At 43.9% G+C, this 121,896-nt stretch overlaps 5 protein-coding genes and 4 long non-coding RNA genes across 11 annotated transcripts; 8 read left to right on the top strand and 1 right to left on the bottom strand.

The window, feature by feature from the left end:
• Nucleotides 1–3,249: 3,249 nt before the first annotated feature.
• Nucleotides 3,250–8,230, top strand: LOC137599287 (uncharacterized). The gene is made up of 5 exons (XR_011036782.1): nucleotides 3,250–3,362; nucleotides 3,472–3,573; nucleotides 3,665–3,832; nucleotides 3,914–4,018; nucleotides 6,688–8,230. It is a non-coding gene; the product is annotated as an uncharacterized lncRNA (long non-coding RNA).
• Nucleotides 8,231–13,449: 5,219 nt separating this feature from the next.
• On the top strand, nucleotides 13,450–15,162 carry LOC137599381 (uncharacterized). The gene is made up of 5 exons (XR_011036805.1): nucleotides 13,450–13,585; nucleotides 13,694–13,795; nucleotides 13,895–14,053; nucleotides 14,123–14,227; nucleotides 14,560–15,162. It is a non-coding gene; the product is annotated as an uncharacterized lncRNA (long non-coding RNA).
• A 5,082-nt stretch (nucleotides 15,163–20,244) lies between these two features.
• Nucleotides 20,245–21,956, top strand: LOC137599264 (uncharacterized). The gene is made up of 5 exons (XR_011036778.1): nucleotides 20,245–20,367; nucleotides 20,465–20,566; nucleotides 20,667–20,825; nucleotides 20,906–21,010; nucleotides 21,334–21,956. It is a non-coding gene; the product is annotated as an uncharacterized lncRNA (long non-coding RNA).
• A 7,174-nt stretch (nucleotides 21,957–29,130) lies between these two features.
• Nucleotides 29,131–35,240, top strand: LOC137599415 (uncharacterized). Its single transcript, XR_011036809.1, has 5 exons — nucleotides 29,131–29,310; nucleotides 34,116–34,223; nucleotides 34,336–34,434; nucleotides 34,525–34,679; nucleotides 34,761–35,240. It is a non-coding gene; the product is annotated as an uncharacterized lncRNA (long non-coding RNA).
• Nucleotides 35,241–35,816: 576 nt separating this feature from the next.
• Nucleotides 35,817–57,086, top strand: LOC137598602 (1-phosphatidylinositol 4,5-bisphosphate phosphodiesterase gamma-1-like). Of its 3 annotated transcripts, XM_068318942.1 has the most exons (32): nucleotides 35,818–37,040; nucleotides 41,705–41,854; nucleotides 42,149–42,242; nucleotides 43,421–43,468; nucleotides 45,137–45,221; nucleotides 45,300–45,380; nucleotides 46,132–46,166; nucleotides 47,021–47,093; nucleotides 47,167–47,262; nucleotides 47,361–47,479; nucleotides 48,413–48,498; nucleotides 48,700–48,820; nucleotides 48,894–49,062; nucleotides 49,929–50,048; nucleotides 50,168–50,275; nucleotides 50,357–50,541; nucleotides 50,669–50,869; nucleotides 50,957–51,076; nucleotides 51,176–51,359; nucleotides 51,547–51,624; nucleotides 52,612–52,715; nucleotides 52,793–52,889; nucleotides 52,960–53,026; nucleotides 53,158–53,324; nucleotides 53,395–53,491; nucleotides 53,574–53,798; nucleotides 53,956–54,101; nucleotides 54,193–54,307; nucleotides 54,397–54,558; nucleotides 54,635–54,723; nucleotides 55,201–55,385; nucleotides 55,472–57,086. In XM_068318942.1, the coding sequence occupies exons 1-32, from the start codon at nucleotides 36,728–36,730 to the stop codon at nucleotides 55,530–55,532; spliced, it is 3,981 nt and encodes a 1,326-aa protein (XP_068175043.1). In that variant the 5' UTR covers nucleotides 35,818–36,727; the 3' UTR covers nucleotides 55,533–57,086. The 3 variants fall into 3 exon arrangements, with proteins under 3 accessions (XP_068175042.1, XP_068175043.1, XP_068175044.1); XM_068318941.1 differs by having other exon boundaries at nucleotides 35,817–37,040; nucleotides 50,168–50,541; XM_068318943.1 differs by lacking the exons at nucleotides 35,818–37,040; nucleotides 41,705–41,854; nucleotides 42,149–42,242; nucleotides 43,421–43,468; nucleotides 46,132–46,166 and having other exon boundaries at nucleotides 45,138–45,221; nucleotides 50,168–50,541.
• Nucleotides 57,087–57,808: 722 nt separating this feature from the next.
• Nucleotides 57,809–61,261, top strand: LOC137598661 (alanine aminotransferase 2-like). The gene is made up of 11 exons (XM_068319068.1): nucleotides 57,809–57,921; nucleotides 58,712–58,801; nucleotides 58,884–58,992; nucleotides 59,068–59,204; nucleotides 59,296–59,539; nucleotides 59,608–59,687; nucleotides 59,764–59,900; nucleotides 60,069–60,240; nucleotides 60,337–60,492; nucleotides 60,935–61,047; nucleotides 61,129–61,261. The coding sequence occupies exons 1-11, from the start codon at nucleotides 57,823–57,825 to the stop codon at nucleotides 61,217–61,219; spliced, it is 1,428 nt and encodes a 475-aa protein (XP_068175169.1). The 5' UTR covers nucleotides 57,809–57,822; the 3' UTR covers nucleotides 61,220–61,261.
• A 242-nt stretch (nucleotides 61,262–61,503) lies between these two features.
• On the top strand, nucleotides 61,504–63,960 carry LOC137598662 (proproteinase E-like). The gene is made up of 8 exons (XM_068319069.1): nucleotides 61,504–61,641; nucleotides 61,987–62,075; nucleotides 62,542–62,639; nucleotides 62,712–62,837; nucleotides 62,918–63,054; nucleotides 63,230–63,372; nucleotides 63,441–63,593; nucleotides 63,729–63,960. Exons 1-8 carry the CDS (start codon nucleotides 61,602–61,604, stop codon nucleotides 63,744–63,746), a joined length of 804 nt encoding a protein of 267 aa, XP_068175170.1. The 5' UTR covers nucleotides 61,504–61,601; the 3' UTR covers nucleotides 63,747–63,960.
• Nucleotides 63,961–78,438: 14,478 nt separating this feature from the next.
• On the top strand, nucleotides 78,439–83,853 carry adcyap1r1b (adenylate cyclase activating polypeptide 1b (pituitary) receptor type I). The gene is made up of 13 exons (XM_068319111.1): nucleotides 78,439–78,489; nucleotides 78,912–79,014; nucleotides 79,308–79,421; nucleotides 79,707–79,810; nucleotides 80,593–80,690; nucleotides 80,766–80,898; nucleotides 80,981–81,134; nucleotides 81,212–81,272; nucleotides 81,343–81,412; nucleotides 81,498–81,589; nucleotides 82,249–82,378; nucleotides 82,496–82,537; nucleotides 83,550–83,853. The coding sequence occupies exons 1-13, from the start codon at nucleotides 78,439–78,441 to the stop codon at nucleotides 83,736–83,738; spliced, it is 1,341 nt and encodes a 446-aa protein (XP_068175212.1). The 3' UTR covers nucleotides 83,739–83,853.
• A 5,175-nt stretch (nucleotides 83,854–89,028) lies between these two features.
• On the bottom strand, nucleotides 89,029–111,534 carry ghrhrb (growth hormone releasing hormone receptor b). Its single transcript, XM_068320431.1, has 15 exons — nucleotides 111,320–111,534; nucleotides 110,292–110,382; nucleotides 109,945–110,142; nucleotides 105,175–105,283; nucleotides 98,832–98,936; nucleotides 94,253–94,353; nucleotides 92,124–92,221; nucleotides 91,605–91,737; nucleotides 91,363–91,516; nucleotides 91,202–91,262; nucleotides 90,439–90,508; nucleotides 90,079–90,170; nucleotides 89,852–89,981; nucleotides 89,714–89,755; nucleotides 89,029–89,583 (listed from the first exon to the last, which is right to left on the bottom strand). The coding sequence occupies exons 1-15, from the start codon at nucleotides 111,532–111,534 to the stop codon at nucleotides 89,392–89,394; spliced, it is 1,791 nt and encodes a 596-aa protein (XP_068176532.1). The 3' UTR covers nucleotides 89,029–89,391.
• Between the last annotated feature and the right edge of the window lie 10,362 nt (nucleotides 111,535–121,896).

Below are 121,896 nucleotides of genomic sequence, written 5' to 3'. Positions count from 1 at the left end.
GACAACTCCAAACGCAACAACTCCAACCAGGACGACTCCAACCACGACGACTCCAACCAAGACAACTCCAGTCAAGACAACTCCAACCAAGACAACTCCAAACACAACAACTCCAACCACTGTTGCAACCACCAGCGATGCTTGCTGCATCAGTCTGGGTTTGATCCCTCTGCTGCTGGGACTCTTTCATCTCCTCTAGAACCAGAAGGAACCTCACCAGCAGGTCCTCATGTGTATCCACTATTATCACACTTTAACAATAATCAGTCAGGGAACGTTTCTGTGTTTCTAATCACGTATTTACAACCAGCCAGCATTCAGAACATGCATCACTCTGCCAAGGTCACCACCACAAAACCTGCAGAACCAGAAGTTGTGTTTCAAAACTCCATCAGAGAAAATGTTTGAATACTTCATTAGCAGTCGATCATCACCATGACGACGTGGCTTGCCTGGAATCTGATTGATTTAACATGACTAACGCTGGATATTTGTGCCAAGACTTTTGAATCATGTTTATCTGCAGCAGTTTGTGAGTTAACTTAAAATATGATTTGAATACGGATGTAACTTTTTGCACTTTGCAATATGTGAAATCTATTTGAATAACCAACTTCTTGAGAATAAACAGATTGTCAGTCACCAAGACCACACCCTAAGAAAGGCATTTAAGTTTCTACTTGTGGTTTCTGTGCGCAGTAACAAGGACAGGTGAGGTGAGATCAGATGAGGTTAAAAACATCCATCCATCCTGCACTTGGAACATGCTGTCCTACACACAATCCAGAACAACCTGAGGTTGGGTCGGTAGGTGACGTGTCTGGTTGGGATTCGGACTTTGAAAAAATTGGGATGTCTTCAGCTGTTTTCAGACATAGGGAACAATGTTTATTGCCCCCAAGTGGCAATTTTGTTTCCAACAGAATTTCACAAAATAAAATAGGTGCTTCCATATGTACAATAAACAAAGTGAAAGTCAGTGTATTACACATAACACAATGGGCAGTGAGATACGTGATACAACTATTACAGTCCAGAAGGCATTCAGTATGTCATGACAACGGTACATACTGTTATTTAAAAAAGAGCTGATTGGACAAATGACCAAAGATATTTATTAGATTTGTTCTTCCTATTGTTAGTGAACCTTCTTCCTGTCATCAAAGGTCGATGGTTTGGGGGGGCTTTATTGTCGTAGTGGCTCTCATTTTTAAAACATAATTCATGTCAATGCCAATCTCTTTAAAATTGATTCATCCTGCCTAAAAAATAAAAGGAGTTATTTTTTTTGTCAGTGTCTGTGTTGTCAGTTTTGTCATTTTTTATCAGTAGCCCCAGCTCATCAACCACCTTTTGATAATCTGAAACAATTGTTGCCCAATTATATTACAGTTCAGTACCTGAGTACTGAGTACTGAACAGTACCTGTTCAGTTTTTACCTTCTCCAACAAATGGATCTGCCTGCAGCCGCTGTGGATTTTAGTGGTTTATTTCTGGCATTTCTTTGATGCTGGTGGAAAACCAAATTACTAAAACAAGGAAAACTGACTGGAGCAAAAATGAATTAGTTTTAAAAATCGTTAAATCGTAGTCGTAAGTGATTGGATTCATCAATCAAGTTTTATTTATATAGCGCTTAATCATGGCAGCAGACATTTCAAAGCGCTTTAACAGACAGAAAATCCTAACTGAACCCTCCAGAGCAAGCATTAGCGACAGTGACGGGGAAAAACTCCCTCGTTGAGGAAGAAACTCCAGGCAGGACCCAGACTCTTGGGCGGCCATCCACCTTGACCGATTGAGTGGAAAAGCAATAAAATGGATGTAGTGTTGTGTTATATACCTTCCTGGCCAGCAGGTGGCGGCAGTCCTCTGGAAGTCAGAGCGTCATGGCTCCTCGCGTACATAAGTGTGGAAACAGGACTATCACCAGCATTCCGTCTTATGGTTTTTCCCACTAATCACTGGTAAATAACAACTATTGACTTTTCAGGTGTTCACGGGGTTATCTTGTACCAATATACAGTGCAGACCAAAAGTTTGGACACACCTTCCCATTCAATGAGTTTCCTTTCTTTTCATGACTATTGACATTGTAGATTCACACTGAAGGCATCAAAACTATGAATTAACGCATGTGGAAATATGTACTTAACAAAAAAGTGTAAAACAACTGAAAATACGCCTTATATTGTAGTTTCTTCTAAGTAGCCACCTTTTGCTCTGATTACTGCTTTGCACACATTCTGAATTCTCTTGATGAGCTTCAAGAGGTAGTCACCTGAAATTGGTGACTCACAGGTGTGCCCTGTCAGGTTTAATAAATGGGATTTCTTGCCTTAAAAATTGGGTTGGGACCATCAGTTGTGTTGTGCAGAATTCAGGTGGATACACAGCTGATCGTCCTGCTGAATAGACTGTTAGAATTTGTATTATGGCAAGAAAAAAGCAGCTAAGTAAGGAAAAACGAGTGGTCATCATTACTTTAAGAAATGAAGGCCAGTCAGTCCGAAAAATTGGGAAAACTTCGAAAGTGTCCCCAAGTGTAGTCGCAAAAACCATATATATATATATATATATATATATATATATATATTACATATGCAAAGTGGTTGGAAGATTTTTCACCTGAGCAGGTTTTGGTGCCAGTTACCAAGGCTTTTGTTTACAGAGTTAATTCCAGGATCAGTAATTCAAGACCAGAGGGATGCATGGCAGTGCAAACCAAGAAAGGGTGGATATTGACTTTGGCACTGACACAGACTATTCTTGTGATGTCACCGTTTGGGAGTGTGATTGTGTATCAACAAACCTGGGCCTTTATTGTACTGAAGTTTGACATCTAGAGCTTAATTTATCCATGCTTATTTAAGTGAAGAGTTAAAGAAAGAACAAATGAAAGAAGCAAAGAAACCCCAAGGAATCAAGCTTAATTAAGGAAAAAAATGGAAATGATGAGATTTGCTCCAGTGTTTCTGAAAAGATTTTCCATAAATGTTCAAAAACACAAGTTAATTATCAATTTTCCATTTTTAAAAACATATAGTTAAAATTAGATGAAGACAAGAACAGCAAAAAGTCTTGTCTGATATAGTTTTAAAACACAAAACAAATATGTTTGATTTTGAACAGGTTCTGCAAAAGTAAACACACATATTTTAAAAAATAGTTTGTTTGATGTGACTTCAGTTTCTGATTGGTTAAACCAGGAACGCCTCAAGTGTTCAGTTATTTGTCTGTTCTCAACACCCGGACATTAAAGTACAGGAGAGGTCAAGTATCTCTTTCTCCAGTAGTTTCCTCTTCATCATGATGAAGCTGATCTTTTCTCTGGCTCTCGCCTGGACTCTCTCCAGCTCAGGTAACTGCAACTCATCTTTGAAGCCTGATTCATTCACCAGTATTGATCACTTGATTGTCAGATATCAGTATCCGTCAGCTGATTGTCAGTCATGTTCTCTTTGCTGCAGTTGGAGCTTTTCAGTGTCAAACCTGCAGTAGCACTACATGTCCCACCACGCAGATGAACAATTGTTCTTCAGAGACGATGTGTTTCACATCCTCTACTAACAGTCAGTATTCCTTTATCATAATTCTCTATGTGAATTCTGCATGTTTGTCGTCTTTCCACCAGCAGTATCTGACTCTGCTTTGCTTTCATAGACGTCGCTGGTCCAATTTCAACAGTGATAAATGTGAAGGGATGTGCGTCGTCTATCCTATGCCCAACCTCTGGCACTCAGAGCTTTTCATTCAACGTTGGTATTTTCAGTTCAGACATAAATCTTGAATGCTGCAACACAACTAACTGTAACTCTGGAGGTTTTACTGGTGAGTATGGATGAGTAGAAATAGTTAATTCTCATCAGTGTTGTATGTTCTTCAGATAAAGGACTTTTTGTTCTGTTTCAGTTCCTGTGATTCAGGCAGTTAACAACCTGACATGTTGTCTTGATGCTCAATGTAACGGACAACTCCAGTGTAGGGGAATACAGGACCGCTGCCTTCAAGGATCCGGTGAGACTTAATGAGACGATAACAAGTGGTAGATGAACACTCTCATGCTCTCATTCCTGCTGTCTGAAGTGATTATAGTCTTAGTGAATATACACACACACACACACACACACACACACACACACACACACACACACACACACACACACACACACACACACACACACACACACACACACACACACACACACACACCACATACATGTTTTTATATTCTTTGCATTTGCTTCTGACCATGGCTAAATTCAGCTCGGAGTTGGCTAGCTTTTCTTTATAGTTCTGTCAGAGCTCGAACAGGACCGGTGGTCAGAACCCAAAAGCACGAGAGTGAAGCAGGCGGGTCAAGTCTCTAAACAAGTTTAATTGGACAGGCAGGGTTCTGGTACCAGAGAATCAATCCAAACAGCAGACGAGTTCTACCGCTCCAGAAAAAAGCCACAGAGAATGTCAGAATAAGGAGAATTAAGGAATCTTCTTCTACCTCCAGCTCTGTCTCCTGTCTTTTCCTCAGTGACACTGTCTCTAGACCAAACAACATCGCTGGTCTCACCACAGTTTTGTACACCTTTCCTTTCATTTTAGCTGAAACTCTTCAATCACACATCACATAATTAAGGAATGAAGAGCTGAAAAGAAATCATAATAAATACAGAATAGATATGAGACTATAAATGAATCAACTTTTATTTGTAAAGCGCTCAGTCACATCAGCAGACAAAGTGCTTCTACAGGCAGAGAAACCCAACTGAACCCTCCAGAGCAATCATAAGCAACAGGGGCAGGGAAAAATTCCCCCATTGAGGAAGAAACTCCAGACAGGAAACAGACTCTTTTGGGCGGTCATCCGCCTTGACCGGTCGGGTGGAAATGAAATAATGACTATAAGGACAGGGTAAGAAAGGAGAGAGGCAGGGAGAGAGAGTGGCAGATCGAGTGTTTTTATGGCTAAGGTTAGGTGATTTGATGCAGGCGCTGAAGTGAGGACGGGAAAGTCAGGCTGCGTTCACCGACTCCTGGGTTGTTGTGTTCAATACATGTTCCCTATCATGTGGTTGATTATTTCAAAGCATAATTAAAGCTGCATGGATGACTGTATGGTGGCAGGAAGACAGGAAGGAGGACCCCAGCCAATGGATAGATGAGGGGTGATACTGGTGGGATTAGAGGAGCAGGTCCACAGTGGATGGGCGGATGAGGGGTGAACCTGGAAAACCTGTGAGGACATAGAGCACAGAGAGAGCACATAGAGCACCGATCTAGCTCCACACAGAGGTCCCTCTTAGCCAATGGGATGCCAGGAAGATGCTAGGTGATAGCCAATGGCAGAGCAGCTATGAGAATGTTGCGTTCAGGAACCTGTGGGAGCTGAGAGTATCAGCCCATACTGTGCCTTTCCTACGTGGAAATTTCTTTCGTAACTAGAGGTAATATTTTCCTGCTGAGAAATTTTGTAAATAAAAAATTTCGTAAGTAGAAAATTTCGTAAGTAGAGACATTCGTAAGTAGAGGTACCACTGTATGTAAATCAGCGGTCGTCCCCGGGACGGGGACCGGCAGCGGTCCCCGGGCCGATCCACGGCCCAGGGTTTGGGGACCACTGATCTAGATGGATTATATGGAATTAAAAGTTCCTTCAGATACTGTAGGTCGGTGCCTGGCCATGAAGGGCTTTGTAAGTGAGGAGGAGTATTTTAAAATCTATCCTAGTTTTCACAGGAAGCCAGTGCAGAGAAGGTCTCGGGTACTGGTCCTGGTCAGAACACGGGCAGCAGCATTCTGAATTAGTTGAAGTGTCTTCAGTGACTTTTTGGGGCAGCCTGAATAAGTGTGTTAATCCAGTCTGGAGGTGATGAAAGCATGGATTAACTTGTTCGCATCATTCCATTTTAAAATATGCCTGTTTTTATTAATGTTTCAGAGATGGAAAAAGGCTGTTCTAGAAACCTGTTTTATGTGTGAGTTAAACAACATATCCTGATCAAAATGGCACCTAGATTCCTCGCAGTGGTTTCGGACGGAGGTACTGTAGGTACGTTGCCCAACAGCCAACAGTTCAAAGTAGTTCAAGAGAACAAAACAAGACCTCCAAATTTCGTCTCAACACTTCCATCCCTTGTAGCACGAAGTCTGGAAGCCCTTAGTGGTCCAGCACTGTAACCATGGGTCACCGAAGCACATCAGACTACGTTAGCTTAACTCCCTCGTCTCGTTGGCCAGCCATCTGTGCTTGACCGTCCCAATTGTTGAGAGACACAGGTTTCATTATCTCCTGTCCGTAGTGTGTAGCATGCGTAGACAGACATTGACATTTAATGGCCAGGCTAGACAAACGGAGCGATGTGACAGGGAGCTCATTTAATCAATTTTCAATAGAAGATATTGAGGACCATGAATCAGTTTGGGGCAAGGCATTTCAAATACAGTGTAGTTGGACATCTGGCAGCCGAATGACATGAATTAGAAAAGTATAATATGGGTCTTTTAACATTAAGAAATCAATCCAGCACACCACCAGGCTTGTTGTAGGAGTACATGTCTTTATTCCATCGTTATACTGGATTGTGAATTGTTTTTTTTTATGTTCATGTATTCCTGAAATTAAAATTATGAATTATTACTGCTTGAGATCAACAGTAGTTTGTCCAGTAACATTCATTTTTCTTTTTCAGTGATCGTACAACCAGCATCCCTTTCAATCTTCGGTTGCACGTCTAACAACCTGTGTCCAAGCGCTATGAACCAGATTCCTCTCAACCTGGAAGGATCAGTAGGCAATGACACAACCTGTTGTGACTCCAGCCTGTGTAACACGACTCCAACCATGATGACTCCAAACACGACAACTCCAACCACGACAACTCCAAACACGACAATTCCAAACACGACAACTCCAACCACTGTTTCAACCACCAGCAATGCTTGCTCCAACAGTCTGGGTTTGATTCCTCTGCTGCTGGGACTCTTTCATGTCTTCTAGGACAAGAAGGAACCTCCCCAGCAGGTCCTCACATGTAGTAATCCCTTGTTGCTCTCGGTTAATGCGTTCCAGGACCACCCATGAAAAACGAAATTCCACGATACAGCGACCAAGTATTTATTATATTATTTAAGGTAATTTAAACGTTTATGAACCCTCCCCATACTGATACTAAACTACCTTATAACTGTATTACACACACGTAGACCAACTCAGGAGGAGGAAGCAGGGGTCTCAGAATTCAGCGCACACACAAATGCTGTCAGCCAGTAGCATGCGCGTACGGTATCATGTGACTACCTACTAAAAATCCGCAATGTAGTGAAGTCGCACATCTTGAAGCGAGGGCCTACTGTATATCCACTGAATATCACGCTTAGCAATAATCAGTCAGGGAACGTTTGTGTGTTTCTAATCACGTGTTTACAACCAGCCAGCATTCAGAACATGCATCACTCTGCCAAGGTCACCACCACAAAACCTGCAGAACCAGAAGATGTGTTTCAAACTCCATCAGAGAAAATGTTTGAATACTTAATATGACGATGTAGTTTGACTGAAATTCTAATTGATGCAACATGACGAACGCTGGAAATTTGTGCTAAGACTTTTGAATCCTGTTTGTCTGCAGCAGTTTGTGAGTTAATAGTTAAAATATGATTTGAATACAGATGTAACTTTTTACCCTTTGAAGATATGTGAAATCTATTTGAATCACTGACTTCTTGAGAATGAACAGATTGTCATGAGATCAGAACATGCTGTTCTACACACAATCCATAAGTTGGGTCAGTGGGTGACGTGTCTGTTTTGGATTTGGGCTGTGAAAGAATTGGGATGTCTTCAGCTGTTTTGTGACATACTGAACAATGTTTATCACCCCCAGGTGATAAACATTGCTTACTTTTAAAAAACAGCTCATGGGACAAATGACCAAAGATATTTCTTTGATTTGTTCTTCCTGGAATCAGTGAATCTTCTTCCTGTTGTCAGAAGTCTAAATTATAAATGGTTTGAGGGTATCGGGGGGCTTTGCTGTCGTAGTGGTTCTTACTTTTTAAGCCTGATAATTCAGGTCAATGCCGGAAATCTACAAAATTTGATTTATTTCTACAAACCGTCTCACTTCCTGTCAAGTTATTCTGGTTGAATTGTTTTGTAATGCTCACAAACCAATGGATTTTGAAGTTTTAACTCAACTGAATTAATATATTTGTCCTTTGTTTGGCAATAAACACACAACAATAATTGAATTAAATTTCATGATATTGCCTTTGTTTACCAGTAGGTGGCGACAGATCCATTGGTGGTTCATCTGCCGACAGGAAAGAGGCGTGGCACACTCTGGCTGCATTGCAGGTGCATTGCAGAGCTGCATGAAAGTCAAACAACTGCTCACGCTCGTGTTAATTACACTTGATCAATTCATCTAAATTTCATCTTTTTTGAGTTGGGGAGGAAGGCGGAGAACTTGGAGGGAACCCACAGAGACGCAGAGAAGTCTGCACAGAGTGGACTCGAACCCAGAACCTAGTCGCTGTGAGGTGACAGCGCTACCCACTGCAACACTGTTTTGCGACCGATATTGGCTCCTATAAACAGGAATGCTAGCAATCCACATGACTGCTGAAGTGGGGCAGTCACGGGTATTCACCGGGACTTTTTACAACTATTTTCCAGTTACTAACAACCACAGCGTAACAGGGACATTTTCCTGAAACCACAGACACACAGAATTGTTGATGTTTTTGACTTGATGGAAGTAATATGCCAAATCAATTTGATTATAAATGACATATCTGATAGGTTAATCTGTTTACAGCAAACACAAAAATTAGCTAAAAGGAAAAGGCGTGAAATGGTAATGTGGAGCAAATTATGCAATGTAAATATTGAGAATAAGATGGGTTTTTTTTAAATTTCATCAGTTTGGAAGTCATTTCTACAAAAGGAAGCTGAGTACCTCGAGTTAAAATAAATCACGAGACAAGCGTGATGTTTTAAGGACAGAGGTGAATGAGTACATTTAAACTGAACAGTCACCTGTGGTCACTCCAGCACCTGTGCAGGAAGTGGGTTGGTGTCTTCTCTGTCCTCAGGCTCTTCAGGGGCCAACAACTGAGTTTTCCATTTCTACCTCTGAGTCAATAATCTTCAACCAAGGTAACTGAGTTTTCACATTGTGCAAAATCAGCTGTAGACAACAGAATGATCGGAACCTCACTATTAAGACAGATCACCCTAGAATTCAGATGCAGGTTGGCATTAATTTGAGTTGTCAGTGAAAACTGTTTGTAATAACTTGTGGTGGTTTTGCTTTTGAAGAAAACTTTTAAGTAGTTGGAAAAAAAACCCTGAAACATGAAATTTAATGGAATTGGCTGAGTGTCAGTTACAGTGATTCTGTGAGATTATTATTTATACCAGTAAAGAATTTTCTTGCGAGCACTTTTTTAATATAATATGGATCCAGATCAAATGTTTTCTAGATTGTAATAGCATGTCATCTTAGCATATTGGCAATTTAATTCTCCCTTTCTTGCAATGATCAAAAATCTTTTCAAAACCACTGTGGATCCAGATGATGACCTCGTATCAATATCTTTACAAGGCTTTCTAAAGAAAAAGGGAAAATAACTTTGTGTATTGATTAGGTATTGGCTGAAAACTCATCTGTTGATTGACGTCATTTTCAACACGGATGCGTTTCTTCTGATGGGAGGAGCTGACAAACATTTCAGACATGGTTTGATCTGAGCCAACAAATACTTCAGTGAAGTCAACTAGATTTAACTTGGCATATAAAACTTTAAGAGGAAAAAAACTGCAGTGAAGAGATCAGTTTCTGTATAACCAGTAATTCCAGGAGGGATGGAGTGACAGATGTAAAAGCAGGTGATTTGATTATGCAATGACTCACATGAAGATGACTCATAACCATCCAAAGAAAAGTCAACAGGAGAGTTAGTCAAAATGGGTTTCAAAATGCAGCTTTCTTCTTCTTTGAAGTCGTAGGTTCTTCTTCTATCCTCACTGGCTCTTTTATCCTGCACAAAGAAACTTTCCAAAAACATTTGTTTTTTGTTCCTTTTTTGCTGGCCTGGGAATTTCAATTGAGTGGTAATCAATTCTGTTAGCGGCCGGGGTGGCCATTTTAAGAAGGTAGTCATGTGACTGAGGCAAGCATGTTAATATACATGCATCAAGAGTGACTGATAGACAGACGTGAGGGGGAAATCTGCAAATTTTCCGAAACAAAACGTTGTTCGGAATCAAAAAAAATGTAAATAATTTAAGTTATGTATTTTTCCTTTGCAGCCTGATACGAATTGACCCACGGACTGGTACCAGTCAATGGCCCCGGGGGTTTGGGGACCATTGCTTTTGACGATCAACTTGTCCGGGTCCGGCGTTAATCAAGACACGCTATCAAGACGGTGTCTGCTGCTTTTGGGCTCTTTTAGGAGTTGTTGGTTATCTCTGTTCGTTCCTCTTCACCCAGTAATGAGCACTGTTCATCCTTTTCCTAGACCCTCTTATTGGCTACGCCACCTTTCTACACTGAAGTGTCCATTCTTGAAGAGGACACTGGACTGGCTGATGGTCTTGGAGTTGTCTTCTTTAGGATCCATTCTCCTTCTGCAAAAACACCAGTGCTGAGCTGTTTTTATTGTCACCAGATGACTTTCAAGATGTTCCAAACACGTGTTGGTCAAACTCCTCCTTTGAACAGGCCAATCGTCTACTGTTCTCTGCTTCTTGTTGTAAAGCTGCTTGTCCCCATTTCCTGCTCAACACCAAACCTCTCAGCGCCCATGTTCACTATGCTGGTTGTCATAGTCTGAAGCCTTTGCTTTCAGTATTTCTTAGTATTTTTGAAACATTTCAGTCTGGTTTTAAATATAACTACACTACTGAAAGGTCTCTTTTAAAAGTCCTCGATGACCTTTTAACAGTTGACCCAGGAATCCTAGCTGTTTTGATGCTTTTAGACTTGACCGCTGTCTTTGACGTAGTCAATCACTATTCTCTTATCTCATCTTGAAGAGTGTGTTGGTTTTAAAGGCACAGGTCTTAATCGGTTTAAGTCTATTTTGACCAAAAGTTTCCAAAATACCAATGTTCTATTTTGGCCATGTTACTGTTTTCCTTAAATACGCTGCCCCTGGGCTTCACTATCATGAAAAACACATTTTTTCAGGTCTCTACATATACGTAGTGGACCTATGTGCAAACGCGCACAGTGAAAGTTCCTCACAAGCTATTGCATGTGTGTGTGTGTGTGTGTGTGTGTGTGTGTGTGTGTGTGTGTGTGTGTGTCGGCATAAGGCGTATCCTCAGCGTCACGCTGAACATATAACCAGTTTCGTAACGGATGAAGAGGCTACAAGATCAGAACTGTTGTCTGTTTTTTAATGAATGAAAGCAGCTTTAGCTCTTCTAACTGACTAACTGTTTATCCAAAGCGACGACACCGCTCATTAACAAACAGCCTCAGCCTTTATTTACAGCCTAATAGATATTCACACACACACATGCACACTCAGAGCAGATTTTAATCTTATTTACTTGGAAGTAAAGTGCTATATTGCCAGTTGTTCTGCTACGGAAAAAACAACAACAGCAAATGTCAGAATAAGGAGAATTTAAGAATGAAGAGCTAAAAAAAGAAACCGTGATAACTAGAGAATAGATCAGGGAATAAAAATGCATACACAGGTGTGTACAGTTTTTCTTGTCCTAGCTTCCATTCGTCGTCGTCACTGTGACGTAGGTTAGTGGACGGAGATAAAGTAGGGACGGCGCCCAACAGCCAACAGTTCAATGTATTTCTCGAATACAATAAAAAACCTCTACGTTCGGTCTTACCTCTCCTTTAACATCCCATGTTTCATTTAACTGCGTTAGCTTAGCTCCCCAGTGTCATTAGCTAGTGATTGTCAGGAACCACAGCTTTAATTACCCCCTGTCCATAATCATATGTTGTTGCAGCCAATGATTTCTGTCCCACTTGCAAACACTGTTTCTCTCCACAAATCTTCCGCAATGTTTGCTGGCCGGTACCAGTTCAGTCAGCTGTTTACACAATGGGTCAATGGGCCACGTTCAGCTGAGAAAGCAGCTCCATGCTTGGTGCAGAAAACAGTTATATTCTGAAAATCAAGAGTGAAATACGTGAGAAAAATAAGAGCAATGGAGTTGGGAGCCGTGCAGGTTATACATTCTGACTGTAGGAAGGAAAGACCTGCGATAACGTTCCTTCATGCATTTTAGGTAGAACAACCTATTGATGAAGGAGCTCCCCGGTGATCTTAACGTGCCCTGCAGGGGGTGGGAGTCATTTGTCATCACTGATTACTGCTTGGCCATCGTCCTCCTCTCTCCCACCACCTCCACTGAGTCTAGGGGGCATCCTAGGACAGAGCTGGCCTTTTGAGTGTCCAGTCTTCTATCAGCTGCAGTTAAGCCGCTCCGACAGCAGACTACCGCATGGAAAATAGCCAAAGAAAACATGAATCCAGTTCTAGATACTTTTCCACTTTTGGATCAATTTTAAGATTGCTGTGCTTGTTCTTCAGGTTTTTAATTTTTTGGCACCTCATTTTTTATGCCGTGTTAGACATCTACACTCTGGCTAGAACTCTGAGGTCATGCAATAATATGACACTGGATGTTCCAGACCATGTCCTAGGACCACAGGTAACAGAACCTTTGCAATGGCTGCATCAGATTCATGGATCATCTTACCTCTGCAGTTACAAACTGCTTGGATAGTTGAGTCTTTCAAGTCTCAACTGAAGTCCCATCAGTGATTTGTGCACATTTTGTTTCGTCTTTGTTGAAAAGACAACACAAAGAAGAGATTCTACCTCTAGTGGTGAACTAATCATCAGTCTCCTCTGGAATGTTGTCCTGAATGCCGTCCTTCCTTGTTAACTGGGTTGGGCCTCTTCAATGTTCTGGAATTTTTCCAAGCATCTCCCATTTTATCAAACTTCCAACAATTTATAAACTAGGGCGATATCATTCTTTGTTCTTGATGTGAAACCATTTAAGAATGTTGTGCTTCATCTGTTGGTAGTTTTAAAAAAATCTTTTCATGGAAACAAAAAATATGCAAAAAATAATGCAAAAATCACCCCTTCTTTGGAGTTATGTTGCTTCACCATACCAGTTTAAAGTGGTCACTTGACTTGAACCCTCACTGTGCTGGATTTGGACATGTAGAATCCTTTAACCAAGATTAAGTTAAGATATTAAGACAGACAACAATAAGTGAGTAACTATACCAAAAAAAAAGTAACCTAATTCAATAATTCTGACTGATACTTTGGACACTAGGCAATTGTACTGTTCAACGTTGAACAAATTATGCGAACATGTAAAATGGAATGTTGTCGTAACGACTTCAGTTTCTGATTGGTGGAACCTGGAACACCCTCCAGCGTTGTGGTATTAATCTGTTTGTCATCAACACCCATACATTAAAGTTGAGGACAGATCAAGTAGCTCGATCTCCAGTCGTTTCCTCTTCATCATGATGAAGCTGATCCTTTCTCTGGCTCTCGCCTGGACTCTCTCCGGCTCAGGTAACTGCAACTCACCTTTTAAACCTGATTCATTCACCAGTATTGATCAGTTGATTATTAGTTATTGTATCCTTCAGCTGATTGTCAGTCATGTTCTCTTTGCTGCAGCTGAAGCTTTTCAGTGTGAAGCCTGCGATCTCAGTACTTGTCCCACCACGCAGACATCAAACTGTACTTCAGAGACGATGTGCTATTCAGCCTCCGCTAACAGTCAGTATCTCTATATCACAACTCTTCGGTGAATTCTGCATGTTTGTCTTCTTTCCACCAACATTATCTCAATCTTTTTTGGTTTTGTAACCATCATAGGTACAGACCCAAGAGTGTCAAACTTGAAGGGATGTGCACCATCCTTCCTATGCGCAGCCCCAGGCACTCAGGACTTTTCATTTGAGACCAATTTTACCACTTCTTTGATAAGGGTTATATGCTGCAACACAACTAACTGCAACTCTGGAAATTTTTCTAGTAAGTAAGGATGAGTAGAAATAGTTAATGCTATGTTCCTCAGATAATTGACTCTCTGTTCTTTTTCAGCTCCTATGATTCGGGAAAATAACAACCTGACATGTTGTGCTGATGCTAATTGCACTGGACAACTCAAGTGTAGGGGAGTACAGGACCGCTGCGTTAGAGGAACCGGTAAGACTTTATACTATCACAAGTTTAAAACTATAACAGTTTTAGCTGAGACTCTCATGCTCTCAGTCCTGCTGTGTTCACATTAGTGTCTGAAGTTATTCTTTCATAAACTGTCTTTACCAGCGTCCTTCAACCAGGTGACAAATGTATTAATATAAAAATCAACCCAACACACCACAAGGCTTGTTGAAGGAGTACACATTTTTATTCCGTAGATATACTGCTCTATTTATTCACTTTTTTTATGTTTGTGTTCTTGAAATGACAAATATGATTATTAGTGCTTCAGATCAACAGTAGTTTGTCCAGTAACGTTGATTTTTCGTTTTCAGAATCCAGTCCAGTCTTCGGTTGCATTTCAGACAATTTTTGTCAGATTATTGACAGACTGACTGAGATTCCATCCAACTTGAACGTGTCTTTTGGAAACGGTACAACCTGTTGTAACACCAGTCTGTGTAATACGGCTCCAGCCATCAGGGATGCTCTCTCCATCAGTCTGGGTTTGATCCCTCTGCTCCTGGGACTCTTTCATCACTTCTAGAACCAGTAGGAACCTCACCAGCAGGTCCTCATATGTATCCACTATTATCACACTTTAACAATAATCAGTCAGGTAACGTTTGTGTGTTTCTAATCACGTATTTACAACCAGCCATCATTCATAACATGCATCGCTCTGCCAAGGTCACCACCACAAAACCTGCAGAACCAGAAGATGTGTTTGAAACTCCGTCAGAGAAAATGTTTGAATACTTAAGCAGTTTGAGAGTTAACACATAAAATGTGATTTTAATCCAGATGTAACTTTTTGCCCTTTGCAAATGTGAAATCTATTTGAATGACTGACTCTGAATGATCTCAGATAGATATTGGTGGTGGTGTGATGTATCCTCCTGTCTCTGGTGCTGGACTGAAACCTAATACATATTGATCCTCTCCAAAGTGTTTTGTGTCATCTTTCTGTTATATTGTGATGTTGTTAATAACGATTATTAATCTAACGTAAATGTTTCTGAATACTGTTTATTTGTGGCTTTGATTGAAGTGGTTTGACTTCATGAGATTAAACAGATTATCAGTCACCAGGACCACACCCAAAGAAAGGTATTTAAGATTATACTTGTGGTTCCTTGTGTGCAGTGACAAGGACAGGTGAGGTGAGATCAGATGAAGTAAAGAACATTGACTTCATGATTATCTAGAAGAAATGCAGCTGTGAAAAGATCAACACCAGATAAAAAGAGTCAGAGGACACATGAACAACATATATCGAAATTTTCCAAAGAATCAAACAGATTTTGTTCTACTTTAATTCATTCATTCGTTATCATCATTATCATGCTGAAGCCTATCCCAGCTGGCTATGGGTGAGAGACGGGGTACACCCTGGATGAGACGTCGGCTCATTGAATGGCCACACAGACAGAGAAACAGTGATTTGGGAACACACACACACCTACAGACAACCTGTGGCGACCAGCTCTTCTAAACTGAATGTGTTTTAACGATTGATGGTTTGGCTATTTGATGAATATGACACAATTTGGACCAATGACAATGCTTGTCAAATTTAATTTCACATATTCAAGGCAAGCAAACTAACAAGAGTTAAACTGGAAGTTGAGTCAAACGTTGGCAAAACTTTTTGCAAAGAGGAGGAAGTTGTCGAACTAGAAAAACAAATTGTTGACTGTCAACAGGGTAAATATGCATGAAGCCTACCGCTAGAAAACAATTCTTGAACTGAAGAGAGGTATCTTTTCAGACGTACAGTGCGCCCTCGTTCTTTGAGGTTAATGCGTTCCAGGAACCACACGCGATTAATGAGTTCCGCGATAGAGCAACTATTTAATATTTACAGAAATTTAAACGTTTATGACCCCATACTGATATTAAACCACCTTCTATCTGTATTACCTTTTCCCACGCTCTTATCAACTGTTTAAAGTTAGCACTTTTGTGTCTCAAGTAAGTCCAAGACTGACGGAACCGAGTGCACTTCTTCAGCCAAAAGAATGCGTGTACGGTATCACATGGCTGCCTACCAAAAATCTGCGATCAGGTAAAGTCGCGAGCGCTAATGTGCGAATGCGTGAGGGTGCACTGTGTTCTTATCACCACAGGTGAAACACAGAAGAAAAACAATAATGATGTATTTTCAAAATACAGGTAGTCCTCTATGTACGAACATCCGACATATGAGCATTCATAGATATGAACAAGTGCTCGCAACCTTATCTGCCTACTGTTCCCCTTTCTGCCGTACGCGCATCTCCAACACTCATCTCCGCCACTTGTTCTTGTGTGTGTTGTTGTAAGTATCTCAGGCTTTCTACCCCCTGGAAATTTTTTCTAAAACAAAGGCTGGTGCTTGTGTTTTTGGCAAAACAGTTAATGCAAATCAATTTAAGCTTACAAATATTAATATACAGGTAGTCCTCAACCTACAAACACAATTGATTCTAAGTGGTTGTTTGTAAGCTGAATTGTTCTTAAATTGTTATTACATTACAATCTGTAATTGCCATTTGGGGTCATTTAAATGTCATTACCACTCTAAATACTAAAGTAATCTTCCCTAAGACTTACCAAGAACAAATAGGACATTGAAGCACAACAAATAAACAAAAACTACAGCTATACATGGACTTACATTGTTTAGAGTTGTAATTCTTGATTATACGGTGGTTTTCAAAAAGAAAAAGATCTCGACAGTGGTTGTCGGAATACGAATATCACTGACAACACACAAGTAAAGAGGTGAATGAGTACCGTATTTTCCACACTATAAGGCGCATCTAATAGCCTAACATTTTCTCATAATCCCGTGGTGCGCTTTATAATCCAGTGCGTTTTATATATGGATTAATATTCATATTAATATTGGTTAAAAACATGATCGCTGAAAAAATCCGGCAGTCTGGCCGCCGAAGTCCCGGCTCTGACTGAGCTGCTCTCAGACGGTAGAGCAGACTGTAGGAGCACCAGTGGTTACGTAGAAAAACATGAGGAACTTTCAACAATTCTATTAATAGAGTTTGACTGACTGACTGATCTCAGTATTTCCTAACTATTTGGTGTCGGAAATAACCCACTTTATACTTAATTGGTCTTAAAAACCCCATTGTGCTGTCATCTGGAATCTAGTGACGGTCCATTCTATTAGTCTGTGGAAACACACGGAGAAACTGGCATAAAGGTGAATAAAGACCCTCAGAGATGAACTTCCAGCCTTTTCTGAAATTCCAAGAGCAGTCACTGCTAGACAAAGGTGCCAACGGGTGTGCTGCATTGATTTACAAATGTAGTTGATAGCTCTGGGCGGGGGCAGAGGGGCGCATTCAGGCTTGTGTATTCTGTCTGCAGGGACGTGCGGTGAGATTCACGGCGGTGAGACACCGACATTAAAGTCAGTTCTAGGAGTAAAACTAGTTAAAAAATTGTTGAGGACACACAGCAGCAAATAGCTGCACCTCACCTCCGACTGGACTACCGATCGATCGAAACAATGTTTAATTAATAAACGAAGACGAACGTTGGAGCTTAAATATCTGCTTCGAACTTCAGATCAGGAAATAATCCGCTCTGTTGGCACTGACTGCACTCGTGATGAATTTAACCAGTTTTTAATGTCAGGTTTTTTAATATGCATGTTGACTTCTTTCTAAGATGGCAAAGTGATCAAGTGATCAGGTTTCCTTGATGAGGCTCAGAATGTCTTATTGATATAACAATAGGGGCCATTCAGAGGTAGTCAGGAAGTCATGAATGCAATCATGACTGTCTGAGCAGCGCGGCGCTATCTAGTGGACGGATTGTGCAACTACAGCCGCTGCTGTTTATCAAATAAATTTTATTCATTTTTTATTGTGTGAGCCTTATAATCCGGTGCGCCTTATATATGAAATAAATTATAAAACAAACAAATTATTGAGGGTGTGCCTTATAGTCGAGTGCGCCTTATAGTGCGGAAAATACTGTACATTAAAACTGGACAGTCACGTCTTCACTCTTTAGAGCCACCTTGGTGGTTGATTCATGGGTCAAAGGCAGACATGTAGAACTATGGAGACTCAGTCGTTTGTCTCCCTGAGTACATAGTAGACACCAACCCACTGCCTGAAGAGGTACTACAGTCCAGGTGAAATCCAGGGTCTTTAACTGACCCTCACTATGACTGCTCACCCAAGAATTGAGAATCACATTGTGTCATTAGTTTGAGAGTTGTCACTGAAAACTAGTTCTATTAATTCACGGTAGTTTGCTTTTGAAGAAACTTTTCAAAAACGTTTAAAAACCCATCAAACACGACCTTTAAAGCGATCAACTCAGTTTCAGCTGCAAAGTGATCTTCACCCATGTCTGTGAGATTATTATTTATCTCACAGTAAGTAATTTTCTGTGAGCATTTTTTAAACATTCAAAACAATTTTATATAAACCCAGATCAGGTGTGTTCTACATTACAGCAGGACATCATTTGATCATTTTCACCTCTGTGCACCCACCACCGGCAGGGTAGACCAATGGGGCAGTAAAGTCAGGGGTCCTGGTGGACTATGCCCAGGTGACGGAAGTTGACTTTGGAGACATGGAATGTCACCTCATTCGTGGGGAAGAAGCCAGAGCGTGTTTTGGAGGTGGAGCGATATCATTTGGATCTGGTGGGGCTAATCTCCAGGTATAGCCTCGGTTCTAGAACCAAACCCATGGACAGGGGTTGGACCTTGTCCTTTTCAGGAGTTGCGTGAGGCATTGGGCAGGTGTGAGGATACTAATAAGCCGTGGCTGAACACCACTGTGTTGGAGTTTACCCTGGTGGATGAGATGGTTGCCTCTCTACGCCATAAGGCTGTGTTTGTGTGTGTGTGTGTGTGTGTGTGTGTGCGTGTGTGTGTGTGTGTGTGTGTGTGTGTGTGTGTGTGTGTGTGTGTGTGTGTGTGTGTGTGTGTGTGTGTGTGTGTGTGTGTGCGTGGAATAAAGGAGTATTTGGCCTTTTTGAGATCTCAAATGGGGTCCTTCCTTCTGTTGTCAAAACCAGCCTTTTCCAGCTGAGGCTACTGGCCAGGCTGGCTACTGGCCAAATCGAAGCCTTGAATGTCTTTTGAAGACTTCGAGAGAGTATTTCCTGTTTACATGAGAACTTGTAACGCTTACTGGAACTCTGTATGTGGGTGTGGATCATTGTCGACTTTGTCATTTGCAGTTGGTGTAAAATTCCACTGCTTGGAATTTAACCACAACTAGAAAACATGACCGTGGGACTCCAGCTTTAGCATCTTGTCCACGTTAAGATCAATTTTCAGATTGTATTGTTTGTTTTTTAGGTTTTAAATGTTTTGGCACCTCCTTATTTATATCCTGTTAGACATCTATACTCTGGTTAGAGCTCTGAGGTTATCCAATAAAATCTGGATGTTCCAGATCATGTTTTAGGACTTCAGCTGACAGAACCTTTCAATGGCTGCATCAACTTTATGGCTCACTTTACTTCTGCAGTTACAAACTGGTTGGACAGGCGAGTCTTTCAAGTCTGGACTAGAGTCCCATCTTTTCTCACTGACTTTCAGCTGGAGTTCACTCAGACAGGATGCTTTCACATTTAGTTTTGCCTCTGTTGACTGTTTTTTTTTAAATGTTACACCCACAAGTTTCATCAGCAAAGAAGAAGCAGAGAGAGACATTCTCCCTCTAGTGGTGAACTAAACCGCTGTCTCCCTATAGGAATGTCATCCTGAATGTTGCCTTTCCTTTCTAACTGGGTTTGGCCGCAATAAAATGTTGTTGTTTTCTTTGACTCTGCCACTTAATAAAGTTTCAGACTTGAAATTGGCCTGAAATGACAAAATAAATTGTTAATTAAATTAAATACCTTTGCATTTTCCTGTTTGAGTATGATCAAATCACACTAAAGAAAACATTCTGATTCAAAATGGAATGTTGTGGTTATAGTGACTTCAGTTTCTGATTGGACAAACAAGAAACACCCTCCAGCGTTCAGGTATTAGTCTGTCTGTTCTCAACACCCATACATTAAAGTACAGGAGAGATCAAGTATCTTTATCTCCAGTCATTTCTTCTTCATCATGATGAAGCTGATCCTTTCTCTGGCTCTCGCCTGGACTCTCTCCAACTCAGGTAACAGCAAGCCTGATTCATTCACCAGTATTGATCAGTTGATTATCAACTATCTGTATCCATCAGCTGATTATTAGTCATATTGTTCTCTCTGCAGTTGGAGCTCTTCAGTGTCAGTCTTGTAATCTTTCTACGTGTCCCACCACGGAAACAATGAACTGTACTTCAGAGACGATGTGTTTCACAGCCTCCACTAACAGTCAGTATTTCTTTATCACAACTCTTCTCTTAATTCTGCATGTTTGTCTTTGTTCCACTAGCAGTATCTGACTTACCTTTGTTTTTTTTAACCATTATAGCTACAAGCTCAACACTGACAAGCTTGAAGGGATGTGGACCATCCTTACTATGCCAAACGCCAGGCTCTCAGAACTTTTCCTTTGAAACAAGTTCTTCCACTTCGTTTGTAAATGTTCTGTGCTGCAACACAACTAACTGCAACTCTGGAAATTTTTCTAGTAAGTATAAATGAGTAGAAATAGTTCATTCTCATCAGTGTTCTATGTTCCTGAGGTAAATTACTTATTTTCTATTTCAGTCCCTATGATTCAGGCAACGAACAACCTGAACTGTTGTGTCGACGTTAATTGCACCCGTCAAATCCAGTGTAGGGGAATACAGGACCGCTGCTTTCGAGGATCTGGTGAGACTTTATGAGACAATAACAAGTTCTAGATGAAGACTCTCATGTTCTCATTCCTGCTGTGTTCACATTAGTGTCTGAAGTGATTCTTTCATAAACTGTCTTAACTAACGTCCTTCAACCAAGTGACAAACGTATGAACAAAAAAATCAACCCAACACACCACCAGGCTCATAGGAGGAGAACACATTGTTATTCCATAGACTGCATTATCTGTTTTCTCATGTGTGTTTTATGTTGATGTGTTCATGTTAAATTATTACTTATTATCACTTGATATCAACAGGAAATTCTACAGTGACACTTGTTTTTTTCATCTTTAGTGGTCACACAATCAGTGCCTAGGAGCCTCCGTGGCTGCATGTCAGACAACCTGTGTCAGATCGCCACTAGACTGATCGAGCTTCCTTCTCTCATGGATGTGTCTTTCGGCAACGATACAACCTGTTGTGACACCAGTCTGTGTAATACGGCTCCAGCCATCAGGGATGCTTGTTCCATCAGTCTGGGTTTGATCCCTCTGTTACTGGGACTCTTTCATCTCTTCTAGAACCAGAAGGAACCTCACCAGCAGGTCCTCATATGTATCCACTATTATCACACTTTAACAATAATCAGTCAGGGAATGTTTGTGTGTTTCTAATGATGTATTGACAACCAGCCAGCATTCAGAACATGCATCACTCTGCCAAGGTCACCACCACAAAACCTGCAGAACCAGAAGATGTGTTTTAAAGTCCATCAGGGAAAATTTTTGAATACTTCAGTCGATCATCACCATGACGATGTGGCTTGACTGGAATCCGATTGATGCAACATGATGAACGCTGGAAATTTGTGCCAAGAATCATGTTTGTCTGCAACAGTTTATGAGTTAAAACATAAAATATGATTTTAATGCAGATGTAACTTTTTACCATTTGTTAATAAATCAGATCCATTTGAATATCTGACTCTGAATGATCTCAGACAGATATTGGTGGTGGTGTGATATATCCTCCTGTCTCTGGTGCTGAACTTAAACCTAATACATACTGATTCTCTCCAAAGTATTTTGTCTCATCATTCTGTTTTATTGTGATGTTGGATTAATAATCTGTGGACTCCGGATTATTAATCCAATGTAAATGTTTTTAAACAGTGTGTCTTTGCTGCTTTTATTGAAGTGGTTTGATTTTATGGGATCAGACAGATTATCAGTCACCAGGACCACACCCTAAGAAAGGTTTTTAAGATTCTACCTGTGGTTCCTGTGTGCAGTTACCTGGACAGGTGAGGTGAGATCAGATGAGGTAAAGAATATTTACTGTAAATTCATTGTTATCTAGAGATGAAATGCAACTGTGACAAACACTATTCAGTCATCGTTGTCATGTTGGGGCCTATCCTAGCTAGTGCTTGGTACACCCTGGCTGCGACATTAGCTCATTGCAAGGCCACACAGAAAGACAGACCACCATGGCTAATGGAAATCATATAATTGGTTGGCGATTGAATAAAGATGAAGTGATTTATCCATCCATCCATCCATCTTCAACCGCTTATCTGGGGCCGGGTCGCAGGGGCAACAGTCTCAGGAGGGATGCCCATACTTCCCTCTCCCCAGACACCTCCTCCAGTTCCACCGGGGGGATCCTGGTGCATCCCCAGGCCAGCCAAGAGACAAAGTCCCTCCAGCGTGTCCTAGGTCTTCCTTGAGATCTCTTCCCGGTAGGACATGCCTGGAACACCTCCCCAGGGAGTATCCAGGAGGCATCAGGAACAGATGCCCGAGCCACCTCAGCTGGCTCCACTCGAGGTGGAGGAGCAGCAGCTCTACTCCGAGCTCCTCCCTGGTGACTGAGCTCCTCACCCTATCTCTAAGGGTGCACCCCCCCACTCTACGGAGGAAACTCATTTCAGCCGCTCGTATCCCAGATCTTGTCCTTTCGGTCATGACCCAAAGCTCATGACCATAGGTGAGAGTAGGAACGTAGATTGACCGGTACATCGAGAGCTTCGTCTTGCCGCCCTCAGACCACTACCCCAGAACACCACAGCATAGAGGAGCACACTGGGCACCACAGACTGGTAGAACATCAGCAACATAATGTTGCAGGGCATTGACCACTGGAGGTGGTTTTCCACAGAATTGTCACCAACATTGGATGACGTGTCTGGTTGGGATCCGGGCTGTGAAAGGATGGATAGATAGATAGATAGATAGATAGATAGACAGATAGATAGATAGATAGATAGATAGATAGATAGATAGATAGATAGATAGATAGATAGATAGATAGATAGATAGATAGATAGATAGATAGATAGATAGATAGATAGATAGATAGATAGATAGATAGATAGATAGATAGACAGATACTGGATAAACACCAAGAGAAAAAGAAACACTGACATCACAGGACATACCACAAGACATACATTACACTAACAGACACATGCAGCACTAACAGGACTTATATACTAAACTATAACTAAAATATAAACAGTATGAAATTAAAATATAAAGAGTATAAAAATAAATTAAATCCATTTAACCCCGTGCTGACCTCGCCACCTCCCCCCCGCTCCTCCTGAGAGAGTCATTGTACCCCCTGATGGCACGGGGCACGAAGGAGGACCTCAGCCTCTCTGTGGAGGCGCTGTGTGACAGCAGTCTGCCGCTGAAGGTGCTCCTCTGCTGGGAGAAGGTGGTGTGTAGGGGGTGGCTGGTGTTGTTCATGATGTCCTTAACTTTAGACATGGTCCTGCTCTCCAGAAGCGTATCCACAGAGTCCAGGCTCAGCCCGACCACTGAGCCCACTCTGCGGATGAGTCTGTTCAGACGGTCCATATCTCTTTTCCTGGCCCCCCCACCCCAACACACAATGGCGTATGACAGCACACTGGAGACTACGGACTGATAGAACATGAGAAGGAGCTTAGGACAGATGTTGAAGGAGGCCAGCCTCCTTAGGAAGTACATCCTGCTCTGCCCCTTCTTGTACACACAGTCCGAGTTGAGTGACCAGTCCAGTCTGCTGTCTAGCTGCAGTCCCAGGTACTTATAGTTTCCTACCACCTCCACCTCACTGCCCTTCATGATCACTGGTTGTGGAGAGGGAGGTGCCCGCCGGAAATCCAGAACCATCTCCTTTGTCTTGGAGACGTTGAGCTGGAGCTGGTTCTGTTGGCACCACTCCACGAAGTCAGCCACCAATGCCCTGTACCCCCCCTCATCACCCTCCCGGATACATGCCACAATCGCGGTGTCATCGGAGTACTTCTGTATGTGGCAGGTATCCGAGTTGCGCTTGAAGTCCGCTGTGTAGAGGGTTAAGAGAATGCTTCCGGGGACCACCTCCTGACCTGTCGTGTTGTTGCTGGTAGCCGTTTCACCAGTGGAATGAATTACCTAGTGGAGGGAGGGGGATGGCGGTGTATGCCTGCCTAGGGATAGAATTGGGATAGGAATTGGGATGTCTTCAGCTGTTTTCAGACATGGGGAACGATGTTTATCGCCCCCAGGTGGCAGTTTGTTTTGTAGTAGAAGTTTGCAAAATTAAATACGAATTTCCGTAAGTCAGTGTTTTGTGAAAAACTTGAATAAAGAGGTTCGTAGGAGGTGGGTACACAGAAAACTCACTCACACAATGAATCAAACCACTCCTATAGGGCTATAATAAATGTGTGATTTATTACACGCAGAGAATAGAGATATTAAGAAACAATACGTACAAACAACAAACAAACAATAAGTCAAAAGACCTCTATGATGCTAGACCAAATGTGTCGTTTAGTCCCCGCAGCGCATAGCAATGCAAACAAACAATTCTATGATGCTAGAATAAACTTGTAGTTTAATTCCCCACAGAGCACAGAAACAATTCTATGATGCTAGAATAAACTTGTACTTTAATTCCCCACAGAGCACAGAAACAATTCTATGATGATAGAATAAACTTGTAGTTTAATTCCCCACAGAGCACAGAAACAATTCTATGATGCTAGAATAAACTTGTAGTTTAATTCCCCACAGAGCACAGAAACAAACAAATAGTTGGTTGAGCTAAGGCAATATATGGTGGCATTCCAAATATGCTTGGCCTCTTACCTTGATACAGGGAAGGAGATCCTACAACCCAGGCAGAGTAGCTTCAACCAGGCTGGGCGTCCGTATGTAACCCGCAGCTGGCTCTCTCTATCTTCCTATCTTTCTCTCTCTTACCTTCTTTCTCACTTCTTTGAGACTGAAACTCCTCACCTTTTATACCTTTTAAGAAGAAAGGCCTGCATGCGAGCAGGAATGGCCAGTTCCAGCTCTCAGGCAGCCCTCCTTTTGGTGGTACCCCCCGCTGAGGAATAAACATCACCACCCTCGAGAATGCAGTGTAGGAAGCTTTCACGCACTCGTAAACCATCTGTATCAGGAGACCTTACACCTTTGGAATGCACCAAACCTATCACACCAAAACTAAGAAAACTAAGAGATCTTTATTACACATTGGAATGTAATTTAAAGGCTTTCATGCACCCATAAAACATCTTACACCTTGACTGAAAACAGGTCTCCATCTCCTCTCCATCGGTTCTCCTTTGGTTCTCCATCTGGTTTGATGGGCTGTGACCTGCTGTGACCTCTCTGTGATCAGTTGCATGGAGAGGTTTTGAAGCAAGTTCTCAGTAATGACATGATAAGAGTCAAATCAGGACACACACAATACAAATTTCCATTACAGTCAGTGTATTACACAGAACATATTCAGTATGTCATGACAACAATATGTACTATTTACAAAAAAAAAATAGCTGATGGGACAAATGACCAAAGATATTTATTTGATTTGTTCCTCCTGGCACTAGTGACCCTTCTTCCTGTCGTCAGAAGTCTACACTCTTAGTACTCTGAGTTTTGATAGTCTAGGGGAGAATTTACTGTTGTAGTGACTTTCACTTTTAAAACATGGTAATTCAGGTCAATACCAGAAATGTCTGTACAAAATTGAATCTGTTTACCAACCAGTCTCACTTCCTGTCAAGTTATTCTGGTTGAATTGTTTTGTAATGCTCACAGACCAATGGATTTAAAGTTTTAAGGTAATGGCAATGAATGTATTTTGCCTTTTTTGGCAATCAACACACAGCAAAAAGTAACTATTTTCAGGTTAGTAACAACCATAAAGTAACAAGAGTGCATTTTTCTGAAACTACACAGACACACACAAAATTGTTGATGTTTTTGATTTGAAGGAAATATAACAGAAGATTGATTTCATGATTAATGACTTATCTGATAGTCATCTATTTACAGCTTCTGTTAATTAACTTCTAAGTTACTGATACTATCGTGAATGCAGCATTTCTTTTGCTGTTTTTGAATGCTGATAGAGAACTGTAATCTGTCTTCGTATGAAGCTAATCAGGGATAACCAGTTGATGTGAAGTCTGTCCTAGGAGACATGAACTAATGTAAATTCCATCAAGCTAGAACTCCTATTTTAAAGAGAATGTTTTACAATTTGCACTTTATGGTGAGTTTTGTGATCAGAATATGGATATATTTTCTCCTGTTATCCATTATTTCATCCTCCTGGATGCTAATAGTGTTCTAGTGCGTCCAGAGGCATCGAATCAAATCAATTGGTTTTGTAGAACGTTCCTAGAGAGTGACCACGCAGAAGGAGAGAGTTGAATTTAAACTGAACTGTTTCCTGTGTTCACTCTTCAGTCTTCACTCTTTAAAGCAATTCAAGGTGTTCACAGCAGTTTACAACATAGCCTGGACTGCAGTACCTCTGCAGGCAGTGGGTTGGTGTCTGCTATGTTTTCAGGCTCTTCAGGTGCCAATGACTGAATCTCTGAAGGTCTCCATCTCTGCCTTCATCTCTGATTCATCAAGCCTCCACTAAAGCATTTGAGTTTTCCCAACATGTAAAGACAGCTATAGACAGAATATTCAACTGGCTGGCCCAAACGTGTGTGTTTGACACAAGTGGCACCGGACAGAGAGGACCGTCAAAGCCATTGACCTCGTCTGGATTGATGACCCAAATGTTCTGAGAAATCAATTCCATCTGGGTCGAATTCTGAGGTCTAACCTGACAGTAAAGGGATTGTCAGGCATGCCGACATCACAACTCGTGCTGACCTATCTATTTCAATTGCAAGTGGCCGAAAGAAGAGTTCTTCACTGCCCGTGACAGTCATCGAAAGAGGCAGGAGAAGACTGTTGGTCCTTCTTCCGGTGAACGACCAAACTGATCCACCCCAGCCACCATGAAACCCACCTCTTCATGAACCCCTCTCATTTGCACACCGCTTTATCCCTATGCCCCTCACACATCTACCCAGTCTTACATTACACATTCATGCCCATTACTTAGCACACATTCACAGAGACGTCTGACATCCAGGCAGTACATCATGTGTCTGCCAAAGAGATGCTGTGGAGTTGGACATTGGACATTATGGGGTTTATGGTAAGTTGCCTTCATCATTGTGTTTTCTGTGATCTTTGTTATTTGGGTGGTTTTGTTAATTCTTTACATGTTTCAACATGAATACAGGTATTAGAGTAGTCTTGTAAGTAATGTGTCTTTAAGAGAGAGGTGTGGCGTAAAGCCATGTGACCTCTTTGACCAGTCATAAGGAAGTGATTTCACTAAACTCAATTTCAACCTAGTATGCAGCCAATTGGTGAGTCTTTGCAATTCATTGTTTCTGTTTCTTGTGTTCTGCATGCTGTATGTTGTCATCTATTACTACACTGCTTTCATCTGCTTTTTGCTGGTATGATTTGTAGATGAAGTGATGATGTATTGCTTTGCTAGAATTCTAACAGTTTAGTTACTGATGAAGTTAAACGTTGACAACATGCTAAGCTGTGTGATGTGAAGCTAACCCTTGAACTTGTGTCTTTGCCATCTCGTTTGTTTCTGACATTGTTTGGTTTCTTCAGTTTTACAAATATTTGTTGGGTTTGAATTTTTTTTTTAAATTAAAAAAACAAAAAACAAAACTTCCATACATGAAGCTGCAGGATGAAAGTTTCTGAGGCAATAATATGCAATGCATTATTTTATTGACAAATGATAAATTAATATCTGTGTGCATGTGTGTCAGGAGGTAAGACTCTTAATCTATTTCTTAATGAAACATCATCAGCCTTTAAATCTTTGAAAAGTCCTGGATTTGACTGACTTTCAAAATCCACCCATTAATAACAACGATGAGTTATTTCACACAGAAACTAAACTCTCTTCATATTTTTATGTTTACATGCTTATTTTAACAGTGGGGAGACCATGTGCACTAATACCATGATACGAGCATTGGTTCAGGACACCACCACTAGTTGGTGGATGAATACAATATCAGCTGACACCGGATCTCATTCTCATTGGTGGAGTAAACGTAGCTCGTTTGTTCTTCTAAGTTTTGCATTACTTTCCATTCTTTATCATTGTTAACATAACTTATATATAATTAATTATACACAGGTATACACAAGTCTGCATGTCTATTCTTCTTTTCCTTTTGGATTTCCCCCTCAGGGGTCTCCACAGAGAATCAGTGTCCTCCATCTAACCCTGTCTTCTGCATCCTCTTCTCTCACACCAACTACCTTCATGTCCTCTTTCACTACATCCATAAACCTCCTCTTTGGTCTTCCTCTAGGCCTCCTGCCTGGCAGTTCAGAACTCAGCATCCTTCTACCAATATATTCACTATCTCTCCTCTGGACATGTCCAAACCATCTCAGTCTGGCCTCTCTGACTTTATCTCCAGAACCTCTAACATGTGCTGTCCCTCTGATGTACTCATTCCTGATCCTATCCATCCTGGTCACTCCCAGAGAGAACCTCAGCATCTTCATCTCTGCTACCTCCAGTTCTGTCTCCTGTCTTTTCCTCAGTGACACTGTCTCTAGACCAAACAACATCTCTGGTCTCACCACAGTTTTGTACACCTTTCCTTTCATTTTAGCTGAAACTCTTCTATCACACATCACACCTGACACTTTCCTCCACCCGTTCCATCCTGCCTGGACACGCTTCTTCACCTCTTTTCCACACTCTCCATTGCTCTGGACTGTTGACCCTAAGTACTTCAAATCCTCCACCTTCTTGATCTCTTCTCCCTGTAACCTCACTCTTCCACTTGGGTCCCTCTCATTCACACACATGTACTCTGTCTTACTGCGGCTAACCTTCATTCCTCTCCTTTCCAGGACAAACCTCCACCTCTCTAGCTTCTCCTCCACCTGTTCCCTGCTCTCACTGCAGATCAGAACATGAACACAAATACAAGTCTGACAAGAGGTAAGAAGATTACAGGAACCATGGAACAAGCAAAAAATCCAGACTCGGAAAACTCAGAAAGATTATGTGGACTACTAGCAGATGATGGTGCATACTTCAGACAGATGGAAAGACAGTGAGCACTCCACTGAAGGATGGTTCCTATAGACTGATCTATGTATAGGTTGTATCTTCTGAGCTCTTGATATCCTAAAACAAGGAGTTGTTGATGAGCATGAATGACGTGGAAAGAGAGCATCTCACTGGTTACTTGACATAGTCATGCACAAAGGATCTGTTTGGTGTGTAACCTGGTGTCTGCTGTAAAAGGCCTCTACGAGGAGGGTGGCATTCACACACAAGGGACCTGTAGGCATGAAGCAGAGGGAGGTAGTTGTGGGCAGCTCCTTCTTTGTAAAGGGGACGGCGTCTTGAACAAGGGTACTTCGGCATCGTGAGGTGAGGTGAGCTGACACCTCCCACTATCAGCTTGCACTCTGAAGTGGATGGGCGGGAGCAGGAATCGAAAACTGATCTTGTGATCATTGGATGACCCGTTCTACCACTGAGTCACTGTCACCCCTGTCATTTTGTCATTTTAGGCCATTCTAATGTTTTAAGTTTGAATAAGTGTTGGAGATTCTTGGAAACAATCCAGAACATTTTAAAGTGGCCCAACCCAGTTCAAAAGGAAAGACTACATTCAGGACGAAATTCCAGAGGAGACAGAGGTTTAGTTCCCCACTAGAGGTAAAATCTCTCCTCCGCCTCTTCTTTCTGATAAAGCCTTTGCGTGTAACATTAAAATCAACCAGAGTCAACAAAGCAAACTGTTAATGCATCATGTCTGAGTGAACTCCAGCTGAAAGTCAGTAAGAAAAGACGGGACTTCAGTTGAAACTTGAAAGACTTGACTTTTCAAGCCATTCGTAACTGCAGAGGTAAAGTGATCCACAAATCTGATGCAGACATTGAAAGGTTCTGTCACCTGAAGTTCTAAGACATGATCGAGAAAATCCACTATCATATTATTGGATAACCTCAGAGGTCTAAACAGAATACAGATGTCTAACAAGACATAAACAAGCAGGTGCCAAAACCTTTAAAACCTGAAAAACAAAACAAAAACAATCCGACAATTGATCCTGAAGTGGACAAGAAGCTAAACCTAGAGTTACGTGAGTCGTTTCTAGTGCTGGTTTAATTCCAAGCAGTAGAATTTTGTACCAACTGCAACAATGTCAACAATGATCCACACCCACATGCAGAGAGTTCCAGTAAGCGTTACGAATTCTTACATAAACACGTCCTTAAGAGACATTCAAGGCTCAGTGTTGGCCAGTAGCCTCAGCTGGGAAAAGCTGGTTTTGACAACAGAGATAATTTCTTCATCATATTTAAAACCAGTAAAAAAAATCACACCCAGATTTTTGACAGTTGGTCAAACTGATGTCACAAGTGGGTCAGAAATGTCAGCACTGCCATGAAGCAGATTCAGAAAAACTAAACACAAGTTCAGTTTCACATTCATTTAGACAAAGAGTGTTTAGTTCCGGCCATGTTTTCAGATCACTCTGGTAGTTGCAGAGGATGCAAAAGACAGGGTTAGATGGAGGCAACTGATTCGCTGTGGCGACCCCTGAAGGGAAAAGCCAAAAGGAAAAGAAGAAAGAAGAAGCTGGTAGACTCAGATGGGTTCTAGTCAGACTGTTGTTAACTTGTAGAGGAACATATATTTGAATGTTGTCTACAAAACGGTGTTGAAGATGGAACCCAGGGGCAGAACGTATAAGAAAATCAGTAACGGAACCAAAATAGAACCTTGGGCTACCCCACAGGAGAGAGGAATTACAGAAGAAGAAAAATCCCCAAGTTGGACAGAGAAATGAAATGTTCGTGAGCTCCTCTGACATAACTCACGCCAAGCCTTAGTGAAAGCCTGTGATAGTGGGAGAGACAATCACCAATCTGTACGTCTGTTCAACTTTTCTCCACCTAGCTCTGTAAGTAGTTCCATCAAGTAAAAACTATTCAAAAACCAATGTCCCATTTGATAAAAATGTGTAAGTCACCCTTTCTTTGGAGTCATGCTGCCTCACCATATATTTATTTATGTTATGATATATAGTAGTTAAGACTGGTCACTGGACGGGAAACTTCATTGTGCTGGATTTGGACTTGTGGAACCCTTAAATGATTAAACGAAGATTTAAAGAGCCAGACAATAATAAATCAAGAAAATACATAATTGAAATTTTTTTTAAATTATAGATTCAAAACTATCGATTCTACTTCTTGAGTTTGATCAAATAATACAAAGGAAAACAGATGTAAAATGGAATGTTGTGATTATAATGACTTCAGTTTCTGATTGGTTAAACAAGGACCGCCTCCAGCGTTCAGGTATGAATCTGTCTGTTATCAACACACATAAAGTACAGGAGAGATCAAGTATCTCAATCTGTCTTTCTGGAGTTGATTGGTCAAATACCTTACGGAGGTCGGCGGAGAAAGACTGAACAGAAGTAGAGATTTGGGATGGTCTCCCCCACTCAACTGTTCAACAGTCACAAGCTTTCACTAAGGCTTGCTGTGAGTTATGACAGATGAGCTCACAAATATTTCAGACACATTCTCTGAATACTTAAGTACTGCAGTGAAGTCAACAAGAATCATGTTGGCAGATTAAACAGATAAGAGGATTTAAACTGTGTTGAGGACAGTCTCTTTTTAACCAAAAATTCCAGGAGTGAAGGAGTGGCACTGATAAAAGCAGCTGTTTTGATTATGCAATGACTCTCAAGAAGACGACTCCATGACAATAGAAATGAGACTAAGAAATATAATGACTTATCTTTGAAACAATGTTGAACTAAATTTGTTTCAAAACACATCAATACCTTGACATGCATCAACCTATCAGTAAACTCACCTGTGATAATTTTACACATAAAATATGACCTCAGTTGTTGCCCAGTTGTATTGCAGTGCAGTACATGACATAGTCCCCATCAGAAGAGTTCTGAAGGCTGACATGAAAGGTTCCTCAATAGATCCCCTGTTCAAATGCAACTACTGTATCAGGATGGTGTCTTATCCTATAATGCTCTTTTAAGAGTTGTTGTTCATCCTTCTTGACTTTGTGATGAGCACTGATCATCCCTTTTGCTTGACCTTCTTTCTGCACTGAAGGGTCCATGTGTCCATTCTTGAAGAGGACACTGAACTGGCTGGTCTTGGGGGTCCTCTTTAGGAATTCACTTCAAAGTCTTCCCTTCAATAGGAGCTCCGTGACACAAACCAAAGTGGTTGTTAATGAAGGCAGCCCGCGTTGTCATCCTCTCCCTCTGGACTCAGAGCCTCTTACTGAACAGGAGACGGCGCTCTGCCAGCGGTGGTCTCTCTTCTTCACTGGTTTCCTTGTGTTGTTTCTTCAAGACTTTCAGTTCTTTCCTCATGTTGTGTATTTTGACTGCTCTCTGGTTCCCATTGTAAAGCCACGTGTCCCCCTTTCCTCCTCAACACCTAACCTCTCAGCAGCCATGTTCACTACGCTGGTTGTCATAGTCTGAAGCCTCTGCTTTTAGTATTTGTTAGTTTATCTGAAACATTTCAGTCTGGTTTTAAATCCAGCCACAGTACCCAAAGTTCTCTTTTTTAATGATCTTCTTTGAACAGTTGACACAGGAAACCTGGCTGTTTTGATGCTTTTAGACTTGATCGCTATCTTTGACATAGTCAATCACTCCATTCTTTTATCTCATCTTGAATAGTGTGTTGACGTGTACAGCCAGTGCACTTTGAGTCTTTTTGACCAACAGGAGTTTCTCTGTCCAACTTGGGGATTTTTCGTCTTCTGTGGTTCCTCCCTCCTATGGGGTACCCCTAGGTTTTATTTCGGTCCTGTTAATGTTTTCGTATATCGGCTCCCCCTGGGTTCCATCTTCAACAATTATAGCTCCTTCCACCGTGTTGTAGACAACATTCATATTTATGCATGAATGTGAAACTGAAGTTGTGTTTGGTTGTTCACTCTGACATGATGCTTTCACGTTTTGTTTAGTCTTTGTTGACTCTGGAGGTTTTAAATGTCCCACCCAAAGGCTTCATCAGAAAGAGAGAGATTCTACCTCTAGTGGTGAACTAAACCTCTGTCTCCTCTAGAATGCTGTTCTTCCTTTTGAACTGGGTGGGGGCCCTTGAGAATTTTCTGGGTTATTTCCATGAGTCTCCCACTTCAGACATGGCAATAGTCTGAAATAAAATAATAAATTGGTAAATTGCAAACTAGGTTAATGTCATTCTCTATTCTTGATGAGAAATCAAATCAAGAAACTTTATTATTACCTTTAAATTCCTCAAAACATAAGGAACACTCAAGAATCTTATGTTTCATTTGTTGGTAAAGTTTTAAAAAAATGGTTCCATGTAAAAAAAGATGCATAAACAAATATCCCATTTGAAAAAAATTTAAAAATTACCCCTTCTTTGGAGTCATGGTGCTTCACCATACCTCATCATTTAGTAGTTAAAACTGGTCACTGGACCCGAAACCTTGTTGTGCTGGATTTGGACTTGTAGAACCAAATATTGAATGAAGATATAGAGAGCCAGAAAATAATAAATGAAGAAATAAATAACTAGAAATTATTTAAAAGTATAGACTGAACAATTATCAATTATTCTTCTTGAGTTTGATCAAATAATCTAAACCAAAACATTCAGAAGTAAAATGGAATGTTGTCATCATGACATCAGTTTCTGATTGGTCAAACAAGGAACGCCTCCAGCGTTCAGGTATTAATCTGTCTGTTCTCAACACCCAGACATTAAAGTACAGGACAGATCAAGTATCTCTACCTCCAGTAGTTTCCTCTTCATCATGATGAAGCTGATCCTTTCTCTGGCTCTCGCCTGGACTCTCTCCGGCTCAGGTAACTGCAACTCATCTTTGAAGCCTGATTCATTCACCAGTATTGATCAGTTGATTGTTAGTTTTATGTATCCATCAGCTGATTGTCGGTCATGTTGTTCTCTTTTTTGCAGATGGAATTTTTCAGTGTCGAATCTGCAGAAATCCGTGTTCCTTTATCAGTTTTGCAGTTTGTCCTTCAGGGAACAGATGCTTCACATCCTCCGTTATTGGTCAGTACTTATTTATCACAACTTTACTGTGAATTCTGCATGTTTGTCTTCTTTCCACCAGCAGCATCTAACTCTTCTTCGGTTTAATAGAAACTATTTGGGAACACAACAACGTCGCTTCAGAGGGGATGTGGGTCGTCCAACCTTAGTCCAGCCATTGGCACTCAGGCCTTTTCATTCAACATTCTTTATCAGTTCAGTTTCTTGCTGTACGGGAAGTGTCTGCAACAGTGGACCTTTTTTTGGTGAGTGTGAATGAGTAGAAATAGATCATACTCATCAGTGTTTTATGTTCCTCAGATAAATGACTTTCTGCTCTGTTTTAGTTGATGTAAGTCAGGCAACTAACAGCCTGACATGTTGTCTTGATGCTCAATGCACCGAACAAGTCCAGCGTAGGGGAATACAGGACCGCTGCCTTCAAGCATCTGGTGAGACTTAATGAGATGATAACAAGTTCTGGATGAAGACTCTCATGCTCTCATTCCTGCTGTGTTCACATAGACTGTCTTTACCAGCTTCCTTCAACCAGGTGTCACATGTATCATCATTGATCCAACATTAATAGTTTGCTGAAAAAATATGGTCTTATTGCCCCCCTTGGAACCCAATGGATGAGGACAACAGATGTGTTTATGACAGTAGTCCCCTTCGCCCAAGAGTGGAAATCTTGTTAGACATTTCAAGTGTACTTTGAACCCCCCCTGGTGGCTGCAGGGCCTCTGAGCAGCAGCTGAGGTGGCTTCCAAAGTTTTCTTCAATTGTAATTTGTCAGAATAAAAAAACATTGCACAAATAAAGTCTTTATGAGAAAAAAAGGTCAAACTATGTGGCTCACACCATCAATATCAGTTTAACCATTTCTACGTTTTTCTATATATTTATTATCTCATTGCACAAACCTGTTAACATTGCACATTTCTGTTTCCTGTGCATTTTAGTGTTGTGTATTTTAAGTGTTAGTGTTGGGTTTCGGTGTATTCAGTCTGATTTTTGCTTTTTGCACTCTGCCTGTCATTTTTGTGCACCAATCCTGTCTTTTGTGCCAATACTGCTTTATGTGCCTTCAATTGCCCGTTGGGGACAAATAGTTTATTCAATTTGAATTTGAATCTTCCCCCTTAAAGAGCAGAATTCCTTTCAATTTATTCTTACATCTTTATTCTTGTAATAAATTTAAAAAAAAAACATATTACAAGAATAAAGATATGAAATTATTATTTTTATTTGAAATTAAATTTAAATTTATTTTACATCTTTATTTTATTTGGTATGATTTTCACAAATATTTGTATCCACTTATATTCTTCCAAAAATTGTTTACATTCTTTTCTGTACTTTTTAACTTAACTATTCTACTTCATGATGTCCTACTATATATTTTATTAGAATTTTGCTCTCATAACATTAAAAATTCGTAATTTTATAAATTTATTTAACTTCAACTTCACTTTCCGATGTTGATTTGAAATCATTTGGAAGCCGATGACGTCTGACTGTTGGTGCCCCCCACCGGGTCCCCACTGGGCCCCCATCCGCTAGAGCTGCAGATCTCCTGAAGACCCGCGGAGGTCGCTCTGCTCCCTGCTTCCTCTCCTTCACTCCTCCTCATCCTCCCTCGGATGTCGCGCCTACAACCCAGAAGGGGGAGGAAGAATCTGCTGTGGCTTTTCCGGTCTGCCTGCTCCAATCCCCCTCCAGGACCTCTGGCGTTGGAGCAGAGGGACGCGCTGGCGGAGAGGGAGGGGGGCGATCCTTGACGGTGGCAATTAACGCTGATCACCGCACACCCCCTGCTCGCCTGTCGACCGGAACGCCGAGCCGGTGACCGCGCAGGCGGATCCCTCCTGTCGGCCCGCCTGCGCGATGCGTCCGGGAGGGAAGAGCGTGTGACGGGGGCGCAGATGGCTGCGCGCTCGGTTCTCGTCCGGGACGCTCGGCGCTCGTCCTCCCCCAACCCCCGCTGCGTCCGCCTCTCGGTGTCCGTCCGACTCGTTACATAAATCCGTGTCTGCGTCGCGTCAGGCGACCACGTCTCGTTTTCCGCACCGCGTCGCGGTTTGAAGGCGCACGACGCGTCCTGGTGCTGCCGTGGACCCGGGGGTCGGCGGGGGGGTGTGATGAGCGCTCAATCCAAGTGGATTTCACTAGTGTGCTGCCGGAAGCATCTGGAAAGGATAACCCATCCAGGGTTCTACCCCCCCACCGGAGTGCAGCCTGTGTTTGACGTGAAGCTGCTTGAATCATGCCTGAATAAAGAGACGGTCTGGACCACCAGAGGCTTCCTCGTCGCATGAGTGGAGCGTTCTCATCCGGAAAAGCCGTCCAGACTCCTGCGGGGGCCGATGCGGTGAGGATGTGCGCGGCCCGGTTCAACGGCTGTCCTGAGGACGCCTTCGCCGGCGACGCGGGGGCCGCCGCCGCCTCCAGGATGCCGCAGTGGACGGAGGCCGGTCCTCGCATCCTCCACAGCCTGGAGACGGGGACAGTGATGACCGTGTTCTACCAGAAGAAGTCCCAGCGACCCGAGAGGAGAACCTTCCAGATAAAGCAGGACACCCGGCAGATAGTGTGGAGTCGAACCCCGGACAAGATTGAGGGCGAGGGTGAGTGTCGCCCCCCCCCAGGCATCAACCAATCACTGAGTGGGCCTCCTGGGAGAAGGCTGGGGGGTGGGGGGTATCCTGTGTGATTGTGTGAGTTCGTTTTACCTCAAGAAAGTAGTGCATCCCTGGGATGCGCTTCAAGAAAAACGTGTGCATCCCAACACGACGTTCATGCATCCCAGAGGTAATAACAGAACATACGGTCGAGGCGTACGCAGTGATGGGTGGAGTTTTCCCAATAGTACAATATTAAAACTAAACAAACCGTTACTTTTAATGTTTTTATTAACAACTAAGTAAAATTATATATTTATCAAAATGTTAAAGCGGGCTAGTCATTTAAAAAAAACAGTTTTAGAATTAAAGAAATATGTAATTTTTCTCTTCATTAAGTTTTGATTGGTTTTTATGTTGTCTGCAAACTAGGTTTCGTTGCCCGAGGATTTGTTACGGTGTCTGCTAGTCGTTGCTAAGACTCGTGGTATGGTAGTATCCGTCTGTCTGCCGTGTTTTACTTTAGATCAGACTGGATCAGTGAAATAGGCGTGTTCTTCATCACATGTTGAAGGGGATCCTTCTTGAAAACACCCAAACCCGAAAGGACGTTTTCAGCACGTCGGCATCCGTTTGTTTTACCTTTAGCTGGAAAGCTAAAGCTAACTCGACCGTGCTTGATCATGTGATTCCTGGTGGAAGTTGAACATTTATTTCCTCTCCTCTCTAAACGTGTTTGGGATCGTAAACCACGTCCACGTTCCGCTTCACACAAACAGGCGTTTGCTTTCGTAACCCAGAGATGATTTCCAACACCCTCCCTCTGGACGGCATTCCAGGAGAGGCAGACCCCCCCAACTTCATCTCCCACAACCCCCTCCTCTTCCTCCACTCCCCTTTTCTCCTCAACTCCCCCAAACTCTGTCCTCTTATTATTTTGCCTTCCGTCGGGTCTGTTTCACTTTGAAGCTGAAGGTCGTCATCTTTTTGTTCCCAGTAATTTTATCTAACCGAACCCCCAACCCCGTCCTGCTTTTCCTTTTTGTTGCCTAACTTTTTTTTAACTCCAAAATTTCCTCCCTCAGTCTTGACAAAAACACACACACACACACACACACACACACACACACACACACACACACACACACACACACACACACACACACACACACACACACCAGGAATCAATGTTTTTCTCTGCGATGAGCGCCTTGGCAGACATGGGAGTATTAAAACCTGAGGCACAGGAAGTGAGGAGTTATCAGGGAGTGTCTCACTTCCTGTTAGGGTTAGACTGAAGGTCTAGCTGGCGGCACGAAAACTTCCGGCCTCTTTGACGTCGTTTGGACCAATAAGCACTCGTGTAAAGAACAAGTGGTGAACCCAGTGAACCTAAAGCTGCTGCCGCGGCGGTAGAGTCTGACTTGTGTTGAGTTCTTCCGGTGTGGCGGCGAAAGCCCTCCAGATACCCAGATCCCATTGGTACCTCGACATGCAGTATGTCACCATACTGTGGCCATAACACAAGTCTTGCACAGTCGTGACCTGGGACCGGAAAGTTGTGTGGTTGTGTTTTCATGTGTGGTTTGACGGTTGATAAGCAGGTTTAATTGTTGGCACCAATATGTAAAAAAAAACCCACTGAACAGGTTCCAGCAAGACTCGGTATGAGGATGAGGTCCACGAGTCACAAAAAAATGTCTTTGAGTTTTTGAGTATCGTTGTAAAGTGACAAATCTTTGCTGGTTGTGGTGTTTTCCCACGTTTTCCTTCTTTAATGTCTGAACTCCTCTGTGACACCTGAGGTGTGCTGTAGGTGTGACAGAGGAGTTCAAGGTGGAGGTGGGACTACATCAGGGATCATCTCTGAGCCCCTTCTTGTTGCTATGGTGATGGACAGGCTGACTGACCAGGTTAGACAGGAATCTCCATGGACTATGATGTTTGCAGATGACATTGTGATCTGCAGTGAGAGCAGGGAACAGGTGGAGGAGAAGCTAGAGAGGTGGAGGTTTGTCCTGGAAAGGAGAGGAATGAAGGTTAGCCGCAGTAAGACAGAGTACATGTGTGTGAATGAGAGGGACCCAAGTGGAAGAGTGAGGTTACAGGGAGAAGAGATCAAGAAGGTGGAGGATTTTAAGTACTTAGGGTCAACAGTCCAGAGCAATGGAGAGTGTGGAAAAGAGGTGAAGAAGCGTGTCCAGGCAGGATGGAACGGGTGGAGGAAAGTGTCAGGTGTGATGTGTGATAGAAGAGTTTCAGCTAAAATGAAAGGAAAGGTGTACAAAACTGTGGTGAGACCAGCGATGTTGTTTGGTCTAGAGACAGTGTCACTGAGGAAAAGACAGGAGACAGAGCTGGAGGTAGCAGAGATGAAGATGCTGAGGTTCTCTCTGGGAGTGACCAGGATGGATAGGATCAGGAATGAGTACATCAGAGGGACAGCACATGTTACAGGTTCTGGAGATAAAGTCAGAGAGGCCAGACTGAGATGGTTTGGACATGTCCAGAGGAGAGATAGTGAATATATTGGTAGAAGGATGCTGAGTTCTGAACTGCCAGGCAGGAGGCCTAGAGGAAGACCAAAGAGGAGGTTTATGGATGTAGTGAAAGAGGACATGAAGGTAGTTGGTGTGAGAGAAGAGGATGAGAAGACAGGGTTAGATGGAGGCCGAAAAGGAAAAGAAGCTGAAAGATTTTCATGAAACTTTGTGGAGGAACGATTAACCCCTCTGGGTACAAGAGCTTATGGAGTTTCGGGATCTGTTGAGTCCAAACAGTGAACGTCCCGGGGTTCTAATGTGTCCCTGGATGGTATTTATTTGGCTAGGAGTTGATGTTTGCTCTGATGACGCCTCCGTCTTCTCACCTCTTCCTCCGGTTACGTTCCACCAAAACGGTTCTGTCTGTTTGTTTATCACATCGGGATTAAAAGACCACAGCAGGAGGAATCCGTCCAACGTCCACAATAAATATCAGGAAGCAATAAAGGGAACGGCCAGAGAAAAGCAAATATTGTTTTTAATTGTCGAGGAGGAAAATGAGTCAACTTTGACTGAGAAGACCTCCGAGCTACAAAAACTAAAGTCTGAAGAAAACCGATGAGTTGCTGCAGCAGCTACTGGTCCTATGATGTCGTTGGTTTCATCTTGGGTTGTTTCAGACCATTACTGGAAAACGTCTGATATTTTTTCAGATGTCTTTCTAGACCCATCAACCAGGTGCTAATGTGCCGTCTTTTTCGGTTTAGGGAGTGTTGTCATTTTCTTGGTTTTCTTTATTCTTATTTCCATGGTTTCAAGATGAATTTAGGTGGATTCTGTGAGCAGGATTTCAGACTTGAAGACCTCAGGTACCCGCCACCATCTGTAGTATTCCAGATTCGTTCATCCTGCAGTTGAATAGAAACTCTTTTTGATTTTTATGGGTAAGAACTAGGATGGATTGAGTTACCGTTGCTTCTGCTGCGTCCAGCTTTGACTGGTGAACTATAAACATATTTCCATGTGAGGATGATGAAGCTCTCTCTTCATCTCATGCCAGAAATCATCTCTACAGGCAGGCGGCGCAGATAAAAACCAGATTTCTCAACAGGCTTTGGGGCCGACCATCGATGGGTCTTTCATCTCGCCTACCTGCCGGCCAGATGAGGTCGAACACGTTGGTATCAGATGAGGAAGCGTTGTGTGAGCTTCAGCTTCAGCTTTGGCTTCAGCCGGTGTGTGAATGTTTATGGGTGTTTGCTCTAGACATCTGCTATGTCAATAAGCCAGGGTTTTCTTTGAGGGTGTGTCGACGTCTCCAAGTGTCAAACCAGAGGCCAGAGTTTACATCACTCTGTGGTCAGGCGTCTGGCTCGGCCGCCCCTTTAACCCTTTGTGGACTCTTCAGGAACCGTTGGAACCGTGATGGAGCAAAATTAAAACTTGAATTAGATCTGATTTGTATTAAATGCCGAGTCTGTTTACAGTCTCTTCCCGGTCATGTCTCATACAAACCAATTTTTAGGAGGGGGCACTGCATCGTCCCCTCCTGCTACCGCATGTATTTTTATTGGTCGTTTTGGTGCATTTAAAAATTACGTCTGTAAAAACATTTAATTTGAAAACATGATTCCTCTCAAAACTTAACCTTACATCACATGTCAAACTAAAGGCCAAATGTGGCTCGCCACATCATTTTATGTGGCCCTCGAGAGCATAAAAGGTCAGACTGTCTAAAAATAAATAGGCGATAGGTGATCAAAACTACATTTCCCACAATGCAGTAGTTAAGCCCAATTTAACTCTGACAAAAACATTACATTGAGTTACATTTAGTAACGTTTATTAGTTACGTCTGGCCCTTTGAGGACAGCCGTTGTGCTGATGTGGCCCTCGGTGAACATGGGTTCGACACCCCTGTATTACATTGACACGGTGCCCCCTCTAGTTCGACTTGCCTGGCTCCTTGTTTAAATTCAGTGTTCAAGGATTCTCTGTGCTCGTTCACGTGAAGGAAAAGTTTGCTTCTGCTAAGAACACTCGGTGCTGTTTTTTTTTTTACATAATTTTAGCTCTTCAGCTTTCTTTGTTTGGCAGGGAAATGAACAGCGTTCCAAACTGTGATTTATGGTTGTGCATATTTGTCTTCATGCAACACTATCCTTCCTCCCTTCCTTCCTCCTCCAGTCGACATACGAGAGATCCGGGAGCTGCGGTTGGGGAAGGGCTCCCGTGATTTCGAGCGCTACCCGGAGGAGGCCCGCAAGCTGGACGCTGCCCACTGCTTCATTGTGCTCTACGGTCTCGAGTTTCGCCTCAGAACGCTCAGCTTGGCCGGTTAGTGTGGAATTTAATGCATGTGCATGTTGTGTTAGTGTAATGTGACGTTTCATCCAACTAAGGCTGCAGTGAGTTCATTGTTAACTCAAAACCAATGGATCAAAATTTTGAAGACATTTATTCTACTGTTTCCTGACCTCAACCATCTAATCGGTCTGATTTTACACGGATGTAACCTCGATGTGGAGCTTCCAGATGAGGAGCTTTATCCAAAGAGCGTTCAAACCCCTCAAATATTTCCATCCTCCTCTAAAAGTCTTTCCCTTGTCATCTTTCTTGGTGTGTTTTTAGCCTTCAGTGAGGAGGAGGTCAACATGTGGATCGCCGGCCTCACCTGGCTGATGACCGACACCCAAAGAGCCCCCGCACCTCTGCAGATCGACAGGTGGGTGATGATTTCACAGCGTGTTACTAACGGCTCGATGGACTGGATGGAAGTGAAGCTGAATTACCACTCAAGTAATTATTTAACAGCTTCTCAAACAGGAACGACAGTCTTAAAGTCCTTAAAATGTTACTGTTTCCCGTCTCCGCCACTCAGACTCTTTGCTTTATCACTCAAAAAGTTCTGAACGGATTTTGATGAATCTTCTGAAGAAGTTAGGGTCCACCTTGAGGAACAATCTTAAATTTTGCTGGTGATCCTGTGTATTGATATGGTCATATCTGGTCACATTAAAAGACTTAAGGACCCGGACCAGAACGGAAGGAGCTGGTTGGAGGTCAGGACAAATATTTGTTTTGGGATGAATGTGTGGAGGCGGCCTTGGATTCTCGCGGCGAGAGCCGGAGAACAAGGACACGTTGTGTTTGGAAACGCTTGGAGGAAATGGTGCTGCTAAGTTTGTCTGCTGGTGACAGTTGTGTAAACTGTTTGCGGAGTCATTCTGATGAAGGGATTTCTTTGTGGATGTGTTCGACAAATGCAGACGCTTCAAAGCTGCCATCTTGATGCACGGATATGAAACCCAACGTAGAGACGTAGAGTTTGATGTCGTTGCCTGTGTGCAAATTCATTAGTTTTCTTTTTAATAAAAGTGACAAAAATATGCAGAAATATTTATGGAACGGCTATTTTTGTAATTAATTTAATATATTACTTTTTCTGGATTTCTAAGTAAAACTAAACGTTACCAATCTCCTTCAAGGCAGCTCCATCTAGAACCGATTGGCTTCTCTATTAGTCTCTGTTAGTCTCTGTTAGTCTCTATTAGTCTGTTAGTCTCTATTAGTCTCTGTTAGTCTCTATTAGTCTCTGTTAGTCTCTGTTAGTCTCTGTTAGTCGTATCCTACAAAAGCTAGATTCCACTGATGGTGGTTTTGTTAGAATCCAGATCTGACTTGAAGTGAACTTGATCCTTTGGTGATGTCATCGTGTCATTTTTGTCCAATCATCGTAGACATTACCCATGATGTCAGAAGCTATCTGATAGATGTTCCGTGATCATTCTGTCGTGAGATTTGAAAGTTTTAAGATTTAATAATTATGTCTTTTTTGGCCTGATGTCGTCCCTCTGTGCCCCCACCCCACCCCCACCCCCCACCCCCCCGCCGCACCTACAGGTGGCTGAGGAAGCAGTTTGAAGTCATGGACAGGAGCCATGAAGGCAGGTGGGTAACTTTGTCAGGCCACCATCCAATCGTCTCATTGCTTCTGTTTTTCTGTTTGGGTGGAGGCCCCACCAGGACAAACAGCCTGCCACCGCCTGATAAGCAGCAGGAAGTGATGCGTTAGGCTGGGACAGGGCAGCTTCCTGTCTCCTGTGAAAATAGTAGCAGCAGCTAGACAGGGAAGTGGGTGGAATCAAACTTGGCAGCAGTGGCGTTCATCGAGCCCAAAAGATCCTCCCTGCCTCATGGCGATGACCTGGATTTTATTTTTTGTCCTGTTTAACTGCTTCCTCTCCCCGTCTGTTACTGACGGCTGATGCTTACATGTGTTTTGTTCATCAGTAAAAGTGATATTCCATGTGGATGTCCCAGAAAACAAAGTTGTGGAGGTAGATCTTTGGTCAGATGTGACTCTAAAGAGAGATGTTCAGATCAACGATTGCCCCGATGCAGCAGCAAAGTCAGATGAAGCTCCTAAATCCAGGAAATTAAGTTCTCGCATTTTCCTAAACTATTGAGGACGATGGAGAAGCTCTACAATCTGACATCCCAATGAAAAGATTCCAGTGGAAGCATCTCACCTTTGTTGTGCAGTTCTGAAAGTATTTGGATGGTATCCATCAAACTTGTTCGTTCAGTTCAATGGATAACATGGTTTAAAGTCGAAAACTCGGAAACAATGAAACTTAAATGAACACTTGATGTGTTTAGAACAAAAATCTTGTTTTCGTATTTGAAATTCCACAACAAATCAGAAAAGTGCTCCTGCTCCACAGGAAGGAGTGAAGGAGGTTGCTCCTCCTGAGGTGGGGTAACATCTGATGAGGACGCCTCCTGGGCTCCATCCTTTTGAGGTTCTTCAGAACGTCCAACTGGGATAAGACCCCAGAGTCGACCCCGAACTCTCTGGAAGGGTCGCATATATGTTCCTGCCGGGGAAAACCAAGGCATCTGTCAGGAGGAGTGTTTCTGGAGAATGTCTGGAATACCTGGATAAGCCTTACCACAGATATGAGGAAGAAAATGGATTGTTGCTCAAATAATAATAAATGTGTACCTTGGCTCTCAGGTAACATCCTGGATGATTCAATCAATCAATCAAGTTTTATTTATATAGCGCTTAATCACGGCAACAGACATTTCAAAGCACTTTAACAGACAGAAAAATCCAACTGAACCATCCAGAGCGAGTGAAGCGACAGTGGCGGGGAAAAACTCCCTTGTTGAGGAAGAAACTCCGGGCAGGACCCAGACTCTTTTAGGCGGCCATCCGACTTGACCGGTTGGGTGGAAAAGAAATTAAAGGAAGATAAAAACAGGGTGAGAGAAAGAGAGACACAGAGAGAGAGTCAGATAGACCAGATAGAGTCAGTGTCTTTATGGTTATAGTTAGACGATTGGGGTTGTTGCCTTCGATACATGTTCCCCATCATGTAGTTGGTAAATTCAAGGCACAATTACAGCTGCATGGATGACTGTATGGTATCAGTAGTAGATCTTTACAGACTCCCACAATATCGTTCATATTTGGTTGGGGTTTTATTGAGGTACTCTATGCAGAAAGAGTTGTACAAGTTTACCAAAAAGGTGGTCCTTGACATCTGACACGCTGAGGTTTCATTTTAGGTCCTCGCAAACCAGAGTTAATTTGTCTTCTCCCTCTGTCAGCATCACGGTGAAGGATGTGAAAGTGATGCTGCCTCAGGTCAACTACAGAGTCCCCAACATGCGCTTCCTCAAAGACAAGCTCCAGGTAGGATCATCCAAGGGTCGTCCTCCAGACGCTCCGATTGGTGTAGGGTACCGACTCACCTTGTCCTTGTCTGCACAGGAAGTGGAGGCTCGGAGAGAACTGTCCTACCCCAACTTTGCACAACTCTACAGAACGCTGATGTTCGATGCCCAGAAGAGTGTGAGTGTCTGGTTTTTTGGGAGTTTGCACACAAGCACAATCCCACTGTTGTGAAGAAGTACTCAAATCCCTTACTGACTTAGAAGTTTGGTCACTCGTAAGTCACGCACTTGGACTTATCCGAGTAAATCCAGTTCTGATCAAACTTCACTTGTTCTGTCTTTGCTCTGTGTTTGGTTATAAAGCTAAAGTGTGTAACAGCGCAAACAAAATCCCTGATGTACGTAGAACCGTTTGTCAGTTTAATGCTGCAGACTGTAAGCTGTTTTATTTAGCTCCAACAAGGAGGTGGTCTTTTCTCTCCTGTATTTTTGGAGGCCTCAAGAAGTTATCAGCGGACATGTAGGGTTTCAGGAACAGTCCTTTAGTGTCCAGATCGTTATTTGTTCTAGTTTTTAAGCAATTCTTTCACATTGGAGCTACAGAAAGATTTGTTCTTCCAACTTCATGGATAGTATCTTCAGTGATTTGACAGAAGTGACCTGATTATATCACCAAAATATTTGGCACATTTGGAACTGGATCCAAGTCGCATTCTCGATCACCAGATTCTGGACTAGCACCAGAATCCAGAGTCGTGTTGTTTTTGCCATCGTTTTAACCTGAAGTTTACTTGAGGAAACGTCTTCTGTACAGTATTTGAGTACTTCTGAGCTCGTAGCACGCCACGCTCACTTTGTCCTTTACTGTGTATGCTTCACCTGGCTCCCTCCCACCTGTCTGTCACCTGGCTCCTCCCCTTTTTTCTCAGATTATTGAGCAGCTGGAGCTCTCCTTCCCTCTACGGTGAGTCCCTGCATCTCTTCCTCAGTGTCCACACCTTTGTCTTCACGTCCCTGATTCCTCGTCTTCGATCTTGCCCGTTTCTTCCTCAGATTTGAAGGAACATGTAGACCAAAAATTAACAAAATAGAAATTTTGCAGTTTCTTCAACCACACAATGATTCTAGAGCTTCACAGTAAACTAGTGTTGCTGCGTGGAGAAGACTGGGACTAGTTTTAAACCCAACCATAAAATGACTCTGTGTCAGTCAATCCTCATAATCCAGGTCTCCAGAAGCCGTGAGATGCCAAAATAAACTGAAAAGGTATAAAATACACAGTTTATGACTCCTGAATGCCTGTTTAATCATACTAAGATGAAAACTAGTGACCTCTGCAGGCGTCTGGGCACAGATACTTAAAGCTGCATCTTCAGCCAAGACTTTTCTGGTTGATGTCGTCCATCGGGGACGATGGTACGTTCCTCGGATGTTTTTTTATTATCTTTGTGGCTAAAGTGAAATAAAAGTCGAAATAACATACGGACAACTCTGGGATTCTGGGACTTGGATTATCTTTCGTCGTTTTGGAGAATGTTGCAGTGCTGTTTCACCGTGAAGCTCCAGAAACTTCAGTCAACATCAACAAGACTTAGATGATTGAAGTCACGTTTGGGTGAACTGTTCCTTTAACTGCATCTAAAAGTTTTCAGGAAGTCGAATTTCACTGTTTTTTTCTTCCTTGAATAATTTCTTGTTGCTCTGAATGAAATGCTTTCACTGTTATTATGGGGGATTTAGTGAAAAAATTAATATACATCGTGTCTCCCATCGCCCAGCTGACGTTTCACTGCTCTGACATCTTGAACATGTTTGCAGGAACGTTGACAGACCGGAGCTTTGTCAGATCTCCCTGTACGACTTCCAGAGGTTTTTACAGATGGACCAGAAGGTACAGAGCAAATTCACCCCCCTTCTGCACGTCCCAGAACCATTCTCTTAAATCTGCTTTGCGCTTGTCTCAGGATCCGTGGGCGTCGGATCTGAGTCGCGTCAGAGAGTTCCTTGTCGGATACACGAGAGGTGGACCGCAACCTGAACCGGTGTTACAACTCGACGAGGTGAAACACGACAGTGAGAAAAACAGGTTTAAAAAAAAAGAAAAGAAAATGATTTCCTCTCAGCCTGTCGGTCTGATCGAGTCGCTTTACGTTTCCAGTTCCTGACGTTCCTGTTCTCCAAAGAGAATTCCATATTCGACCCTCGACTTTCAACTGTTGTTCCCGAAGAGATGAAAAGACCACTTTCTCAGTATTGGATCTCCTCTTCACACAATACGTAAGTTTCAACGCTTAAACAGTTCGTATTTTAGTCCGACGTGAAGTCAGATTTCAAATTTGAACTGAAGATGAGCTACAACGTGAACTTCCACTAATGCCCAACAATCCAACATGCCTGTCTAGCCCGCAAGGCCAGAAGATGTAACACATCATTGTGGTAATCCCTTGCTTATTGGTGCTTCAAGATGCGTGGCTTCACCTCATTGCGGATTTTTAGTAGTTAGTCACGTGATACTGTACACACATTCTATTGGCTGACAGCATCCGGAAGTTTGATGCGTTCTGAGACTTACGGAATGCAGCGCACTACCGTGTATTAACCTTTACAGCCCTATGATCACGCCTGTCCATGTAGTCGCCATCGTACAAGCGGGGCTGCATGTATTCACGTGATTTGAACATGTCTCGCGATTCGTGCATTTTGTCACGTGATGCAAACGTTTATGTGACGCAAACGACTATGCGCATGATTCACACATTTTTATGCGCAAATAGTGCCCAAAGTCTTATTTTTGAAAAACTCCTTATAAGAGTGGCGTGAGGGACAAAAACTGTATATAGTTATGTCAGAAGCCTATGGCAACCTTTTTTGAGATGAAAATCAATTCGATGAGCATGTTTTTGGTAATTATGTGCAATAAAACACAATTTTTCCATTTCCGAATTTGACTGTGTGTCTATTTTGCCCCAATATGTCAATATAATAAGTTACAGGGAAATAAAAACTAAATCAAAAATGCCAAAAAACTGCCAAAATAGGTCAGGGGTGTAAGGGTTAATATCACTATGGGGAGGGTTCATAAACATTTAAATTACCATAAATAATGAAATACACAGTTTGTCGCTATATTGCGGAATTTCGTTTTTTCACGGTTAGTCCTGGAACGCATTAACAGTGAGTAACGAGGGATTGCTGTACTTCTCCTCTCAGCTACCTGACAGGTGATCAGTTTTCCAGCGAATCATCTCTGGAGGCTTACGCCCGCTGCCTGAGGCTGGGCTGCCGCTGCATTGAACGTAAGAGTGTCCAACACTTCATTTGGTCTTGCAAGGAAATGAACTTGGTCTGTTAAGTCAAATGTGACGTACTCCTGTATCACAGTACAGTTTGGTTAGGGTCACGACATCAGCCAGGATGGAGGCAGCTGTGTTTTGGTGTGGACCTGGATAAAGAGCCAGATCCTTAACTTACATTTGATCTGCATTTTCCGATCTCAGTGGACTGCTGGGACGGACCTGACGACCTGCCGATCATCTACCACGGGCACACTTTAACCTCCAAGATCAAATTCCTTGACGTGCTGCATACCATCAAGGAACACGCCTTCGTCACGTCTGAGTAAGTAGATCATTAATGCTGCCGTTTGGAAAAGGAACCGCTTGGTTTTGACAGACTGGGTTGGTTTGTGCAGGTACCCTGTGATCCTGTCCATCGAGGACCACTGCAGCGTGGTCCAGCAGAGGAACATGGCCACGCACTTCAAGAAGGTGTTCGGAGATCTGCTGCTCACCAAGCCAGTTGACAACAATGCAGAGGAGCTTCCATCGCCTCATCAGCTCCGCAAGAAGATCCTCATCAAGGTAGGAAGAGAAACGCGTCGGCATCTCGGAGAGCATCCTCCAATAGACGCCCCGCCATTGTGGTTCACCCTCATCTACTGCCCTGATCTGCTCTGTTTGGGACTTCTATTTGAACCACAGTGACAGAGATCTTTGAAAGGTCTCATATTACAGCCTTTTAATCCATTTCACACAACTATTAGACGTCCAACTCCACTGTATTTGAGAAGTCGAGCCAATGTCTCCAACACCGTCTCTAGACTCTGAGACTATTCCGTATCGGTCGTCTCTGGCTCTATTCGTCTGGACATGTGTGCAGACATTGTCGTGGGACAACCAAGCTCCTCTAACCAGTCAGCCAAAACATGCTGACTTCACCATACTCATAGGCAACTGTAAAGAAGAAGGGTCCCGTATGGTTGGGATTGATCCTTTTATGGAGGTCAGTGTCAAGGCAAAGCCACTTTTGCGTTGACTGTCATTGCTGAAGCAAGCCGAAGTGAATTGGTTCACACAAATAAACTTGCAGGAAATGTAGCAGCGTGTTGTCATTAAAAATGAAACGCAACCACAGTCTCTTCTGTTCTTCTTTGGCTGGGACAGAATAGAAGCACGAGGTTGTGGGCTGTATAGTCGATGTAGGATCCGTTTGTATTCCAGATTCTACGAGTCGGTAGGGTTATAGAGGATCAGAACGTGATCCCTTTAATTGTAGCTGTATTTTTAAGGTGGAAGTGTTAGTCTTGTTCCCCTACGGCGAGAAGCAGGATGTGTTTCTCTGTTCCTGCAGTTCTGTGACAAGACCATCTTTCCTGTGGTGAATTTAGAAGCGTCCTTAAATGCTTGCTGTCCTCTGTGACATGTGTCCATTGCCACTTGCATCTCAGCACAAGAAACTGGTGGAGGGCACGCTTTACGAAGAGGTGTCGTCGGCCAGCTACTCTGAAAACGACATCAGCAACTCTCTGAAGAACGGTATCCTCTACCTGGAGGACCCCATTGATCACGTGCGTCTCCGGCGTTTCATCGAACACGTCGTTTGTGTGTGTGTGTGTGTGTGTGTGTGTGTGTGTGTGTGTGTGTGTGTGTGTGTGTGATACTGATTGTGTTTCTGTGTGAATTGTAGACGTGGACTCCTCACTATTTTGTCCTGACCAGTAATAAGATATACTACTCAGAGGAGACGTCCCACTATCAGACCGCTGACGACGAGGAAGACGATGAAGGAATGGAGGTGGGGGAGGTGATGGTAGATATCGATGGGTGCGGGGTTTGTTTGTTTTTCATTTCGCCACTCTTTCTTGTGATTGGTCAGGAGTGTAACAACAACGAGCAGCACTGCGCTGAGCGCTGGTTCCACGGGAAGCTGGGCGGGGGTCGCGATGGTCGACAGGTGGCCGAGAAGCTCCTGCAGGAGTACTGCGAGGGCGGGGCCAAAGACGCCACCTTCCTGGTTCGAGACAGCGAGACGTTCGTCGGAGACTACACCCTCTCGTTCTGGTCAGTGTCAAGATGAGGCAAAGCAAAGAAAAGATATGAAGGGATATTGTTGACGTTGGGTATCTAAGGTGGTGTCGGGGAACTTTGGTGAACTTTCTTCGATTCCGTCCTGTTCCTCGTCCCTCAGGCGTTCAGGTCGAGTCCAGCATTGCAGGATCCATTCCCGTCAGGAGTCAGGCTCAACCCGTTTCTACCTGACCGACAACCTGGTGTTCGACAGCCTCTACCGCCTCATCTGCCACTACAGAGACACGCCGCTGCGCTGCAACGAGTTCGAGATGAGGCTGGGGAGCCCCGTACCGCAACCCAACGCCCACGAGAGCCGAGAGTGGGTCATCAGGGTCCCAACGCAACCAGTCGCATCGGAATCGAATGGGCGTGAAGAAGTGAAACATGTTGTCGTCCGTTTTTCCAGGTGGTACCACTCCAGTCTGTCCCGTGTTCAGGCTGAACACATGCTCATGCGTGTTCCCAGAGACGGCGCCTTCTTGGTGCGAAAGCGCAGCGAACACAACTCGTACGCCATTTCCTTCAGGTAGAAAAGTCAACCCGGTGTCCTTCTCAGAATGACAACTTTTTAAAGCCCCTTTCTTCACGTGATCAAGGGTGGTTATCCGTGTCCGTTTGTTCGTAGGGCGGAGGGGAAGATCAAGCACTGTCGCATCCAGCAGGAAGGTCGACTCTTCATGTTGGGAAGTTCGGCGGAGTTTGAGAGTCTCGTTGACCTCGTGAGCTACTACGAAAAACATCCTCTTTACCGCAAAATGAGACTCCGATACCCCATCAATGAGGACACGCTGGACCGGATGGGGACCACGGTCAGTCAGACAAGATGTCAAATCACCATAAAGTCACTACATTAATAAGACTTGATGAAACCCAAATCCACAAATATGAAAAACAATGAAAAGATCCATCCGTCATCCGAATCTGGTGCTTGAAAGTAATAGAGGAACGCCCTAAAAGCGGTTTAACACTAGAGATCCTTGTTATTTGTCGTCTCAGGAGCTCGACTACGGAGCGCTGTATGAGGTCCGTACTCCGCATTTCTACGTGGAGGCCAATAAGATGCCGACAGCGCGGGTAAGTAGGTCCGTCTGTAGGACTGTTGATAATCCAGACGGATTGAAATACACTGAAAGATCATGAAGAGTAAAACTACTCAACCTGTAGTAGCTCACGACATCCACAAATGCTGGACTCTAAAATCACTATAAAACCGTTTAAAGCTCATAAGATCACGTTACTGTACAATCAGAATACAAACATGATATATTAAAATACATATGTATAGTTCCAATACCTACTGTTTAGCCTCATTTGTGACTCACGTGATTGTTTCAATCCAGATTAGTTTACGGTAAACTTTAATCCTGATAATTTAATCCTTGAAGAAGAGCATACATACTGGTAAATTTGGTAAATTAAATTTTTTTTTAAAAATTATTATTACAAAATAATTATTAGGGTATTTGTTTATGACCAAAAGGAAGGCTTTATTTTTCATCATTAATTCATGAATAAAGCATCCGCAATATAGAGTAAACATCGCCAATTTGTGCTCATAAATTTTGATTTTTTAATTAACTATATTAAACTATTTAATGTATTTGTAAGATTAAAATACATTTTTTTATCAACCAAATATTGAAAATGAAGAGGACTTCAGAACTGAATGGTTATTTTCGGTTGAGCCTGGACACAAATTAATTCAGCTTTTGTCGTTTTTCCGTCTCCTTTACCTGAACTCCCCTCACTGCTGATGGTAAAATCAGGTTTATTCACATGGGAAACATTCCTGAAGCGTCATGGCGATACAACAGATGGTAACTTGTTGACCCGCTAGCTGTTAGCTTAGACGCTGCAGTGAAGAGCATGTTGGATCAATGTGTGAATATTTGGGGACAGTTGAGGATTTTGCAGCTTCTGGAGACATTTTATAGTTTTTTTTGTTTTTTTTGGGGGGGGGGGCGTTATTGTTAGCTAATTGTTGATGATGGCGCCCCCTGTGTATGAAGAGAGCAACAGCATGTGGAAAAGCCTGAGGTGTTTGTTGCTGCTGTGTTTCAGTGTACGGTTAAAGCTCTGTACGACTACCGGGCTCAGAGGGAAGACGAGCTCTGCTTCCCCAAACAGGCGCTCATCCTCAATGTGGACAAACAGGAGGGCGGCTGGTGAGTGCTTCCTCGATTCTGATTGGTCCTTCCCAATCTGGACAGCTCATCATGCGGCAGGATGTTCATGTCTTTAGGTGGCGAGGCGACTACGGAGGAAAGAAACAGCTGTGGTTCCCTGCAAACTACGTGGAGGAGGTTTCCAGCTGTCCAATTAGAGAGCTGGATGAAGCTGTGAGTTCTGATTGGTTGACCCGTTGATTGTCTTGTTTTTCCACATCATTTCATTCTTCTGTCGTCTCAGTCCACAGAGAACAGTCCTCTGGGAACGTTCCTCAAGGGTTTCATCGACGTTCCCACCTGTCACGTAGGTGAGTCCTGGAGACAAACAGGCGATCAGGTTCAGATGACCCCAGTAGATGATGGGGCCGTGCTGAGGCACAGGTGCCGAGACAAGAGGGAAACTTACCCTCTTCCTCCCTCTCAACCACTCCGTGTCCAGTGGTGCTCAAGGATGGGAAGAATTCCCGGCCGTTCGTTTGCACCATCCACTCCCAGCACCTGTCGTCCCACCCGGTCCAGAACCTGGACGTAGCAGCTGACAGTCTGGAGGACTTGACCAGCTGGGTCAACAAGATCAGGGAGGCGACGCAGAATGCTGACGCACGGGTCAGTGGGACATGAAGCTGGGATATCGCAAGAGAACACTTCAAATTAACACGTCCCCGATTGTTTCCAGATGCAGGAAGAGAAGCAGATGGAGAGGAGGAAGAAGATCGCGGTGGAACTGTCCGATCTGGTGGTCTACTGCAGACCTGTCTCCTTCAACGAGGACAGTAAGGAATCTCCATCTCTCTCTTCTCCGGCTTCGCGTTTCAACGGTTTCGACGTGTTTTGATTGGCTGCTGCTGCTTCCAGAGATCGGGACGGAGAGGGCGTGTTACCGGGACATGTCCTCCTTCCCGGAGACGAAGGCGGAGAAGTTCACGACACGAGCCAAAGGCAAACGCTTCCTGCAGTACAACCGCCGTCAGCTTTCCAGGATTTATCCTCGAGGACAAAGGCTTGATTCGTCCAACTACGACCCGCTGCCCATGTGGCTTTGTGGCTCCCAGCTGGTGGCGCTCAACTTCCAGACCCCAGGTCAGGTTGTGGGTGGAGATAGATTGTGTGATATGAGAAGGTTTTTGGACTCCAGAAGAGTCTAAAGAGAATGTATTTAATGGAAGACTAGAGGTCTTCAGAGGTCCAATAGTTTTTGCCAGAGCCTGAACCGGTTCCATCTGTTATCTGCGTGTAGACAAACCCATGCAGCTGAACCAGGCCTTCTTCATGCTTGGAGGTGGAAGCGGATTCATTCCTCAGCCTGACATCATGAGGGACGACGTCTTTGACCCTTTCGACAAGGACACCTTGCGTTTGGAGCCAATCACCATCCAGTTACAGGTGAGCTGAAGTCGACCAGAGATAAGGGACAAAAACTAAAAAGATTCTGGCCCACGTTCTTGGTGTTGGATCCAAATCCCTCCTGTTTCAGGTGCTGGGAGCTCGACATTTACCTAAAAACGGCCGCAGCATCGTCTGCCCCTTCGTGGAGGTGGAGATCTGCGGAGCCGAGTACGACAGCTGCAAGTACAAGACGGACGTTGTAGGTAAGACTGATATTACATCCACGTGGTAAAATGTGGGCAGAAGGTTCAAGTTCTTCGCTAACTGGCTCCTCCCCCCTGACCCTCCCCAGCTGATAACGGTCTGAATCCCGTGTGGGTGCAGAAGCAGTTTGTGTTTGACATCCGCAACCCCACCTTCTCTTTCCTGCGCTTCACCGTCTACGAGGAGGACATGTTCAGCGATCCCAACTTCCTAGCTCAGGCGACCTACCCGGTCCGTCTGCTGCGAACGGGTCGGTTAGAGTCCTTGGAGACTTGCGTCCATGCGGGGGTCTGGAGCGTGGCTGTGACCTGTCTTATGTTCTTCAGGTTACAGGAGCGTCCCTCTAAGGAACAGCTACAGCGTAGAGCTGGAGTTGGCGTCGCTTCTGGTCCATATAGAGATCGTCAATGCTAAGGTACCTGAAAGTTACCAAAGGTACCTGAATGCTTTCAGTACCTGAAAGGTACTACCTTCTTCCCCCATGGTCATGAGCTTCTGGTTGGGCCGGGTAAGATTCTGGTTTTGTAGGTCCAGTCAGGTCCTGCTGGTTCCCAGGAGTCCCAGGAAAGCTGTTTAACTCAAACACCCTATAACAGAAATGATCTGAACACATGACGGCTACTGAAGTTAGCATTGCTAATTTTCAAGCGTGACATCTTAATGCCATTAGCAGCCGCTGAGTCACCTAGTGGTAAAATGTGGTATAACTGCAAAGGAAGGAGATTTTTCGGCATCCTCATTTTACCCTCCTGCCACCCGACCCCATGCAGACCAGAACCACAGGGTTCTGCTAAACCCTGATTCTACCTCATGATAAAACTGAATCGTCCTCCCGTCTTCTAATTGGCTGATCCGGCCAGCTGTATTAACTGGCTGCTCGACGTGGCTGCAGGAGGAAGACGACGAGAACCTGTACGTGTCCATTCAGCGGCTGCGGGACCGAACCAGCGAACTGTCCAACCGGGTCTCGCTCCTGGAGAGGTCGGGTTCGGGCGACCTCGGCTACCAGCAGAGTCTGGAGGAGCTCAGAGCGGCTCAGGACCAGCTGAGCGAGCTGGTGGAGGCCCGAAACCGCAGGTGGCCAATCAGAGAAGCTTTTGCAAAAATTTTGCCTAACAAAAAAAATACACACACACAATAACACACTTTCTACGCTCTTCCAGGCTCATGGAGAAGAAGAGAAGGGAGAAGCTGAGGCAGCAGGTTGCAACAAAACGTACCTGAACCTCCCGTCCACAAGAGGGCACTAAGTCCAACACAACCGGTGCCTCACACTTGTTGCCACCAGGGCACCTGAGGGGACAACAGGCTCCCAACAGCGGCGACAATCCTTCTCTAACTGGAGACAAAAACACTAAAATGTGGGATTTTACTTGCACAGAGTTTCTCTAACAGCGGAGAGGAAACATCTCATGGATTTAAAACCTCATGGAAGTTAAGCTAGAACACAATCATTGAGGAAATGTTCACGATTGGACCTGGAAAGATTTAATCTATCATAATCGATCACTTAATCGATTATTCTGTGACAACTTGATTCATGAATTTATCATTCAAGTGTTAACTTGCAGGTTCACTTCTTTTCTTTGTGCTATATAATCAGAAATTGTCACTCAACTGTGGGAAACACAAGCAATATCGACGGATTAACTAGATTAAGAGCTAGTTAATCCATTGATTAGCCATTACGGTGATAAACCATAGTTTTAAACCTGGTAGTTTTGGCTTTCACAAAGAACAAAAAGGTCTAAGTCTTGATATTCATTGAACCTTTCAGTGTATATTGATCAAGTATCGATAACTGGAAACGACGCTGAAGTTCGTTGCTTTCAGTCTTGACGTGTTTCGCTCTTTAGGGAGAGGAAAACTCGGGTTTCACAGATAGGATTACAGACGGAACACGTAGCAAAAAGAAAAAAATCGTGTATGTGCCTTTGAGTTGCGTGGAGTACCGTCCCTTTAAGGGAAAACTGCTCACTGGATGAGGAAGTCACCTCACCTGGCTCAGACCTCACCTGGCTCAGACACCTGGCTCAGACACATGGCTCAGACTTCTACTCATGAAATGGGTTTTAAAAGGGATCAAGAAATGCTCGTCTGAACCCCCACCAGGTCCCCTTTTTCCTTTTTTTTTGGGGCAATCACATTAACTCCCGCCCCCCAGCGGAAAGTGGGCACCATTGCAGACGGTCTACCTGGGAGAGCACAACCTGGACGTCTTTTTATACTCCTTCTAAAGGGCTCTAAATATGTTTATTGAGATGCAGAGGAGGAGTGAGGAAGGACACTTCCTTCACTGGATGCACCTGCACAGGTAATGGGACACGCGTAACAAACAAGGGCTATCACGGAGAACAAGTGGAACGCTCTTACCTGCTGGTTCCGACTCCTCACCTCCAGGACCGGCTCCCATCATCTGGCGCTAATCAACAGATGTGACTCGACTGGTCCTGGATCTGCCAAAACCCGGGGGGCCCCTGCACGGCTCCACCTGCCCGTAGTTTGTCCCGCTGTGGATAGATCTCTATTTATGGCTGAAGGGAGGAGCCAGAAGATGCTGTAACTATATGTAGAAATGAATGTTGTCAACCTGGAGCTCCCTTAGACAACCCCACCCCTCCCTGTGTGACAGCGCACCAGGTTGGGGCTTCTATGCAAAGGTCGTCCTCTGGGCTCAAGGACGTTGTGTTTTCTCTCCATATCTATGCTAACGGTCCAGTGTTATTACCCTATTACCAATCCTGTGAATGTTTCCATGTAATAAAGCTCTTTCATGTAGGCCTGCGCCTGTGCCCCGTCTTTCTGGAACACATCCGTCCAACGGCAGGCGTGGACCGGGTCCAGTCTCTGTTACTGCCAAGATCAGTGCAGAGATGGTGGCGTTGATCTCTCTCTGCTTGGTCTAATTCTATCGACTGGTTAAGAATCATGGCGTAACTAAGACATGTAATAAACCAGTAAGATATAATTAGGCTGTACCAGAACTTACATCCTCATACCATCGGTGTCGGAGAAACCAAAGGAGCAGAACAGGTTGGGGCAAGTGGTTGAAAAATTGTCAGTCTACTGCCTTAAATAGAAAACTCCTGATCTGCTGGGCAAACAAACAAGACAAGGGTGGCGGTGGCCGATGTTACCGCAACGTCCTCCATTTGTGTAAGAACATTTTTGAAAGGAAAGGCCAGCAAGTACCCAGCTTCATCCTAACCATGCTTCTCAAACTGGATGTCTGACATCTGCCTTTATGTTTGCAGATGTAAAAAAAAAAATCCTCAGTCATTTGTTGGTACGGTAAAATGTCCTTTGGGTATGCAAGGGAGTCACGCCTTGAGCATCACATGGTCAGCATCCCTGAACGTTAGGATTTTGCACACACGAAACCTCAGCAGGAATCGGCTTCCAGTCATATTTCGTGTTCGTGTTCGCTGCTCTCCCTGGGTGGTGGCCTGTGGGCGGCAGCCTTGGCGTTTTTGTTTGGGCTCGTCATTCATGTTTTAACATTCATACAAGAGCCATGAGTTGTGTGCAGGAGGTGAACCCCAGGGTGCTGGCGATCAGAGCCCCCACCAGCCTGCAGAGTATGGCAAAGCGCATCACAGATGAGATCACGCAGGTGAGTCACAGGTTTATCTACATGAATATACTGAGGTGTCGTAACCATAGCTGCACTTTAGTTTGGTAGAGTGAGATTACACAATCCCTCTCTAGCTGGTTTCAGGCTTGTTTTTGGCATGTGCCTATTTCTGTGTCTTCGCGTCTCTGATGCACCTTAATTTTCCATATTGTCGTTAATGTATTTCACGGTGAGGCAGACAGTATTCTGCCTCACCAAAGGGGGCGTACCATAGCATATGGGTTCCCGACTAGTACTACAATTTCAAAAAAGTCTAAGCTAGAGTTCGTTGGTTCTAGAGTGTTGTTCCAAACAAAAACCAAGCATTGAAAGACATAACAAAACTAATAGTGTCTCAAAACTGGATTAACAATCCAAAGTGGATCTCATGAATGAAGGAAGGCCAAAACCGGAGCTAAAAGAGCCACTTCCAACGTCAGGTTAAAATAAACTAGTTTACAATTACAAAACCAGTAGGGCCAGTTTGATTGGGGTTTTCACCACCATGTGGTTTTGCATTATACAGTTTGTCAAGTGGTAAAAGTTACTCACAAATCTTTAAATATAAGGAAGTTAGTCAGATTATATATAAAAAATCCTGAATCTGAGCTTCAGTAACTGACCATAAAATGGGATCGGCCTCTGAATTCTGGCCAACTATTTTATCACAGATCAAAACAATTATTTTTCCTTCATAGGCAGACAATACCCCTGCATACTATTTGAAAGAATGAAAGTAGTCTAGGTTGAAGCGTCCATCCTGAGCTCACAGCTTCGATGTTCCTCCCAGGGCGCAAAGAAACCTTTCAGCAAGGTTATTGACCTCAGCTCCTGTGACCCCCACAGGACAGGAATGGCTCCCATCTCATTCTTACGGCAGGTTGGTGTGTCAGACTTTCATTGGGGGGTATCGTTTTCTCAATCCGATGGCCATAAATCTGACACAGCCATTCCCGCCCCAGGTATTGGCAGGGTGTTTGTATCCGGAGCTTCTTGAAGAAAAGTCCTTTCCTCCAGATGTCAGGCAGAGGGTGCACAAGCTTCTTGATGGCTGTGGTGGACGTAGCGCCGGTGGGAGTGAATCACAGTTATTATAAAGCTTGAAACGCATTTGGCCAAAAGGAAAACACGGGTCCACTTTTCCAGGTGCGTACTCTCCAACCTCCACCGGCATTCCAGATGTCCAGAGAAGCGTTGCTCAGTTCATCATGAAGCGAGATGGTGGCGTGAGCTCAGACCCAGAAAACATCATCATGTCCAGTGGTTCTCAGAAGAATTTGTCGGTGTGCTAGTTTTGTTTTTTGTAGCTTTGCTGCTCTTCTAATGTCTGTGTGATGGAATGAAAGTGATTTAAATGTATGTCCTTGGATTGAGATGGTTGTCCACCTGATGGCCAGTGGGGAAGGGGAGACCCAGACGGGTGTATTGATCCCGGTGCCTTGCCCTCACACACTGCCCATGCTGCTGGACATGTTTGGGGTGACGGTAGTACCCTATCAGCTGATGGAGGACCGAGGCTGGGCTTTAGATGTGAAGGAGCTTCACCGAGCGTTGAGGACGGCCAGAGGATGCTGCAGCCCCAGAGCTCTTTACATCAGCAACCCTGGAAACCCCACAGGTAGACCTCATCCAGGAGCATCAGGTGGTCGCCCCGCTGTAACACCTGACACTCATGTTTGCCCATAGGTCACGTGCAAGACAGGAAGACTATAGAGGGAGTCATTCGCTTTGCCGCAACCGAAGGTCTTGTTCTCTTGATCGACGAGGTGAGTACCGGCAAACGAAGAAATCCGCATCTCAACGACTTCAGTCATCGTTGGTTTAACACAAACTCTCTTGCAGGTGAATCAGGACAGCGTCTATGGACAAGACAAGGAGTTCATTTCCTATAAGGAGGTCCTGTTTAAGATGGGGAAACAGTTCTCAGAAACTGTGGAGTTAATCTCCTTCAATTCTATGTCGAGCGCCAACATGGGAGAGTGAGTATCACCGACACATCACCAAGAAAGAAAGGTGTTGGTTGGTGATTTGACCGTAGGGATGTCTTTAGGAAGCGGAGTGAATTTCAAAATGAACTCAAAATGAACTTATGAACTTCTGGTGAGATGAAGTTTGCCTTTAAGTGACTTTGGTAACTCTGTGTTAAGGTGTGGTCTTAGAGGAGGTTATATGGAGGTAGTAAACCTCGACCCAGCGGTCTGTTACCAGTTAAAGAAATTGCAGTGGGGCAACAGCCCCCCGACAACACCACAGCTGTGTTTGGAGGTGATGGTCAACCCCCCCTCACCTGGAGATCCATCCTATGAAACATACGCACAGGTTCGCAGAATACCAGCTTCTCAGCAGAAACTGATAGTCTCAAACGATGTCCCACAGTGACAATGCCTTTATTGGACTTCAATCTTTTATTTGCAGGAGATTCTCCACATTCAGACAACTCTTTCCCAGAATGCTCGGCGTGCCTGTTCCTTTCTAAATGACCTGGCAGGGATGAGCTGCCAGCCGGCGATGGCGGGAGTCTTTCTTTACCCTAGAGTGCGCTTACTGCCTCAGCTGATGGAGGAAGCCACGGTGAGATAACTGCGTCTTTATTTTGATGTGATCACAGCCCCCGCCATACGAAACAGCGAAGCTAACATTAGCATTGGATGAATTGCTCAGACCTCAGACCCCATCTGCTGACCATGAAAGGAGTCTTTACAGTCATCCAGATTTGTTTAAACCAATCTCCTGGACTTCAAGAAAGTTTCTTGAAGACGTTTCACCTCTCATCCAAGAGGCTTCTTCAGTTCTGGTGGTGGTGGTTGGTCTTGTCTCAGCTTTTTAAACCTGTGAGATGTGGTCAGCGCTTTTCCCCCTTTGACATCTCCATCAACCATTGTTGAGGAGCCAGATGGGTTTTGACAATGGTCATTGGGATATGAGTAGCACTGACCACACCTCAAAGGGTTAAGAAATCCAGTGGATTAATCTAAACAACTTTCGATAACCATGACCATGTCTTTAATTCCAGCTGTTGGGGGTGGAGGCAGACGTCCTTTACTGCCAGAGGCTGTTGGAGGAGGAAGGTGTATGTTTAGGACCAGGTTGTGAGAATGGACAGGAGTATCTGGATCATCACCTCAGGTAGGAAAGAAACTGTCATCACCTGTCATTATTTACAGCCGCAGGTGTGTGTGGTTAAAGTTATTATCTCTTCCCTCATAGGCTGTGTGTTTTGACTCCTCCACTCATCCTGGAGGAGGTGCTGGCCCGCCTCCACTCCTTCCACCTGCGCCTGCTGGGCAAATTTCCCTGACTGGAGTGTCAAGGACACACTCATTGGAAAAAGATAGCAAACTTTGTGGACACGATCGTCCTCCAGCGATACTAAAAATACAACTGTTTACATTTAAACGTAAAGTTTCAAACAAACAAGTAATGCAGTCCAATAAAATAGTAGTTAAATGTTAATAAACTTCTCTAAATTTCTAAATATACATTTATACACTGTGAATGTAAATTGTCCAAAAGTAAACCTGGAGTCAAGCCTTTTGGTGTTTTTGCGTCATGCTAATCTGCTTGGGGGTTACGTAAGGGCAGTGGAAACAGATGCAGGAGGTCACACATGTTCCCAGGTGGGGGTTTGATCTCTGTATAAAAGTCCTACGACAGACTCAGATGGTCCACTCTGAGGAATCATGAGGATAGCTGGTCTCATCCTGCTGTTGGTGGCCCACGGTGAGTGTCCCTTTCCTGGACCCCCAGGGGTCTGGTCTGGAGTTATTCTGCTTTTATTCTACAAAGATTTTATTTGTTAGTAGTTTTCACTTCCAGCTGTCTGAACATTCTGATTCTGGTTTTGAGCTCTGTTACGGCTTTCTCTGTTAAGTTTTAGCCACTGGTCCAAAGGGACTCGTGCACCAGAGGAATATAAGGAATCAGTACGATGTATTTACCCGAACTCTAACCGCTCCCACTTTCCTGACCCTGAATTCTAACCGAACCAAACCCGGCTGAAGAGATGTGACCCGATATCCTCAGAAAACGACTTCCTTTCTGAACCTTTACTTGTGTGTGCTTCAGCTTCTGGGTGTGGCACGCCCACCTATGAACCGTCCATCAATCGTGTTGTGAACGGGGAAGACACCCGTCCCTACAGCTGGCCCTGGCAGGTGAGGCGATAACTGATCAATACAATAAATATTTGAGTGTAATCGGACAGATTTGAGAATAACAAAACTTATTTGATGTGACTGGGAAATTATAATAAGAATTTATATCATTTTAGGAACAGAAAAAGAAGGAATTAATTAAGATTCATGAAATTAGAATATCAGCATAAGCCTGTCACTATTGAAATAATTTAAAATAATTTAAAGTAAAACTTGCCTCACCTTGTTTCGAGTTAAGTTGCTATTGATTACATATCTGTTTCCAAATAAAATACACAGAAAAATCAAAATCAAGTTTTTATCATATTACTCAATTCATAAATAGTAATTCTTGTGTACATTTTATGACCTTTAAAAAGGCTTATTTTATTGTTCATTCATAAATAAAGTAGCTGATTAGGCTAGGTTAGGGTAAAAATTGTATTTTTAAAGGAACACCTGATGAAATTCTAGTTGGTTTCCACAGATCTCCCTGCAGTACCGCAGCGGCTCCACCTACTATCACACCTGTGGAGGAACTCTGCTCGCACCCAACTGGGTCCTGACTGCCGGCCACTGCATTGGGTGAGTCCACCTCACTCTCTGCTCGTCCAATCACAGGGCTGTGTTATCTGAGCGTGTCTATGTGTGCACCAGATCTCGTACCTACCAGGTGGTCCTGGGCGAGTACGACCTCACCAGAACCGAGGGCCCAGAGCAGATCAGAAAGGTGGAGCGGATCGTGGTTCACCCTCAGTGGGACGCCAACTGCCTGTCCTGTGGGTGAGTGTGAAACCGTTTTGAATCCCTTACGACGCTAACAGAACGTCTCTGGAATTGAACGCTGTGTTCTCGTTGCTCAGTAACGACATTGCGATGATCAAACTGGCCTCTCCTGCCGTCCTGAACGACAAAGTGGCGCCCTCTTGTGTGCCGGCGCGTGGCGAGATCACCCCCCACAATGAGCCGTGCTTCGTCACTGGATGGGGAAGACTCTACAGTTGGGTTAAACTCACTACTCCAACATGTGTATTGGGGGGAGGGGATAGAGAAGTCGTGGTTTGGGTCTGACCTTCATCACTCTGTTCTTAGTGCGTCTGTTCACACCCTTGAACATCAGATTTAAGTGAAGCCAAAAGCTAATTCCTGTTTGGACTTTCACCCCCGTGTGACAGGCGGCGGTCCCATCGCCTCCAAGCTTCAGCAGGCGCTCCTTCCTGTGGTCGGCCACAGCGTCTGCAGCAGGAGCGACTGGTGGGGCAACACTGTGAAGACCAGCATGGTCTGCGCCGGCGGTGACATCCGCTCCGCCTGTCATGTAGGTAGAACACCAGGTCTGCAGGTTGGTACGGTACCCGTCTGACTCGCCTCCGTCCGGCCCTGCAGGGAGACTCTGGTGGACCTCTGAACTGCAAGGGCGATGATGGGAGGTGGTATGTTCAGGGCGTGACCAGCTTTGTTTCCTCCCGGGGATGCAACACTATCAAGAAACCAACGGTGTTCACTCGGACCTCCTCCTTCACTGATTGGATTGCTGAGGTGAGTGTGTGTGTTTGTGTTGGTTTGTCGGGTGGTTCTGACCTCAGCTCCGTCCACCATTATTACAAATATTGCATTATTCTCACACGCGTCGATTGTCGGACTTTAATCGTGACTTTCTTCTGGACTTTTCAGACCATGCTGCGATATTAAAGACCAGGGGCCGTTCTGCTGCCAATAAATTCCCTTCATCAAAACCACAACGACCCAGTTGTCGTTTCAACTTGTTTCGATTCCAAACACTGGTGTGGAATTTCATTTAAACCACAAATCATTTGTATCATAAAAAAAAAGGAAGTCTTGACTGTTTTACCTCATGTCATCCTTTAAATGCTCTGGCACACTTTATCACAGTATTGAAACATGGTGAATAAAACCTGACTGGTCACTGTTCTCTGTGCTGAAACACTCTTTTCCTTTGTTAGAATTCACAGAGAGCTTCACTTTTTGTCACTCGTCATTTTTATTCCTCTTAAACTCTGACCATTGGTAACGATAGTACCTTGAGTGGGTGTGCTTCCAGTAGGTGACCACTAGGTGTCAGTGTTTGTGAGCAGCTGCACAGAGCAGGAGGAATCTTCCCCTCAAGGTGTTCCACGAAGCTGCACATAAACACACAAACGTGTGTGTTTATGTGACCATTATTCTGGTCTGGTTAGTACGGGGGAGTCGGAATTGGGGGGACTGTGAGATGGTTCATTACTCAGACGGAGCCCTCGCCCAACCCCCCAGGAGAGAAACTGCAGAGTCAGCAGATCTGTAGCAATCGTCAATGTTTGACAGATTTAAACCGAACCGATCTGAGATCCTGGTTCGTCTTTGTGAAACGTCAAAAAAAAAAATTCTAACAATTTAAAGGACAAATGTTTAATCTGCAAAAATGTTGTCGTTTAAAAGGGTCTTAGATTTATAGTGAGGAGACAAGCAATGTTTAGCTTAGCTTAGCATCAAACAGAGGAACGGCACCAGCCCTACTGAAGCAACTGGACCTTTAAGCTTCCATTTATTTTTAGCAGGAAGTCCGATTGACTGTGGCGTCCTCCCGTTGCCATGGAACCCAGCCAGTATTTGGATGCCACCTTTAATTTTTTCTTCATCTGCTTACTGCGGTTCCACAAATGCAATTAGATCCTCCTGTTAATCCAATCCCCACCGTGTGTTTGTTGGGCCATCTGCCCGCCGACCCGCCTGTCGGCCTGGATTTCCACCGACACGACGGCGGTTAAGCAATCGGGGGGGGGGGGGCAGATCTGACGCGCCGTGCTGTAAACATGACTCGTGGACAAGAGGTGAAATCCAAACACGAGTAGAGGACATCGGCTGTCGCTAAGGAGGCTTTACGCCGTTAGCGGTGCTGTAGAAGAACCTGTAGATTAATCCCCGCCCTCTGGGACCGGTCCGTCTGCTAACAACTGTCAATAAAGGTTGTTTGAAAGCTCCTCCGGGGCAGATAAGGCAGCCACAGCTCAGACGAAGCTTTAAAAGGCTTTGATCGATGTCCTCCTGGGATCAGGAGACAAATCGAAGCTCCAGTTGTTCGTGTCGGTCTCAGAAACATCAGCTGACCTTCCCCTGAGGGTTCGATGCCCAACAGGAAGTGGTTCCATCCACTTGTGTCACGATTAATCTAGAGACGATAGTGTGCTGATGAGTGGTAGACAAACAGCCAGTGCATGTTTCACCACAGGTGTCTCTGTGATGTGATTGGTCGGTTTGCGGAGGCGCTTGGAGCTGATTGGTCCGAGTAGGACCAAACCTTTAGACTCTCATTGCGTCGGAAAAGGTGCTGATGTTGAGCCTGGCGGCGGCACGGCTAGCAGCTTCAGAGAGGAGATGCTTTGCAGTCAGTGTTGCCATGGATACCTGCTTCTTTGGCGGCTTGGCTCCACCTCCTTTCCTTCGTTTGAAAGACCCTCAGGACTGATGACTCACATTTACATTTAGATCTGTATTTTTACTGCTGTGGCGTCAGAGGGACGCTGCTTCGGTTCGTTTCCCAGTCCTGTCCGCCTGAAATGTCTTGGCCTGGGGGGGGTTAGAGGTGTCATTGGGGGCAGACGAGGCTTTGGCAGGTACAGCTGCCCCTGTTGGTGCGGTGGGGATGAGTGACGGTGAGGAAGGAGCACCTTGGAGACCGGGGTCAGGGGTCAGGCAGTTAGCATGTTGTTCACAAAGCCTGAGGGAGACTGTAATGTCATTATTGTCAGAGGGAGCCGGGAAAACATCCGCAGATGGCCGCCGGGTCGCAACCCTGTTAGCGGAGCCGCTGCTGTTTTATGGGTCCCGGGGGGGCGGAGCCATTGGCTTGTTTGTGCGTCTGCTGTTTGTGCGTTTGATGGTCCAATGAAGTAGAAAGCAGTCCCCACTGTGCAGCAATAAAAGGTGTAACTGACATGAATTAGCACAAGCTAACACAATGTTACTGATGTTACTGATACAATTACAGCTAATAGCGGATAGCAGCTAGAAGCAGTCAGGAGCTAGTTGTGGTTAGCGGCCAGTACCACTAGAACTGAAGAAGCCCCTTGGATGGGAGCTGAAACATCTTCTAGAAAATGTATTTTGGATCAATTTAAACATCTTTGGATCGTTTTCTTAGTTGTAAACAAACAAAAACGTATTGATTGATCTTTTCTGACATGGATGGACTTCACAAAATCAGCTAATGATAAAAAACGATCATTGGAAATGAAAGGCAGCGATTTCTTGCTATATTTCAGATTGAATGTAATCTGATGAACAGTAATCCCGGGTCGGACGCGTCATCAAACATTGGGTGTGTTTCGTCACTCTTGGTGCTCGACGACGGACACGGAGACGAACGTCTCAACACGGATAACAGGATATCGGCTCAGAGACGCCGCCGCCGCCATTATCCCGCGCTGCGGAGACGCTTTGAGGTATTCCGACGTGCAGCGAGAAAAAAAAAACTGTTATTCTAAAAGAGGCGAGGCGGCTGGGAGGTAAATGAGGACATCCAGTTTCCATAGCGACACAGGGGACAGGTTGTGGCGTTGGAGTGTGTTAGTGAGGTGTATCTGTGGTGGAGTTTAGTGGCTGTTATATTTCCTTATTATTTTTTGCGGTTAACCACAATCTGTTAAATCCAGTTGGATTAAATTATGGAGCTGCCCCCCGCCCCTTTTTGTGGCCCCTCCTCCATGAAAAAGGGGCCACAGGAGTCACTTGTTGACACCACATGCAAACACTGGAACCCTTTCTGGCCTTCCAGACAAGGGGATTATGATATTAGGGCCCCTAACGGGGCCCGAATCAACAGAGGGACTGAAGGCCTGCTTGTTCCCTGTGACCCAGAACCAATGAGCACAGACCCCTGCTGGGGGGAGGAGCCACGAGCCGCTCGCGGCTGATTAGCGCTGGTGGGGCCACAGGCTGGGTTTACGTGTGTGTTAATGTGTGTGCTGAACAGATAATCTGGTGTCGGGTTGACAAAACCGCTTCGCTCGGATTGAAGCAGGAAGCGGCGCCATCTCTCCATCCCGCCGCTCATTCACGCCCCCCCCCGGTCAGTGGATGGAGGTGATCTGTAGGTGATTTAGGACGACCAGTGGACCCTAAATTAACCTAATCCCTCAATTAACCTAACCCCTAATTTAATTTTTCCCAAACCTAACCCAACCCTAATCCCTAATTTAACTTAATCCCTCATTTAACCTAACCCCAATTTAACCTAGCTCAATCCTAACCCTAACCCCTAACCCAACCTTAATTCCCTAATGTAACCTAATCCCACATTTACCCTAACCCTAATTTAACCTAATCCCTAATTTAACCTAACCCCTCCCTTAACCTAAACCCTAACCCAAGACTAATCCCTAATTTAACCTAACCCACAGCTAACCCAACCCCAACCATAGTCCTAACACTAACCCCTAAACCTAACACCTAAATTAACCTAGCACAACCCTAACCCTAACCCCAACCCCAACACTATCTTAACCCCTAAACCCTAACTCTAACCCCCTAACCTGAACTCTAACCCCAACCATTACCCGAACCCTAACCCAAGCCTTAAGTCTTAAATTCAAGGATCTGGAGGATTTAGAAATTCTCATACTTGTTTTCCTTTCTTTTTTTTGGACAGAATCACTTCTCATCTTTCGAAGAAGATAAACAACAACAACAACAACAACAACAACAACAACATGTGACATCATCAGACCTGGTTGGAGTGTCAACGAAGAATGTACCAAAAAAAGCAAAGGGAACTGGTATGAAGGAAGGAATGAAGTCAGCAAAACATTTGTAGGGACCTGATCACAGGCCATCCACCGTTTTCCATCCAACGGTTGCCGTGGAAACTGGCTTCAACTTTCTAAAATGTGGAGATCATGATCTTCCAGATGCCACCAGACAAGGAGGTAAGGATAGTTTTTACAGGTGCTTTTTTATACAAGCTAGCTAAACACGTTGTTGTTTAAAATATGCTGTATAAATAAAGTTTTACTGGCTGATTTTGAAGGTGGGCAGGTGTCCAACCAGGTGATGGTATTATTGGGTGAACTGACCCTTTAAAATTGACTCCAACCGGACGCCTCCCTATGTGACACATGGTGAACCCCCGTCTGGTTCACTGTCACTCAGTCTGCCCTTCCCCCTCTGCCCCCCCTTCCATTCTGCCCTGCCCCCCTCCCCGCAACCTCCCCCCGGTTTGCAGGCGACAGTGTGATCTGAATTTCAACTCGACCGTCTCCCGGTACGCTGCTGCCTAGACATTCTTCTTCTCCGTCTCCTCGCCTGTCGTGGACTTTGTCTTTGTCTCTCATCGATGACATCACCGCGTCCGACTTTACATAACAAAATACTCGGTAATGATTTGATGAAGAGGTAAACATGTTTTGTACCTGAACACGTGCATCGCCTCAGAGGCCGTCGTCATGGCAACAGAAGCGTGGGGCTTTTTGCTTTTCTTGCTGCCCTGAAACCGGATTGTCTCGGCGCAGGAAGTCTTTAAGGAGATGGGACAGATCTGTGAGACGTATTCAGACGGAAAAGGGAGACTCAGGGGGCAAAAAGTTGAACAATTCTACCAACATTTAGAGAAAAATCCTTCACTTTGAACTCTACAAATCAAAACTTTACTAAAATAGCAAGAATCTTTCGCAGCGGTTCATTGTCTGGCCACTTGGGGGCGACGTAAACAGGAAGTGCACAGACAATGACACATTTTTAGCGTTAAAGTTTACCATCTCATGGATATTGCGTGAGCTGATTCACCGGCGTCTAAAGAGGCCATTTTGGCGATGCTTCTGTTGGGGTGGGTGGGGGGGTGTTTTGAAGGAGACGAGCTTCTAGAAGCGTCCATGGCAACCGGCAGATCAGTAAGAACCCCTCTCCAAACCAGCACACAGTGTTTCAGACCATCATGCTTTGGTTTCCTGAAACATGTGGTGGGTTTTGACTCATTGATGAAGCCCTGATGGCCTTGTTGCCCACCCCCCCAGTGGGGGATCGCTGCTGTTTTAAACCAATGTGGTTAAGATGCATAACCTGACATTTCACCAGCATGGCGGGGGAGATGGGTGGCAGGTGTGACGGCGGTGTCGTCTTCCACGTGAGCGACAGACGGTGGATTTACAGCCGTGTGGCGCTGAAGGCCACGGTGTTTATTTCCACCTGAACGTCCGTCAGCGTCTCCATCACCTGACATCTGTTTAATCCATCGATAGTGATCAATAACCGCAGGAAAACGTCCTCCGATCGGGTCTCAGGGCGACGGGACGGAACGAGGTTCAGGTCGGACCCTGGTCTAAGTTCTACTCTACTCTCTACCCGCCGCCGTGTTCTGGACCCTCTATCAACCAGATGGGATTAAAGCCAAATCGATGACTGTCATCCTCCAATGTACTGGAATTTGTAGCGCCATGTCGTCATGGCAACATCACCGATGATTAATCTCCTCACAAATGCCCCTAAACGCCCCGATCGCCTGGTCATCCCCCAACAAAGATTGGCTGGAGATGCATCGATGTGACGGAACCGAAGCAGAGGAAGGATCGCACGGAGAGTGGTTCCCATGGCAACCCTAACTGGAATAAGCAGGGGTTTCCCCCGAGCGGAGCCGGGCGGGCGGGGCGACTGCAGGTGTTTAGTTTAGTGCGAAATGAGACGTGACCCTCAACCGTTATTACCGTGATGCGTTAACTAGCAGCTACACCGACCTCCGCCCACCTGCTGCACCTTCACCAATCAGAACATCTGGTGGGAATACATCAGGACCAGGACCAGGCCCCGCCCGCTCCCCTCCCCCTCCCCAACCAATGATGGAGCCTGAGCCTGGAGCTTAAGGTGCTAGCAGTCGTTTGAAGGTGTGTGTAGGTGTTACCTTCCCCCCAGGTGAGGTCCACGTCATCCACAACACCTTCAATCTTGTGCAACTTGCTCTTCTTCGCTTGAACGGTGCCGACGGCGTCTTCATCGGTTCGGTTTAACCTTTGAATCGCCTTTAAACTCGAGCAGAAACAACCTGATTAGCGGCGCCGCCGTGACGTCTTCATGAGCTCAATTCATCTTCTGCTGCTGATGGCGCCGTTCCTTCCATCCGAGATGCACCAAATTAAACGGGAGTCGTGCAGTTAAATCACCACTTTAAGACACACACACACACACACACACACACACACACACACACACACACACACACACACACACACACACACACTTGTAGGGCCTCTTCTCACCCATTGTGAGAAGAGAAGAAGAATCTGTGGTTCTCACCCCTCCTCTTCCCCTGGATTGATTTAGCGGCGTTCCGGGAGGAGAGCAGGATGATGACATCACTGCGTGCGTTTTTTCATGAACGGGATGAAGGCGTTACAGACGCAGCAAAGAATGTATATTTCAAATAAATGGCCGGCCCCCGCCCCTCCATGAAGTACCTTCGCTTTTGGAAATGAACTCATCCCTCAGCGTCTGGCTTTAAAAGACGGCGAGCTCAGATGGAGATCCGTGAAGGACGTCAGCGTCTGAATCACCAGGCTGTTTGTTTGGGGTTCTTTTGGGGACCTCGAATCATCGATTTGCACTCGGGGGGTAATTTTACCACTTTCCCAAATTTGGTTAGCCGGAGTTCTAAAGCACTAGAGACGGATCTGGAACCCGTCCAGACGTTTCTCATCAGCGATTGGACCCAACTTGGCTTGTTTGTCTGGCAGAACTTTTAATCCGTGATTAAACATAGAGCTAATTTAGCTCCATCAACTTTGGGGCGAGGTTACGACTTTTTTTGTTTTCCACTTCTTTTAACATTTGAACAGATCGATGTTCCGGGGCTTCATATGAGTGATCCCTAGTCCTGTGACGGGATAATCTCTGCAGCCTCCGATTGGCTTGGGTTATTTCTGGGGTCTATTTCTGAAGAGGTCTGGACCTTCAGCCGACTGACAGTTGACGCGCTTCCAAAGAAAAAAAATTAAACGTTTTGGATCGGCCACAGTCGGGACCAGAATCTTTTTATAACCTCCGTCCTCTGAGAGGAATCAGTCTGAGGAGTTTCTCATTTCATTTTGATTTCCGGGTTTGTTTGCTTTCCTCAGTTGAGGTAATGCTAACTTTTTAGCCTAAAGGCTACAAAGGCAAACTTGCTTTAGCATTGGATCTTTTAGCTCACATGTGTCAAACTCAAGGCCCGGGGGCCAAACGTGGCCCTCCACATCATTTTATGTGGCCCGCCAGAGCATAAAATGTCAGACAGTCTAAAAATAAGTAGGGAAAAAGTGTGCTTTGAGCAAAACTACATTTCCCACAATGCAATAATTAAATCCATTTTATCTTTTGATAAAAACATTTTAGACAAAGTTATGTCCTAGCTTGTGTCTGATGTTATTTTTCTTGATTGATTGATAGTTTGATCCTTGATTGATGGAGTTCTGTGGGTTTAATAACCTGACAAATGAAAAGGATTTATGTTAGAACAGAGAAACAAGCAAACATGTTTTTTGTAACCTGTTTGTAACTTGAATAATGTAGTGTTTGTAACTTGAGTAAGTAATTAATGTTAAGTTATTTAACATGAAGGAGTAGTAACATTTATTTTACATTATATTGAGTTACATTTAGTTACATTTATTAGTTAACATCTGGGCCTTTGAGGACAGCCGTGATGCTGACGTGAGCTCGAACGAGAGACATCCGATCTGTGAACTGTTCCTTTAAGAAATCCAATCGACGGCTCCCAAACGCGTCGTTGGTTTCCATTGAATTACCGGACGCGCCGTCACACCGGTGCCCTAATTATGACTTCCTGTCGCTTTAAAGAAGCCGTTTGTTGGTTATTTCCCCGGCGCCTCTTTGCTTTGACTTCACACCCTCCGACTCAGCTTCTATGTCTGTCCCACAGAACACTTGAACGCATCACGAGAAAAGAGGAGTCGGGTTCTACCAAGGAGGAGCCATGGGGAGGGGGGGGCTCGGTGTTCGCCCGTGGGACAATGAGGAACTTTGCATGTCCATGCAAAAAGGCCGCTCTCCAGAGTTGCCATGGCGATGGCAGAGGGAGGAGGACAAGCAGAGAGGTGGGGTCTGTGAAGAGCCCAGTGGAGATCTCCATTGGGGGGACTCAATGGGGGGTGGGGGTAAATGGGTCTGCAGACTTCGCTCAGAAGTCTGAGGCTATGATGTCACTGATGATGTCATCCCTATGAGGAACAACGGCGCCACTCGTTTTCCTTGTGTCTTTCTCCATCCTTCCTCCTCCTGGTTTCTCTGTCGCCTTGCTTCCAAGTAGAATCTGTTGCCATGGCGATCCCCATGGCTGGATGAGGGAGATGCTTCATATTTACATATCCTCACATTCACCGCGTCAAAATGTTTTGCTGAACTAAAGTGGATCCGGATGAGTCAGAAGGGCGGGGCAAGACAGGAGCGGGAAGGAGATGAGCTGACCAATCAGGGACAGGCGGGAAAACGTGGATGAATCCGACGCCGCGGCTCGTTCCTGCCGATCGTCCGTTCCCATCGATGACCTTTCGTTCATCCGCCACTCTTCATCTTCACCCCCCCCCGCCCCCAAACAAACCCAGCACCCCACAATTCCACCCAGCACCACTCCACATCCCCTTTGCATTGAAAAAAAGGCCAGTTGCTATGGCAACCCCATATTATTCTCTGTCAGAATCCTAAAGGGGATCCATTGGCGATGATGTCACGGCTTCAAGAGGACCACTCGAGTCCCGATCATGAGTCTGGGTGGGGCGTGGGGTCGTGTTGGGGTGGGGGGGGGCGCTTTTCGACTTCCTTTAACATAAACATGTTGTGAAATATCTCCGAGTCGAATCAGCAGAAAACTGTGCTGACATCTGGGATGTCATGAAACACTTCCTGCTTCCTCTGGAGCACCAACAACTCTTCTCTTCTCGCCTCTGTTCGCGCACCAGAACTGTTGGTCGTCAGAATTATTGATTTCCAAACGAACAGTAATTTAATTTTCGTTCTTCGGAGCGTCAGGAATAAATTCCGATCAATTAAACAACATAAAAACTAAAATAGGAGCATGTCTCTCCTTCTTTCTTCTTCGTTTTTATTTGTGAAACATTCTCCATCTGCTGCTGGAAATTCCACCACAGCGCCCCCTTGTGTTCACGGTTGGAACTGCTCTGCGCAAGAACTTGATTTTATCCGCATTTGTACACATTTTTTGCGCAATAATGGATTAAACAAATAAATAACACTGAAGCGCCTGTAGAAACACCTAAAGCCTGAGCGGAAGTACGTGATTTATTGATCAGCTACATCAACAAATATTACAAAAGCGTACAAACATCCAGTCCGGTTATCATTCAGTCTGTAGATTTAATGGACTTTTAACGGAATATTGATTTTTGCTGTAATTTACGACCACATGAGGTCACGTGATCACACTTTCGTTTCCCTCCGGTGGAATAAAACCATGATGACGGTCTGCGGTCCTGATCTCTGTTTGAACCATTACAATGACCACTGGACACACACACACACACACACACACACACACACACACACACACACACACACACACACATCATTTGTGACTGGAGTATTTATCCTGTTCATGTCTCACATCGATCACGCAAAATTGGATTTGTGCTCCCTCGCGCATTTGTGTGTGTGTGTGTGTGTGTGTCTGTGTGTGTGTGTGTGTGTGTGTGTGTGTGTGTCTGTGTGTCTGTGTATCTGTGTGTCTGTGTGTGTGTGCGCGTGCGCGCGCGACAAAGTGTGTGCGCGTAATTGAGAGGGAGAGAGGGAGAGGAGGAGGAGTGTGTGAGCAGAAATGCGCGGCGCATTCTTCCGCGGAGGGCGAAGCGCGCAGCCATCCATCCGCAGGGCAGCTCAAGATTCGCTCCACAGCGCGGGGGCAGAAACCCGAATTAATACCCCACCACCATCACCCCACCCAGAACCACTCGGTCGGGTTTCAGGATCAAGTCCGCAACATTCGGTACGGACTGGAAGTTGTGTTTCTTGGAACCCCGGGGGGGGGGAGTCTTGCGCCTCGCTGCCCGGTGGGGGGGCTGGTTCATCCCGCGCCGCCCCAGTGACAGATTCCTGATGCGATGGTGAGACATGAGCGACACGCGTGGAAGAAAAGTGTTTTTTTACGTCACGGGAGGAGCGCACGTCCGGGATCTTGCGGCGCAGTTTTGCGCAATTACGCATCGACGGATTGAAACGTTTTTAAATGAGATGTGAGAAATAAGGCGCGCGGGTTCATCAGATGCCGACGCTGACACGCGCTCTGATTGTGTGATGACAGGTTGGTCCAATCAGGAGCGCGCAGTGAAGCAGGTACGTGATGCTGGGTCGGTCTGGAGACGCACCGGCGCGTCCGCGTTCGTTTAGTCGATTATTCTACATATTTACCCCCCCACCCCCAAGACTCAAATCCGCGGGTGACCTTGTGGTAAATTGTGCTGCCACTCGATCTGGGGGCTGATTTTCCCGCATGGGGGGGTGGGGGGTGGGGGTCCCGTAAAGGTGTGTCCGGTGTGGCCTCTGCAGATTGGTGGATGGAGTCATCGTGGAGATGTTTGTGTGGATTTCTGAGGCTCAGCTGCAGCTTCATTCACCGCGAGTGATGAATGACCCCCCCACCCCCGAACCACCCCCCACCCCCGAACCACCCCCCACCCCCGAACCACCCCCCACCCCCGAACCACCCCCCACCCCCGAACCACCCCCCACCCCGCGTCAAACAGCTGCAAAATGCCCGCTTTTTGTAGAAATACGGCGTTGAAATCGGTGCTGCAGTGTGTGTGTGTGTGTGTGTGTGTGTGTGTGTGTGTGTGTGTCTTTGTGGGGGGTGTTTAAACGCTCAGCCTGGTTGCATTGGTCAGAGTAGGGTGGGGGAGGAGGACGCCCGGGCGTGGGGCCCAGACTCAGCAGGGCAGCGTTGGAACACACTCAGTGTCGTTTAGTCACATGGGGGGGGGTTGGTGGGGGGGGGCAGTTATGATGCTGAGGCAAAAAGTTGCAATGAAGACGCCAGTTTTGCCCTCGGGTTCCATTCGTGGGTCTTTAAACGTGTGATGATCTGAGACGGAGTGGGGGGGGGTCACCTGGAAGGACGGGGTCAGGGGGCAATCAGGGGTCGCATCACGTAAGAGGTGGAACTGTTGACCAACCAAAACCTGGTCTGGAGACAATGGTGTAGTGTTTCTAATGCTGCTTCACCGTGTGAACCTGGACTGTTTCAATGCGTGAACCTGGACTGTTTCACTATGTGAACCTGGACTGTTTCACTGTGTGAACCTGGACTGTTTCACTGTGTGAACCTGGACTGTTTCACTGTGTGAACCTGGACTGTTTCACTGTGTGAACCTGGACTGTTTCACTGTGTGAACCTGGACTGTTTCACTGTGTGAACCTGGACTGTTTCACTGTGTGAACCTGGACTGTTTCACTGTGTGAACCTGGACTGTTTCACTGTGTGAACCTGGACTGTTTCACTGCGTGAACCTGGACTGTTTCACTGCGTGAACCTGGACTGTTTCACTGTGTGAACCTGGACTGTTTCACTGTGTGAACCTGGACTGTTTCACTGTGTGAACCTGGACTGTTTCACCGCGTGAACCTGGACTGTCTGGAATGTCTCGTGTCAGGCTCAGCAAGTGCATTGTGGGGGAAAATGGGAGTTAGAAACTGGGACAGTTTTTTCCTCCCCTTGGCGGTCGCTGCCCCTCCCTCTCTCCCCAAAATAATGAAGACTAAGTCGAATCTGTTTACATTAATTCCTCCCATAATTCCTTGGGCTAAATTTAGAGACGTGAGCGACTTCCAGAGACGGTCCGCATGAACTCATCAGAGGAAGATTCCCGAAGAAGAATCATTTTCTTGCTTTTCCTGGGAAAAGAAAGAGGGAGGAAGAGTAGATGAGGGTCTCTCGAGGGTCGGGGAGGGGGGGTGAGTCGATACATACCTCCTCCACCGCTCCCCCAGGCCTCATCAGCTGTCTAACCCGATCCTGAGGGACCCAAAGACACCAAAACCAAAGACAAGCGTCACGCCTCTTCCTCTGATCTATCTCCATCTTATTCTGGTCTAATGGTACTCCTCCTCTTCATCATCACCATCATCATCATCACCATCATCATCATCATCATCATCACCATCACCATCATCATCATCATCATCACCATCATCATCATCATCATCATCATCATCATCATCATCATCATCATCATCATCATCACCTTGGCGTTTCTCTCCTCAGGAGCGTATAGGAGATCATTCAAGAGCCTTGATTCTTATCCCCAAGATAAATAACCCCCCCTACACACACACACACACACACACACACACACACGCACACACACTGACAGTGTTGAACATGAAACCCTCTAAGGCTCATTAAACTGCTGATTACAGCTCAGGGAGTAGAGTCCTGGCAGCTGCTACACACACACACACACACACACACACACACACACACACACACACACACACACACACACACACACACACACACACACACACAGGCTACAGTTTTTAAAAGAAAACTTAAGACACAAAACGAGGCGTGGCTTCATTTTTACTTAAAGTTGAGTGAGGAAGATAAAAACCTGACATCTGCAAACCTGCTCTAGTTGGTGTGTGTTAGCGTTGGTGTGTGTTAGCGTTGGTGTGTGTTAGCGTTGGTGTGTGTTAGCGTTGGTGTGTGTTAGCGTTGGTGTGTGTTAGCGTTGCGTCTTTTCCACATCTTGTGGTGTGACATTGCAGCGTGTCTTTGCAGCGTGGTCACGCTCTCCCTGGTCTATGGCGAACATCAGAAACTTTCCAGAAAACAGTTTGATTTTTGTTATCCGTTTGATAACCGGGGGTCTTTAGTCTTAAGGAACTGGAAGAATTGAGACAGGATCGATGATGTCATCTCTTTCTTCAATGCCATTGGCAGCGACTATGGCGTTCTCAGCCGAGCTGCTCGCTCTTGCAGCTCACATCTCACTTTGTTTAGTGTTTTCACCACGGTTTGGGTTCGTGTTCGTTCGGACATCTAAGAGATTCTATTTACAGTAGAGCAGGAGGAGGGTCCAGGTACACATGGTTCTACTCGGGTCCAAATTCGGCAGTTCTCAGCCGTTGCCCCTGACAACGGCGGGAGGAGGAGCTTGTTGTTGGCAGCGTTTGGGTGGAACAGGACGGCGTAGCTACCAAACCCTCCCCGTGGGACCGGGTTCAGAGCTCAGTCCTGCCACTTGGCTTCACTCATGCCGGCCCTCTGGGCCTTCAGAGACCACCAGGGCCCAGATTCAGGGATACAAGATCAATCCGGACAAACTGGTGTTGGTGCAGTCGTGTGAAAGATTTATGAAGGTGTAATGCTGTCTTGGTTTCTGTTTCAGGAGTACCTGGTGCTGGTCAGGGATTACCCCTGGATCCAGAAAACTAGGGGGTTCTGTTACCTCCCAGCTGACAAAAAGATGTCCATTATAGAATTTTCCAAGAGACACTCAGAAAACCAAACTAGGAAAATGAGAGACACTCAGAAAACTAGGAGCTCCAGGAAAACCAGAGACCATGAATATGAGAGACACTAGGAAATGTAGAAGTTCTAGGTAAAACAGAGATTAGGAAAATGTGTGACACTAGGAAAACTAAAACCTCTAGGAAGACCAGAGACTATAAAATGAGAGATACCAGGAAAACTAGAAAGTGTAGGTAAACCAGAGAGTAGGAGAATGTGTGACATTAGGAAAACCAGAGACACTAGGAAAACCAGAGTCGGAAAATGAGACACTAGGAAAACCAGAGACACAAGGAAAATGGGAGACGCTCAGTAAACTAAAAGCTCTAGGAAAACCAGTGTTGGTGTTCTAGGTAAACTAGAGACTAGGAAAATGAGAGACACTAGGAAAGCTACAAGTTGTAGGTAAACCAGAGACTAGGTAAATGAGAAACCATCATAAAACAAGAGACTAGGACAACTACAACCTCTAGCTAAACCAGACATTAGAAAAATTGGACCTTAGGAAACAAGAGAAACCTAGGAGACGGTAACTAAATTAGGAACACTGCTGAACTTTGAGAGACCAGGAAAACTGTAGAGGAGAGGAAACTCATCTTTACTGGAAAGACCAGACACTAGGAGAACTAGGGATGCAAGGAAATTAAAAGTTCTAGGAAAATAAAATTACTGGGGAAATTGGAAGAAAAATTAAAACCAGACGCTTGGAAAACCAGAGCGATTAGGACTTTAATGGATCGTAGACATTTCCTGCTGTTCCATTTGGCTTCCTGGAGGAGAACGCCATCCTTTCATCCGTCTCCCTTCTGGTTTCAGATCCCGAGGTGAGCCCACGTCCCGCCGGGTGGATCTGTCGCTGCTCCCAGGAAACCCATTGAGAAACACAAGATGTCCGTCGCTAACATCAGCATGCTGCTCCTCGTGCTCCTCGTCGCCGCGGTGAGCTGAGTCACTCATTCTGTTCCTTTAAAGGACGTCCTCCACTTCACACTGATCCACATTCAAACAGCAGCAGCTGCAACAGGAATAAATTCATAGACACTCGGATCACCGAATCAAGTGTCAGATCAATAATTAATCAATCGCCGTGTGGCAGGACGATGGATAGAGATGTGTTGGGATGATTTATTCAACATCCCGTTTATCAGTATTCAGGTCGATCTGTCATTCCTTGTTGTTGGAGGTGAGTCATCACCTGGAGGAGGAAGGGTCAGGGGGCGGAGCTTCAGAGAGGATGGTGGGAAGAGAGGAAGAGGGGGCTTTAACGGCACGGTCGCTAAGCAATGGACGGATGGACGGATGGATGGATGGAAGCTCGTGAAGCTTTGATGTCCTCCTCATCCTCCACCTCCTCTCCTCAGGCGTCCAGCCAGCAGGTTCCCACCAACTGTGTGATCAAGTGGGAGCAGGAGAGATGCATGGAGATGATGGCCTCGGATGACCCCCGGAACGACCCCGCCTACGGTAGGTTCCACCCCCCACCCCTCCTGGCTCCACCCCCCCCCCTCCCCATTGAACACATGAATGTCCTCAGAAGGGGAGGAGGAGGGGGAGGAGGGCGGCACCTCATCACGACCCTTGGAATAAAAGCTGATCTTCGAGTGGCGTCTCTACGGCGTCTCATGACGTCAATGTCTGGTGTGATGATGATGATGATGATGATGATGATAATTTGATGAAAGAGCAGAAGCGGACCCAGTGATGTCTAGAAGCCTGTTATTTATTACTGATGGGGATGTTTCCTCCTGTGGTGTCAGGATGTCCCTGGATGTGGGACAATCTCACCTGCTGGCTGCCGGCGAAGGTCGGCGAGGTGGTGGAGGTCAACTGTCCAGAACTGTTCTCCCAGTTCATGAGTGAAGAAGACTACGGTGAGTGATGAAAGATGTCTCGTTGTGTGTGTGTGTGTGTGTGTGTGTGTGTGTGTGTGTGTGTGTGTGTGTGTGTGTGTGTGTGTGTGACATTTTTTCTGCATTAAAGGAATATTTCACCCATAAATGAAAATTCACGTCATAAATACTCCCCTCCTCCTGCTGCTGCTGGTAGTGATGATGACGATGATGATGATGGTGATAATGATGATGGCGATGATGAAGTTCATGTTCACCAAAGCCATTAAAACGGTCCTTTCAAACGGAGGTGTTCCTCTTCCACAGAACTCGGGAAGGTGAGTCGGAACTGCACCGAGTTGGGCTGGTCGGAGACGTTCCCTCATTACGTCGACGCCTGCATGTTCGACGAAGGCAACGTCAACCACACGGTGGGTAGCGCCGGACGCCGGGCCCTCTAAGGAGAACTAAAGTAGCTAAGATAACTACAGTGAGTAAAATAACTAAAGTAACTAAAGTAACTAAAGTAACTAAAGTATCGAAAATAGAAAAACTAGCTACATGAACTACAGTAACAAAAGTAACTAAAGTAGCAAAACTACCTAAAGTAACTTCTTCTTTTCCTTCGGGCTTTCCCCTTCAGGGGTCTCCACAGCCAATCAGTGTCCTCCATCTAACCCTGTCTTCTCATCCTCTTCTCTCACACCAACTACCTTCATGTCCTCTTTCACTACATCCATAAACCTCCTCTTTGGTCTTCCTCTAGGCCTCCTGCCTGGCAGTTCAGAACTCAGCATCCTTCTACCAATATATTCACTATCTCTCCTCTGGACATGTCCAAACCATCTCAGTCTGGCCTCTCTGACTTTATCTCCAGAACCTCTAACATGTGCTGTCCCTCTGATGTACTCATTCCTGATCCTATCCTTCCTGGTCACTCCCAGAGAGAACCTCAGCATCTTCATCTCTGCTACCTCCAGCTCTGTCTCCTGTCTTTTCCTCAGTGACACTGTCTCTAGACCAAACAACATCGCTGGTCTCACCAGCGATGTTGTTAGTACTTAGTACTTGTTAGTACTTAGTAACAAAGTAACTAGCAAGTACTAGTAGTGCTATTACTACTAGTACTTACTACTCATTACTAGTAGTACTACTTAGTAACTCAGTACTTGGCGGTGAAGGCGAGCCGCCGTGACGCTCCGTGTTGTTCCAGGACACGTACTTCGTGTCGGTGAAGGCGCTCTACACCGTGGGCTACAGCACCTCGCTGGTGTCCCTCACCATGGCCATGGTCATCCTGTGCAGGTTCAGGTGAGACGTTTGTGGAGCGTGGGATGTTCCCGTTCCTCCCGGTTTGTCCCGTACTGACAACCCCCCCCCCCACAGGAAGCTGCACTGCACCAGGAACTTCATCCACATGAACCTCTTCGTCTCCTTCATCCTGAGAGCCATTTCCGTCTTCATCAAAGACGGCGTCCTCTACGCCCAGGAGGACAGCGAGCACTGCTTCATCCACACCGTGAGTAACGCCGCCACGCCACGCCCCTCCGCTCCCCTCTCTCCCAGCTGATTGGCTGAGGCGTGTGACCCCTCCCCCTCAGCTGGAGTGTCGGGCGGTGATGATCTTCTTCCACTACTGCGTCCTCTCCAACTACTTCTGGCTCTTCATCGAAGGCCTCTACCTCTTCACGCTACTGGTGGAGACCTTCTTCCCAGAGAAGAGATATTTCTACTGGTACATCATCATCGGTTGGGGTGAGAGGTCACACGCACGCTGCGTTCTGATTGGCCGGCGTGGTGTCGGGCGTTTCTAACGGCGTGTGTGTTCCCAGGGGCCCCCACCCTGTGTGTGACCATCTGGGCGGTGCTGAGGCTGCACTTTGATGACATCGGGTAGGTACCGAGCCGCAGAGGCGGGGCTTAGATCAGGTCAGGCTCTGATTGGCTGCTTCTTGCTCTCCAGGTGTTGGGACATGAATGACAACGCTGCCATCTGGTGGGTGATCAAGGGACCTGTCCTGGCATCCATCATGGTATGACATCACCAAATGGTGCGATTATTTATTTACTATTTATGTGTTTATTTACTCATTTACGTTTTTAACTTATCTCCTCCAGATCAACTTTGTGCTCTTCATCGGCATCATCATCATCCTCGTCCAGAAGTTGCAGTCTCCAGATATCGGCGGAAATGAATCTAGTATTTACCTGTAAGTCGTTTTATTTTGTAAATTCAAAACTTCTTCAGAATTACGGCTGGTAATTATTTTAAAATGATTGATTAATAACCATCTCTCTTATTTCAGTCGTACATTTTTTTATTTCTATTTCTCAGCTATTAATAACACAGTTAAACCTCGGTTTAGGTCGGTAATCAATGTCAGTTGAATGGACTCGTCTCCAGACTAAACTGTAGATAAACATTCCCAATTCTGTACTGAATTTTATTAATTAATACATTTTAATCATATTTAGTTTATTTAAATATATTTTGAGGCCATAAACAATTAAATTTTATTTATTAAAATAGTACAGAAAAAAAGGTCCCTGTCTCGTCTTCAGCTGGTTCTTCCTCATTGTGGGTCACGGGGGTTGCTAAGGGCTAATAATATGATATAATCTGTTTTATTCTGATTTATTGTACAGTAATATGATTTTATGTGTTTTTAATGGTTTAATAGTGATTTGATGGAGGAAAGTGGAGGAAAATGATGTAAACTCGATTTTTTTTTTTCGTATGCTCCAAGCAACGTTAGCTGAGGTTTACATATCCAGAGTCTGGGACAAGAGGCGGTGCTTCTGATTAAAAATCAAACTTCTATATTAATGTCAGTGAATGTTCCAGTCCTCACGCTCCTGGTGTTTGCAGGCGGTTGGCCCGCTCCACGCTGCTCCTCATCCCGCTGTTCGGGATCCACTACACCGTGTTCGCCTTCTCCCCGGAGAACGTAAGCAAGAGGGAGCGGCTGGTGTTCGAGCTGGGCCTCGGGTCCTTCCAGGTGAGCGCCGCCCCACGTAGACAAATAAGAATCACGTCGAGGTGACCAACTGGAACCGGTCAGAACCGGTGGGGTCCCGCTGCTGAGCTCATGTTGGACCCTCTGGTGTCTCCTCAGGGCTTCGTGGTGGCCGTCCTCTACTGCTTCCTGAACGGAGAGGTAAACCTCCGCCATCACTTCACTCATTTAAATATTATAATTTACCTGAAAACATGATAAAACCAGCAGCTCAAAGTGATCTTTACACCTTTTTATGTTTTCTTTTCTCTATTTTTTATAGACTTTTACCTCGACTTACGTCGGCAATTGGGAAAAACGACATAAGTTGAACTTTATTAATGAATGTATTTTAATAATATTTTGTTAATACAAATCTATTTTGTATTAACAAAATAGATTTGACAAACAATTAAATTTTATTCTTAACATAATAGAGACAAAAAAAATTAATTTACAAAAACACTTTGTCGATGTTTACCTTTCATCATGGATGCTTTATTATTGAATGAATGATAATAAAAATAATAAGCCGTATATTAAAAAAATAGTTTATAAAAACAAATAAATTGAGTAAAATCAACTTGATTTTTATTTTTTTATTTATTTATTGAAAACCAACGTATAATCAAGACCGACGTAACTCCAAACGACGTAAGGTTTACCTGTAGTTGATTTTCTCATTGGAGGTAAAAGATTTAAGTCGTCTTTTATGTTGAAAATGTAAACAAAAGATGAACAGATGATAATTGAACCGCAAATTACATAAATCTTAAGTTTTGAAGGGTTCGGTTCATGTGGATTGTTGAGTCACTTCAGTTCAAAAACTCGAACAGAATCAAAGCAGACGATTCGGTTTAATCGGGGAAACAGAAAATGAAAGAGAAAAATCACGATTTTATGTTTCCATTAACTTTATGAGGAAAAATAAACGTTAATTTGAGATAAAAACCATCATTATAGGGACGTTTTTCTCTGTTTTTATTGTCAGCAAATTAATGAAAGTATAAATAAAACAGAACACCAAATTTAACCCTTTCAGAGCTATAGTACTTCCTGTTTCTCGATTTCTGCATGGGGGGGGTTGTGCGTCTATGGAAACTGGGGGGGGGGGGCAGTGAAGTCTTTCCAGCGAGGTCCATTAATAATGACCTTGTGAAGTATCTCCCTCAAGGTGCAATCGGAGATCAAGAGGAAATGGCGCAGCTGGACGGTGAACCGGTACTTTGCTGTGGACCTGAAGCACCGCCACCCGTCGCTGGCGAGCAGCGGCGTGAACGGGGGCACGCAGCTGTCCATCCTCAGCAAGAGCAGCTCGCAGATCCGCATGTCCAGCCTGCAGGCCGAGACCCCGGCCACCTGAGCGGCGGCGGCGGCGGCGACGCCCTCGTCCCGATGACCGACCTCGCCGACCCGTCCCCCGACCCGAACCCGGACCAACACGAGATGGAAACCCAGCTGAACTCCAGCGACCCCAAACAGCCCCTAGTCTGACCCCTCCATCCCCGACCCGACCCGAGCATCGTCATTCACCATGGTTGTCATGGTTACCTCTGTACATATTGTGTTTGAAGTCGTCAGGTGCTACAGCGTTAGCGTTGGCGCTAGCGCCGTGGGACCAGTGAGACCAGTCAGGCTCTCCTCCCTGTGATCCCGTCTGGAAGAGAGTTCTGCATGGAGGAGACAATGCTGCATCATGGGAAATGTAGTGTCCATGTAGGGTTACCATGGCAACGGGCCTTCTGGGTCACATTCAAGTGAATACAAAACAAATATCGATGCAGCAGAGTGACGACAGAAACGTCTCACAGATCGCACGACGACGATCGGATTAGAATTTGATCCTGGATCAGGTGTGAAGGAGAACAGATCGGATTCGGATCTGAATCTGAATCCGATGTGAAGGAGGACAGGTCGGATTCAGATCCGAATCAGGTGTGAAGGATGACACATTGAATTTGGATCGCAATCCGATGTGAAGGAGGACAGATCGGATTCGGATCCAAATCTGATGTGAAGGAGGAAGAGATCGGATTCGGATCTAAATCCGAGGACAGATCGGATTCACATCCGAATCCGAATTCGGTGTGGAAGAGGAAGACATTGGAATCGGATCCGATCTGGGACCAGGTGTGAAGGAGGGCAGATCGGATTTGAATCTGGATTGAACACTGCGGGTGTGAATGTGCAGCTGGTTGTACAGTAAACCTGTGGTTGTGTTAAATGTGGTGACTGATTGGGTCACCGTTAGATCAGTGTTATTGATAATTTAACCCCGTCAGCGCTGGAGAGGCAGCGCTCTGTGCGGACTGATCAGTACCACCAGGGGGCGCTGAAGGTGGAGGGACCCAAAGCATTCCAACATGAAGACTCTTCCTCAGTTGCCGACGACAACCAACACATCCTTGAAGGGATGGAGTCGTCTAAACAGCCGTTAGTACACAAAATGTCAACAACAACATGCATGAAGTCGTGTTTATCGTATGTGTTGAATGTCCTCTTTTTTTTAAAAACTGGTTTTAGAAACGTGAGTGATTCTGAAAACCCGTTTCAGTCTCGATTCTGGAGGGTTTCGCTCTCGTCGAGGTGAATTCTCTCATTCCAAAGACGAATCCATTGACTGAATCTTTGCACGGCCGTTCGTTTGCAAACGCTGAGTCGGCTTTGCAACTGATGTCACAGCAGATTTCTGTTCCGAATCCCAACGTTCGACTCTTCGTGTCTCCAAAAGTGCCTTCAAGCACAAAACAAACAAAGAGAACAACTATTTTGGCTTCTGTCGTCTTTTGATTTCAAAGAGTTGAACGAAAGCACTTTTTGGACCGGATCGGTGTTTGAACCTTCAAATGGGTTTTTGCTCAAGAAGGCGTGACGATCGGTGTTTATCAGACTAGAATAAAGACGTTTTATTTTACTGGCAACGCCTTCATTTCCTCTAAATTAATTTTCTCTAAACTTTTCAACAGAAAAGTTCCTAAAAATCTGTCATTTTAAATTCTAACGAATATGATTCTTTGTTTTCATCCGAAATGACCTAAATTTAGTTTTGGTTTTTTTTAAAAAGGAATTTTTTAACAAATTGAACAAATATTTTTGTGTTAAACTTAAGCTGTGAAATTGTTTTACACATACATTTGATAAATTTCAGTGAATCATTCCATGATGGTCTGAACGCACATCAAAACACTGCCAGGAAGTTTTTTTTTTTTTTTTATTATTCTGGGATTTAAATGTGAAATATTTGAGAATAAACCTCCAGATTCGCAGAAATAATGACAAACACACTCGTGGATATGATGTGTGTTTCCATGACAACCAGTGAAGGTAAAAGCTGCTGAATTGAACTGAAACCTATTGAGTTTTTAAGATGTATTTTTATTTCGGTTTTCTTGCTTGTAGATTTTTCGACGTGCCGACTCATTGTTTTCTCTTTTCTTCTGTCAGATCTGAAGCTATAGCGATTGAATGATTATTTGTCATTTTATTTGTAGAGTGTAAATACGGAAACAGTAAAGTCGATGTTTACTCCGTCGTCCGCCGAAACGAAGACCCTAAACTTTGTTAAAGCGACATTCAAGTACTGAAGCTTTTTAACTAAACATGAATTAAAGCACTAGAATGTGATTTATTACAGGAGTCAAAATAAATTATTATAAATCAAGGAAGTAAAAGGATTTAATTCCATTCACTGGACCGGAGCACTTCAACGTCCTGTGATTCTTTACGTTTTAAAACGTATTTTTAATATTTTTACTTTATTATATTCCGTCTCTTCGCTGCAAATTAATCAGAAAAGAAGGGCTGACCTCAAACTGTTCATTAGGTTGCAGTTCCAACAGCAGCCATGAGGGGGCACTGTTTCTTCATCAGCATGTTTTTGGAGGGAAGGGCTGGACAATCACCTCCTCTGCTCTGGTTGACTTCATTCAGACAATCTCACCTGTTCACGCCCTTGTCTCCGCCCCTCCGGTCTTATTATGGGATAGGAGCCTTATTCGCCGCTACGATGTTGATGTCAGACGCACGTCCGTCGTCCTTTGCTGCCATTGGATGCTGTGGTTTTGAGCTGTAGTTGGTAGAAGCGTGTGAAGGTCTGGCCAACCTTTGTGACCTTTGAGCCTAGGTGTGAAAACGCCGCCGCCGCCGCTGTTCGTTTCCTGTGGTTTGACGTGAATCCGTGTCATGTGATCACTCCGGCTTCCTGTTATTTTACTGGTGATCGTGTTCCGTGGTGTAACGGCCTCCCGTGGTCACGTGCTCTGCTCGGCTGATGCATGCCTGTCGAATCCGATCATCTCATTGGGTCATCCTGAGTGGGAGGAGCCTCTATAGCTCTGGCCCAATCAGAGACTTTTCCTTTGAATGTTTGCGAACATGAGGAAAAGAAAAGTGGCGTAAAAATAGAAAACTGCTGTATTATCATTATTATTATCATTATTATTATTATTATTATTTTGGTTTGTGCTTATTTTGACATGTAGAACCTTTAGCTTCTGATGGCGCCGCCCTGCAGACGACCTCGTTGTTGGATGAACAACCGTTCATGTCTGGAGGTCAAAGGTAAAAAAAGCTGCAGGTGTTTCTTCTCTTTGTGCAACTATTGGAAGGTTTTTGTACATTATTAGTATGAATAATAAATGTTTTTAACTCGTTGGCTCCATGTTGTGTCAGTTTTGGCTATTTAATGCATCAAAATGCAGGAGACTGTTATTGTCCAGCAAAGGTAAAGTGCAGTATGTGCCCCCGGGTGGCAGATACTGCACTTTGCCTTTTTAGTTTAAAAAAAAACAAAAACAGATTAAAAACTAGCATTTTTTTGAGAAAACAGTTTTTATAGAGCCATAGATTCTAGATTCTAGATGGGACATTGGGGTTTCAGGAAGTGGACTGGATTGGATGATAAGAAAATGACATTTGATGATGATGATGATGATGATGATGACCACCTTTCATCTTGTGATGAAATACGAAAAACAACCAAAAATGAGAAGTTTGTGTTTTAGAACCTGGAAAATAAAGATCAGAGGAAAAACACGGGGATGTAATGACATGAAAACAAGCTCCGATTACATCGTTCAGTCAGATGAAAGCGTGTGGGGGAACACGGGAACACGGCGTGAATCTGAAACGTGTTTGTTCCACCGCCTGAAGTAGGAATGCATCAAAGGTTAGTGGTCAGGAGTCGCGTTTCATCTGTAAACCTGAACAGATCAGACTAAACATACAAAAAAAACACGTCAAAACAAGAAAACACGGATGGAAGCGAAATGTTTCATCACCTTCATCGATCGAGTTCATTGGCAAAATCTACTGATGGACTGTTTTGAAATGTTTCCACCTACCCCATCAGTTCGTCTAGAGACACGTGAGCTCCTCTAAACCTGATCCAGCTTCTGGTTCCAGATGAATCTGATCCAGTTCCAGTTCTGGAATGTTCCTGCTGTTCCTGCTGCAGCCGCCTCCTTCAGATCCGCCAGAGGGTTCCTAACGGTTCCAGTCTGGAGACCCTGATGCCTCTAGAATGATCCAGGACTTCTTCTGGAACCAGGTCTTGGTGGACTTTGAGGTATGCTAGTGATCTTCATCCAGTGATGTCCAATCTTCATCTTCCTCACAGATGGGAAGATGTTTTCTATCAGGACCTCCTGGTCCTTGATGGAATCCATATGACCCACTACAGGCTGCGGGTTTCTGGTGGACCAGGAAGCAAAGCGGACCCAGATCTTCCTCCACCAGACAGATCGCTGGACCAGAGACCCCAAAAGGTCCAGTTTGGTTCCATGGCTCCATAGAACTTCCCAGACCTTCTGGGTCTGATTAAATGACTTCAATGTGGAAATAAACTAAAAACCTGCGCATTGAGTATCAGGTGAGTTGGTTACCAATAACTGATCAATAGTAGATTTTGCCAATAACTACGTACTGGAGGTTGAATCATTTTACTTCCATTTATAAATTTAATGTTTAAACCAGAAGCCAAGCAATCAATATCACGAAATATACACATGAACAAACAGGGAACTATCAGGCGTAAGAGAAAAGAAACTTAAATCCGTAAAGTGAAACACGTTCATATAAATAACAACAAATCTGTTTCAGTCCCTCTTTTCCACCTGAAGTCTATTTACAACCATAAAAACACAACGAGGGATGAGTGTTACGAAATAGAGAATGGTTCACTTCAGGGGCGCAAAGGTTCCAACCCCAAACCCACAGACAAAATAAAGGTGTAACATGTGGAAGTCAAAGTATGGAAAAGTGGTGACTAGAATAAACTGAGGTACAACTGTGATGGTAAATTTCACTTTAGTGTGAAGTCAGTCTTTAAAGTCTTTATCTACTTTTAAATTTGAGATAGTTTTATTTATTTATTTTATTTTGAAATAGCATTCTGATTTCCTTTTTAAGTCTTTATTTACCTATGGTTTGAAAATAAAGTATTAAGTTACTTTTAATTTAACAAAGTTTTCATTTCCATATATTTTGAAATAAAGTCTTTCTTTCCTTTTATTTTATTTATTTACACAGACCAGTATCCAATCAGTTGTTGGTAGTTATTCAGCTTCCTGTACTGCTGACCTCTGATTGGCCTGAAGGTGTGGTCACATGTCCCAGAGAATATAACGAATGTAATAGAACTATTTCTGGGTTGGGGTTCTTCTAGATCTTTTTCAGACTCTCCTCAGGGTGAAGGAACTTCTGACTCATTCCGTGAGCAGGAAGTAAAAACGACACCTGTTTTAACCACAGAACAGCAATGGGTCATAATTATCTGTGTTGTTGTAGTTGAGGGACAAAGTGTTTCATCCTGTTTCCGTGGGAACGCGTGGGCACATCAGTGGGAATATCAAAAACGGAATAAAACCCTCGGTGGTTGCGGATAAAGTCATCATCATGTCCACCAGCCGAATGCAAAGGTCGTACCTTCAGACAACTCATACCGAGTAAAGCCAAAATACCTTAAAACATTCATCAATCTGTGTTTAAAGCCCCGCCCCCTCCCATCGTGCCGCTCCTCAGACCGCCGACACGTTGCTGGGCGTCAAGGTGTGTGTCTCCGAGGTCAGCTGATTGGGGCTGGATTTGTCCAGGACGGATATCTGCGTGACGGTGCTGCTCTCGGTGAACAGCGTCCGCCGTCGTTTACTGTACCGCAGGTAGTTCTGGGTCTGCCACTTCCAGAAGCGCTTCTTCAGTTCGGTTTGCACCTGAACAAAAGGGCAAGAAGGATAAGCTTTAGCTTTTCCGGAGCGCACGATTCGGCCCACACAATTGTACTTGTCAGACGAACAAACCAGCATCGCCTCCTGGAGGAGGCGATTGGGAACCGGTACTCACCTCCCCGTTGAGGAAGCAGTACAGCAGCGCCACGACGAATCCCTTCAGAGCAGAGACATATTAACACCAACCTCCATCCTGACCACACCTGTCTGGATTATCAGGCATCCTGAGGTCTACCTGTCGCGCCTGATTCACCTGAAAGGATCCCAGGCCAAGCTCGATGAAGATCCGAGCCTCCGCTCCGGTGTTCTCCGGCAGGAAGGCGAACACCATGTAGTGCATCCCGAACAGAGGGATCAGGAGCAGCGTGGATTTGGCCAGCCTCCTGAGGAGAGGGTACAAGACGATGAAGACTCCAGACGATGAAGACATCCGGCTCCAGTGTGAGAGTCTTCATCACGTGGAAGAACATTTGCTCTTACTTAAAGTGACTGGTGTCGTTGCCGCCGACGCCGGGAGACCTCAGCTTCTGGACCAGGATGCGGATCACATTGATGAAGATGATGAAGTTCACCTACACTTAAGGAAATGAAGAGTGAAGGAGAATCCAAGGTGTTTGACATGGATTGGCTGGAGTTTCAAACTGGGGGGGGGGGGGTGTAGCCCTCAGATAACACTGATCAGCTACCGGAGCTAACCGCTGGTGATAATAAGCCTGTCAACCCAAACCAATTTTCTGGACCTGTTTTACCTCCTCTGATGGGACCACCCATGAATCCTGAAAGGAGCTGGCGCTGAGTAAAAATCTAGCCTGACCCACATCGGCGCCGCTCCATACTCACCAGTAGGGATGCAGTGATGGGAGCCTTTATGATCCACCAGATGAAGGCCACGTCTGTGTCATCCCAACACCTGAGGAAACACAAGGTGTTCACCAGCGGGTTGTCGCTACTCTGAAGCTAGAACAGTTTCATCCTGTTTGAGTCTTTTTTGCTAACCTTAGCTAACTGGCTGCTGCCTGTAGCCGTATGTTTGAGTGTTATTGACTGACAGTCTCACATAACTCAGTGAGAAAACTAATAAGTTTGGATCCCACAACTATTCCTTTCCTTCCAATAAAGGGAGATGCTTATTAATCCAGTAGAAAATGACCACCAGGGGTGCAAATGCAATTTTTGTATTGGTAAAGTATCTTCTAATTGCAACCACATAATGGAACAAGAAGTTTAGTCACGCTGTCTCTTCCTTCGCTTGTGCAGAGCTTCGGTCGTCACGGCAACCTCAGAATGGGGAATCCCACAACATCGTAGGCGTTAACGAGACCAGCAGGGGTTTGTCCGATTAGCAGGAAGTGCCCAGAAACCACAAGCGATTCCAGGTTGTTTTAAATTGTGATTTGCATATCTTCTGTTTCGCCTCAGCGTGAACCCACAACTTGTTAATGTCCCCAGTAGGGTTACATCCCATTACACCCGGTCCCACGTTTGGGCCACAGAGGTGGTTCATTATATACTGTAAATCACTGTCGGCGGGGGGCAATTACTTCCATGTCAAAGATTCCTCACTGTTGTGAGATGTTATTATTTTTGTACCGCAGGAGCTCACCCCCGGTCGTCGTAGAAGCTGCGTGTAAGGATCCACGCTGAGATGATCGTTGTTGGGACACCTGGGACAAGCAGAAAGAGCTGATCATCAAGAAAGACCCAAAACAAAGGTCTAACTAGAGACGGAGAGGTAAGAAAAGGGAAAGACCGTGGTGAACCCACCCCAACCAATGAGGATATACCACCAGAAATATTTCTTCTGGAAAACAAAGGTGAGAGCCAACAGCGTCTGCAGGTACATGCCCTCCACCAGCAGCCAGAAGTAGTTGGCCAGGATGCTGAACTGGAAGAAGGCCACGGCCGATTTACAGGAAGTCTGTGGGAAAGACGTATCAGAGGGCAGAATCAGCGTTAGCATCCTCCATCTTCATCTGTGATCTGGAAAAACCGGTCGATATACTCACAGTCGACATAAAGCAGTGGTCCAGGTCTTCATCAGCGAACAGAACGCCATCTTTGATGAAGACAGCGCTCGCCCTCAGGATGAAGGAGAAGAACAGGTTGATGTGGATGTAGTTCCTGGTGCAGTGAAACTTCCTGTGCAAGAGAAAGAGATTAAATTTGAAGCACAAGATGGCGCTAGACTTGTGTTTGTTATTATAGACCTGGACTCTCCTCCAGCTCTATAATGATGTCAGTCGACTTCCTCACTCACGTCCATCATGAGTTTCAGAATTTATGCTGTGGAAAGATGGGAATATTTCTAAAATATTTCCACAACATGCCCGTCGTCTTTAAAGTTTCTCCCCGTGTCAGATCGATGTACCTTTGCTACGTCAATGTGGAGGTAAAGTTCAGACAGCCCTAGAGGCAGCATTTCCTTCAGACGTGTTGTGTAATCTGAGAGACAAATCAGCCGGACGAAGAAGAGGTTTGCCTTTAATCAGACAACTGATGTTGTTCCTGCTCCTGGGAAACATTACCTGAACACCGTGAAGACGAAAATAGCCGATATAAGAGCGATGAGGGAGGTGGCGTAGCCGGCGGTGTACACCTGCCTGAAGTTGGAGAAATACGATGTCTGGGAAAATGAGAGGAGACGCAGATGTTAGTCTTTATGTCTGGGCGTGTTGTCTTGTCTCTGACGTGAATTTGATTTGTGTAGAAGCAGTGCAAGAGTTCTTTGGCACAACTAACCCTAACCCTTACCACAACCCTAAACTTAACCCTAAACCTAACCTGAAACTGAACCCTAAACCACCCCTAATCTTAACCCTCACCTTAGCTCTAAACTTAACCCTAACCCTTAATTTTACCCAAACACTCACCCTAAACTTAACCCTAAACCTAACCTGTCACCTTTAACCCCAGACCCTAACACTAACACTAACCCTAACACCTGACCTTAACCACAACCCTAAAGCTAATCTTAAACCTCAGCCTAACCTAACCCTAAACCCAATCTTGACCTTAGTCCAAGCACAAACACTAACCCTAACATTAATCCTAAACTTAGCATTAACCCTCACCTCACCTCCCTAAACTTAACCCTAACCTTGCAATTTCGTCTGTCTGTCTGTCTGTCTGTCTGTCTGTCTGTCTGTCTGTCTGTCTGTCTGTCTGTCTGTCTGTCTGTCTGTCTGTCTGTCTGTCTGTCTGTCTGTCTGTCTGTCTGTCTGTCTGTCTGTCTGTCTATCTGCCTATGCAAAAGATGATCATAAGTCTTCTCATTGACAACTTGAAGCAAGCTCTTCTTGAAACAATATAATACTAGCCATCATGCTGTAGCTAACACCGAGACCACATGGTTAGCAAAGCTAGGAACAACTTTTCAAAATGCTCTTTGCACATGCAGTGCTCAACACTAAATGACCGTAGTTGTCCATTTATCATATCTTAAACTAAACCCCAACCCTAAACGGAGCCTTATCTCTAAACCTAACCTTAACCCTAAACTTAACGCTAAACCTAACTCTATACCCTACCCTAACCCGAATTCTAACCCAAAACTTAACCCTGAACCTAACACTATCACTAACCTTAACCCTAAAGTTAATGCTAATCCTAAACTTAATTTAACCCTAGACCTTACACTAACCCTCACCCTCATCCTAAACTTCACCCTAACCCTAACACTAAATCTTAACCCTGACCCTAACCATAAAAGGGAGGGGGAAACTCACACAACACTTGTAGCATCAGGAAAACTTTCTTCAGTGTATCTTCTAGATGTGAATTTCCCAGTTTGGTATTATTAAAGTATATCTGATCTAATCTAATCTAAGGTTTTTTAACTTCAGTGACGATAACTAAGTTATTTTTGGAGTTGGTCACATGAAGATAATCGATGGCGGTAGAGAGGATTCTGCAGGTCACTGAGCTGATGCAGGTTCAGAGTCTATTCAGATCATGAACAGATCTCCTACCACAGACCATTATGCTTTATTGATTATGATAAACATGGTAGCACATGATCAGAGGAGGTTAATTACTTTTGCACGAGGCAGATTGGGGTGAGCAATGTCTGAAAGGGTTAGGCTTAGGGTTCAGAGATGACGGAGGTGGTGGAGTTATTCCAGACTGTTCATCTTTAATTCGCTCTAATGCATCAAGGTGACATAAATACTTCTGCTAAACACATCATTCATCTCTTGAGGCCTCCTCTTACTGGCTCACAAGATTTCCAGAGAGGAAAGTCAATAGTTATTTGACAGCAGGAGCTCAGTGTTCAGAAAAGCATTGATGCAAGTTGTTTTTCAGTGGCAACGGTCCCACAAGATTCACAATAATGTCTCCGGAAAACAGAATGTCGATTGTTAATTTTACAGGCTGCTTGTGATGTCATTTTGTTAACGAGTGATGGGCTGCTTTAGCGAAAATAAAGATGTAAAGGTGTGGACGGTAACCTGCAGCGTCATCAGTCTGATGAGTCCTTACGTATTCACAAGCCCGCGACTGTTCATGCGTGTTCCAGTCGGAAACGTAACCAGATAGATGAAGGATCCAAATGAAAACAGTTATAATGGAATGAAGGAGCATAAAACTTACAGAGAATGGACTCAGAGGTCAGGGTTTGTCAGGGTTTGTCAGGGTTTGTTTGCTAAGCATTTACCTCTATTACTGGTGGTGTGGGTTCGATGAGCATGCAGGCCTCCTCGTAGGACGGGTACAGATTGGACCAGCCGTTCTCGGTGCAGTTCCTGTAGATGTATCCTAGAAAACACAAAAATAGAGACAGAGAAGCGGGAATCCGGGATTAACAAGAGAAAATCCAAAGAGGTTGAATCTGGCAAGAAACAAGACTTTCCTCAGACAAAAGATACATCAGGATAATTATTATTATCATTATGTGGCTACAGTTCTCTTGACTGTTGTCGCATTTGAAATATCCGACTCTTCGCTGCCCTCTTGAGGTATAAACGGGCCTGGCCTAATCAGATCTATAATTATTCTGGTAGATCGGTGTTGTAATCGTATCCACAGCAACACCAAGAAAGTAGATCCACAGATCACTCCACTGGCTTCCTCTGAGTGGAGGGAGGTTTTACAATCCTTCTGCTGGTCGACAAACCACTAAATAGCCTCCTCCATTACATCCTGACCCTTCTGGTCTTCTGGGACACGTCAAATTAATGTTCCCAGAAACAGAAACCAAACAAGATAAAGCAGCTTTTAGTTTCACGCTCGCCTGTGGAACAAACCGCCGGAGTCCCTTAGGTCCGCTCAGACCTTCTTGAATGTTGATTTGTCTTAATGTTTACTGTCATATGGTGAATAATGACTTTGTTTCACCGGTGATTTATTCCTGTGGCTAATAACCAGCAGGAAGCGTTACAGACACAACGGCATCACGTGTAACGTGTAAATACAGCTGATTAGCGATCAGGGCGCCACCGTTCGCCCATCCAAACAGATACGGCATGAATATGCAGCTTTTCTGACCAGACTTGTTAGATTTCCAGGAACCAACATGAATAATATGACTCCAATCGCTCTCCTCCACCTCCACCCTCCACAAACACACAATTAGCTAATACTTCTGTCTTCATTAGGATTCAGTTGGTTGCTCCATCTGCCTTTTAACGGCTTGAGTGGCCTGAGACACGCCACCCATTAAGAGGACGTTAGCATCTATACACAACACAGCAGCACCACTGAGGGGCACGTTCTTCCACTTCAGCCTCACAACAAACAAAACACCTCAAGCCAACGTCGATCAGTTATTTTGTGTCGGTACCACGTTTTAGTGGGAAGGTCAAATATTACATCTGACAGCAGATCAACGCAAACTCTCTTTCAAAGAATAAAAAGAGGATTTTGGAGTATGATGATGACAGGAAACTGCGACGGTGTCAAATGTCAGTAGCTGTCAGGCTGGTCCCGTTTTTATTTGGGCCATGACAGCAGAGAGAAACCATTGTGTTCAAACAGAATGAGTAATGGACCCCCATATCTCTGAGGCTTTACTATTGAATCAACTTGAAAAATATTGTCGGTTTTACTGGAAAGTTCCTCCTCTAAGGCAGCGAAGTAATTCCTAGAAAAATAAAAGCGGTTGAAAATACTGCAGTATGCATGCCAGGCCAGTAGGTGGCAGCAATTTTAAAACCAACACCAATGACATTTGCACAGTGGTTCACCAAATCTATGCTGGTTCACCAAATCTACGCTGGAAGAGCATTCATTAATCTTCTTTTCCACTTTCGCGGGTCGTGGGGGTAACTGGATCCTATCCCAGCGGACTCAGGGGCACTCTGGGCCCGATGCCAGTGCACAGAGAGGCTTAAGAGTCTGTAGCACAAACAAAACAGACATGCTAATGTTGTTGTAGTTGCTGTTGTTTATCTGTCCGCACCAATCAGGCTGGAACCTTTCCTTTAGGAACGTTCCTAAAGTTTACCATTTTAGGGTAAAACCATTGTCGTATTGTTGATCCCGTTCAAGATCTAATGATGGATCATCGCGATTTTTTCAGGTCTGTGGGGGTTTTATTGTTGGGGTTTTTTTTTGGTTATTGCTGTTGGTCTATGTCATGAATTCTCATTAAAATCCACTTAAATCTTTTCAATGTGTGACAAACAAACGTGGACGATCGCATTCTGAAATAGGAAAGTCTGAGTTTACACTTCCCCAATCATCGTCCTGTCAGGTGGAGGCAAGGGGGGGTTGTACTCAAACACTCCCCCACCAGGGCCTGAAGTCACACTCAGATCCTTTGAGCTCCAAGCCGACCGTGACACGCAACAGGTCATCCGCTTTCTGCTTGTTTACGAGAGGGAGGATAAAAAGTTTGCGGCGAAACAACAGATTTCATGATGTGAAGATACTGCCCGGCTCCTCGGCTCAGCCGAGGAGAGTGTGGGGGTTGTCGTGGGCGGTTTGTGCCGATATCGAGCCGCATTAGCCTGGCGTAACTCGGTCTACGCAGCCTGCAGGCCTGCAGCATCGGTGGGTGAACGGCTGGGGCTGCGATTGGAGGTCGGAAGGCTGGCGCTCCAGGGAGAGGAGTAGTCCTCCCTCCGCTGCGCTTAACATGCTGCAACAATTCCTGCCTCGTCTTTTTGGCTCTCGACGTGACCTCCTTGATTTGCCAATTCATTATTTTTCTCTTCTACCAGCCTCCCGTTGGATCGACTGGATCCGTTCATACCGACGCAACGCTCAATTTAACCGGTTGTCTGTGGAGGAGGGTCCGGGAACCCGTCGAGTTATGAGGTTATCAACGGCAACCTCTGCCTCCTGATCCCAGGATACCAAACGCAACATTCGGCAAGCCTTCGCTCCGAGTTTCGTCGGCTTTTATCCTGAAAAATGTTTCTCAACCAAGCATCCTACATAGTGTCCTCGTTCTCTTCTGCTGTGAAAAGTATTTCCAGGAAGATCTTGATCTGGCTGGTGCGTTAGCAGTCTATCAACGCCGCAGTCTGACGTTAGCTTCGTTAGTCATGCCTGTCCAGTAAACAGGTTTATGTCTTATTAAATTTCCAATCCTGTCAAGGAGACAAACAGAATTAGTTACAAGACGTGCATTTATCTACGTCTGAGCTGCAATAATGTGGTCGGGATATAAAGAGTGTGACATCAGAAGCCGTGGGTTTGCGTCCCAGCTGTGCTTGGGTTTAGGCGACAAAAGCACTTTGGTTAAGGTTGGGGGAACATCGTTGTTTCAGCTTCTGATCTACGGCTGCCATTAAACGTCCATAAATCTGTCTCCGAACCGCCTGCAGCTACAACATCTCAGAAACGACTCACCCTGCTGACAGACGGACACGTCTCAATCAGTTTAACGCGATTCTTTCTTAATTCTTTCCATTAAATCTTTATTTGTCTGCTTTCCTTTTGGTTTTTATTGTCTTAAATCTAATTTTGAATTCTTAATGTATCTCTATGGTGCCGGAAACCACCTTAAATCCTTCATTCCCTGTTGTCTGATAGGTGCTACATAAAATCTTGCGACACCATGGAAAATTACGGTTATGTAGTTAGCATTAGTTAGCAACGTTGACCCCTGAACTTACACTTTTAGCACTTTTACACACTTTTACACTTTTTAAAATGTTTTTTTCTATTTTCTGTTTAATCATGGTCTATTGATAAATTTGCAGACTGATGATGACCTCATCTGTCAAAGAAAACTTTCGACATTAAGACCTTCCATTTGATAATGTTAACTATGACAGCTGCCATTAGATTACTCTAACTATGATAGCCAACATCGGTTAACTGTAAATATGGTGGCTGACATTGGCTAAATCTAACAATGATAGCTGATGTTAACTAGCTCTAACTTGGAAAGCTGACATTAGCTAACTTTACTATAATGGCTGACATTAGCTAAATTATTTTAATGTCAAAGCTTTAATCACATTTAGCTGAAATGAACTAGCTTGAGTGATGAAAGCATTATCATATCTATCATAAGTTTAGCTTTGATAGCATTCATTAATGTTAAATGATGCAAATGTTGACATTCATTCTATTCTTCTATTATGTGTTTGTGTTTGAACCCAGTGGAGTTTCTCTACACGCAGAAGAAAACATGGCCTCAAAACCAGCTGACATCAATAGAGGGAAGCAGAACGAGGCGGCTGATGAAAGGAGGATGAAGATGAGGATGAGGATGACTACTGGCGGCATTATTCATCACGTGTTTACAGCTCTGCTGTACAAAGAGCAGAAAACAAACCAAGAGAGAGAGAAAAGGTGGGTAGAAACGAAATGACACCCTGATCCAAACGTTAATGAAAGTTTCACGGTGAGTTTAGTTTAGTTTAGTTTGGTTTGGTGTAGTATAGTATAGTATAGTATAGTATAGTATAGTATAGTATAGTATAGTATAGTATAGTATAGTATAGTATAGTATAGTTTAGTATAGTAGAGCTTAGTTGACTTGACATGACTTTAGTATAGTATGGTATGGTATAGCAGAGTAGAGTAGAGTTTAGTATAGTATAGTATAGTATAGTATAGTATAGTATAGTATAGTATAGTATAGTATAGTATAGTATAGTATACTTTACCTTACTTTGCTCTAGTTTAGTTTAGTTTAGTTTAGTTTAGTTTAGTTTAGTTTAGTTTATGGATCCCTGATCAAATGCATTGGAAGTGAAACGGATCAATACATCCGATGACGTGATGGCGTGTGGTTGTCGTGACAATGACGCTGAGTTTCCATGCAGGAAGAGGTTCACCTTCGTTGTTGGCGAACAGGGACACGTCGGCACACGACACGCTGACCACCCGTCCCGCCTCAGCGCGGCGCCAGCAGTGAATCTCATCCCACGCCGTCGGACAACCTGAGGGGAGGAGACAAGAGTTCAGCACCTCACCGGTCAGGTAAGAGTCCGACCGATGACACAGTCAGACGACAACAGTCTGAGTACAAATACAACAAACAAACATGAATTACATTCATTAAAACTAACCAGTGAAATTGTTTTTTTTTAAATGGGAGCAAAAACAATTTTTCTTAAATTAACTTTTACTTTTATTTTATTTTCTACAGTTTAATTTTGTGAACACTTCAAGTATTTCTACACTAATTTTCTGGTTGGACAGAACCTGAAAAAAAGAGTGGATTAATTGATATGGTTTACTCAGATTTCCTCTTTTCGAGTTCAGTCGTTCTCGATTATATGTCGATTTTCAAAACAATATACGAAAAAATAAAAATCAACTGTACATCATTTTCTTCCACTTTATGTCTGTCTGCCACAAATACGAGAATTATAAAATCACTAGTAAACCGTTGAAAGCACATAATATCATGTTACTGTACAATAAATCAGAATAAAACATATAATATCATATTATTAGTGTGTAGCAACCCCCGTGACCCACAGTGAGGAAGAAGCAGCTGAAGACAATACGGAGACATATTTTCTGCCCTATCTTTAAAATAAAATTTGATTTTTTTGTCAGCTTGAAATGGATTCATATTAACCAAATATTAAAATTCTTCTTCCTCTTTTCCTTTCAGCTTCTCCCTTCAGGGGTCTCCACAGCCAATCAGTGTCCTCCATCTAACCCTGTCTCCTCATCCTCTTCTCTCACACCAACTACCTTCATGTCCTCTTTCCCTACATCCATAAACCTCCTCTTTGGTCTTCCTCTAGGTCTCCTGCCTGGCAGTTCAGAACTCAGCATCCTTCTACCAATATATTCACTATCTCTGGACATGTCCAAACCATCTCAGTCTGGCCTCTCTGACTTTATCTCCAGAACCTCTAACATGTGCTGTCCCTCTGATGTACTCATTCCTGATCCTATCCATCCTGGTCACTCCCAGAGAGAACCTCAGCATCTTCATCTCTGCTACCTCCAGCTCTGTCTCCTGTCTTTTCCTCAGTGACACTGTCTCTAGACCAAACAACATCGCTGGTCTCACCACAGTTTTGTACACCTTTCCTTTCATTTTAGCTGAAACTCTTCTATCACACATCACACCTGACACTTTCCTCCACCCGTTCCATCCTGCCTGGACACGCTTCTTCACCTCTTTTCCACACTCTCCATTGCTCTGGACTGTTGACCTACACTCCTACACTCTTGGAGCTCTTCCTCTCTCTCTTCCTACGAACACATTTTCCTCCTCTCCTTCTTCGACCAACAGTAATCCAATTTCCACCGGCGCCCTGTAGGTCAACAGCGCCGATGACGGTCGTTGTTAACCCGGGCCTCGACCGATCCGGTATGGAAGTCATAGGTTTGATCCGCATCTTTGATTTGGCAAAAGTTTTACTCCGGATGCCCTTCCTGACGCAACCCTCTGTATTTATCTTGGCTTGGGACCGGCACAATAAGACACTGGCTTGTGTCCTCGTGTGGCTACATTAAATATTATTAAAATATTATTAAAATAATTAATTAAGTCCAGTAGAGAACTAGGAAAAAATAGACTGGAGTGGAAAAGTAATTTCTCCAAGGGGATAATAAGAAGTATGTTTCTTCATCTTCTCTTCTTCTGGGAATAGTTATCTTCAGTTTAGTCTGGAGACTATAGTTAATTTAAGTTACTTCGTTTTTAGACTTACGTAGCGTCTCCGGGAACCGATCAATGACATAAAACAAAGTTAACCCTTCATTTATTCTCTATACGTAACACATGAGTACGACCAGCTTCTCTTTAACATCCGTGTTGGAGTCATCCTGATGTTACGCCGACATTCCTTTTTACCGCTTTAACATTGTCTTAATCCAGATTTAAGATATGCTGGATAATTAAACTTGAGCTGGATTATAGCTGCATCATTTAACTAAACTCTCACAATTCACGCCTTCAGATCTAAAATCCTAAATAAGACCCGTCGGGGTCTTCCTGTCGCGTCTTCATCAAAACCTAACGACAGTATAATTTGTATGGAAGCCCGGATGTGTCATTTTCTAAGAGCCTCCCCTCAGTCTGGGAGAACGAGGGGAGGCTTGATTCGCCTGACAGGCGCTCCCCACCCCACCCAGACTCCACCTCGGGCCTCTTCGTCCGACCCGACGCTCACCCCCACCTCCCCTCTCCAGCACGCGTCGGCTTCATTCCCAGCATCTAAACCCGCTAATGGTTCTGATGGAAAGACCTCAAAGCGCCGCGCAAAGGAGACGGCGTTGTCTGAGAGCTGTCACCGCCAACGGATTTCGTCCGACGCTCATTAATTGCCACGAAAGGATGGCATCCCTTTGTTCCGATGCTTTCACGCTGTCGGTGTCTGAGTCACGCCGTTGGAGGATGTAGGTTAACGTCCTGCAGCAGAATGCATCATCTCACCCACAACCAACAGCTGGCTCAAAGGCACGAGAGCAGGAACCTGATGGACCCAACTCGCCATCTCCACTCGTTTCATCTTTAGCTTTTTGCAGTGCGTTGACCTTTACCCCGCTGACATTCGTATCGTCAACAATCAACACTGAGTCACGGGGCGAACTCTGACTCCTGGGGGGCAGAACAGACCATTTCTTCTTCCCCTGTTTGTTCATACCTCCCCTTCGGTGGCTGTAAATCCTTTCCTGTTACGCTTCAATAAAGCTTCTGTCCTCCTCGTCGTGTTTCCCTTGCTGCCGTAAAACCGTTAGCGTGATAAGTCCGGACAGAACATCGTCCTCTCATAAACAGCATCTTGTGATAAGGGAGGAAGAGGAGGAGGAGGAGGACCGGTGCCCTGTTTGCAGGTCTTTGGAAACGATCCTCATCCACAACGATGAGCCAAAACTACGACAAGAAATGTGCGACGGCCTCCGACGACAGACCCATCAGCTGTCTCTTTGACCACGACTGACGGGAGAGAACCCGTCATCCTCGAACAGAGTGAGTAATGAACCCCCGTCCCTCTGTGACTCAACTATCCACCTTAATCTCGTGACTCGGACCCTGATAACAAACCGTTTCACTTAAATCGGAAAAGTTTGACTTCAAAACTGTCTCCAGAAAAAACCTGCATGAAGTCAGCCAGGCCAGTAGGAGGCACTGTCATTTCCAACACCGCATGAGAATATCAAAGAAGTCGTGCGCCTCATCGTTGTTATGGTGACGGTGTTTTCAAAAGAGTACACTGGCTTTTAAAACACCTGAAGAACAAGAGACTAGTTTAAAACACCTGAAGAAGAGACTAGTTTAACACACCTGAAGAGACTAGTTTAAAACACCTGAAGAGACTAGTTTAAAACACCTGAAGAGACTAGTTTAAACACCTGAAGAAGAGACTAGTTTAAAACACCTGAAGAAGAGACTAGTTTAACACACCTGAAGAGACTAGTTTAAAACACCTGAAGAGACTAGTTTAAACACCTGAAGAAGAGACTAGTTTAAAACACCTGAAGAAGAAGAGACTAGTTTAAAACACCTGAAGAAGAGACTAGTTTAACACACCTGAAGAGACTAGTTTAAAACACCTGAAGAGACTAGTTTAAAACACCTGAAGAGACTAGTTTAAACACCTGAAGAAGAGACTAGTTTAAAACACCTGAAGAAGAGACTAGTTTAAAACACCTGAAGAAGAGACTAGTTTAAAACACCTGAAGAAGAGACTAGTTTAAAACACCTGAAGAAGAGACTAGTTTAAAACACTGAAGAAGAGACTAGTTTAAAACACCTGAAGAAGAGACTAGTTTAAAACACTGAAGAAGAGACTAGTTAAAACACCTGAAGAAGAAAAGACCACTTAATAATTTGTGATTAGCCTTTGTCATAGAGACAGACCTGAAGCGTCTCTATCAGTCTAAAAGAACAGCACAGTTTCCTTTATTTCCTAATTATTACTCCATTATTTCCATTGAGGATTAATTTATCGTTGCCTCCACCTCTGGTATTTTCTTGGTGTAATTAGTTATGGAAATGGCATCTCCGAGTTTCCAGGAAGAGCCGAGGAGAGCGCCGGTCGATGTTTAATGATCTGTGCAAATGCCAACAATCAAATGTGAAAGCCTTGTACAAACACACACGCACACACACACACACACACACACACACACACACACACACACACACACACACACACTTGGGTGAGGCTGGCTGTAGGTCGCCGTAACACTAATTACGAGCATCCCTTAGAAACGGGTTGGACCGCTAACTCGCGTCTGGACTCTCCACTTCCTGGTTCCCTGGCGGTCTGGAGGTGTGAAGGTAATTAACCCAAAGAAGACGCCGCCTCCGGATAGGGATTAGAACACGCAGCGTGTCCAAGTTTCATCCTCTTTTTTCAAACACAACCGTCTTATCAATATCAGAGTTTTCCTGGAGGTATTATTGGCATCTCTAGCCCTCGTTTTCAAACCTGCAGCTCTGCACACAGGTCTGGTTTTTTTTATGTTAATATCCGTTTGTGGGATGCGTGTCCTGATTCCTGACGTTTGATTGGCTGGCAGGCTGCTTGTCCGACCACCTGCCATCCTCCATGAAACTTTGGGAGTGTCTGTCGAGGCTTTTGTTTGATTTAATTGGATTTATTTTACTTTAACGTGGTGAGACACCTGAAGGGAGATGGTTCCACTCACTTCTATTCAGCTTTAAGTAAATATACTGGTCCAGGTTGGCCAGATTCGTCCTCTGATTGGTGGATCTCGTGTTGGCGTTCTAGCGCTCTACCCCTAACCTCCACCTTTTGAGCTACGTCAGTGTTTTTATGAGATCCGTGACGGGCCGTAGACGGCGGCGTCTCTTTCCCGTCAGCCTGACGCTCCTACCTGCCGCCTCAAACTAATTGTCACGGCTCCTCTTTGGACGACTTCAGGAAGGCATGACAAATGATTCAATTAATTCTGAACGACAGCGGCGGCGTCACGCGCCGCCGAGCAGACGACTGTCGCCGCTAACTGCATGACTTTAATCAACCTTCTCAGACTGGGGAGCCAGAACGAAGTGGGGGTGGGGGTAGGGTGGGGGGGGCTGTCTCACCTGCCTGGAGAGGAGTAACATTACTCCCAACACTCGGAACAAAGAGAATCATATTTCTGACGCGTTTTCAGACGGCGTCTGGGAGCAGACGTGGAGGAGGAGCTGCTGGTCTCACGCTTCGGAGGAAGGATAACCGACCAATCTGCTCGGATTCTGTGGGGCCAAACGAGGTAAGATTGACCAATCAGATCCTTTAATCCAGGCTTTGCCACACCTGATTAGCTGTGTTGAGTGTTTTGGTTGCGTTGAGTGCTGTGGTTGAGCGATGGATCCTAATTGGAGAAGGAGAATGAAAAGTGTTTCCTGCAGGGAGGCTTTGACGGAGTCCTACCGTGAAGCAGAGGTATGACTCATCAATCATTTACCGTACAAGGATAAAGATCCAGATAAAGATTACATTTGAAGTCTTTAGTTTAGGTCCGGGATAAGGACACTGCTAAAGTCCTTCATGGGTCGGTGGTTCGTACATCTCAGTCGTCCTCTTTTTTTGCCGACATTTGAAGCAGCCGTCAGGACGGGACAGCCCCGCAAACAAAGCCTACAAATGATGCGCCCCTGGAGACACGCCTCGTGAGTCCCAACAGTCTCCTACATCCGTGGACAGAAATCTGAATTCTCAGCAGCTCAGCTCCACAACAGGGTTCAAGGTGTTCTGGACTGCAGAACAGAGTCTCCAGTGATCCGGAGGTCTCTGCTGATGGAATTTAAATCTGTGGAGATCCACCGGGGAGCTGGAGACAGCAGAATCTAGGCTGAGGCACGAGATTCGTAGGGGGTGGGGTTGGGGTAATTCCTGGACAAAGGACTGAGCAGCTAATTCCAGTGAAGCCTGGAATTCTACAAACTTAAGCCACTTTCCCTTCGGAGTAATATCCAGAATGTGTTTTCATTTAGTTTTAAGACCTAATAAATATAAATATGACTCGTGCAGAGGAGGGGCGGGGCTCAGTCATTCTCAGATGGAGGATTATTGCCCCTTTGGCAAACTGACGTGTTTTGGAGGCTCTCAAGGTTAAACGAGTGGAGGAGGTTGGGTAAATTAAAGGCGGCCAACTAATGAATTTACTTGTCTTTCTGAGCTGTTGATGTGAAACGAGGCCCCTGGGAACCAGACCGTTACCTGGGAGGACAGGGACAACTACGTGAGGACCCACCTGTCCTGGTGGAGCGGTTCTTCTCCTCCTCTTTGAGGACCTGGCTGCATTCTTCTTGAGCCCTCATGTGTTGAAACACCAGGGCGCAGTCGGGATGCATGGCGTCCGCCTGAGGAGAGACGAGTCATTAGACAAAGCTCCAATCCTCATCAGTCCCAGCAGAGTCATCAGCCACCACCACCATCGGCATCTAAATTCCAATGGGAGGGATTTATTTTGTTCGTTACGTCACATCTTCCTTTAAAGGTCAAAGCACCAAAGACTTTTTGACGGACTTACCAAGAATGGACCTTTTTGTCCAGAACAGACTCCATTGAAGGGTCGGATCCAGGATCTTCACATATCTGGTTCTCTATTTTTAAAATGCAGGCATAGAAAGTTGTTTCCACTGGGTTGCATCTTATCTAAATGAATTATTATCATTATGAAAGGCCCGCAGAGGATGACATGAACCAAACAGTGATAACTCAGGTAAGCAGAAGTCAGAGAGTCTGGTGGAGGAATTATTCTCTATATTAAACATTTTCTTCTTCTATTTAAGGATCATCTGATCCTCCGGCCAAATATGAACCCACAGAAGTCCAATCTGTTAAATATGTACTCTATTTATTTAAACTGGGTGGCCCCTAGACTCCCCCATCAAGGACAGTTTAGACCTGCAGCATTATCAGTGAGGCGTCTGAGTGGGTCTGACAGCCTCACAACCAAACCAGACGTCAGTCGCATCTGAAAAACTGCTTTATGTAAGATAGCAGCTCGACGCGAGACAACACAATGTCGTTCTACATTAGTGACTCATACGAGCCGGCCTGATGGTTTCCTTATTTCACCTAAGAAGCCGGATAATAAAATCTGTGCGTGTCTGAGTGAAGAGCTGCCATTTCAACATGCGCTTTAATTATTGTAACCCTCCATCCAAATGGAAACAGTTTGCGTCGCCGCCGCATCATTTGAATTCAATCTCGACCTAACCCGGGTCATTATCGCAGGGCACCGATCGCCTGCAGCCAACCTTTACGAGCCGCCATCATTTACATTCAGGACCTCAATGAGACAAAGGACAGACAATCAGCAGTGTGTGTGTGTGTGCGTGTGTGTGTGTGTGTGTGTGTGTGTGTGTGTGTGTGTGTGTGTGTGTGTGCGTGCGTGCGTGTGTGTGTGTGTGTGTGTGTGTGTGTGTGTGTGCGTGCGTGTGTGTGTGTGTGTGTGTGTGTGTGTGTGTGTTATTGTCTCGTTAATATTTCAATTTCCCCTCTGCATCAAGTCATTTTTTTCTCAATTTCTTCGTTTTCTTGCTTTATGCTGACGACACCCACGTTTATTGGCTCAATCAGACTGACGCCAGATGCATTCACAGGTCGTCAGACATTTCTGTACTGATAAAGTTCTACATGTCGCACCTTAAAAACACATCCGGTGTTGATAATGATAATGAAACAAGACTTTCTCGAGTTGCTGTTGTCGGATTAGTTTGACTACAACAGCCACAGCAGCTTGGAGACGTTTAGCAATAATGTTGATTAGTTTTAAACTTATTTTAAATCAAATTAATTTTTTTTAAAGCATCATCTGCATATTTTCATTCATCTATCAGCCGTTTGAGGTCACAAATAGCCGAGTAGAGATTTAACCTGGTGGGACTTGCTTCTCAAATACTTAAAAAGGACCCATTAGCAGCTAGCGGCTAACAACACTACCACTTAAAAATAAAGTAGGAAAATAATTAATTTTATATTTTAATTACGCGTTTATCATCTCTTAAACCCTAGATTATGCTGATTCTGTAAACATGACACTTGAAAAGCACCAAAATAATTAAATATGTATATGTTACTCTGTCAGACAAAAAAAAAAAAACAGCAAATATGTCAGACAAACAGTTTTCTGCCCATCTTGGCATCGACATTTCTTTATTATGTTGTCCACAGCAATAATAAATCACGGGAGAGGTGGGTTCTTTCCCCAATAAGCTTCTATTACAGTGCTTTTCTTCAGTGGAGTCGCCCCCTGTTGGTCACTAGAAATTATACAGTTTTAAGACATTAAAAATATTCAACCAGTCGATTTTTGCTGGTTTGAATTTCTTGGATGAAGACAGTTGAATATATTTTATCCAGGAGGCGGCATCTCGCTGCTCTGTGTTGTTTGTGTGTAATGATTAGACAGTTATCTGTATTGATCGGTTTTAGTCCAGTATCCAATCAGTCCATTTGATCCAGCATTAGAAAGGTATTAAGCCCGGTGAACTATAATGAAAACAGATCAGGTGATCACCGATCAGAATTGCAGCACAGTCTCTGGAGGAAGTAGCTAATAACACAGGATCAATAAACGCCTCCAGTCATCATTAAACAGTCAGAAGATGATGGACAACTAGTTTAAAAGAAGATTGATCTGATTTAAATTTCATGTTTTGGTCCCTGAATCCTCTGCTTTGAGATTCTGTGAGGTTTATAAGCAGAAATATCATGAATTATTTACATTTTCTTGAGTGATTTAATATTAATCTGGGAATTATTTTAATGTTTGATATTTAATGTTTACCAAATGCTCAGAATAATTTTACAGACACCCAGAAATAGCACAAAAATAAATATCTAGTAGATCTGTAAAACGGTTGAATCATTTAATCTCAGTGAATAATCTGGCACCTCATAATAGATTCATAGTCATATTTTAGACATTTTATTTAAGTGGGGAAATGAGATTTTTAACTTTTCCCAAATGTGCGGTTTGATGAATCATCCGCGGCAGAACGATGCAGCACAAAAATACACAGAAATAACGTTCAGTTGTTTAAAAAAATCTACAGCTAAAAGCATTTATTAAGGAATAAACGTGTCCCTTCACCCCGGGAGGTGCGTGGACTCACCGTTCCCCACAGCGGCAGCAGGAGACCCAGGTGAAGTAGCGCGACCCCCCGTTTCAGCCAGCAGCTTCTGGAGGTGAGCTTCCGGCGCGAAAACATCTTCAGGGTTCGTTCAGCTGGAGGACTGAAATGTGCGAATCGGTCCAGGGATGATGTCAGGCTGTCCGGTGACCGGTGCGGGGGAAGGTCCGCATGACGCGCGGAGCGGACGCGGGACTCGACTGTGCGCGTCAAGGTGCGCTCCTCCCTGAGAGCGCACAGACGCGGCCGCGGCGCGGCGGCGCGGCGGCGGCGCGGCGCGGTGCCGCGCGCGTCGACACCAGAAGAGTAATGGAGTAAATGTACGCCTCCGGACCGAGGGACTACTTTCACGTCACAACCCCGTGAGAAGCGTAATCCATCTCAAAGCCCACAAAGAACCCAGGTTTACCTCCCGTGAGGCGTTCAGGGTCAGGTTTTACTGAAGGAAAAACGAGCCACACGTAGCATGTTGGAGAACATACTGGTGCCTCCCTCCAGAACTTTTGTTCCAACAGACTTAAATATAGGTCTAAGTCTCCTCGTCCTACCTGGACCCCTTAGGGGCGGGTCTGTGGGCGGGTCCAGGTGTCTCGACTTGGAAAAGGGGCGGATCCAGGATTTATTTGAAAGTGTGTGGGACCAGTCCGCCGCATCTGAGTGGCATGATATGTTATTTTTTATGCTGATGGTGCACACGTTAATCCAACCAATCAGACGTCACCCCCAGCTTAATCCAGGTGAATTCACAAGGTTAGGGAATAGTGAGGTTAGAGGGAGAAGAGATCAAGAAGGTGGAGGATTTGAAGTACTTAGGCTCAACAGTCCAGAGCAATGGAGAGTGTGGAAAAGAGGTGAAGAAGCGTGTCCAGGCAGGATGGAACGGGTGGAGGAAAGTGTCAGGTGTGATGTGTGATAGAAGAGTTTCAGCTAAAATGAAGGGAAAGGTGTACAAAACTGTGGTGAGACCAGAGATGTTGTTTGGTCTAGAGACAGTGTCCCTGAGGAAAAGACAGGAGACAGAGCTGGAGGTAGCAGAGATGAAGATGCTGAGGTTCTCTCTGGGAGTGACCAGGATGGATAGGATCAGGAATGAGTACATCAGAGGGACAGCACATGTTAGAGGTTCTGGAGATAAAGTCAGAGAGGCCAGACTGAGATGGTTTGGACATGTCCAGAGGAGAGATAGTGAATATATTGGTAGAAGGATGCTGAGTTCTGAACTGCCAGGCAGGAGGCCTAGAGGAAGACCAAAGAGGAGGTTTATGGATGTAGTGAAAGAGGACATGAAGGTAGTTGGTGTGAGAGAAGAGGATGAGAAGACAGGGTTAGATGGAGGACACTGATTGGCTGTGGAGACCCCTGAAGGGAAAAGCCGAAAGGAAAAGAAGAAGAAGGGTGAGGTTTGAGTTTAGGATTAGGGTCGGCATCCCTTCTGGGTTGGTGTCCCCACCAGGACTCCAGGACTTGGGGTCTCCCTTTGGAGGTTTTCCGGACCCAAACATTTGGACGGAGACCTGGATGAGTTCAGGGAACCCATCGGTCCATTCAGTGATGGTAAATTAAAAAAAGAGGAGGGTCCTCGTCTTGATGGGGTCCCTTTAAGGACTGAAAAACAACTGATTAACAGAAGGAAAGGAAAAGACGAGGATGGAGGGATGAGCGGAGTCCATCTTTGACCTGGACCCCTACAGAAGACGACCTCTTCCTGTTTGTCCACATCTGCTCTTCTATGGACAAACAACATTCCTCTGTGGAGTGTGTGTGTGTGTGTGTGTGTGTGTGTGTGTGTGTGTGTGTGTGTGTGTGTGTGTGTGTGTGTGTGTGTGTGTGTGTGTGTGTGTGTGTGTGTGTGTGTGTGTGTGTGTGTCATTGCTGGACACCCCCTGTTTGCAGCTGTATGGACCCAGACGGCCCTGCTGGGACACCGTGATCCTCAGAACCCTGATGGGAACGCATCGGTCCAGATGTGACCTCAGGACGTCTTCATCACTGAGGAAGAGCAGCGAGATGAAGAACCAGAGCTGTGGCTTTAACTCAAAGGGGAACGTGTAGGTTCTCTGTATGCGTGACGTTTGAGGCTACCGGGACCACCCGGGAACAACACGGACACCGGGTCGTCTTTGGGAGAGGGTGGAACAAATCGAAAGGTCATGACCTCAGAAATGTTTTGCGCTTGAAGGGAAGCCGTTAGCGCTTCATCGTTTCGAGGCTACATAAAGGAGCGCACCTTAACTGCACATGTGGCGTCAGAACTGATGATGATGACGAAGGGTGTTGGTTCCAGAACATGATAACCTTCTCGCTCTCCGCCGGAACGCCTGAAGGGACAGCTAGGGCCCTGATTTGAATCATAATAGAGTCGTGATTGTGTAACATTTAATATTCCATATCTCTATCTGGACTCTTTTAAAGTAATGACCTCACATCAAGACTTTATTGGAAAGCGCTTCTCTCTTGCTCTTCCTCTTTTCTGCCTGGCGTGTTGACTCTCGTTTATCTGCTGCGGCGTCGGGTTGTAATTTGCTGTTTTATTACCTCCGCCGTGGCACTTGTGCATTCTCCAGTCTACTTCTGTTGGTTTCTTGAGGTGTGAAACGACTGGACGGATTTTAGGAAACCTGTTTTTGCCTGTTTTTAATCCAGGGCGTCTTCAAGCAGGGATCAACGTGATCCAGTTTCCTTCTGGTCTTTAGAGTGTTTGCTCTGATGTTTGTGGTCTTCTGTCTTCAGAAGTGTTTTTGGATACACACACACACACACACACACACACATACACACACACACAGCAGCAAAATGTTTTTTAAAATGATTTGTGTTCCATTCCCAAACAGAGAATGGAGCTTCAGTCTTCTGAGAGCTACGTCCAGATAGGTTTCCAGGACATAGACCTGACAATATGACTTTTTTAGAGACTGGTAAGACACTAAAGACCGGATCCACAGCAGACAGGAGGTACCCCTGGGATTGCCCAACACATACCATTAGAGAGCAAAACACCGTCTGGGGCCGCATACATTGAGATGTATAACCAAGTAGCTGAGATTGTAACCTGGTATGGATTAGAAATCCTCAAGTCCCAGTGGGAGCCACCATTGAGGGTGGTTGAGAACTGTAGGTTGTACGGGCCGGGCTAGGTACTGTCTAGGTTCCGGATACAACAACAACCAAAGTCCCTATCCAGAACAGGAACAACAAAGACACTGAAACCTCAAACCCTCAACCCAAATGTATGGTCCCAGGAATTTGTTAGAAGACCTGAGCATTGGGTTCCGGGACTCTGGTAGAGGACTTGAGTTTGAGGTCCAAGGACTCCGGTCGAGGACTTGAGTTTGAGGTCCCAGGAGTCCGGTCGAGGACTTGAGTTTGAGGTCCCAGGACTCTGGTAGAGGACTTGAGTTTGAGGTCCCAGGACTCTGGTAGAGGACTTGAGCTTGAAGTCCCAGGACTTGACAAAGTTTCCTGAAAGCCATTCTAGAGACTCTCACGTCACCGACGTGACGTCTTGTTGGATCTGTTCTGGTAAGGCACCACTGTCATCATGAACAATAATAATCTAATGCTGACGCCACTCAGCTGCCACGACGCCAGTATCTTTGTCTACGATTGGCTGTAAGACGACGCTAATGATGATATGGAGATTACCTCCAAATGACGGCGTCAGTCAAGGCCTGAATCTTGTGCCTATTGCAGCGGCTTAATGATCTGTTTACTTGCCGTTCCTCTAAAGACCCTGCTGATGGTTGCCATAGAGTTTCAGAGTTCTCCTCCTAATTAGATGAACAAACCCAACAGTCCACATTTCCTCCTTTTCTGCTGATGTCTTGTAATTGAACACGCGACGCCTCACATTAATCACCATTATCTGCTAGTCGTATTTTTTCATTACAGTTGCTGCCATTCAAACGTGTCGTCGAAGCAGCAGTCTTCAACTCGGGGATATCGTGTTCCGGAAACGCTTCATTCACTAGTTCCAGGTTATTCCAAACTGAAGGAAAAGAAACATGGATTCATATTTCATGTCCATCAGGCGTCCATGTGACGCACCAAACAGGAGGATCCCGGGGCCAACCAAGGATCAATCGGCGGTTCCTCCCTAGAACCCTTGCATCCTGATTCCATCAGAGGTAAACACGGATAAATCCGCCGCGGTCCCACGGGAAGCTCCTCTCTGTACTTTTTATCTATGGTTATCAGGCGCCAGGCAGCCAACATCTTATCTCCTTTCGGAATTTCCAATCACATATTTCCCCCTGTCAACTTCACTCTGCTGGCTGAAGTATAAAGCAGAACAGGAGATCATAAATCACTCCGGGAGACTCTGAAGCTGCCGACGAGACGGGGTTAACCTTTCCCGCGCTGAGTTATGCAGATGGAACGTCGGCCAGCGAGGCTTCCCGTGACAGTCGGGAAGTTGTGTGCTGGGTATGATGGATGTAGACGGGGGTCCCACAGGTTCTGATGGCATACACCCCTCAAACAAGATCTAAAGATCACCACGACTGCGAATTAATTTCAGCCTCCGGAGACGCCAGCCACACAAACCCTGTAAATATGAGCAGAATGTGGCTTTAATGACGCATTCATAAGCGCTAATGCTGATAAGAACTGAAAGAGCACATGGCCATGAAAGCCATAATTTCCAATGGTGGGGGGGATAAGAGGTTTTCTCCTCATGGGAGAAGAGGAACTTTTTTATTAAATTGAATTCATTAAAAATGGACTCAGAAGAGAAGTCCATAAAGGGTTCAGCACACTAGTGACCTTTTAATTCAAATGAGTGGAAGGAAAAAGAAAGGTGAACGCAGCGTCGTTTGTTTAGTTGAAAGAAACCCGATCAGCCAGATCCGAAGACCGGTTCAGATAAAAAAACGAAAGGAAGCCTGTTTGTCTTCAGGGCCGCACTGCAGACTTCAACACACAAGATTAAGAGTTAAAACCGCTTTAAACTGGTTGAAACCCAACTGGGTTCTGGACCAAACACTTCCTATAGGTTGTGGACCAGACACCACCTACAGGTTCTAAACAGGCACCTCCTACAGGCTCTGGACCAGACACCACCTACTGGTTCTGGACCAGACACCACCTACACGTTCTGGACCAGACACCTCCTACAGGCTCTGGACCAGACACCACCTACACGTTCTGGACTAGATACCACCTAAAGGTTCTGGACCAGGCACCACCTACAGGCTCTGGACGAGACTTTCAGGTTCTGGTGCTGCTTTAGGAGCTTCCTCTTTGTCGATGAGTCAGGAATTTCAGGTCCAGATCAGATACACACAGCTGATGCTGATTGGCTGATTTTAAATTTCCCAGTTTGGGATCAATAAAGTATGTCTAGTCTAGTCTAGTCTACTCTTGTCTAGTCTAGTCTAGTCTAGTCTACTCTTGTCTAGTCTAGTCTAGTCTAGTCTACTCTTGTCTAGTCTAGTCTAGTCTACTCTTGACCAGTCTAGTTTAGTCTAGTCTACTCTTGTCTAGTCTAGTCTAGTCTAGTCTACTCTTGTCTAGTCTAGTCTACTCTTGTCTAGGTAGTCTACTCTTGTCTTGTCTAGTCTAGTCTAGTCTAGTCTAGTCTACTCTTGTCCAGTCTAGTCTAGTGTAGTCTACTCTTGTCTAGTCTAGTCTTGTCTACTCTTGTCTAGTCTAGTCTATTCTAGTCTAGTCTAGTCTGGTCTATTCTTGTCTAGTCTAGTCTACTCTTGTCTAGTCTAGTCTAGTCTAGTATACTCTTGCCTAGTCTAGTCTACTCTTGTTTGGTCTAGTCTTATATCTTAAACCTTCAGACTACTCTGCTCTGATTGGTCGATTCATGTCCAGCCATGTCTGGCAGCTGGGTTTATTTTAATCCTGTACAAGTGTTCCACTAGTACTACTTATACTACTACTAGTACTAAAAGTACTACTATAGCTGTATATACTTTTAAAGTATGCAGTGTTAGCATGTAGCCATTAGCCCCTGAGCTAACGCTGCTGCTGTTGCTACAGCGGCCGTAGCGTCAGCGTCAGACTCAAACTGCTCACAGGAGCTCTCCTCCCGTCTCCGGAACACGTTTCCGGGATCCGTGGGTTTTGTTGCATGAAGATATTTTAAGATGCTGAGCCTGTCGGATTGCAGGAACGCTGTTCCCATCAGTTTGGGGGCTGGAGAGCCCTGGGGGGGGGGGCATCAAACAATTCAATCACCGAGGGGCAGCGCCCAGCGCAGCACTCCTGACTGATGCAGAGGTCATCCACAGAGCTGAGGAAGAGGAGGAGGATCAAAAGCATCCGGAGACGAGACACGAGGATCCGCCAAGGCCACAAGGAGACGTCAGCGTGGAGAAGGCCTGGTTGGGAATCAGATCACATCACGGTCCAATCAGTGTGGCGGTAAGGGCGAGGCTAGCGTGACGCCAAAACGCTTCAGACACATGATCTGATTCCATGTGTTGACAACCGGAACAGAACCAGGTTCTGTTGGTTCTAGGAGTTCCAGGAGAACGCACCTCCTCCTCCTCTTCCTCCTCCTCCTCCAGGTTTCCCTCACATCGATCTTTTATTCATGAACACCTGTTATTTCGAGCCGTTTCAACTCCTTCCTGTTTCTCATCACTTGACATTCTTTCAGTGTTTATTTACTCAGTTTATCAAATTAATTCTGTCACTAAAGGTCTGCATCCCTCCGCCGTCCTTCAAGGCCACTCTTGAAGATTTGAACCCAACTGTGACATCAGTCGGTTTCGCGTCACCTCCAGAAACGTAACTTATATTCAGGTAAACGTCTATTAAAGATTTGTTAAGGACCTTTAATAGTCCATTGCATGTGTTATTTCCAGACGAATTTATTGTGCTGATGCCAATCGAATTGCTTGCATTGACTGTCTGAGATGATGCGCATGTACAGTATGTCTGCCCTCCCTTCTAGTCACTGGTGTCAGCGTCCTGATTCCTGGTCACAGCATCCGTACGTTTTCCCAGTCCCTCCAGCTTTTCAGGAGTTTCTTCTGACATTTGTTCAGCGCAGTGATGCCTTAATTCATCAGGACCATGGCCTACTCATCCGAGTCAGGCTTCTTTACATGTGGCTTGTGTTTTGGCCATTGTCTCCACAGCGTATAGAAGAAATACACCTTTGGTCAGTCAGCTGGTCTAAAAAAAATTTTCTTTGGTCGGTGTGAGCATTTTTTTATTTGGTCAGGCATTGGGTCCACAAAATGATTTTTTGGACTGTTAATCTGTCTAAAACAATATGTTTTTGGTCCAAAGACCAAAACTGCTTGTAATTGGTCCAAAAAATTTTTTTGTTTTCAGGTGGAGGAGAAGCTACATAGGTGGAGGTTTCTCCCGGAAAGGAGAGGAATGAAGGTTAGCCGCAGTAAGACAGAGTACATGTGTGTGAATGAGAGGGACCCAAGTGGAAGAGTGAGGTTACAGAGAGAAGAGATCAAGAAGGTGGAGGATTTGAAGTACTTAGGCTCAACAGTCCAGAGCAATGGAGAGTGTGGAAAAGAGGTGAAGAAGCGTGTGCAAAGAAAATTTTTTGCACTGAACAACCATCCCAAAAATTTTTTTTGTGGACCAAAAGAAATTAGTTGGTCAGAAAAAAATGTTGTGGACAAACAAAAAATCTCTGTCTAAATTTTTTATGTCCAAAAAAAATGTTTTTTCCAACCCGCTGGTAAAGTTAAAAAAAGAATATTGTGACCTGGTATGAAGAAAAACAATTATTTTGACCCGCCGGTCAACAAAAAATTTTTTTTGGATCTGCTGGTCTACAAAAAAAACTTTTTTTTCGACCCGCTGGTGGAGGAAAAAAAATGTATTTTGTGAGGTTTTCAACACCTGGTCTGCAGAAAAAAAAATTTGTGACCTGCTGGTCAGCAAATCAATTTCTTGTTTTTGACCCGCCAGTCCACAAAAAGAAAAACAAAAAATTGACCCGCTGGTCTAGGGGGAAAAAAGTATTTTGTGAAGTTTTAAACCCTTGGTCTAAAAAAAAAAAATTATTTATACCCACCGGTCAACAAAAGAAAATTTTTTGAACTGCCAGTCTAAAAATATTTTCTTGACCTACCGGTCTACAAAAGAAAGATTTGTTGACACATAGGTACAAAAAATTTTTTTGACCCGACAGTTAACAAAGGAATTTATTTGAAGTGCCAGTCTGAAAATTTAACTTTTTGTAATTTTTTACTCCAGTCTAAAGAAAAAAAAATTTTTGGAACACCGGTCAACAAGAAAACAATTTTTTGACCTGCCGGTCAAGAAAAAACTTTTTTTTTTACTCCACAATCTGAAGAAAGCAACTTTATTTGACCTGACAGTCCAAAAAAAATTTTGATCTGCTGGTTTAAATGTTTCTTTTAGACTTGCCGGACTACAAAGAAACATTTTTTTGACACACGTCCAAAAATATTTGTTTTACCCAGTCAAGAAAAGAAAAAATATTTTGACCCATCGTTCAACAAAAAAAATTTTTTTAGACCCGCCACACTACAAAGAAACGTTGTTTTGACGCACAAGTCCAAATATATTTGGGTCAAGAAAAATATTTTTTTTTTGACGAACTTGTCTAAAACATTTTTTCTTTTCGACCCGCTGGTCTCGGGAAAAAGGTATTTTGTGAAGTATTGAACCCTTATTTTAAAAAAAATGTATTTCTACCTGGCGGTCAATGAAAAACAAATTTTTGAACCGCCAATCTAAAAATATCTTTCATCATCATCGGTCTGCAAAAAAACAAACATCTTTGACACATAAGTACAAAAAAAATTTTGTTTGACCCACTGGTCAACAAAAACAAACTTTTTTAACATGCCAAACTGCAAAAAATGTTTTTAATTTTTTACTCCACAATTTCAAGAAAAAAACATTTTTTGACCTGTCAGTCAAAAAAAATAATTTTATTTTGACCTGCTGGTCTACAAAAATTTTTTCTCAACCCTCATGTAACATAAAAAAGCATGTTGTGAAGTCTTGAACCCCTGGTCTAGACAAAAAAAATATTTTGACCCATCGTTTAACAAAAAAAATTTTTTTAGATCTACCAGACTACAAAGAAACATTTTTTGACACACAGGTCCGAAAATATTTGTTTGCCCCGCCAGTCAAGAAATTTCTTTTTAATGTTCCACTCTGAAAATTTTTTTTGTAATTCTTTACTCCACAATCTGAGTAAAAAAAATTTTTTTTGACCCGCCAGTCGAGAAAGTGTTTTTGATGTGCCACTCTGAAAAAAAATTTTTGTAATTTTTTACTCCACAACCGGAAGAAAAAAAACTTTTTTTTGACCTGCCAGTCAAGAAATTTTTTTTAATGTTCCACTCTCAAAAAATATTTTTGTAATTTTTTACTCCACAATCTGAAGAAAAAAAATTTTTTTGACCCTCCAGTCAAGAAATCTTTTTTGTGATGTGCCATCTGTTAAAATTTGTTTGTACTTTTTTACTCCACAATCTGAGTAAAAAAATTTTTTTTGACCCGCCAGTCAAGAAATTTTTTTTTAATGTTCCACTCTGAAAAAAATTTTTTGTGATTTTTTTACTCCACAATCTGAAGAAAAATTTTTGTTTAACTCTCCAGTCAAGAAATTTTTTTTTTGATGTGCCACTCTGAAAAAATTTTTTTGTAATTTTTTACACCACAATCCGAACAAAAAAAATTTTTTTTGACCCGCCAGTCAAGAAATTTTTTTTGTGATGTGCCACTCTGAAAAGATATTTTTGTAATATTTTACTCCAAAATCTGAAGAAAAAAAAATTTTTTTTGACCTGCCAGTCAAGAAAATTTTTTTGTGATATGCCACTCTGAAAAAAAATTTTTGTAATATTTTACTCCAAAATCTGAAGAAAAAAATTTTTTTTGACCCTCCAGTCAAGAAATCTTTTTTGTGATGTGCCATCTGTTAAAATTTGTTTGTACTTTTTTACTCCAGAATCTGAGTAAAAAAATTTTTTTTGACCCGCCAGTCAAGAAATTTTTTTTTAATGTTCCACTCTGAAAAAAATTTTTTGTGATTTTTTTACTCCACAATCTGAAGAAAAATTTTTGTTTAACTCTCCAGTCAAGAAATTTTTTTTTTGATGTGCCACTCTGAAAAAATTTTTTTGTAATTTTTTACACCACAATCCGAACAAAAAAAATTTTTTTTGACCCGCCAGTCAAGAAATTTTTTTTGTGATGTGCCACTTTGAAAAGATATTTTTGTAATATTTTACTCCAAAATCTGAAGAAAAAAAAATTTTTTTTGACCTGCCAGTCAAGAAAATTTTTTTGTGATATGCCACTCTGAAAAAAAATTTTTGTAATATTTTACTCCAAAATCTGAAGAAAAAAATTTTTTTTGACCCTCCAGTCAAGAAATCTTTTTTGTGATGTGCCATCTGTTAAAATTTGTTTGTACTTTTTTACTCCACAATCTGAGTAAAAAAAATTTTTTTGACCCGCCAGTCAAGAAATTTTTTTTTAATGTTCCACTCTGAAAAAATTTTTTTGTGATTTTTTACTCCACAATCTGAAGAAAAATTTTTGTTTAACTCTCCAGTCAAGAAATTTTTTTTTTGATGTGCCACTCTGAAAAAATTTTTTTGTAATTTTTTACACCACAATCCGAACAAAAAAAATTTTTTTTGACCCGCCAGTCAAGAAAATTTTTTTGTGATGTGCCACTCTGAAAAGATATTTTTGTAATATTTTACTCCAAAATCTGAAGAAAAAAAAATTTTTTTGACCCTCCAGTCAAGAATTATTTTTTTTATGTTCCACTCTGAAAAAAAATTTTGTAATTTTTTACTCCACAACCGGAAGAAAAAAAACTTTTTTTTGACCGCCAGTCAAGAAATTTTTTTTAATGTTCCACTCTCAAAAAATATTTTTGTAATTTTTTACTCCACAATCTGAAGAAAAAAGAATTTTTGACCCTCCAGTCAAGAATTGTTGTTTTTGTTGTGCCACTCTGAAAAAACTTTTTGGTGATTTTTTACACCACAATCCGAAGAAAAAACATTTTTTTTGACCCGCCAGTCAAGAAAAGTTTTTTGTGATGTGCCACTCTGAAAAGATATTTTTGTAATAATATTACACCAAAATCTGAAGAAAAAAATTTCTTTTGACCCTCCAGTCAAGAATTATTTTTTTTATGTTCCACTCTGAAAAATTTTTTTTGTAATTTTTACTCCACAATCTGAAGAAAAAAAATTTTCTTCGACCTGCCAGTCAACAAAATTTTTTTTTATGCGCCACTCTGACAAAAATTTTTTTTAAATTTTTTTACTCCACCACCCGAAGAAAAAAAACTTTTTTTGACCCGCCACTCAAGAAATTTTTTTTTAATGTTCCACTCTGAAAAAATATTTTTGTAATTTTTTACTCCACAATCTGAAGAAAAAAAGTTTTTAACTCCCCAGTCAAGAAAAAAATTTTTTGATGTGCCACTCTGAAAAAAATTTTTTGTAATTTTTTACTCCACAATCTGAAAAAAAAAACTTTTTTTGACCCGCCAGTCAAGAAAATTTTTTTGTGATGTGCCACTCTGAAGAGATATTTTTGTAATATTTTACTCCACAATCTGACGAAAGAAAAATTTCTTCGACCTGCCAGTCAACAAAAATTTTTTGTATGCGCCACTCTGACAAAAAAAATTTTGTAATTTTTTACTCCACAATCTGAAGAAATCTTTTTGTGATGTGCCATTCTGTTAAAATTTGTTCGTAATTTTTTACTCCACAACCCGAAGAAAAAAAACTTTTTTTGACCTGCCAGTCAAGAAAATTTTTGTTGATGTGCCACTCCTAAAAAAATTTTTTTGTAATTTTTTACTCCACAACCCGAAGAAAAAAAACTTTTTTTGACCCGCCAGTCAATAAAAAAAATTTTTAATGTTCCACACTGAAAAATTTTTTTTGATTTTTTTACTCCACAATCTGAAGAAAATTTTTTGTTTAACTCTCCAGTCAAGAAATTTTTTTTTGATGTGCCACCCTGAAAAAATTTTTTTAAAATTTTTTACTCCACAATCTGACGAAAGAAAAATTTCTTCGACCTGCCAGTCAACAAAAATTTTTTTTATGCGCCACTCTGACAAAAAAATTTTTGTAATTTTTTACTCCACAATCTGAAGAAAAAAAATGTTTTGACCCTCCAGTCAAGAAATCTTTTTTGTGATGTGCCATTCTGTTAAAATTTGTTTGTAATTTTTTACTCCTCAATCTGAAGAAAAAAAATTTTTTTTATCCGCCAGTCAAGAAAAATTTTTTGTGATGTGCCACTCTAAAAATATATTTTTGTAGTATTTTACTCCAAAATCTGAAGAAAAAAATTTTTTATTTGACCCTCCAGTCAAGAATTATTTTTTTTATGTTCCACTCTGAAAAATTTTTTTTGTAATTTTTACTCCACAATCTGAAGAAAAAAATTTTTTTTGACACTCCAGTCAAGAAATCTTTTTTTTGATGTGCCAATCTGTAAAAATTTTTTTGTGATTTTTTACTCCACAATCTGAAGAAATTTTTTTTTTTTTTATCCGCCAGTGAAGAAATTTTTTTTGTGATGTGCCACTCTGAAAAGATATTTTTGTAGTATTTTACTCCAAAATCTGAAGAAAAAAAAATTTTTTTCGACCCGCCAGTCAAGAAAATTTTTTTGTGATATGCCACTCTGAAAAGATATTTTTGTAATATTTTACTCCAAAATCTGAAGAAAAAAAATTTCTTTTGACCCTCCAGTCAAGAATTATTTTTTTTATGTTCCACTCTGAAAAATTTTTTTTGTAATTTTTACTCCACAATCTGAAGAAAAAAAATTTTCTTCGACCTGCCAGTCAACAAAAATTTTTTTGGATGCACCACTCTGACAAAAAACAAATTGTAATTTTTTTACTCCACAATCTGAAGAAAAAAAATTTTTTTGACACTCCAGTCAAGAAATCTTTTTTGTGATGTGCCAATCTGTAAAAATTTGTTTGTGATTTTTTACTCCACAATCTGAAGAAAAAAATTTTTTTTTATCCGCCAGTCAAGAAATTTTTTTTGTGATGTGCCACTCTGAAAAGATATTTTTTTAATATTTTACTCCAAAATCTGAAGAAAAAAAATTTCTTTTGACCCTCCAGTCAAGAAATCTTTTTTGTGATGTGCCAATCTGTAAAAATTTGTTTGTGATTTTTTACTCCACAATCTGAAGAAAAAAAATTTTTTTTATCCGCCAGTCAAGAAATTTTTTTTGTGATGTGCCACTCTGAAAAGATATTTTTGTAGTATTTTACTCCAAAATCTGAAAAAAAAAATTTTTTTCGACCCGCCAGTCAAGAAAATTTTTTTGTGATGTGCCACTCTGAAAAGATATTTTTTTAATATTTTACTCCAAAATCTGGAGAAAAAAAATTTCTTTTGACCCTCCAGTCAAGAATTATTTTTTTTATGTTCCACTCTGAAAAATTTTTTTTGTAATTTTTACTCCACAATCTGAAGAAAAAAAATTTTCTTCGACCTGCCAGTCAACAAAATTTTTTTTGGATGCGCCACTCTGACAAAAAAAAAATGGTAATTTTTTTACTCCACAATCTGAAGAAAAAATTTTTTTTGACACTCCAGTCAAGAAATCTTTTTTGTGATGTGCCAATCTGTAAAAATTTGTTTGTAATGTTTTACTCCACAATCTGACAAAAAAAACTTTTTTTGACCCGCCAGTCAAGAAATTTTTTTTGTGATGTGCCACTCTGAAAAGATATTTTTTTAATATTTTACTCCAAAATCTGAAGAAAAAAAATTTCTTTTGACCCTCCAGTCAAGAAATCTTTTTTGTGATGTGCCAATCTGTAAAAATTTGTTTGTGATTTTTTACTCCACAATCTG

Source organism: Antennarius striatus, chromosome 7 (assembly GCF_040054535.1).
Source record: "Antennarius striatus isolate MH-2024 chromosome 7, ASM4005453v1, whole genome shotgun sequence".
Taxonomy (NCBI): Eukaryota; Metazoa; Chordata; class Actinopteri; order Lophiiformes; family Antennariidae; genus Antennarius; species Antennarius striatus.
The sequence above is the reverse complement of the archived record's forward strand: the minus strand, read 5'-3'. Positions and strand labels throughout refer to the sequence as shown.

Excerpts from the sequence above, each read along its gene's own strand:
- LOC137598662 (XM_068319069.1), top strand. The coding sequence starts at position 61,602 with ATGAGGATAGCTGGTCTCATCCTGCTGTTGGTGGCCCACG. Across the intron at positions 62,640-62,711 it reads ACTGCCGGCCACTGCATTGG|ATCTCGTACCTACCAGGTGG; the intron begins GTGAGTCCACCT and ends TGTGTGCACCAG. Across the intron at positions 63,373-63,440 it reads ACATCCGCTCCGCCTGTCAT|GGAGACTCTGGTGGACCTCT; the intron begins GTAGGTAGAACA and ends CCGGCCCTGCAG.
- LOC137598661 (XM_068319068.1), top strand. The coding sequence starts at position 57,823 with ATGAGTTGTGTGCAGGAGGTGAACCCCAGGGTGCTGGCGATCAGAGCC. Across the intron at positions 59,205-59,295 it reads GTTCTCAGAAGAATTTGTCG|ATGGTTGTCCACCTGATGGC; the intron begins GTGTGCTAGTTT and ends CCTTGGATTGAG. Across the intron at positions 59,901-60,068 it reads TCGAGCGCCAACATGGGAGA|GTGTGGTCTTAGAGGAGGTT; the intron begins GTGAGTATCACC and ends CTCTGTGTTAAG.
- adcyap1r1b (XM_068319111.1), top strand. The coding sequence starts at position 78,439 with ATGTCCGTCGCTAACATCAGCATGCTGCTCCTCGTGCTCCTCGTCGCC. Across the intron at positions 79,811-80,592 it reads AAGGCAACGTCAACCACACG|GACACGTACTTCGTGTCGGT; the intron begins GTGGGTAGCGCC and ends GTGTTGTTCCAG. Across the intron at positions 81,273-81,342 it reads CTGCACTTTGATGACATCGG|GTGTTGGGACATGAATGACA; the intron begins GTAGGTACCGAG and ends CTTGCTCTCCAG.
- ghrhrb (XM_068320431.1), bottom strand. The coding sequence starts at position 111,534 with ATGGCTTTCAGGAAACTTTGTCAAGTCCTGGGACTTCAAGCTCAAGTC. Across the intron at positions 105,284-109,944 it reads CATACAGCTGCAAACAGGGG|GCGGACGCCATGCATCCCGA; the intron begins GTGTCCAGCAAT and ends GTCTCTCCTCAG. Across the intron at positions 90,509-91,201 it reads AGCTTCTACGACGACCGGGG|GTGTTGGGATGACACAGACG; the intron begins GTGAGCTCCTGC and ends GTGTTTCCTCAG.
- LOC137598602 (XM_068318941.1), top strand. The coding sequence starts at position 36,728 with ATGAGTGGAGCGTTCTCATCCGGAAAAGCCGTCCAGACTCCTGCGGGG. Across the intron at positions 45,222-45,299 it reads TCCTCAAAGACAAGCTCCAG|GAAGTGGAGGCTCGGAGAGA; the intron begins GTAGGATCATCC and ends TTGTCTGCACAG. Across the intron at positions 53,325-53,394 it reads CGCAGAATGCTGACGCACGG|ATGCAGGAAGAGAAGCAGAT; the intron begins GTCAGTGGGACA and ends GATTGTTTCCAG.